The 144,179-nt window shown below is 42.3% G+C and overlaps 4 protein-coding genes across 4 annotated transcripts; 2 read left to right on the forward strand and 2 right to left on the reverse strand.

Moving 5' to 3' along the window:
• Positions 1–7,062: 7,062 nt before the first annotated feature.
• On the forward strand, positions 7,063–9,257 carry LOC306949972 (transcription factor HES-5-like; the record flags this gene model as incomplete). The annotated part of the gene is made up of 4 exons (XM_079540043.1): positions 7,063–7,125; positions 7,765–7,860; positions 8,005–8,083; positions 8,812–9,257. The coding sequence occupies 4 exons, from the start codon at positions 7,063–7,065 to the stop codon at positions 9,255–9,257; spliced, it is 684 nt and encodes a 227-aa protein (XP_079396169.1).
• Positions 9,258–30,822: 21,565 nt separating this feature from the next.
• On the forward strand, positions 30,823–31,727 carry LOC306949875 (transcription cofactor HES-6-like; the record flags this gene model as incomplete). Its single annotated transcript, XM_079539924.1, is given in 5 exon segments — positions 30,823–30,903; positions 30,973–31,059; positions 31,152–31,237; positions 31,239–31,320; positions 31,323–31,727. Coding segments are annotated over 5 exon segments (741 nt in total).
• A 14,745-nt stretch (positions 31,728–46,472) lies between these two features.
• Positions 46,473–70,070, reverse strand: PER2 (period circadian regulator 2; the record flags this gene model as incomplete). Its single annotated transcript, XM_079539792.1, has 22 exons — positions 46,473–46,622; positions 47,666–47,816; positions 48,423–48,615; positions 49,138–49,324; positions 51,218–52,068; positions 53,555–53,815; positions 54,066–54,239; positions 54,959–55,077; positions 55,160–55,316; positions 56,025–56,118; positions 57,094–57,225; positions 57,590–57,698; positions 58,087–58,240; positions 58,717–58,823; positions 60,281–60,359; positions 60,679–60,821; positions 62,024–62,075; positions 63,572–63,773; positions 65,277–65,398; positions 65,800–65,954; positions 69,071–69,139; positions 69,697–70,070. The coding sequence occupies 22 exons, from the start codon at positions 70,068–70,070 to the stop codon at positions 46,473–46,475; spliced, it is 4,035 nt and encodes a 1,344-aa protein (XP_079395918.1).
• A 17,389-nt stretch (positions 70,071–87,459) lies between these two features.
• On the reverse strand, positions 87,460–119,848 carry LOC306949876 (vesicle-associated membrane protein 3-like; the record flags this gene model as incomplete). Its single annotated transcript, XM_079539925.1, has 5 exons — positions 87,460–87,629; positions 111,980–112,031; positions 113,878–114,036; positions 117,572–117,686; positions 119,814–119,848. 5 exons carry the CDS (start codon positions 119,846–119,848, stop codon positions 87,460–87,462), a joined length of 531 nt encoding a protein of 176 aa, XP_079396051.1.
• Positions 119,849–144,179: the final 24,331 nt, after the last annotated feature.

The raw sequence follows: 144,179 nt of genomic DNA on the forward strand, positions 1-144,179 counted from the left end.
GTGGGACTGAACCCACGAGCACAAAAACCTGACCAAGTGTTTCCTCACTTCCTCGGGTGCTGCAATCCCAGCCCTGCGGGGCCAGAAGTGAGCAGCACAAAGGAAGTGCTGTTTATGAGCCCACTGCCTTACAGGCTGTCCTTTTGCACCCTGCAGAAGAAGCCGGTATGCAGAAGGCTGAGGAAAACATAATGGCACGAAGGCTGCAAGTTGTTCTTCCTGCAAAGGATGAATGCTGGCCATCCCCGTTGCCTCATTCACGCTGACAAGGTATTTTGTGTCAGGGGGTCAGGATGTGGTGTCAGCACACGTATACACATGTGCTATAAAAAGAAAGCTGCTATTGGCATGTGGCCAAACTGGGATGAGAGCTGAAGTTACTCATAGGCACATAGGACAGTTTTGTCTCACAAAAGCCTCTCATTCTCAGCTTCTGCAGCCTCAGGAGCCAAGTAGCAAAAAAGACACGGGCTGTGTGGGATGTGCAGAGGCTGCTACGGGTGCCCAGCTCTGGTTTTCTGACGCCTGGGAGCCGGGCACACATGCTGAAGTTGCTGTGAAAACGGAACTTGCTGGGCAAACCAAGCACTTGCTGCATTATATATGAGGTCTGTCATCAGATGGCATCTGGTAACATTACACATACAGAAAGTGTGAGAAAGCCCAGAGCTGCCCTCATGAAGAAAATGAAACCCTGGGATGCCCAATGAGGAAAGTTCAAGAACTCTATGAACACTCTCTCAAAGCCCCCTGCACTCTCCCCACCATGCGTGGCTCTTCATCCCCAAACACCACTCCAGCACAGCAGGTTAGACCTTATCAGTGTGTCACCACCCACACAGCTTATCAGATTTTCTTCTTCCTATAACTCACTCTTGGCCTAAGAGTCCATGTTGCAACCAGCAGCTCTACAGCTGAGGAAAGCAGATAAGACTTCCTGCAGGGCCAGGAGCTCTGCTAACCTGCCAGACAGGAGACGTGTTGAGCAATGGCAAGAACGTCAGCTCATCCTCAACACAAAGGCTGGAGGGGTGTGTGTGAAAGAAAAGCTGAAAACTATTCAGCTGGTACCAGCCTTGTAATTATTTCCTATACCAGGAGTCCACTCTTGAGGATGATTCAGTCATGTGATCATAGAATCGCAGAATCATTAAGGTTGGAAAGACACTACGATCATCAAGTCCAACCCCAGCCCACCCCACCATGCCCATGTCCCTCAGTGCCACATCTCCACAGCTCTGCACACCTCCAGGCATGGTGACTGCCCCACCGCCCTGTGCAGCTGTGCAGTGCCTCCCTGCTCTTTCTGAGAAGAAATGTTTCCTAATATCCAAACTGATCCAACTTGGTACAACTCGAGGCTGTTCCCTCTCATCTCATCGCTGTTAACCTGGGAGCAGAAGCCGACCCCCACCTCACCACCGCCTCCTGTCAGTGAGTTGCAGAGCAGGGAGGTTTCCCCTGAGCCTCTTCTCCTCCAGACCGACCCATCCCAGTTCCCTCAGCTGCTCCCCATCACACTTTGTGCCCCAGACTCTTCACAGCTTCATTCTTTGGATACTGAGTGCGCCGAGCTGGGGCTGGTGAGGATTGGAGCACTCGGTACAACAGCCAGGTTGAGAGATACCAACAGCACTTCCAGAGACATCCCCCACTGCTTCTGGAGCGGGAATTCTCTTATGATGAAGATATTCCATACGGCACTACCCTATGCCTTGTGAGTCCCTCTCTATCCATAAATGCCTTTGCAGCAGGTGAACCTCTGGCCCTGCTCCTGTCCCTGTCTACCCAATGAAGAATTCCATGGGATGTTGTCCTGACAGACCACCACTCAACCACAAAGACAACAGTGAGAACATCAACTGTCAGTCCTCACCAGCGATGTGAACAAGGCTGAGGAGAAGGGACTGTCTAGTGTTAGCATTAGATCTTGCTAATACTGGTGAGTCCCATCTGTTTCCTTTCTGTCCAGAAGGAAAACAATGACACCAAGAGGGACCAAACACTTGAGAACTCAACTTTTCAGTGTCTTTTCTTGCTTCCCTCCCCCTAGGACCATTGCTGCATAAGTCAGCAGCCCCATAACCTGCCATTACAAAGGGTCCCTGCAGCAGCCTTTCCCCAGCGAAGCCACAGCTCCTCTCACTGCAAGATCTCCTGGGGCATCATGAACGAAGGGCAGGCTGGAAGTGCAGCCCTGTTCCCCCTGGCACAGTCTGGCAGTGAGTAATCTCTGAACAGCACTGGTTAACATGCTGCTGTGCTGGGAGCAGTCCTACCTGCCCAGACTGTTCCCTCCTGACCTGGTGCATGCAGTCACCTCTCCGGCACTTACAGCTCTTTGCCACATTCCTCTCGTGCTGGAATCATTTGGGGAGCAAACCACCCTTGGGCGACAGAGAAAGTCAGAGCAGTGTGATTTATAGCTGTTCCAAAAGCAGCAGATATGAGCCTTTTAATGAAGAGGTTTAACCTTTTTTTTAAACCTCGACTTTGAACCAGAGCTGAACTTCTGAAACCCACCTGACTAAAACCATTTAGTCATAATGACTGAAATCACTGTGAAAACAGCCTCTCCTCTGTGAATGTTTGCTTATGGCAACGGAGATCCGGGGCCATCCCTGCCTTGGGGAGGGTGCAATGGGTTCTGAGTCCTCACGTCAGGGCTGAGTTTTTCTCAGTGCCCTATGTATTGGTTGTTCCCTGGCCTCACCCTTCCAGCAGCTCCAGATGCTTTGTTTCTCCCTTCACAAATGCTGCATTACTGCCTGCACCAAAAGCAAGACCCCTCCCTTAAAAGCAGAAAGGGCAAAATCAAACACAGCAGCTGGCATCAGAGGGTCAGGACACCCCTCCCACCCAGCTGTTTGCCCAGCAGCCTGGTCACTGGCACCCTTTGTGAGCAGGGACCCACACTCACAGTGTGCAGCATCCTTCTCCAACCCCGCTGACACCGCTCATTTTCCCAAGCCACAATGCATGGGGGGCTGTACTGAGTTTCTGCTGTGAGAAGCTGGGGCAGACTGAATGCCTGCCCCTACTGATAGCTGCTCTCCTAAACCTGCTCAGAGCAGCAAGCATGCTGTTACCTCTGCCTAAGCCCTGCAGCTGAGCAGCTGTGCTAACAGGCTGTATTCAGGCACCTGTAATGGTTCTGCTTAACTCCTCCCTGCTCTGTTCCCGGCTCCCAGACTATCTGGGCACTTGGCAGGAAGGTTGCAGCTCCTAAGGAAGCAGCCTGGATTTGATCTTTCCTACCCAAAAGCAAATCCAGCAGGGTGGATGCCTGGGAACTGTCTGGAGCCAACTGCTCAGAGCGACCACGCTGTCTGCAGGGAGAGGGCAGGGAAATGGTGCCTTGGACTGGGAAGGCAGTGGTGGCAGCGTTCAGGCTGGTCAAACTGGGGCCGCTGGAGAGAACTTCCTATCCATGGCAGTGGGGCAAGGACTGAGGGACACAATGTGTTTAAGTTATGCTGTTCTCTCTAATCTCTAGCAAATATACAGCAGAAATATAGACCCCAAAAGACAGAATGGGAAACTAAAAAGCATCCCTGTGGCTCCCTCTGGTCTCCTAGGGATTGAAATTGCTTGAGACATCCAGAAAAACATGTCCCTTCATCCTGGAGCCATCACAGCATTGCTGAAGAACTTGACGCATGTCGCAGTTGAGAGCACCCAGGCAGTAAACAAAGACCTGTGCTTTCACATGAGGATCCTGCAGGCCTGGCCTACAGATGGCTGAGACAGGGTTGACATCAGCTCCCCAGGGAAGAAGCCTTTGCCTACAGTACAGTGTCAGTGCTGGGGGAGGATGCTGGGGTGCAGAGAGGAGCAGCCTGCAGTCCTGGGAGCGCAGTGCTGCCTCCTCCTGGGGCTTTCCTGCCACAGGGCCTACAGCCAGCAGCTCAGCAGCCCCACTGGACATCCCTACATCTCACATCTGTCTGTCTTCAGCAGGAGCTGAACTGGGTCTACAAAATGCCCTTCTGTCCAGCAAGTGCCTCTTAGAGTGAGGCCTCAGCATGCAGATCACAAAGAGCATCAGCGGTCATGTATGGGACGTGGATGTCACCAAAGTGGAAGAGACCTCGGTGGCACCATTCCCTGCTTCTTAGGGACACATATTCCAGCTTGAGGTGAAGTTGGCTTTGCAATGAGAGGCACTAAAGGCCCCTTCCTGCGGCCGTTGGCTGCCCCTGCCCCGGGAGCGCTGCCCCTCTGGCAGGGCTGGGGCCACTGACCATTTCTCTGCTGGTTATTAGATTGTTCACGGCTCTCAGGTTTGTTTGAATAAGCTCTTTTGTCCTAATAGAGCTTTCCCACGTCTCTTCATTCGCTCAGCAGTCGCGTGTCCCGAGTCAAAGAGGAGCTGTGGCCACAGATTCCTAAAGGAACTTTTTTCAGAGCAAGACATCTGCGTTGGAGGGAATCTGCAAACATCTGCCACGCTTTCCCCATTTCCAAGGGCCTTTCTTTCCGTCTTAAAAACTGCAGGAACAGATGTTAAAAGTTGTTTTCTTTCTACAGGGTGTGAAATGCAGACAAATAGCAAAAAAGAAAACTCTGAGCGGCACTGACCCTTTTCCTTCTGCTTTTTGTGGAAAGCCCGGGAAAAAGGGAGGCTTTGTTTGCTATGGAGAATCCCCTTTCAGCGAAACCTGGCAGTGCGAAATGCAAAAGGGAAGCGGGAATTTGCAAAAAGCTCTCTCTTTAATGCTCCGTGCTCATTTGCATGTGCCTGTTTGGGCCATACAATCCCCAGCACAGATGTCAGGCTTCCCCTGAAAGGCAGCACGGCCCTCCCGCCCGCGCACCCCCTCGCTTGGAGCATAAAGGGTTCTGCCCTGAATGAGAGGTGTAAAATAACTGTTTACAGCAAAAGCTGCTCTTCTTTTTCACGGAAATGCTGTCTTACAAATGAACCTTGAAATGAACTCATTGCCAGCAGAAACCAGTGAGGCTCCGTGAGCAGGGGGCTTCCTAGAGCCCTGAACCTGCTGCCCAAGGGAGGAACGGGCATGGGCTGGGGCTGGGGTTGGGTACCTCTTCTGGTGTGTCTCAGAGCCTTTGGACAATACTGCATTCTCAGACACCTCTGCAATGCCCAGCTGAGCCAGGAACAGAGATGGCCTTGGGCAACCATGGGATGGTCGCCCAAGATGGACAGTGCCTCTTCTGTGTGAGGTGTTGCTGGTGGGGGTGTGCTTTAGGAGCAGGGAAGGTGACTTCTCTTCTTCTCCACCAGCAAACCAAACCTGGCTAGAAGTCATGCAGCCACTTCTCCCGATTGATTGGAAAAAACCTGCAAAAAACAAAAGTATCTTAAATGTTGGGGTTTGGCAGATGTGAAGAGCTTTCACACCAGACAGTGGAACATCCTTCCATTTTTTGTGCAGGGGACAGACCTGATACAAGGTGCCCATTCCCACTCCAGTGCTGCATCACAAAGAACAAGATACTAACTGTCCTCTCTGAGAGTAACAAACACCCATCTCAGGCTCTCCCTCATGCACCCCTGCCAAGTAGGATGCTTATAAAACCGGGCAACTGCACCCAACACTTGCATCTGGCTGACAAACAACCCCTGCCTGCACGATAACATGTCTGGGGACACATTTTCTTTATAAGCCCAGACAGTGCTGAGTGCAGACATGCTGGAAATGTTTGCATTTACACACAAACAAGCACACACACCCACACACACAGCGTTTAAGTGCAGGACGCAATGTCCTCGCTCCATTCCTGGGGTACATCACCACCTACGGCTGAAGGGGTGGAGTAAGGGCTCTGCAGCTGCAGAGTTGTGCTGGGTGATGGGAAATTCCAAGAGTGGATCCCGAGGGCTTTTGGAGCTTCTAAACCAACACAACTTCTTCCTGTCCATTTACATAAGGCGGCGCATTTGACACCAACTTGAAGGGCTTCACCTGGGTGACTCTGTAGGACGCTGCCGGATCCTGCGGTTAGCAAAGCAGTTGTCAGAAAGCAAAAGCACAGCCATGAAAAATGCCTTCATGCTCCCCCTCAAAACCAGACAGAAGTAAGGAAACATAAAATCACGTTCCCATTCTGTGCCAAGCCTTCTGCAAAGGCCCCTGTGCTTCTGCACTAGCATTTCAGAGGGCTGAAACAAGCAGAAACACACCCTTCACCCAAAAAACAGCAAATGCAGCATGAAAAGGGGGAAAACAAACAAGTAAAAATCCCACCGAATCAACAGGACTGCGTTCACCTCAAGGTTGGTTTGCTTCTGCAGCTGTCTGCAAGTTTAATACTAAATAGCACACAGCAACAACAAACTAGACGAGCTCTGTATTCCCTGCACATAGCTGTGTGCAACAGAGAATTCACATCCTCGGGAGGTCTGTGAAGTGCTCTCCCTGGAGGGTTTCTGTGATGGGAGCGAAGTTTCTATAGCTGCCTGCTGTCAACACTTTTTAATCGATCACTATTATCCTGCAATAACAATTCCTGCAGGAACTGGTCAATTCTCTATTGCCTGGGTTGCCAGTACTCTATTATCAAATTAAGAGGCTGCTTCAAGGACTGAAGATGCTCGAAGCTCAGGCTGGCAGGTAAAAAGCAGCGCTGGCTCAGGGGGACACAGGGGAGAAGAGATGCAGAGACACGTTTTCCCAGGTGTAACTCAACTGGGTCCCACCATTGTTTCCCTCCCTGGGAATCTGTGCAAATTGAGCAGGAGCCATGCAAGCTGCTCCGAGCACGCCCGTTTTGCTTCTCTTCTTCCTTAACAAAAGATCCCTACAAAGCAAGGCTTTGGAGGCCGGACATCTGTCGCCGTTTGGGGGGGCCGCCGCGGTCATTGAAAAGAAGCGGTGCCCTGTCAGCTTTGATTGATGGTCACAAACCTCTGGGCTCGACCCCTCGTGTGGGAAAAGAAGTCCCGCCAAGGCGAGTTCCCTTTCACATGCTAATTTTGGGTTATAAATACAGCGGAGGAGCGGAGGAGAGGCAAAGCGCCCGCCGGGACTGGCAGCACCCGCTGCCCGAGTGCCACCCGCCCCGTCCTGGCAGCGCAGGGCGGACAGCTGGATTACAATGACGGCCGCAGCCATGGCCGGCGGTGCACACAAGCTGCCCAGCACCAAGGAGGAGAGGAAGGTAGGAGCCCCGCGCAGGGATGGGTGCTGCAGATTGCTTGTGGGAAAGAGTGGTTTTTTTTCCTCTTACTATAAAGAATTTTTCTCTGAATTTAACCTGTGTAAATTTATTTTCTGCTTCCCTTCTCTGCCTTTTGGTTTCTGTTGGGTAAATTCAGGCTAATAGGAGTGGAAGTAAGAGAATTCAGAGCTAGCATGACCCAAAGGACAGGCCCTTACCAGAGCTGGAGGCTCTCCATCAGTACAGACCTTACTGAGCGTCATGCCATCCCGCACTGGTTGCACACTGGGATGTGGCTCTCCCAGCTCATGCCAGCCCCAAGCTGCCCCCGTGAAACCCATGCAGTCCAGTTTCTTCCGTTCTCCACAAAAAATAAATTATTGCAATTCATCCTCCTCCTGTTTAGGAGGAAGTTTTTCACACAGAGGGTGGTGAGGCACTGGAACAGGTTGCTCAAGGAGGCTGTGGATGCCCCATCCTTGGAGGCATTCAAGGCCAGGCTGGATATGTCTCTGAGCAGCCTGGTCTGCTGGTTGGCAGTCCTACACATAGCAGGAAGGTTGAAACTACATGATCATTGTGGTCCTTTTCAACCCAGGCCATTCTGCAATTCTCTGATTCTTTGATTCTCACCTGCAGTTAAGGAAACCCCTAATCGAACGGAAGCGCAGGGAAAGGATTAACAACTGCTTGGACCAGCTGAAGGAGACCGTGGTTGGTGCGTTCCACTTGGATGTAAGTGTTCATTTTGATGCAGATTATGTCCCTCTGCTGATGGAGACTGTTTGGTTTTTGGGGGGATGGGAGAGGGTCTCTGTATTTTGTGAAAATCCCCAATTACCTCATGGCTTCCCAGCTCATGAACTCTTTCTTTATTAGCAGTCTAAACTGGAAAAAGCAGACATCCTGGAAATGACTGTGAAACACCTCCAGAACATCCAGAACAGCAAGCTGATTGGTAAGTGCCCCTTCTCTGCAGCCCCTAGGGCACAGGGCTGCACATTCAACCCCCAAGCAGCTCGGCCAAAGCCTCTTGCAAACGCCGCGCTGCTGCTCTGGGCTGGCTTTCACCGCTAGATGGAGAGATGGAGCTGAACACATTTTAATCCACGGAAGATTTTCCTTCCAGCGCCTGTTTCTCCTTTTGTTCCGTTGTGGCTCTGCCTGCCCACGGGCAGCAGGATGCTGGGGGCTGCCCGCTCCCTGCACCCTTCCCCGAGCCCTGCAAACCACGCACATTCCTGTAAAGCATTAAACTAAGCTCAAATCCATGCAGGAATCAATCTGCCTTCTCCAGAAGTCAGTATCTGGCTCTTAAATAATAGGTGTTTCTGCATCTCCCGGTGTCTTTGAGGGGCCTCTGTGAGCACAGCGGCAGACTGGCAGGGGAATGCCTGCTAATACCCTGTGATATCGCTGCCCCAGTGGGAAACTCCACCAAGAAACCCGAGTGCTGTTACCTGCTCCAGCCCCGAGCCTAGCACTGCTCTCCCTCACACAGAGCTTCTGTCCCCCCAGAGCAGCAAGGCACTGGCCTGTCACAGCCCCACAGTGGTTTTGGTAGGAAGCAATAGGAAGCAATAGGCCCTGCATGGGCCAAAGCACACGGGGACCTGCTGAATGTGTTGAAGTGGGATGGCAGGCTTTGCACCCTTACCAACTCCAGTTGTCTCCTGTTCAACGCAGCTGACTCCAAAGTGGGCCTTGAAGCTCAGCAGAGGTACAGCACGGGATACATTCAGTGCATGCATGAGGTCCACAACCTTCTCCTCACCTGCGAGTGGATGGACAAGACGCTGGGGGCACGCCTGCTAAACCACCTGCTGAAATCCCTACCCAGGTCTGGAGAAGACACCTCCAAAGCAGCATTAAGTTCTTCGAGCCCGTCTCAGCAGCCTCTCCTGACTGCAAAAACCCCACTGAGTCCTAAAGGGAATACTCCCAGCACAAATCCATCTCAGGAGCACTTCTACCCAGCGGACCACAAACAGGCTTTGAAAAATTCATTCCAACCACCCTCGCTGTCGGGTTTTGGCCAGGTCGATGCTGTGCCTCCCAGACAGGTCCTGCAGCCCAATTTTTCCCATAATAACCCTAGTATGGGGTCATTAGATATGTGGAGACCATGGTAAAATGTGTTTTCAAATGTTTATCCTAACCTTAGACACTCTTATGTATGTATCTTATAGATATGTTTCTTTACAACACTTGTGGAGCAGGTCTGCTCCCGTAGGTGTACTAAAGACCAGGGTACTTCAAGCCGAAGTAAACCTATGTGTAGCCTGCATTATAGAAGGCTGCTATTATTTTGTATTTATTTAATACATCTAAATTATTGTATAGAATCCTCTCGTGCTCTTTAGTGTATATTAATTATATAATGTTCTTGTCTTACATTCCTAAAATAATTAATGTTCTATCAATGAATATCAGATGATGACAACAACCCTCTCTTGCACCAAGCTCACCTCTGGGATCTCATGCAGCAGCTGACACCACAGAACAAAGCAGCAAACAGCTAATCTCCTTATTTTTGTTATTGTTACAACTATTCCTGTGCAACCATGGGAGATTTCAGTTCTGATTCCTGTAGGAATGCTGCAGTGCTGAAAACACAAAGGGAGAGACTTAGTTTAGACGTTATAAACTGTTTAGAAATATTCTCTGTATTGCTCAGTGCCCACACATTGTTCCTGAACATACTGACACAACTGTTCAACGAGTGAGCTATGCGTATGTCACCTGTAGTTGCATTTAGAGATTGGTTTTGTTTATTTTCTAAATAAACTCTTGGAAGATAGCGACTGTGTTTCTCCCATCCTCCTTCTGCCTGCTCTGAACACAGTTGATGCTTTGAATAAAAGCAGTGTACACACACACACAGAATCACCTGGATCATGGTAACGTCTGTGAGTGACAAAAGAAGTCGGGAGCTGGGCTTGGTCAACCTGCAGCAGTACTTTGGGTTTGACTGCAAGAGCACTGCAGATAGACTCTGACAGGCAGAAGGCCAAACTCCCTGCAAACTGTACCCATCAGAGTGGGACAAACCCGCTCAGCTCGTGACATTTGGTCTCAGTTTTTCAACTCAAAGGCAGTTGAAAGCTCTTCACAGTTACAAGAAAACAAACACTGCTTATACAAATTAACGGCCACCCAGTTCAGAGGGGCTAATTATGCAGCGCCATCTATTTGATGATGCACTGAAAGAGTGAAAACCATCACCTCTGATTTAGCATTCTGTTCTGCTTAGCAGAAAAAGGCAGCAAAGCCGCAGAGGCTCACAGGTTGTGATAACAGGCAGTCAAAGGGATCTTGGAAGAGAAAAGACACGAAAGGCAGGTGGCAGAGATTACCACACACACCGCTGAGGTCAGAGAAAGCTGCATGTGACCTGAGCACCCATTGCTGCACTGCTACAGGAACCTCCTCTGCCCAGAGCTGGGCCACAGGACAGGTAAAGCAGCAGATCCCAACCCGGAATAGGGCCTGAAACTCACTGCTTTCTTCTCGATCATTTTGGTAATGCACCTTATCAACCTGTGGTAACCTCAGCGCTGTGCTGGGAGAGGGGCTAGGAAACACTGCTGTGCTGCCAATGTTCTCCTGTGTTTTGACAGCACAGACATAAGAACATACTTTCCCCTAATGCTGTAAATCCCCACTGACTATAATTATCAGCTTTGGTTACTGCACTGAAAAGAGATCAGTGAGAAATACGTATTTCTCCCCATTTCTGGCTGTTTACTCTGCATTTGGACATACTTTGTGCTCAGTGGGTTTTATTATTTCCTGTTTCTAATTGGTGCTTTTTTTTTTTTTTTTCTTCTTTCGTGGGTGCAGAGGGAATGGTCACACAGCAGCTGGAGAGAGCTTTAAAAATAGCAAAGTGAGACTGCAATGCTCGGCCAACAGCCTCTAGTACACGATGCTCATTTCTCAGTGCCTTCTTTTCCATCCAAGGGGCTCTTTTAAATGATCCCACGTTCCTAAGTTCCTGGTGTGCCTTTGCACACCAACAGCTTTCAGTAAAGAAGGTGTTTCTTTAAGAAGGCAGATTACCCCTAACCCTTCACACACATAAAGTCAGCTGCTACTTGTGTTTGACAGAGGAACCTGGTTATTGAGTTCAGATTCACTGGGCTTTATCAGAACCAGAACAGTACAAGAGCAGTACTGCTTCACTCTTTGGTACGGGCACCTCCTCCCCAACAACCAAAAAGTGCTGTCAGCTGTACCATCTCTCCGGGAAATATGTGTCCAAACATCTGCACTGGGCTCTGGCAGCAGTGCCTCCTGGCTGCTGCTGTGCCCCATTGCAAGCAGGGCTCAGCCTCAGCTCTGCACTGCAGCACAGCTCCCACCGGGGGCTGCATGCAGAAGGAATGACAGGTTTGAAGGCACAGAGGTGCCACACACTCAGATCTCAGCCCTCAACCCAATACACACAGTGGAAGCAGTCAAGACATGCACCCAGACCAGATTGCTCAGCATGGGTTCAGCCAGGCAGACCTGTTTACTGAAAGCAGCCTCCAGCTGTGTCCAACCTCACACAGAGCATGGAGCACATGGGCTGGGACAGCCTGCTGCCTGTCTGAGCTTTGTGCCCTGCCAAAGTGCTGCTCCAAATGCGTATTTGTGAGCTGAGAGTTAAGAGGCCAGTCCCGATGTACACGGGGAGTGGCTTCTGCTCCCAGGTAACAGCCATAGGGCGAGAGGTGATGGCCTCGAGCTGTGCCAGGGCAGGATCAGGTTGGACACTAGGAAAGAATTCTTCTCAGAAAGAGCAGTGAGGCACTGCACAGCTGCACAGGGCGGTGGGGCAGTCACTGGAGGCGTTCAGAGCTGTGGAGATGTGGCACTGAGGGACGTGGGCAGTGGGCACGTTGGGGTGGGCTGGGGTTGGACTTGAGAACCTTAGGGGTCTTTTCCAACCTTAATGATTCTGTGATCCTATGATTCCTATGTCCTATGAGGACAGCTGGACCTGAAGCTCAGGACTCCCATGCAGCTTCAACACAAAGCAATTAAAGATTTATGCAGTAATACCATGAGGTAGACAAAACACTCCTGTACACAGCAGCTCTGGTCATACAAACTGCATTCCCAGAGCAGCTCTCACTGAAACCAACAGGAGAACTCCCACTTCTTTCTCAGGAAATGGGACTAAAACCTTTCCCAAGTGGGAAGGCACAGAGGCTGACGGGTATATAACAGACTCATGACTGCTCAGCACACAACCCAGGCTCTGCACTTTCCCTTACTTCTCCCTTTGCTCCAAGGACACCAGAGCAGCCCCCGTCTGACCACGCAGTCCCACAGTCACTCCCAGCAATCGGGCCAAGCTGCTCCAGGGGCTGAGGAGTGGTACTGAGCCCCTGCACACTGTTACTCATGGTAGCTGAGCACTTTGCTTAAAAAAAGAAGCACAAGCCACATTCTCAGAGTGCTCACTTTGTGAGAATGAGGCTACAGACTGCTGCATGACCTCTGCAGGACCTGCAGAGGGGCTCCTAATCCTCTGCACTTAAAAGCAGGTGACCCTGCAAAACCCTTGCAAAAGGAGCAGAACACTGCCAAACTGCTTTTAAGTACACAGCAGTGATTGTTAGTGCCAGCAGTTAGATAGCACTGTACTCCTGAGGGGAAGCAGGACACCGAAGACTTCAGCTTCCCTTTATATGTGTCACTATCTCACAGCTTCCCATGTATACATTCCCATCCTAACAGAGCCTTACTCATATTTCATCTCACGAGATGTAACGTTGTGCTGAGAACCTAACCCAAAGTCAGTCACATTTGTCAGAGCTTTCACACACTTATGAATAAAGTAGCAGAACTGAAACCAGCTCTGGATCTGTGCTGCAGAGAGATGTTGTTTGTACATCTCAGCCCTCTAAGAATGCAGTTTGCTGCCCCAGGCACTAATTGCAGACGTACCAGAGCCTGGGAACTCTGTCTGCTTCTGGGACTGCTTTGGTCCTTGCATTGGGTGTCACCAATCTTTCTGTGCATTTGGAGTTAAAGAGCTTGTTAGAACATTTCCGTCACGTTTTCTTTGGCTAACACAAGAAATCAAATGGATTTTTACAGCTCTCTTCAGCCCACTGCCTCCTGTCAGCAGATGGGCTCTGCCAGCACCCTAATGGGATTACATGGGGTCCCGGCCAGGCTCTGAGGAGCCATCTGTCACTGCCCAGAACACTGACCCCACTGAGGCAGCACCCCCAGCTCCCCCTTAGCCCAGAGCTCGATGTTTTCTCCCCTGCACACCAGGAGTGATGCACTCCCTTTGGAAAGCTGTATTTTCTACCTTCTGGGAACTGAGAAGGAAGAGATAAGCATTCCACAGAATAGCAGTTTCGCAGGACAGAGAAGGGAGCCAGCAGAGCCATGGCTGAGCTCCTTGTGCCAGAGGAGCTCCCACTGCAAGGCAGAGCCAACCTGCACACTGGAACTCCCCTGGGTCCGTCTGGGCTGTGGGAACAGCCACTCGGGAGCAAGCACAGAACCCCAAGCTTCCCTACCCCTGCCCTACTAACACTTAGCCTATGTGAGTGCAAAGAACAAAGCAAAACGCTCCAAGATACGCACTCTTCCCACTACAAAGGCTGTGAGAACGAGCAATCCACATGGGATAGCAGTCGCATCACCTCGTGCACTCCTGAGAAGTGCTGAGATATCACTTTGATAGGTGTGAGAGGAGAACCACCCGGTCACTGACCACAACCAAAGCAATACCCAGACAGACAGGTTCTCCCAGCCAGACATCCTGCGGTCAATATTCCCTTGGGAAAAGCAGCACGGTGCCTCCCGGTGCTCCCTGCTGCTCAGCACTGCACGCAGGAACACTGACTGGGAGACCACTGCAGCAAGCCAAACCTCTGCTTTCCTCGGCCATAACATATGAGGGAATCTGATGAACCTGGGGAAGAAAGGCAAGAGCAAGCTTTCCAACACAGACCCAGATCTTGAGAGGAAAGCTCTGAGCCCCTCAGCTCAGCTTGTCTCCTCCATAAAGCTGGGCTGGCTGTCAATAGCTCTGAGCCGATGCAGTTATAGAGGAGCAACACAGAGTAGTAGTGAAGGGACTGGTATGGGCCATGGGACATCAGTCTTGTTCTAAGCCCAGCTCTCACTTCCATCTCTCCACACCTGAATATTTCTCATCTCCTACTTGGGAGAGATGACTGCACTCATCTTTGAGATCTCTAGATGAAAAGCATTAACAACATGCCAAGGGTTGCACAGATAAAAGAGGTGAGGCAAGACTTTAGAAGCACCTCTCCAACCCACTATCGTATGAATCATGTCTCCTCTGTCATTCTAACTCCAGCACTCACCTCTTCAAAGTCCATCTGCACAAACATACTCTTGTTACTGCTGGAGCCTTCCTCCAGTGCTGGCAGTGCAATTGTGTGTGATAGAGGAGATCAGGTGGCTGAATAAGCAGCTCTTGAGGCCGTTACATCTATTGTGCATGGTTCTTAAGGGCCTCCAACCAGACTGAGCGAAACCTGTGGCCATGTGCGTGGCTCACGGCTCCCCAGAGGACCTGTTGCTGCCACCCCATTCTCCACTGTGGTGAGAGTACACTTGGTGCAAGCTCAGATCAGAGCATCTGATTTAGTTTCAACCAAAATAAACCCCGTCTGCATGCATGGAAACCATGCAGCATGCAGAGAGAGCAGACAATTAGGAAATTTGCTTCAAAACCACACAAAGGCTCCAAAGAAAAACACCAGTATAGCTGGAGCCTACGTGCTCACAATTCCCATTGGTTTTCTAGGGAAACATGGCTACTCTAAACTAGGTCTAAAGCATTTCTGTAAACTTTTGGTTTTACAGCTTCAATCGCAGCCCCTCAGGGAGGAATTCACACACCTTCCACCTTTCATCCAGTTGTCTGTGTCTATATCCAGCTCCTGGCACACAGATCAGAGAGGCCTCACCCAGCATGCAGGCAGGCATTCCCTTCCCTAAACAAGGGGCAGGCGTTGCTCCAGCTGCCTGACACCCCCATCCAGAAAGTCAGCCCACGCTACTGCTGGGTATCAGAGCAAGCCTAAGAGGGAAGGATCTGCCTGCCAAGGGCTCACTGCTCCACCTAAACTGCCACTGGGACAGCAGTGAATGTTTATAAGAGCTGAAAAACCTTTTGTGGCAGCTATCCTGATGGGAGCAGGCTTATGCTCACGTGCCTCAGTGCCATCCCCAGCCAGAGATCCTATGTCCTACAGCTGTGATGTGAGCTGTCAGTGGTGATGCCCTTGTTCCATGTGCTTTCCCAGCTTTGACAGTCCTCATTTCAGCCTCATCTCCACTGCACAGAAAGGCAAAGGGCTGAGCAGGAGAGGGTTCTCGCTGCCTGCCCTGCTCAGAGCCAAAGAACATCTGTGGCTGTGTTGAGACCCCAGGAGCTCACGTTGCTGAGCAGCATAGGGCTGACCTGGTGATGGCCACCACACCAGGGCTCTGCACTCTGCTGATACGCCTGGCTGCCATCACTAAGATTCCTTCCAGTACATGTGAAATGCCCCTTTCCATAAATATATCACTGCAGTACGCATTTATTTTAAGGGACATTTCAGCAACTCAACATCTAACAGTTTCCATGGCCCATGTAGTCCACATGTGTGTGGCTGGGTGTGTGTATATACGTCTGAGTATTTTCAGATAAAAGAAGGCTAAAAATGCAGAGTATTTCTACATTCCCCTGCTTCTCTAGCACCCTCAGAACCATCAGTTCCTATTTAGCACCCTACTTAAACACCTAAAAAAAAAAAATCCTTCCAACAGCAGTTGTTTTGCACCAGCCATTCCCAGCGACAAAGTGCAGTGTGTACACATTATATAAAGGAGACACTGCATTCCTCCTGGGAGAGATAACAAGCCACGGGGGAGGAATGCTTTCCCCAGCATGTCTGTGCACGACCTGAACCCAAACACAACCAGCATGCCACTAGCAGCTCCCCAGCAGATGACTCCCAAAGAGTTTGAATGAGAGGCAAAGTGGTGTAAAGGATCAACCAAAATGTTCCTGTGCAGACAGAGTACAGAGGTGGAAAGAGGTCACTGCACAGCACAGGCTGGGGGTACACCACTGTTTTAGGATGTGGGTTCTACATAGAGCTCAACTTAGGCTTTGGATGCTGAAAGCTCTGGTTCTGGGGCGCTCTTTGAATTGGCTTAGGAAGCAAAAAAACCCTCAGACTATGGATCATGGAGACAGCAGTGACTGAACAGGAGATGCAGTGCAGCGGTTGCCAATCAATTGATATGCATCCAGAGACTCACCTGCACTTACCAGTTTTGCTGGTGCATCCCTAATGTTGAAACTCCCCACTACAGCAAAATTGAGGACTGGAATCTATAAATCAGACAAGTAAAATCAGCCTCATTTACCCAGCACTTTCATGCTGGTATAACTGGAAGGGATTGTGCAGTGAAGCGGTGTCATTACAATAAAACAAATAAACAAACCTTTACCACCATTCTGTGCCAACCAAACTTTAAAGTGTGAATCTGCAAACCAGAGACAGAAGATCATTGCCTGTGAAGAGCTCCCATCTCTGGGGTGAAACAGAGAACCAGCTCTATGCAGAAGGTGCTTTGGCTGAGGTTAGCAAGCAAAAGTACTGTAAGCAGATGGCAATGGGGGAAGATGACAGAGAAATAGAAGAGAGCTCTTAGCGTGATGTTTTGGCCACTGTTACTCCAGGACTTGTGTATTTGGTCTCTCTGAGTTATGGGAGGTATGTGTTAGGTATCTGGCAGCCAAGCCAGACACCGGAGTCTCCCTGTTTGCACCATTCCTTGAAATACCTGTTAAGATGTAAGAAAACAAGGTTCACTTGAGATGAGACCAGAAGCCCACCTAACACAGCATCTATTGCTGATGGGTGTAGGCACAGAGTGAGGCAGAGCGTGTGGAGCTGCTGTTCTACAGCACAGCCCTCTGCTCCCAGCAGGGAAAGGACTGCCCTGCAGCACCTCCTCTCCTCACAGCCTGCCCTGAGCTGCCCGGCCTCAGCGTGAGGGCAAATCTCTCCTTCTGGACAGGACTACATCCTCCCCAGGCACCCAGATCTTTCTGATGCAAAGCAAAAGCGAGTTCAACAGTCAGAGCACGTAATAGCTTGCTCCTTTGTTAATGGTATCCATTTGCACAATGCCTAATTACAACCCCTGTATATTGAAATTGGAGTTAAGCAGGGCCAAAATCTGAAGACTGTGGAGACTTGAATTTCAGAGCACTAATGCTGAGGTTCCTATTTTAAGTCTGGTCAGATTTAGGGCTGTCAATCAAAGGGTCACGTTTGCCTTCAAAGGCTGCGGTGCCATGAGGAATTTCCTGGTGCTGAGCATCCTGGCTTAGCTGCTGTTCTTTAGCAGGATGGAGCTGGAAGGAGGAAGCTGGGGGACCAATCACCTCCATCTATCAAATACTCAAAGCTCAGTGCTCTTGTGTGGGGGATATAAAAAAGCATTCACCCTAATCTCATTTTCAAAGTAATGGTGTTGTTTTAACTTCGTCCCCCTGGAGAGGGTATGCGACAAAGCAGAACCTCAGCTGTTGTAAAGCCATGAATGCTGGTGTCTGCAGCTTGAAAAGCAAACCCATCGCCTCCCCTGCAGATAACACGGGCCTTGTACCAGGCTCATGAGCTCTTTCCAAAAGCCATCTGTAAATGGAAGGCATGGCAAAGGCCCCCAGTTCTGAGGGAGGGAGCTACTCCCCTTCTGCCAAGGTGCAGTGAACCATCACCAAACTTCTGCCTGCTGAAAGGACTCAGGGGTTCTGGTGTTGGGGACTGCACAGCTTCAGCTCTTCCCACCCCAAATCCAGACACAGGGCTGGAGTTCTGGCAGGCAATTTCCACTGGGATTTGTGAACTGCAAGGCAAGGCCCAGAGATACTAGTGGGGCATTCTTTACACTCACCCCACTGACACAGTCCATGGGCACTGCTCCTGCTGCCTCCACCTCTGAGCAGCCCCAGCAGTTTCCCTGTGCTATAGGAACAGTGGCAACCTCAAAGCCAAGCAGCCTTGCAGGCTTTCTCCAGAAAGGAGCATCCAGGTGAGAAGCATCCCACCTAATGTGGACTTCCCCCAAGGGAGAAAACATTAAGGAATGGGCAGGAAAAAACGGAGGCATGTGGAGCTGGCTCATGCTCCTACCACCACTTCTGGGAGGCTCGATGCCTGCATGTGGGGCTCCCAGCTGCCCTGCCAGGAACCCTTTCCTCCAGCGTTTTCACCACACCTTGTGATCCTAACATTTATTCTCTTTTGCAGATCTGCACCCACATGGAGCACAGCTCACCTCATCTGCCTGAAAGCACTTCTCAGGTCAAATCAACAGTGCCTAATCTGGAGGGAAAAGAAACCAGTTCAGAGCTGAATTGGCAGTTTGTCTACCTCGCTCTTTCCCCAGTCTGGGGGAATTTGGGGTTCTGCACAACTTACTCTACCATACAATATACATGATGCTCCAGGTTCCCACAGCAGCTCAGCCCATCGGGAGCCCCGATTTGTCTTCTGTTTTCTTTCATTTGTGTTACACAAAGACAGATTTGTAAATAAGGAGGTGAAGTGTCTCCTGAGAGAGGTGCAGCACAGCAGAGGAGGGGAGGAGGAGCTCCATGCCAGTCTCTGAAACTTTCATCTTTTTGCCTGGAAATTTGGCAAGGCCAAAAGCAATGGTGGGCAGCAGTTGTGCTGGGCTGGAGTCGTCACACCTCCGCAGCAGTATCCGGAATCAGAGCGCAGCAAGGGGCTCATCTGCAATGGTAGCTGCTGGGGGATATCCTGATGGGGAAAGGGTTTCTGTGTGGTATGGCAGTCTGTGTTTGCAGGAATACAATAACCACATAAATACACCGGGGACTCACCCAGCTGGCGGAACCGTGGCCGTCTCCTGCAATTATACCTGACATACGAGAGATGGGATGCCAGCTAGCACCTGCCCTGTGTTTATACAACAGTGCAGTACGACAGCTGCTCTACGCTCCATGCATCCTAGACTGCTTGCAAGGTAAACAGACCAAGTACAGGATAACCTGAAATTGCAGGCAGCTGAGGGCAAGCCCTTGGTGCTGTTGCCATCTCTGAAAAGGAGGGGTGCAGGCACAGGACCTTTATCAGCGTTGGCAAGGTTCTCTGAGAGAGAGCTACCAAAACGCTGATGTCTGTGTATATTTTCTTCTCAAGAAGCCACATCTCTTCCTTCTTTTCTTCAAGTCGGTGCTGTTTGCAAAAGTTAAGTGAAACCCTGAAATCATGCTGAACCAATTGAAAAACAATTGACAGCTCTGCTGGAAGCACTGATTGCAAGAGATAGTGGTGCCTCTAAAAGCTGAGCAGAGCCAGATTTCAGTGCCAGTGATCAGTGCACACAGTGCAGGCATACACAGCTCCACCTGTAGCTCTTTACAGAGCAGGAGCTGGGTGTTAGGGCTCCTGTACTGATGGTGCAGGAGGTGAGGAGTGCTTTGCTCCATTCTCCTTAAAAGAGAAAGCAGGAGAGTAGCTAGTGCAACCTCAAGCAAAAGCTTGCAGACTTTCCCCCTGCTATTTTTAATTGCTGTTTGAATGATCAGTTATGATCAGTTTCTTTCCCATCCTCCTCTGCACTCTGAATCAAGTGAAAGGAAACTGCTCCAAACCTCAGTGATTCCTCAGGCTTCAAACCATCACTGGCTTTATGTAGGGCAGTTGTATCTGAGGAAATGAAGGGTGATAGAGAGAAATTACATAATCACAGAATCACTGAGGTTGGAAAAGACCTCTAAGATCCCCAGCTCTGACCCCAGCCCACCATGTCCACTGACTATGTCCCTCAGTGCTGCATCTCCACAGCAGACTGGCTCTGAGCAGGCTGGATTTCACCAGGCACACTGAGCTGCTGTGTACAGTGCTTAGGCTACATGAAGCCCTGTTAAATGCAGTGCTGCTGAACTCAGTGAAACTCTGGGTAACAGAGTACTCACAAATATAGCTGCCAGAATGTGTCTTGCTGGGAGATGAGACAAACACCCCATGGATTTCCACGGGACCACAGAAAACTTGAAGCCAGAGCTGAGGTGTGAGAATTTCAAGACAGACAGCTGATTTCAGTGCGTACCTTTAGTGCTGCATCAGAGACAGATTTCATCAAGAGACAATGGGAGGAACTGAAAGACAAAAACCAGCAGCAAAGCATTTCCACGAACAGCAAAGCCACAAGTACCTACAGCCCTGCACCACGTGTGTCCCCTGCTCCCTGAGAAAGGCTGTGCTAGCACTGCTGCTCACCACAAGTGGAACCTTTCTTTCACCCCGCCACCTCTTTTCACAAACCTGTAAGAGTTTAATGCATTACTCTGCCTTTGTGCCCCATGTAGCTGAAACTGCCCCAACAGGTTCCAGTCACTTGGGGTGAAGGGAGCAGAGAAACTTTGGAGGGAGCACACACACGTACACACATGTGCATGCATGGCATGGTGCAGCTGCGCTCGGCTCATTTCTTTAGATGCTTGGGCTAGGAAAGAGCAAGCAGGGGCTGCACAGCACCAAACCCATCTGCTCAGTGCAGCTCCTGGGCACATGGATGGCTGAGCCCCAACAGGAGCGTGGCAACAAGCCAATTGCTCCCACTTCAAAGCTCTGCGCAGCAATCAGATTGTCTGTTGGCTTTTATTACACTGCTATTGCTTGCGTGGTGAATTCCATACGGGGAATGTAACGATAGACAGGCCAGGATTGCCTTGCCAATGGTAAAGTTCAGGTACAGTGTGTAGCCAATAAAGAGTTCCATTCAGAAATGGCAGCTCTCGGTTCCAGGAGACCTGGGGATCTCAGAGGTCTTTTCCAACCTTAATGATTCTGTGATCTCTCCTCCACCTCTTCTCCACAGGTTGGAAGGAAGAAAGAACAAGGGAAGGGGAAACAAAGAAATGTCTTAAGAAGGGAAAGGAAAAATACAGCAGCAAGGAACCGTGCAGGAGAGCGGCAGAAGGGTGGGTTGTGGCTGCATGTGCCGGCTGCCTGCCACGTGGCTGTGGGGAAGTCATGGCCTTTCTCCACCTCACTTTTCCAGTCTGTGGAATTATTTAGATAACAGTATTTGCAAACTAAAGAACAAAAGTACTATATAAAACAAGTCTACTTAAGCCCAAGTGGCTTCTGTTTGCTGTATTTAGAAAAGGGCCCGGTTCTCTCTGTATCTTTCATAAACAAAACACAGCCAATCATCTTCAGCTAAAATTAAAGACTTGTTTTCTTTGACAACAGCTCTGACACATCTAAAGCCCCGCAGTGACCCTAAGGTGTAAAGTAACCTGTCAGTCCTTGTAGTGTTACACCACTGAAGGGCACGGCAAAGGAGATAACAGCCTTCAAATACTATGGAGAGCCCAGAATTGCCCCATAGCAACAAGCAGGTGGTGAGCGAGCCTGAGTATTTGGGACTTCTGCCATATCCGTTAGAAAATGACCCCATGGGCTAACATCACCTGAGTTTTCCAGGGCAGTTTTCCTTGGTCCCTTTGAGATCTGGGGACAGCTCTGCACGGCCCGCCAGCACCCTGGGATTGCTGACATGGCTGGGGACACAGCAAGAAGAAGTAAACCCACCTCTTCCAACCCCCACCTCTCCCCTGTGCTGCACCGAGTCTAGGAGTTGCCGCACTTTTGCCAACTCACTCATCTCCACTTATAGCCCTATAGAGGTGGCAATGCCCAGCTGTGCACATATGTGCCTTGGCACAGTGAGGACATGCCGTGATGTCTTCCTAAGACAGGCTGGGACTCCTTGGAACTCCTGGGGCACTGATCCAACCAAGACCAACACTGTTTGCATTGACATAGCCTCAAAAAAAGCTGCAAATATGCCTTGCTTTGCTGGAGTGACAAGTTGGGAAAGAGAGCAGGAAATAAGGGGAATGCCCAAAGGCAGACAGAAATGTCTAGATGCTTAATCAGCTTAGACTAAATAAATCAATAGGCACTAAAACAGAGGGGTCCCCATGCAGCAGACAGAAACCTGCCAGAAGGACTGAATGTGTAACCAGCACATGAGCAGCTCTCTGTAAGATCTAATCTGAACCAACCTGAAGCAGCCCCAAATGATGCACCATCTGCTCAGGGCTTTTCATAAGGATGCCATGGTTGGTGGTGTCAAAACCAGCGGACACACCAAGGAACATCAATGCAGAGCACAGCCCTGAGGCAGGCAGGGCTCAGCAGCCCTTCTAAAAGGCTGTGACAGAACTGTGCCTTCTGCTTGATCCAGCCTGGAATGTACCAGTGACACTGTATACACAGAGGTGTGAGTGCTGCAGTAGCGCAACAGCTCTCTTAGAGGATGGAAGGAATGGCAGGATGGATGCTAGACAGCAGCTGACAAATTGTTCAACAGATGAAATGGCTGCCTGGAGACAGAAGAGCAGACATCCAATTTTAGTGCCCTGACAGAACAGTGCAGCAGTACAAAAGCTCTGATGCAGTTTCACAAATATCTCCGGTACATTCCCAAGCAAAGGATCACTCAGGCAGATCACAGCAGTACGCTCACATCACACTTCTGAAGTTCACCTGCTTGGTGTGGTCTCCAGAGGCCTCCCATCAGATGCAGGATGCGGCCAACACGAGGCTTTCAACCCTCACCCATCCGAGCCCAACCTGAGTGCCTGAGGAAGGGGCAGCACCCTCTGCTTTACTTTTCCTCTTGTCAGATGCTGCTGCAATGGATGCTGTGCTCAGACCCTGTGGGCAGGCACCACAGTGCTGCCTGCTCCTGGAGTCACGTTGCAAACCTAGCTTTCTTTCTGAATGGTTTTGAAAGGGGTTAAACCTTTATGGGGAAGATGAGAGAGATCCTGCATTGCTTAGCAGGAAGGCTGTATCAGTAACGGCGCTGCTAATAACCAAAATTACACTCGCGGCTCTGGCTGGATGTGTTTCCTCTAGCTTACAAGATGACTCAGTGCAAGTAAAACAAACAAACAAACGCTGGAACCAACCAAAAGCTTAATTAGAGCTGTACAGCAGTTGCCAGAAAAGCCCCCTGCTGAGATACAGCCCATCCTGGCAAAGGCAGCAGTCTGTCTGCCCAGACAAACCACATCCCGGGGCAGCGGATGGGCAGGAGGGCACCCCTACAAGGCACCCTGCGGGGAGAGCAGCTGCTTCTTTCTACCCTCCAAAAACGAGTGGCTGCACTGTGAAAACTCAGTTATGCTCTAGCAGTGCAGGGCTGCAGGGAACACACCTCTTCTGGCAACATGGGTTTTAAGAGAGAAATGCAAACGTTTCACAGGTTCTGATGGAAAAGCCGGAGCAGCACTGCTGTCTGCAGCACGGCCAGGGGATGCTGCGAGCGCCTGCCTGCTCAGCTGGGAGAATGCACAGAGCCTTCATGCCTGGCTTGCTCCGCTGATCTGATTCAGTGCTGCAAACAAGGCAGGCCTTGTGAACTGCAGGCATTTGTTGTGTTTGAGGTGTGTTTTCTAAAAGCTTGTTTCCAGCTACATTAAAATTGAATAACTTGGCAGAGAGTCTATAAAGACAGCATTTCAAGGCATACCAAGAAAGGAAGGCAGTTAATGCAATTATGCTGATGGTAAAATGCTGAACTTAATTAAGTCTTCAGCAGTGATGATATACTTGTGATTATTAAGCTCAAGATCTGCAGATAAGAGAATGGAGGCAAACCTCTTGGTTCCCCAGGCTTCCTTCACCTCCTCTGCTGAAGAAGCTGCCCCTCTATTTCTCCTCATTCACCAACCCAACTTTCCTCACACTGAGATCGTAATACCCTAATAAGATGGAGCAGACAGCTTCCACCAAGACCTGGGATGCAGCTTCAAACTAATCATGGAAGACCACAGCACCACAGGAGAAGAGAGCCTTCAATGTATTGTAGTGAAGAGTAACACAGTCACTGAGAAGTGCCCATCAGCTACTGACAAGCTGCTCCAACACTAAAGGGGCAGCCAAAGGTGCCATCCCTGCTGTGCCAGGACAGCAAACTGCCGCAGTAGCCAACATGTGCTTCTCCTGCCCTCTTACTGCACACCACCATGCAGCCCCTTGAGGGAGACACAGGCAGTGGCTTGCCATGGAAAAGGAGCAGGAGGCTCTTCTTTAGAACAGAACGTTTTAAGATCACTTCCTCTTTCAAACAAAATCTGTGCAAATAACTTTACGGGCACAACAAAGAAACAGACGTCACTTGAGTAAATCGGCCACGTACCCTCCCCACTCAGGCCTGAATACAAACATCATAAAGCTTTTTCCTAGGAAACACAAAATACACAATAGGAGGTCTTGGTTTCAGGATCTGACCCCCCTGCTAACTGCTAACCCATAGCTCGTGTTCCCCTTCCTTCTCGAGTTCCTTCAAGAGCTCAACTCCCCCTTACAAAGCCCCAAGAAGCAAATCAGTATGTAGAATGGGAACAGCCATAACAATAGAGAAGCTATCCCAGAAAACAGGAATGGCTGTACAGAGGTGCAGGGGATACAGCAGACTCCAGCACTCACAGCACCTGCTGAGCACAACCCACGTGACAACCAAAGGGAGCTTGTCACAGCACCTTATCCCCACCTAGATTTGCATCTATCACCAGAGAAGTCTCACTTAACAACACTGAATGCATTTGTCAGTGTAGCAAATGCTAAGGAGTATGAAGGTGACAAGCTGATAGAGGAAAAGCACCTGAGAAGTATGACCAGAACTTGTACACCTCCATCTGACCTGCTCCAGGGGATGCAGAGCTGTGCAGAAGGGAGAGGCAGCAATGCCAGGCAGTGCAGGAAGCAGCCTCTCCCCACCTGCCCCATCTGCGCTGAATTGCAGCCGCTGACCATCAGTGACTTGGGCTTCTGCCTGTGCTTTCCATGACGAAAATCCTTCTAGGATCTGCTTACAGTAACACCCAGGGCTGAGCCTGAGGGCTGCCTGCACACAGCTTTACCTATCTCAGGGCTTGCACTAAAGCCATCTGCTCTGCCCTCCAGCTGAGCGCTGCAAGTAATCGATCTTGTTTCTCCTTCAGGGCTTGTCTCTAATTAGGGGTGGGCTCCTCATCAGCTCTAATTCAAGACCAGGCAGTTGCAGGTTTGTTGTTGGCCAACTGCTTGATCTTCTAATGAGCAGGTGAGTGGCCCATTCCTAGGCATGCAGCTCCTCCACCTCCTATAAGCCAGCAGCATTTTCAGCCTACCCTGAGCAAAGGCCAGCTTTTTGTCCAGCACATGCTCCCTGTGACACAAGTGAGCACAGAAAGCCACCAGCAGTGATCGTGGAATTCCTGCTTCCCGAAATCTTTCCCTCAAGCAGGCAGAAGCAGCTCTTGAGTGCCCAATCTCTCACCTTCGGTTGGATGATTTTTGCTCACAGCTTAGGTGGCACAATTTCCAAAGGATCTTGCTGGGATGCAGGCAGCCCAGTGGCACTGCACACCACTCTCTCCATTGAAAGAGCTCTGTCAGGCAGCAGATTACAGAATCCAATCACCAGCACAAATTGGCAGAGTGATATGGCAAGTAAATGAGCTGTGTAGGGCAGCGAGTCAAAAATGTGCTCTATACTTCCTGCAGATAAGTAGACACCTCTTCCATAACACGTGCAGACACATAGATGTGGCACTGAGTGATGTGGTCAGTGGGCATGGTAACGGTGGGTTAACTTGGTGATCTTACAGGTCTTTTCCAGCCTTAATGATTCTGTGATTCTATGATGCTATGACAGAGCACGTCCCCAGAAAGATTCTCTCCATGCCATTAAAGGCAGTCTGGGTTATACAATGTCACTTCCTTTGAGAAACAGCCAGCAGAGTGAACATGGCATGTTTCAGACAAGGTGCAGTGGATAAAAGAAGGTTTTTCTTCTATCTTGGACTATTAGCCAGAGTCCACAAATAACTACTACTGTGGGCACATCCCATGCTGTCCATGGATACTTTGAGGGAACATATCTGTATAAACCAGTATTTATAAAAAGCACAAGCCGTGGAAATGGGTACCAGGACACTCAAGTAGAGGGCATTGGTCTCTATTAATAAAATATTTCCAATTTTGATTCAGAGAAGCCCAATGTTTATCAAAACTGGCCATAAAATACATGCTGGCATTGCTAAACAGATGCATAATTTGCAATGGGGATGCAAATCTGTAGCAGAGCGTGAAAGCAGACATTTCCCAGAGCATTTCACAAAACACACAGGAGCAAAGTTCCAAGCCTGGTTATGTATGTATTAATCTGATCAAAATAAAACCCATGTCCTGTCAGCAAATGTGGAGTGTCTGTGCCAGAGGTGCAGACTGGGAGTCATCCTGAGTCACCCCTCAGAGGGGCACACATCTAAAGATGCCTGCAGCCTCAGTGAGGGCTGAGCTCTACGGCCTCAGCAGCTGGGAAGTAAACTAACAGGAATGCCTGAAAGTCATTTAGGAACTAATGGAAATATCAGAAAGGGGAACCAGTGATGTAAATATCACTGTTACAAAGAGGTGGTAAATGCAATGGTGAAGCCTGTAATTAGGATCCAAAGAGGAATCAAATACAGGAGGTGTCCCAAGAAATGCCACAGAACTGCTCCCTGCAACACCACGGGTGGGTTTTTCTTTGTCTGACTAAAAGGCCTCAGTGCTCAGTTTGTTCTCACTTCCCTGAAACAGCTTCCACAGTTACAGTGTGACCGAGCGACGGTCCCTAACCGCACAACAGGGGGCTCTGCCATTGTCACTGGTGGCAGAGCAGGCGTAGTGCTAAGGGCTGAAGCGCTCTGCACTGACATCTGAGCAAGCTCTCTACTGAAGTCCAACAGGTTGGGGGGCAAGGATGTCAAGGCAATGAAAGCATCTGCTAAAATAAAGGGGACAAAGACCGCACTGCCGCTTCGTGTGCATGAGAAGGCTGTACCTGAGTGAAGCAGACTCTGACAACGGGTGCTCCTTTTTGTGCCTCAGCAGAGCCCAGCACCCAGCGCTGTGCCCAGCACTCACCCTGGGACACACTGCCCTCCCCATCACTCGCTGTGTTTGAATGTCACCACTGAGGCGGCAGAAACAGGACATCCCTGCAGTCCAAGGGGAACCTAAATCTTTGTAGAGAGCAAATGTAGACTGGGGGCTCTTCTGTGAGCGGACATGAGACCCTTGTGACTCTCTTACTGATTAATGCTGCTGCTGGCACGAGCTGCTCTGTGTGCCCCAGCTGATGAGCACGAGCACTGCTGCCGAGTTGGCTGGTAAACAGAAATGGACAGGAAAAGCCTTTTGGTTTCAAAAGTGGCAACAGAAACTCAGTGTTGAAAGGCACAGACATGGGCTGCAGTAACAGGCAGGCTGGGGTCTGAGAGCAGATTTTCCTCTTAGGGTTAAACACCTGCTTTTAGCAGCAGAGAAATCAATGGCACAAGAGGGATCCATCTGATGGGCAATGCTGCAAACCTCTCTGTTCAGCTTTCCTCATTCCCTGCATTTACTGCCTGCAGCCTGCTGCTCCTTCAGCTCCAGCACATTCCTTGGTTCTGGGAGATGGACTAATTTTCATCCAAGACTGGGCAGGAGACTCACTAAGAGGACACATTCAATTTGTGAAGGGGCTCTGGGGAGAGGAAGAGGGAGAAAGCAGCTCTTTGCTCACCATGCCAAATAATCAGTTGGTAATTTTAAAATAAACTGGATGACAGCAAACTGATGCCTAAGGAGCGATCCACCCGCTAACCAAACATCCACCACAGCTTACACCCACTGCCATTCATGTGCACCATTAATATTTATAAGGATGGCGTGTCTCTTTGACAAGAACTTTTGCCTCCAACGACAACAGATGTTACACTGCTTACGAAAGAAGCTACATTCCCAAAGGATGCTGCCCATGCTCATCACGTCTGTATCCCAGGCTGTTCACGGAGGCTGGATGACCTACTGAAAGCTCAGATCATGTCAGTCTCAAGCCCAAGAACACGGATGGCCACACATTTGGCTGTAGACTCCTCACAGTTTCTCAGAGTCATGTTGTATCTCTGTGGATGTTCTTCAGGGAGCTGGAGAGCTTTCAGATGCAACTGATGGCTCAAATCCACATGGCATCCCGTGGCGGTCAGCCCCACCTCATGGGGACGGGCCTCACCTGGGCCACAGAGCACACAGTGCGGGGCAGAGGCTGCAGGATTGTCTTCCACTGCTGTCCCAGCCGCTGCTGTCACAGGTACGTTAGTGACTGCATATGATCTACAAAGAATTACAAACCATCATTATATGCTGTGTTACTGCACTCTGCGCACAAACCAGGAGGATAATATGTGCTGCAAAGCTCTGATCTCATCCATCTCTGCTCAAACATGCTGTTCTTTGGCATGAGGGAGCTGCAGTCCCTGGCAGGACTCAGCTTTAGCTGAAGTGAAACTCCCACCCTCCATGCAGGAGGAATGCTTATCCTTGCAGAGGATGCAAGGTGGTGCAGAGCTGTATGGATAAGTTTTGCCAAAACATCCTTCAGGAACCACAGTGCCTGGGCAAGCAGTGAAGCATTAGACAAAGTATGTAAGGGACATTTGCCTTTACAAGATTGCAGTTGACATTTACATTAAAATGCATGAGGTTATCATGAATCGTTCCACCTGCTGTGATGGAGCTCATTTAAAGTGGCACAAAACCATCACATTAGCCCTGTGGGCTGGAGCAGGGAACCTGCACTGACCTTTTCCTCCAGAACCACAGCTCTTGTAGTGCCCTGATATTTATTTATGATACATCTTTAATGTACAGCACAAGTGACTCCAGCATTTGTCAACCCATTTGACCTGCAGCTTTCCAAAGAGTACACAGAAAGACACAAAGCTGGCGCCTTGCGCAGCTCATTGCCGTTGGTTCAGGCAGTCAGAACACAAACGGGATGTTACAGCCATGGACAGCTCTCTGTGCCCAAGCTCTGCTAGCAGATCACCACCAGTACACCACAGATTGGATCCTAAAACCATCAGTAGGGATGAGATGCATCCCCTTGGATTTGTTCTTGCTCTCTGCAATCAGTGTACATTCAACGTTACTACTCATTTTATAATAATGTGCATGTGCCTGTTTCAGCGTCATGCCCCATGGTGCATCGAGCTCATCGGAACCTCAGGGACAAGTTTAACCACACATTCACAGCTACGACCCAATTTTGTTCCTGTCTATAGTGCAATGAAATGTGTCACCTATAGAGCAACCTGCCAAAATCCAAGCACCATTTCCTTAAAACACAAGGGAAAGACAAGGACCGCCAGCAGCAGTACTGCTCTGGCAGTAAGGGGCCGATGGCTGGGACACAGCATGGGGCTGCTTGGACACAGGGTGGCCCCATCCTGATGGCTGTGCTGCTGTGGCCATGAGGAGACAGCATGGAACGAATCCATCCCATGGCAATACACACGAACCATCTCACAGTCAGATACTGATAGGATGAGGGGGAAAGGCTTTAAACTAACAGAGGGGAGATTTAGCTTAGATGTGAGGAAGAAATTCTTCACTCCGAGGGCGGTGAAGCCCTCACTCTGCTGCCCAGAGAAGTGTGGGTGCCCCATACACGGTGTTCAGGGCTGGGTTGGACAGGGCCCCGTGTAGCCCAAGCTGGTGCTGCGCACCCAGCCCACGGCAGAAGCCAGAAGGACCGGCTGCAACGTGCCTTCCAACCCACCTCATTCTGTGCTTCGGATAAGGGGAGCAATAGGAGCCCCACCTCCAGCGGGGTCAGCCCGCGGGCCCGCACTGCCGCAGCGGGCAGTTATGCTGCACACGCCGGGGAGGCGGCCGGGTGTGCGGGGCCGCTTCCAGCGGGGGATGCATCTCGCGTTCCCTCGGGCGGTAAAAATATGACACACATTAGCGAGGAGAATGAAAAGAGGGAAACAAAGGAGCGAGAGCGAACACCTGTCGCTCTCCTCGGGGAAGAGACCCGATGCTTTTATTCGGTTCGGTCTGCTGGGGGAACTGCAGCTGCCAACTGTCATCAGCATCAAGTTACGGCACAAAGCCGGGGCCTCGGCCGGCGCTGGGGAGCGGCGGGGGGACGACACGTCCCGGGTACGGACGGGGCCGCGGCCGCCATCCCGGCACGCGCGGCCGGCGGGGCACGGCGGGGGCTCGGAGCGTCGCGCCGCGGGCTGCGGAGCAGCGGCTGCGCCACGGGCGGCTTCGGTCGGGCGAAGACAAAGGGCTCGGAGAGCCGAGCAGCCGGCAGCCTCCAGCCGCGAGAACCGCCGCCCGAAGCGGGCATTTCGCAATTCCGCTCCCGCACGGGCACGGCCGAGGCCGGGGGCACCCAGCTCAGACGGCGGCCGGGGGGCTCCCGAAGGACCCGAGGCCGCCGTAAGCACGCATCGGCGCCGCCGCTCACACCCGGCCGGAGCGGCCCTCGGCGGGGCCATGCAGGGAGGGGCCGAGAGCACGGCCCGCCGCAGGAGCCCCGCGCACCGCAGCACCGCGGCGCGGCACAACGCGGCACAACGCGGCACAACGCGGCACAACGCGGCACAACGCCCGCCCGCCCGCGCGGCCCCGCGGCAGACAAAGCGCGCGGCCGCCATTGGGCCGTTCGGCCCACGCTCCGGCGCTGCCCGCACGGCGCGGCCAATGGGCTGCCGGCGATGCAAAGCGGCCGCTATAAGACGGGCGGCGCGGGGCGGGGAGCGGCGCGGGGCCGCGGAGGAGCGCGGCGGGGATGGCGCCGTCCTTCCGGCACGGCAAGGGCCGCGCGCCGCGGGGCGGTTCGGGCGGCGCGGAGCCGCGCGCGGACAGGAGGGTGAGCGGCGGGCGCGGAGCGGAGCGGGGCGGATGGGGCGCGCGTGCTGACGGCGCCGCGTGCCTGCAGGCGCGGAAGCCGCTGGTGGAGAAGAAGCGGAGGGCGCGGATCAACGAGAGCCTGCGGGAACTGCGGCGGCTGCTGGCCGGCGGAGAGGTGAGGAGTGGGGCCGGCGGGAGGGCGGCGGGGGCCGAGGCCGATGCCGATGCCGGCGCTGACGGCCGCGGCGCCTCCCGGGGCGGTTCTAGGCGAAGCTGGAGAACGCGGAGGTGCTGGAGCTGACGGTGCGGCGGGTGCAGGCCGTGCTGGAGCGCCGCGCGCTCGGTGAGTGCCGCGGGACCGGGGGGGAGGAGGGGGAAGCCGGGCCGCACCGCGCCTCACCCCGCTCCGTCTGTCTGTGTGTCTGTCTCTCCCGGCTCGCAGAGGGCGGGCGGCTGCACCGCGAGGCCAGCGAGCGCTTCGCCGCCGGCTACATCCAGTGCATGCACGAGGTGCACACCTTCGTCTCCGGCTGCCCCGCCATCGACGCCAACACGGCGGCCGAGCTGCTGAACCACCTGCTGGAGTCCATGCCGCTCAACGAGGGCGGCCTGGGGGACTTGATGGCGGACGTTCTGGCCGAGTCTTGGCCGGGAGGCGAGACCGCGCTCCCGGTGGCCGAGGCGGCCCTGGGCCTGGTGCTGCCCTCGCCGTTGTCCGGCGAAGAGACGTGCTCCGACTCGGACGAGGCGGAGGCTGAGCCGGGACGGACCCCCGCCCGCGGACTGGAGGCGGCGCAGACCCGCGGCGTGCCCTCGCCCAAGTCCATGTGGAGGCCGTGGTAACGCTGCGAGCGGCGGGGCGGTGCGGCGCCTCGGGGTTGGAACGCGGCCCTCCTGTCACCCCGCCGGGCTCGTGGCTGAACGAGAGCCGTCGCAGCGCGTGGACTGTGCGTGTGCGGCAGTTTGTAGCTGGGTGTCGTTTGTATGAGAGTGGGGGGACGGGATGGGGAGGAGGGAGTTTTTTTAGTAGCGAAGCTCTTTGGATGCACAGCTGTGGTCTCTTAACCCTGCCTCATCCTCTTGGCCCCTATAAGTGGCCCAGATAACGCTCACTACCTTGTTCTCTTAAGAAAAAGCCCTCGTGCGGTTTAGATCCTGACGGGTAACTCCATGAGAGGCTCCATCTGCGCATGGCGTTTGTGTTCTGGTGACAGCAGGGACCCCTGAAAGGGGCTCCCAGAGCAGCTGTGTGTGGCAGCAGCCCAGCTCTTGCCTTCAGGGAAGGAAGAGGAGCAGGACCTGCTGGAGCTCTGCAGACATCCAGGACTGATGGTGGGGCGCCTTTAGAAATGAGCATCTTGATTCACATTTTGCTTTTAGCACATTCGAGTTCATTGTGACTTTATGTATATTAGGGTATCAAATCAAGTGTGTTTTTTTTATTTTTAATCTTTAATAAAAAAAAAACCTGAATTCGCAGTGATTTCATGGATTTTTGTATCGTGCTGCTGCTTAACCAGGAACAAAAGTATTTTTATGTCTGGGGAACAGTGCTGCTAATTAATCATTTAGTTCACATACTAAGTATTGTTAGCTCAGGTATTGGAGTTAAAGTGTCTCTTAACATTACTGCACTGAGTAGCACACACTGACCCTTGCCACAGCTTGCCTGGCTGCCCATTATTTGCTCCCTTCTCACAGTGGTGTTGGTGCAGCTGCAGTCCTGAGGCATTGGACACATCCTCTGCAGGGGCAGCACAGCACTGATGATTGGTTTTGCTTTCAAATGCAAGGTTGGATGGAGAATGTAGAGGATGGGGAAGGTATTTCTGAAGAGAGAAAAAAATAGTATTAAGGGAGTAGATCTCAGCACTTCTCTACATGAGGTCGGATCTCTCTCATGTCCCTGCTGGGAGGTGCCACGTTGTTTGTACTGCAATACCACCTTCCGGAGAGCTGGCACTCTAAGGCGAGAAACAAAACCAATTGTTAAGTTTCTTAATACATGGAAGTTCCCAAACATAGAACAAGCAAGAAAGGAAACAACCTAACCACCAGGGGATGAGACCTGTAACTTCCCTTTGTTAACAACCCTATGGAACAATGAAAATGGAGAACAAGTACCAGTAGACTGCTCCTTATTTAATTTTACCTGGGGGGGCAGGTTCTTATTCGAGATTACCATCAGATTTAGCACAAAAGCAGAACAACTCATTTCCCTTTGAACTGGAGAGAAGGGCAAGAACCAGCTCCCCAGGAGGCAGTGAGAGCTCCTGTATTGACCTGTGCTTTAGGGAGGGAGGCCAGCATTTGAAGTGTAAATGAGAGGGAGGGAACCTGGGACACTTGCACTAATAGTCACAGCCTATGCATGAGATGACCTCTTGGGCTGAGGCTGCCCCACTCCAGACCCAAAGCAAGGTCACTTTGTTTAAACAGTTAGTACGGTGCCTGATGCCTTAGTTTTTGCTCACCTAGTTGCACCGTGTGATCCTGCTATACTATGACAGAGCTTCACCTGCCACCCAGAAACTGCCTTTCTATCCCGTGCTCCCAAAAAGAACAGAGCTATGGCTCCCAAGGGCTGGATAGGGCCAGCAGCTCTAATGGAGCTGGGCAGCCCATGAAGGAGCAATGGCACCAGGGCCATGCATCCTACAGCTGACAGCAGCAAGCCCAGCTGCACAGCAGAACTGGACTGCAGCCCTGCCTTGGGCTCTCTGGGTTAAGGTTTGACAGCCAAAGCTGCTTCAGGGCCTGCTGCAGCTGTTGCAGGAATACCAGAGGCACTTGGCTCAGCTTCATTTCCATGAGATGAAAAGGGCTGGGTTAGGGCTCTTCTGCAACGCTGCTGTAAGTGCAAATCCTGACACTTTGGTGACAGAAACACAGCAGAGAGTCAACATAAACTGCCAGCTTTGATTCAGCAGCAAATCAGCAAGGGCAAGCAGCAGCCATCACCGCTAAGCAGCGCTGCAGCCATCGGAGAGAACTTTGCACTCGCCCTGGAGAAGTGGAGCTGCAGCCGGCCTTATCCCCTCACCTGCTCTCTTTCTGATTCTTCTACAAACTGCTGCAAATGTGGTTGCCCTTCCCACATCTGGGGACAACATGTGGAGTGGTGCACCCAGTGCTTCCTGCATGTGAGCCATGGCAGAAGCAAAGGCTGCACCCAGCCTGCAAACCCCACTGCTGCAGAAGGAGTTCCATGCGTGCTGGCCCTGGCCTTCAGACCACGTATGGGGTCAGCTGCTTTCCAAAGGCCAGCAGGGGTAGGAACGACTGTGCACCTTTCCCATGCACACTTCTCATTCCTGTGTTGGCTGAAAAGAAAGAGGCAGGTCAAAGCGCTGCTCTTAGAGTTGTTTCCTTTTTTTTTTTTTTTTAAAGCGTCAAAAACATTTTAGAAATATGTTGGCAATAAAGCTTTCTTTTTTTTTTTTACATCCACAAATTAGATTGACAGAAAGTTTACACTCTCTGATGAGGTGTTGCTGGTTTTATCCATTTGCATGTCTGTACCTTACTGCAAAGGTGTTGAATCTGACACTTGCCTGACAAAGGCAGGAAGGGGTGAGGTTCTGGGATGGGACTGAGGAATGAGGAGGGGAAGGAAGGGCTCCAGCAGCTTGGATGAAAAACCAGAAGCCTTTTCAAATCCTTCTTTACAGAAAGGACTGTCTTTATTTTCCACTCCAACAGACTATTAAACAGACTATCTGATCTGACAGTGCACTGCATTGTAAAGGGAGAAAGGAGCAGCACACAAACAGAGGGACTCTCGTTTGATATGCGGTTGCAGAATAATTGAAAGAAGGGCTCTTTGCATGTCAGTCACTCGCACCTGTCATGGGGAAAAGCGCTCCTTGTTAACCAAGTCAGCAGGCAGGACTCTGTTCAAACCCTCTCCAAAGCTACTGGCAACACACACCAGGTCTTTGTTGGAGCCCTCAGCCAGGGTGCAAGCTCCAGCTTTCAAACTCTCCAAATCTAGACATCTTCCTTTGTCACCCACCAGCAAGTATCACATAGCACACCACAAAGTTTTCACCTGCAAAATAAAGTCTGTTTCTATTCCACTTAAGATTGAAGACAAATAAGAATGTAGCCCAGCACTCAGCAGCACAGCTAGCAAAAGAGGCCAGCTTGCATACAGACATCATGAGAGGGAAATTTCTGCTAAGCAGGCACTTTATTCCTGTCCATTACACTGACAGCTTATAGTTCTTACCGTCCCAAGATGCTGTCCTTAGTAAAATGTTACTGAAACAAATGATGGAAAAACAGGATGTATTTCTGAGACTTGTGCTGGGATGGTCATTAGTAACCACAGGCACCCACAGCCTCACCATGGCACAGCGAGCTGCCCAAGGTAGCACCCCCAGGAGGCGATCCAGTCCCAGCATCCCCAGCTGTCAGAGCTCAGTTTTAGGACTCTCCCATTTATGGCCCCACCTCCAAGCATCAGCAGCAGGCACATGAGCGCACACAAAGAGGTACCCAGCCCCAGCTGCTTCTCCTCCCACGGGGGACATGGGAGCAGACACACAGGTTTGACAAATCTGGTGCTTCGCTTTTGGAACACACAACGTCTGCCCCAGCAGTTCTCCCTTCTCCCCACTGAGGAGAGCAGCTGGGTCACGCAGCGCATCCCCTGCTGAGCTCTACAAACCAGCAACAGCTCAGGCTGTGCTCCCTCAGACCACTGAAACACAAACCAGTATGGGTGGGACTCAGGAGAACATCCTCCTGGGCACAAAGTTTTGAAGGTCATGCAGGAAGCACACAGAAAACTCCAGGAACAAAGCAATCTGCCAAAACAGTTGGCTTAGCCTTAAGACTGTATCCTTCCTCCACATCTTAGGACATATTTCCATTTTCTTGCATGAGAAAGAAAATGGTTCACAGTTGTGTCTATGCATTCACGTACAGATGTCTTGAACTAGTGGTTACCTAAATTGATAGCATTGCTAAGTTGTGCAAATTGAGCTTATGGGGCTCCTATGTGAGCTGAGAGAAGGTGGAAAAAAAATGCCATTCTGTCTCCTTCCATGGGATTTTTAGCTTCCTGTGGAAGCTTAGCATTCAATTACCATTTTCAGCAAGTGTTAACCTCATTTCTGCATTTTAATAAAGTTTCAAAAATATATCAAAACTGATGCAAAAACATTCAAGCATGAAAATATACCTTATAGCAGAACATTTTCAACTTAACCTAGCTAAACAAGATGATTGAGGGCAATTTGATTGGTCATACTGCATGCAGTACGTCATATCACACTCCTTCCAGCTGAGCTTCAAATGGCCTTTTAATCCAATAAAGTAGAGCCTTAAATGCTGAGAGCCAGGCAGCGAGTTCATATAGTCATTAAGGTTGGAACAGACATCTAACATCATCTGGTCAATCCACTCACACACCACCAGTGTTGCCCACTAAGCCATGTCCCTCAGTACCACACCTACTGCTTCCTTAGATACCTCCAGGAATGGTGACTCCACCACCCTGCAGGACAGCCTGTGCCAGTGCCCCACTGCTCTTTCTCACAGTTCTTCCTAATATCCAACCTGACCCTCCTCTGGCACAACTTGAAGCTATTCCTCCTGTCCTTCCCAAAGTAAATACAAATTGCTTTGTTAAGAACCGGAAATACCTTACAAAATACAGCATACCAACAATTAGATTAGATGATCCTTTCTGCTCTTACATTTCTTAAGTATAAAACTACTTCAGTTTGTAGTCTTTTAGTTTTTACTCTGAACTCAGACTCAAATTATAGACTGAATTATAGACTCCAGCACACTTCTGCAGACAGCTCGGGAATCACCCTGAGAGCTGAACTCTGCAAAAACTCAGACCATTTAGGTACAAAGTAAAGCAGCCTAATTTAAAATCACCACCACCAAAAAGGTACACTTCAGAGTATCCTTAATGACGTGCACATTGAGAGCAAAGGGAGATGACCAGGAGCCTGTGTGCCCTCTTTGTTACTTACCACAGGGAGGATTTTGGGGCCCTCTAAGCAAGCTTCACTGTGTTGCGGCATTTGCACCATCCATGAATGAGGCACACTAACAGAACTTGAGTTTCATTCTCCTTAAACTGACTTTGCCAGAACCAATATGGGCTACACAGGGTCACTACAAAATATTTTCTACTGTCACCATGCAAGGGTTTGCAGTTGACATCCCAGAGATAGAGAATGGGGGGAAAAATAACCACAAAAAAACCAGCATCCTCATTGTCAGCCCTGCCAAGCTTTTCCACCAGCTCAGAAAGGTTGTTCGAAGCACCTAGGGCCTGCAAAATCCCACAGGTTTCCAGGCAATTGGCCAAGATGCTTTTTGGTACTTGTGAGCAGCTTTTATCAAGCAAGTGTGTCTTCATTACACACAGCTGACCCCCAGTGAAGGTGGATTCAAATGATACATTGGCCCTTGAGCCATTCCAAAACGATGTACAAGAATCTGTTTGTCCCCGAAGATACTTGCTGAGTTGGAAACTACATCTACCTGCCTCTGAGCCTGGTCCAGATCTGTTCTGCCCTTCACAGAAGCCAATTAACTGGTCAAAAAACAAAAGTGTAACTGAATCTCCCAGGCTGGGCAGAAGGTGTACGTACCATCTTACAGAAACCCAGGTTCAGGAGCATATGTTCACTGAGAAGCAGCCACTCATAGCAGCTGCAAGTTTCCTCCTCATAAACCCTCCCACTGAATTAGGATTTTCTCAACACATGGACACACTTTCTCTGGGAAGTACATGATGATGACCTAAGAGCAAGCTCTGCACTTCTGGAGAGCTTTACAGTGCACACAGGATGCTCTGTAGCTCCCAGAAAGCTTAATGTGAAGTGACATGATTTGGAAAGCTCCAAAATATTCGTTTTCCAAAATAAGCTTATAAGGCCCAAAAGGCACAATCGATCACTCATCATACCTGATCTGCCCTGTGTAAATGCGCAGCAGCAGCTGCCCAGAGCAGCACAGTTGCATGGATGCCAGGACAGCTGAGCCACCAGCAGGTCCACACCACAGCTTTTCTGCTGCAGGAGGGCACTGGCAGCACTTGGCTGTTCAGCAGTGACCAACGCAGACTGCCACACAGCACAGCAGCCATGGTGATTCAGTGACGACAGAACAGGCTTTACTTTCAGTTGCTGCAGGAGGCAGGAAAAATGATTTGCATCATTCCAGCCAACACAGTCAGAGCTCCATTCCAGGGCCAAAACAACTCCAGTGATGTAGAGTTTCCATAATTCAGTGCAAAACCACACCATCCTGATGCTCTGTGCTCACTTAGGAGGACGTTCCTTCCCCAAAACATCAGTCCTTCATTTGTGAAATTATAATCTGTTCCTCTAACCATTTTATTTATTAAACAAACAGACATTTTTACCCCCCCAACCCCCACCTTTTGCTAGAAAGTCCATCCGACAGCTACAAGGGAAAACAAGCAGTAATATCCTTTTGCTTGCTTTACCATAGAAGGGTTGGGTTTTTTTTATGTATCCATTTTTTACTTCAGAAGATGCAATGAAAATGTTACACTGATATGCCAGTTGTCATAACAACAATCAATAACATCTCACTTCAGTATAATTCTAACAAAGCTTCAAAGACAGAAAAATACTATTGCAGGGGTCATTATCCTGAGGGGTAAAGCAGAGATTAAACAGCAATGTGCCAACGAGACCCATGAACACACATCTCCAAGGCACAGTCTAGCTCATCATTCAGATGCAGGCTAACTCTACTGACAATAGATTGTTTTATAGAAAAGAAAAAAAGATTGCCTTGTCTTTTGTGGCTTTATACACCAATTTACAGCTGCTCGAATCATAATGCTCGAATCGAATCATGCTCGAATTCTAGCGCAGATACAAGAGAATTGCTGCGAAGAAGCTGATGGAAAAGCTTTCTTATTTGCCAGAAGGAAAAAGTGAAGGGGACTCATTCAGACTGCACATGGGTCTTGCTGCTGCTCGCAGGAGCGACTGCTGCTTCACATAGCAAAGGATGCACATCGCTTTTCATCATACACAAGATTCAAACAAATAACACTCAATGCAAGCAAAGGCTTCTGCACTGCATGGGATGGATTCTGCCACCAGACACTCCTTTCTTTCTCTTCAGAATTACATTAACAAAGAATTAGCCACATGTCTTTCAAGGCAGGCTTTATATTACTGAGTCAGCCAATGCAACTAACAAGAAACAAGCACACATCAAAATTTAGGCTCCAAAGTCTCATATGACTAAACTAAGAGATATAGGTATTAGTGATGTACTAAGTATTTGCACAAATAGCAAGTATTAGTATATCGAGGGCAAGTGATCTGTTACTTCCCCTATCTTTTTGGTCTATTTGCTCATCCAAATAGTCTTTTTCAAGTCCTGTCCAGCCCCAAACTCTTCAGAATTGCCAATCTGGCAATGACAACTGACTGAGCAGCACATGTGTATACAGAATTAATAGGTGGATGTAAGTGACGTAGACCATTTGGGAAATGAAATATGTACAAAGAATTGGCGTGGCATAAAATAAATAGATCAAGAAAAAAACCAAAACCACATGCATTCAAGCATGAAGGGGTTTGTTGGCTTGCTTTTGTTGTTTTCCTCTCCTTTGCTCCAAAACAGCATTGCTTCCAAGCAAGTTGTTTGCCCACATTGGGAAAACAGGTCCCCACAGTAATAGCAACACTAAGAGGATTCTCAAATATTACCTTTGCCCTTGAATAAATTGGGTGCCACACCAAGTACTTGCATATTTTCTATACACAAACGGGTGGGCTCCTTGGCCTGACAACCCTCCTCTAAGTTGCCTTCACAGTACAGTATATACAGAGAGTCATCACATTGAATCATCAGCAAGGAACAGATCGTTGCTGCAGGAGAACAGCAGTATTGGCCAAGAAAAAAACAAAGGATCTCAATTCATGTCATCATTTCTGGGAAAGCTTTAGTTCACAAGGGAACTTCCAGCTTCTTGTCTTCACTTTTCTTTTCTTTCTTTTGTATAAAAAACAAAAGGAGTGTCACTCACAGTACTTTTCCTCTGGAAATGGAGCAGAACCCTACGACATGTAAACGGGGGAGACTGCTATCTGGCCCAAACCAGAAGATTTCACCATTCCTTCCACTGCTGAAACGCATCATCGATGTTCAGCCTTCCACAGATTCCCTCTGGCATGGCACAAATGGCAGAGGAATCAATACTGCTGGAACACAGCAGGGGAGCCTACCTGGTACCGCCGGTTTGTCTTCTGTAGTTCTTGTAACCATGGCATCTGGGCAGCAAGAAATAAACACGCAGTGTCGAGAACGGAAGTGCTTCAATTTCCTGTCCCTCCCCTGAAACAAAAGAGTATCTTTTTTTTTTACATGCAATTTGTGCTTACTGCTCTTGTTTTTAACAAACATTGCTATTAAGTAACTGTCTATCAAATGTCTCAGTTACTTGTTTAAGTTTGGTATTCAAAACCACCAAAATCTGAAGTGTCTGGAGGCACGACTTTGGCTGACTCCGTTTCTAAGCGTTACTTCTGTACCAGCACTCTAGCAGAGTAATTTAGTCTAGCAGAGAAACCAAGAGAACACAATCCTTCATGAGGTTTGGTGTCACTTTTGCCATGAGCTCTAAACCTCAACTTCTGTCTCCAGCCTTCTTTTTCCCCATCCCCACAGCCCTCTTTATGCCTAGATATGGGGCCATTTCAACCTTCCTTGCTTTGAGTTTTCTCCTTTTTTTTTTAATGGCCATGGCCCACAGAGACACAGATTGAACCCTATGCCTGCCTTTTTTGTCTGAATTTTAGTACTCCGTCTCCACTCAACCGTTCTTTAAGGTCCAAGTATCCACATGACTTCATAGACATTCATCTTCACCCCTCTCAAATCCTCTCTGACAAGTGCTCCATCTTTCCCGAAGGAAGATAAGCAGCGTTCAGCTGCTGATAAAACTATTTTTAAAAAGGTAGTGTTTAGTGATTTCAAAGAAGAGGCAGTGCCCTTTGGACCTCTGTCATTATCTTCTTCCTTCAATTCTTCCTATAAAGTCACAAACCACACTGCAACAACCCAAATGTTTCCAGAGCAACAAACTGTCAGGTTCTATATATAGCCCACATGTCACAATTCAATCCTCATCTTATCAAGGAGTGTTAGAGGTATGGCAACACACAATGCTTGGAAAGTTCCAGATACATTTAATATAGCAGTTTACTCATAGCAAGTCTTGGCAATCCGCTCCAATGAAGTACTATTGTGCACTGATAAAGTCTATTAGGTTTGGAGAAGGGTGCTGGCATCCATCTCATGGAGAACAAATAATGTCTCTCTTCTCTCCAACATGCTACTCTCAATCCAAAACCAAATTTCATATCTGAAAGCTGTAAGTTCTCTTTGGCAATACTCAAATAAGCAAGTTAGACTATGTAAGGCAGCTAGGTGATGAATTCCATCTCCATTTGTAAGAGTCTTAATCACATTAGGATGTAGTGCTGTGCTTCTTGGACCTAACTTACTGCAGCCCACTCAGATACATTGATGATTTACATTATGCTGGCCAAGATATCCTGACCTTTCCCTCTATTACTCTCATTTGTCCTCTTGAAAGGCACTATGGGTACAGTTATTGTTCAATGACTTCCTGAGCATTTGGACCCTCTGCCAAACACATTCAGAAAGACTCCACCTGTACAGCCGTTGTTATCAGCCCAACGAGTAGAAGCTAACACCATAAAATTCATAAGCCTGTGGACACTGAATTAGGAGACAGAGTCCTGTATCACTTCAAACTAATTCTACCCATAAGTGAAGTATGTAAAAATATTTACAGTTATGTAGTCTGGTTCAGTTGATATCATTCAGCCATGAAACTGAAGACTGTAAACATTTTACACAGACTTGGATACAGACATCTTCATTTTGTTATTCTGTTAACCAAGAAATCGTCAAACAGCTTCCTTTACATTCTAACAGATTTTCCCTGAAAACCTAAGCCACAAATTCCTGGAAATTCCATTCTTTAAATGTAAGATTTAGGCATCAGCTCCCAACAGCAAAGTACTTACATCAGGGAAAAGACCCTAAGTGGAGCGCTAGGACTCAAAGTTGTGCACAAGCATTTTCATAATCAGGTCTCTGTACTGATTTCAGTTAATTTCACTGCTGACCAGGTGATTCCAGCAGTTTTAATATGTGGCCTGTCTACACCCAAAGCTTTAAGAACTTCCATTCAAAGCAGTTTGGTAATCATCTTCTCATTTATGCACAACTAAAGACAAGGGTAGAAAAATTCCCTCATTCTTGATGTTATGAGGGAATCCTTCAAGATTAGGGCATAAGCCTTTTTCTTAAGTCATACCAGTACAGCAAACTGACAAGATTGTTATAAACCTTCCATACCACCCCTGAAAACACTGTCCTCCTTTCATTATCACTAAGAAAAAGGAGCTGGTGAGCTGTCCACCATCTTGTTCACCAGATCAAACCTTTTCAAGCTACTTGCTCATAAGGGGTTAGGAAATACTGGAATATCTGGAATCTACACTTACAAAAGTTACTTTCCTCCTAGTTTGCCAGTTTGTCACTTTGCCAGAAGCACCAAGTTCTTTGAGTCAGAGGCTTATCAATACACCAGTTTCTTTTCATCTTCTCTAGGAAGAAAAGAAAACAATAATCAAGGATATTGTTACTCAACAGGGAGAACAAATGTTCTCCAAATTCATGACAGTGGACTGCAATAGGATGCTTTTCAGTACCTTATTTCTCTTTCATAAGAAGATATTTTATATTCACAATCACTATCATTGGGCCAACAGCACTTCATTAAGAATCTTTCCGGCATTTTATCTGAAATTAAAGTTACAAATCTTCCCTTTTACATCAAAGAATGTAATCAACACAATAGCTCAGGAGACAGGACGCTGAACAGAGAAAGAGCAGGGGCAGCAGAAGTGCCAGACTTGGTCACAGGACACCAGTGACGCCTAGGGGCTACAGAGGTGGGAGAAGCTGTCAGACAAAGCCTGCTCGCAGCAGCTCTGCAGTGCTAAGAGAGCAGTTATCTGAGTGCATTTGGCTTGTAATCTTTTTACATTCACAACTGGAGGAAAAAAATGTAAAAAAATCACCAAAAGCAGCAATACTCGCAACATACCTAGTAATTTATCAGCAGCACTTTGGTTCTCACACTGTAATATATCAGTTATCAATACTTACCCCCAAACACTCACATAACACCTCCTCACCTGAGCTGCAGGTACCCTGCATAAGGGCACGACTCAGACTTGAAGTTCTGTGAACTGCTTTACCAATACACACGTTCTGCACGTTTTGTTAAGCAAGGATGCAAGGTGCTACCATGACAGAAGTGTTTTCAGATCTCACTACATAGAGCCACTTGTGTATTAAGGGTCAATTCAGAAGACTTCAGTGGAACTTGATGAATACATCATCCAAGTGTACCTTAAGATGCAGTAAATCCAGGTAACACCGTACACAACACAAGTTTTACCTTTGGAGTGATGGCAATTCACCTGTGTGGTGCACTGGGTTTTGTTGTTTTGGGTTTTTTTTGTGCAGGAACACCACGATTTCATAGCTTGCAAGTTCCTGGCTCCCTCATGATCACACTATGAGCAGCACCAGCTTTTCTGGTAAAAAGTAAAGTATCATAAAGCAGTCAGGGAAAAAAAGTACATCTAATTCAGCTCTGAAAACCTGTGTATTTCCTAATCTAGAAGGGAGGAGCGGGGTGGGCTGAAGCAATATCTGACTCTCACTTAGTTTCACAGCAACACTGAGAAAATAGAAATATTCGGATTCCCCACTTCCTCCAGCCATCAGAGTGCAGAACAAGAACTTCAGCATGAAAATTTCAGCAATGACTAATCTCCATACAATTCACATTCATGGGGCTTAACCAAAACTCTCTATCCATAAGCTATTGGTATAAAGCTACAGACAACAGCAGTATTTAAAGATGACATTAAACAAAGTGAAAAGGACAGCACACCTGCAGCTGCTGCTTTCAGACACCACACAGAACTCAGCCACATACCCTCTTCTAGGTATTAGTTTGCACACATTTTCAGAACAGCTGGTCAGTCTAAAGATTCTGCCTTACATTTCATCACTAAGCTTTCAAGTCAGACAAACTGCCAGCAATTCAGCATAATAAGCCACAACTAACTTGTGGCAACTAACACAGCTTGCAAGTTCTTGGGGTACCAGCTCAGAACCGAGCTGCAATATGTGTATTTTTTGCTTCTTACATGGAGTAGAAAGCTCAAGAAACAGAAAGACAACTAAAAATAAATCTGTTTTATTTACCAGTTTTCTAAAAAGCAAAGTCATAAAAATTAGTCACAAGTGGCAAAACCAAAATATATTGCACAGTGTACAGAAAACATTGTTGACATGTTGACAAAGTGTCATCACAAGTAAATCATCTTACAACAGCTTGGAAAAATTACAGCTTCAGAATCTTATCTATAAATGGAGGCATGTAGATTTAAAGTTACAGGAAAATATTTAATACCACCCTGTAAATGCAAACACTTTAAGGATGCAAGAATAAGACCGTAATTAAGCACATCCACAAAATGCTCTAAATATACTTTTCTCTTCCTTTCACTAAGTTATGCTTACAAGATGGTCATTGAAAAAAAAGAAATGAGAACAAAAAGAAAAAGAAAAAGACAACAGAAAAAAAAGCATGCTAAAGCAAAGAAGTTCACAAAGTGGTTGAGAAGTCCCTGAAAATAATGTTTAATAATGATGCACTCCTTTATATATAAAGCTTTGATTTTTTCCCAAATCCTGGTCCAATTGAAACTACTTGTGTTTACATGTAATAAAACACAAAAAAGGAATATGTAATATGCTGGTATAGCTGCACTGTTCCATTTATGATTGAAACATTTAATATATTGGACTTGAACACCAACATTTTAATGTTTCTCATTCAGTTTATATACATCTACTGAAGTTTGATCTCGCAGAACTGTTGAAGACAGGAACCAGATCATACTGATGAGTGTCTCATGCTATGTTTAAGATACTCGCTTTTGAAGTGGTGATTCTACTTGTTTTGTAACTGCACACACTCTAACTGAAGAACCTGTCTCCATTGCAAGTTTCCTTATGACACTGTCCAATTAATAATTAATTCACACATTTCTTCCACTAAGCAAATACCAGTCGCTTCAGCATGTTTTTATGGTGCCAGATCTACCTTCACGCCCTCTTTGTATGCAAAGAGAAACGTTTCTATATAATGAAAATAACTTTAAATTTCAGTGAATAGAAATGTTATCTTAATATTAAAAAAAAAAAATCTTTCATGAAAAATATTTTAAGACAAACATAGCAAAGTTAATCGAGTTTCTCCACGTTTTTAACCCCCAAGACCTACAAGCTGACATCTAGCAATGCTGCAACTAGATTTCTTCTAACTAATCAATACTGATAGTTACTCTCTTTTGTTCTCTTCCCACATCCAACACGTACAAACAACACAAGGACAAAGTACACATTATTCAAGTTGATACAATCACTGAGGCATTAAAATTTAATCCTCGACAAGAAAGGACTCCAGCCACACCAAGTGCTAGATGATGTAATCCGTGAAAGTCAATGGTATTCTCAACATCTTTTTGTAAGAAAAACCTTCCAATTATGAGAAATGTCTAACCCTCTCTTGCCACATGCAAGTTTGATGTTTGTTTAGCCAAACAGAAAAACGGACGGCCAACACCCTAACAGAACAGACCAAAAATAAAGGTTAAGGTCACACCACGTTTCGTCTCAGTCACTGGATCATACATGGTCATCCTGTGTGTTTTTAAATTTTTTAGCACAGATTTTCTGTGTATAAATTCTCAGAAATCATGCTTCAAGATAACAAGCAGTTCACAGAATTGCAGTGTCCATTGAAACAAAAGGCTACAGAGTTGTCAGCACTCACCTACGCTTTCTTAAGTATCCATGTAAGTATTTTAACCCAAGGTCATCTTAGAAAATTAGCTTAACGTTTCTCTTAGGCAAAAAGTTCCCATAGTAAAACTATAGGAAACAAAGAGGATGGGTCAACTGGTATGAAAAGGGCAAGTTTGAACTGATTTTCTTGAAGGTTATTTCTTCTACTATGCTGGACCACTTCAAACATTAAGAGCAATGCTAAAGAGCTTCTAAGCAAGCCTAGAACAATTTATAATGCTGAACCATTACTCAAAGATTTGAGGAACTATATGTTTACAAGGGGATTTTCAGTACTCACAGTACTCATTGACCCACTCAGTAGGCATCAATGAAAGCTTTTATAGTTTACAAAGAAAAACTTGAGGCATAAGTGCAAAATATGAGTCTTTTTCATTAAATAAAAGATACACCATCTTCAACAATGTCCTTACTGGGAAGAGATTGCCACCATTTAAAAAGAGATTCTTTCACAAATGACTCTTTTAGAGCAAGAAAAACATTGTTTTATGAACTGGATTCATCTTGCTGCAAACAAGATTAAAACCTTAACGGATCATCACTGTAATTTTGAAGCAGCTTTAAAAGCAACAGGCTCAAAGGCTATGTTTGTTCTTCACTGGCTTGACTCAGAGAAACCAGATTGTTCTCCCCACTGTCTTCAATCATTTCATTAAGGTCCATTTCATGGATTTCTTCATCGTATGACGTATAAAAATTGCTCTGTATATTGTCCTCACAAAAAATACATTCCTAAAACAAAACACAAAAAACATTAAGTCAAAGAAAAAAGAGCATTTTCTAAACATCAGTCCATTTGCATGTGATCCCTGATTCCAAAGGAACCTGTACATCTGTGCTGCACTCAGGTGTATTCCATTCCCCAGCTGCTCCCACACAATCAATTTATAACACGTAGTAAATCAACACAAGGTACCCAAAACTCTACTATGAACAGTTACATCACAGAATGTTTACAATTCTGACATCTTACAAGCATTATAAAATTTTTCCTACATTTGATTGCTAACACTTATATGTTTACATGCTCACGTCAGCTGCACTACTTAAGAGACTGAAGCAACTGTAGTTTCACACCTGTCAGATGCTCTCACATTAATGCTGCTGTAACATTAATAACAGGAGAAGGATCTATTTAAATTCTATTGCATTCACTTTTGAAACATTCATGAATAAAGAGAGCCTCTGCATTTGATAGTTTATCTGAAAAAACCTGCAAACGATGGAGAGCTTAGGGAAATGGAATGCAATCAGTTACTTGTAAGTAAAATTCACATATAACCAATAAAACTGCAAAGATTCTTTTCTTTTCCCCCAATTTGTTTCCTGAGCTATTAATCTACAATCTAAACAAGAGATGATCCTGTAGGAAAAATTCAGTACAGAGAAGGAAAGCTGTATTCCCATTCATCGCTCACTTTCAAGGAAGAAGTAGGTGTAGGTTTCTATGCACAAAACAAACGTGTTTTTCATGTCATATGAAACTTTTAAGCAATGAAATTGCTGGCTGCATTGATACATAATTTCTAAGAGATGCAACAAAACTAGAAATAGCAAGGACATTTCTTATACCAAATTCACTACTACATTGACTTTTCTACTGGGAAGATTTCTGGTAAGTTAAATCAAGCCAGAAACCACTGCAAGCAAGTTCAATTTTAACTTTTTCTCAGTATAACTGGCCAAACTTTCCAAACAGGAATGGAAAACTAACACAGGCAGCTAATAACAAGCATTGTTATACGTGCAAAAATAACAAACTAATCTAAACTTACAGAATTAGCAACAGTCTTTGGCAGTCCACCTTGCTGGATCCATGGATGAACTTCAATAAGCTCTCTTTTTTGGTCTTCAGTAAATTTTGGTTGTAGTTTCTGCATTTGCTTTAATTTCAGCTTGTCTTCTTTTAAAACTGTTTCCAAATCTCTAAAATGAAACGCATTCAGAAATTGAGCTCCAATTATTTTAGGACTTGACACCTACATAAGTTACACAATCAAATACAAGCATTTTTTTAAAAAACTATTTTTGTTCTGAATTGTTAAGCTTACAAATCTGACATTGGAAAAAAATTAAGAGTGATTTCATCATCATTCTACATTTGCAGAAAACTAAACTTCAATGCATCTCTGCTGGCTTGTTGTCCTTCCAAATCCCACTGAGAATGGCTTGCTTAGAGCTATTAAGGCAGTACTTCCAGTGAAACAAAGAAGTTCAGTGCCCCTCTGCAGCTGCTGCAGTGAGTTCCGAGTTCTCTTTCAGCAGGACAACCTGAATCAGACACTAGATGCACATATGAGATATGCATTAGCTTCCAAAAAATATACACAGTTAACTTAAACTCAGGTAACAGACCTAAAAAAACCAAGTCATTCTTCTCCAGAACTTCTCAGGTAGTATGCAAGAGATAGAAAGGAAGCAACGATTCTTGACACTGACTTAAACATTTAAACAGGTTGTCTGCTATTGAGACAGAGATTCAGCTCCCCCCGCTCCCCCGCAGTTTATGAAGTACTGAGGTACTGGAATTACCTAGAGGGTATCTGGTAAGTCATCATAACGGTGTCATCTGTGTTTGCCATCAAAAGCCATATTGGATCCTGAAGAACGTACTTAATGAAGTGCTCACTTTCTTCTATTTCTGCCTTCATTTTTGTTTTATGATGGTTTTCTGAAGAATCGATACTACCAAAGTATTTGCTGGTATGACTGGTTTCACTACTCCCTTTAAAACAGAAATTAAAGATTCATTAGCAATTGTCAAATGCATGGATCAGTTCAGTACTTTTGAAGCTAGAAACGGTTAAAAAGAATTGAAAGCATAAAACACCACCACCATTTTATTTCATTTTTAAACACAAAGGTACTCCTCTTCCCACTTAGGTAATATTTTCAACATTTTTTAAAACCCAATCATTAAAGCTCAACCTCTATGAAGTTGCAATAGAATAATCAACTAAACAAAAATAAATTTGAAACACCAAGGATTATGGTACTCCCTCCTCATTACTCCATCATGCCTATGAAATGTTTTACAGACTACGTGCACACAAAAAAAATCAGAAGTTCTATACTGTAAATCATAGTAGAGAGGACTGTGTGTCATGTGATGCAATGAAAAAAAAGAAGAATGAAGATTAAATACAGGAGTGATTTTTCCATGAAGCACTCAGCGTTCACCTGATGTCTGTAGTACATCACACTGCAATGCTCCTAACATGCTAGGAGTATTCACTGCCTGTGTTACCTGTTCTGCTCCCTGACATGTCACAGCCATTAGATCCGGACCCGAGAGATTCAGCAGCTGCAGACACTCCGCTCCCTGATGAAGCTGAGCCAGTGCCTGAGCATGCATCTTCTTGAAGTAAAATGTCAAGCAGGACACTGGACATGGAGAGTGCATCGCTATTTTGAGCATCCATTGGAGACTCAGCCTGGAGACAGGAGAGGAGGGAAACAACAACAGAAAATTACGGTCATTTCATCTCCAGTTCCTCACATTTAGTACTAATCCACCTCACTCGGTATTCTGCTAAGCTTACACTGCTTTTTGCTTGTCAATGTAAACAGTTACAGCACTGCTAACCCTCATTAAAAGTTGGCTTGAAGAACTTCAGAAATTAACGTTGATGAAGAACTTAATAGAATACTTTGTAATACAAGAACTAGCTTCAGATATATCCTCAGTGCTTTCCTGAACTAATGCTTTGCCTTCATGTTCAAATAATGATGATGAAATTACAGAAAGTAATATTTTGCACGTTTCTGAACAATGGGAAATAGCCTTTTGAGGGAATTCAAAAGGATTTCCCATCCAAATTGTTAGTATTAATTTTCGTTATCAAGATTATTTTAATCCAGTAGCGACATCTCAGAGCATGCAGTTAGTTTCAGGCTGTCACAGATGCACTTCTTTACCACTGCACAAATCCAAAGTGTTTTATGTATGTCACATTATATATTTTACACACACACACACACACACACCTTTGTTCTCAAGATCATGAGGCAGCAAGCACGCAATAACAGAACACAAAGTTTTTGCATGATGTCAATAAATTTTGGAAGTTTCACAAGAAAAGCAGATATAAACATATTCCTTTCTGTTCCCCCTTTGTTAATCCTCATTAAGAATCAGTATCAAGACTATTAGGTAGGTAAAATTAATCATCTAGAAACTAAGTTCCTCAGAGTTTGTACATTTGTCCTTCCTCCTCCACAATTTCCAACGTTGGTACATACTTATGACAAACTATACAGCAGTCACCTAACCAGCTGTTAGCATCAGCATTAATTATGCTCTATGACTGATTACTTGGAGCAGGTCAGATCTCAGGCATGCCAGTAAGAGCCACACCTTCCAACGCCTGCTTTCCTTTACACAGCACTGCACTCAAATTGTACTCTGTATGCACTGCCAGATGCAGTGAACAGTTACAACCCTCATTAGAAGAAAAGCCAGAGGCAGGAAGACATTCTAGAAGGCTTAGGATGCATCCCATCAGTGACATAGCATTCAGAAAGATACTATGCAGAATCTGTAGACAACATTAATATATTAGTCTATATCATCATCATAGAAATCTTTACAGACACAGCACTCCATCCAAGGTTTGTCAGATTATTAATTTAATTGATCCATCAAATTTAAACGAGCCAGGAAAAGAAGCTGAAGTTATCAAACAGCTTTGTACCAGCTTTAGGGGACAGTGCACTAAGAAAACAAAATAGTTAATGTCTGCAAGCAATATCTCATAGTTTATTTTGACTACTTGATTCTAAACAAAGATTTTCTTTATATCAGCTTCTTTCAAGATCTCAGTTACAGACTGCTTCTCCCTCACTCTCTTCTCAGAAATGCACTACCCAAAAACTTTTTGCTAAACATTAAAAAAAAAGTGAACCAATAATTTGAAATCTATTTTAGTGCTTCTCAACGAATGCATTAGCACTCGCATTAGAAGAAGCAGAGCAAAACTGATTTTGGATTCATATTCAAGTTTCCTGGGGTAACTTCAGGAGAACAAGATGACTGTCTTAAGCTTTAGAAGTTAACATTATTCAAACAACTGGATTTCACATTTATTCAGTCTACCAAAATCTGAGTTCACTAATTGCAATAGTGACTCCATCTCTAGAGACTACAGACCACTTATTAGAATGTAAGGTCCACAAGTGAGTTTTGAAAACAATAAAGCAGAGAGAAGAAAACAGAAGAGGGAAGAAGATCCACTGTGGGTATCTCTACATTTTAACAACCTTAAATATTCTTAGAGTGCCAAGATTTTAAAAGGAAAACACGCAAAAAAGAACATCAACATACTTACTGGTAGGGATCCCTTTCCACTACCATCATCAGTTGTCATGATTTTGCCTATGGCTCCTTCCTCATTTAGAGCTCCATGCAAACCCGCAGGAGCTCCGCTTTCCACAGTTTTTGTGTTTTCTTCTAACTGTAGAAGATTCAGAGGAGAGCTACACCTTGATTGGAACAAAGGCGGTGAAGCCTGGTCTTGAGGACCCACTGACTGTGGAGTGCAGGAACGGGATGGCTCGTTTCGTGTCTCTGCGACAGGAACCTTTTCAATTTCTGCTGGTGGATTATAATGGAATGGTTGCGTTGGAAAAAATGCCTGTTGTGGGAAAGGGGTAGGGGTAGTGAATGGAGGCTGCGCTGGAAATACTGTCTGAGATGAGAAAGCAGGATGGGTAGGAAAATTGGCTTGGCTGTGGTAAAGCGTTTGAGGTAAGCTATTGTTCATTTCTGGGTAAACGTAGTTGGGGAGCACAAGAGCTACAACAGGTGTCATAAGGGGGGCAGAAAACTGGGACGGTTGCATAGGGCAAGTATTTCCCGAGTCTGGCAGCTGATTAAAACCAGAGACTGAAGTCTCAGGAGCTGGTGGCACAGTCCCTGCTGCTGCTGGAAAAACAGGAAGTGGATATGCAGGCATAACAGTTGGAAAAGACATCGCTGAATAGCTTGCTTGTGAAGTGTCCGATGGTGACCAAGCAGTAGTATTTAAACCCTGAAGAGGAAAGCGATGGGGGAATTTAGTTCCAGAAGTTGTACTGTCTGAAGACTCCTGTGGTTTAATGCGTTTTGATTTCCTATTTTTCCCACTTTTCTTCCAAGGCTGATCCATTCCAGAAGTTCCATTTCGTTGTCCACGGCCACCTGCAAAAACAAAAACAATGACAAAAAAAAAAACCAACAAAAACCAAGAACAACGAAGAAAACATGCATCAGGAAGGAGCCTACTGGCAATGTGATGGATCCCCTACACTCTGGCATCCCTAGAAGTTGCGCAAAACTGTAGTTCTGGATTTTAAGTCTGTCCACTCAAATGGAAGGATGGGGGAAGAGCTCAGATTCACTTTTACCTCTAGCAAAAGAGCTGAGCAAACCAGGCAAGGTAAACCGTGATGACATGACTTAGGGGAAAGAAAATAAACAATAAGAAAAGAATAGATGTGGATCAGTTAAGGCTCAGATGTGCCACCCAATCAGTACAACAGTGTAAAACAGTGGCTCCCACAGGAGCTGCTTGAATCAATACAGCAATTGCAATGAAAGCAGTAGAAGACATAAATGAAAGCGCTTCTGGAGAGTTAGAGTTGTACAGGTCTGTAACTGAAAAGGTGAAGAAATAAAAGCAGCAAAGAGAAAGTACACAAAAGAATTTTCTTTTGTGAGCAGAAAGAGCATTGAAGCTTCATAAATTCTGCAAGAAAAGTACAGAATCTTATTTCAGAAGTCAGCACCAAGCAGCTCTTCCTTAGGTGAAGGCTATCAGTTCATCTCTACAGACATGAATAAATCCATCAGTCATCTTGTATGTTTAAGTACTTAAATATTTAAAAGCTGTTCCAACTTTTAGTTTGCGTAAGGCTTATTCAGTCTGAAAGTTTATCAAGGATAGAGAACATAGAGCACTTCGGTGTTCCAGAACATGCTTCCTAAATCAAGGACCTGCATATCTCTATATATATCAAAAATGAAAGATACAAGAATTGGCAAGAAATTGCTTCTCAGTATCTGACTTCTCTTCCAAACAACCAAAATGGAAACATAGTCAGGTCAGTACCAAGCACTCTTGAAATGTCATCTTGAGTTCCTAGCCCTAACTGAACAAAACAAAAAAACTCACTGTTACACATAGCCTGTTCCACTTCCACCCCCCACTGACATTAACTTAATGGCAACCATACAGTTAGATTGTTTCACCAGTGACACAATAGTGAAATGGGAGTAACTGGCTGTAAATGAAAGCAGCTGGAAAAAAGCACTGAAAGATGGAAAGGCAGAAGGACCAGAAAAGCAAGAGAATACAAGCACAGACAGGAGAGAAAACATTCTGAAGTTGCATTTGTCTCTTGAAAGTAGATGCATAACAATAATAATATTATGAACTGATAACTAGGACATTAGTAGCTATTGAAACATTAACTATTATATTTAAAGCTATATTCCACCCAATCTTCAAGGCAAGGCCGTCACCAGAATTTTTCTATAGACTTAAACATAGCATGTGACTGCCACTGGTCACAGTGGCTCCCTAACACTTAAAAATGCAAATATCCTCTCAACAGGATTCACTTCATACACAAAGACAAAAAAAAAAAAACCAAACAACAAAAAAAAACCAACACTATTGCCATACCACGTTCACCAGGCCTTCCTTTAGGTTTATCTTGTAAGTAGTAATTGCAGTGGGACTGGAAAATATTGAATCTCTTGATTTCTTTGAACTTATTCAAAAAGCTTTGCTCTTCTTTTTGTGTATGCACAGCAAGGACTTCCTTTGTAAGTCCCAGTTTTTTAAATGACTCCTTTTCCTGATTTACGTGCGTAGAGCTCGATGGAGGGGCTGGAAGTTGGCTATCTAAGAGTTCTGCTCCACTTGGACCATCTTCTATCATTTCTACAAAAACAGAAGGAATAAAAATCATGATCAAGAGAATTGCATATGCAATTTAAGCTACTACAAACTGCAATAACTTCTCTTTGAAAGTTTAATATAATAAGTTCTGTCTCTATTTATTCAATTTCCATGAGAACACCTTAGCTATAAATAATGCAAGTTAACAAATAGGTACCAGGTGTTCTCATTTCTGAGGTTATACTTGCTGGAAATCAGTATTTTGGCAACGACATACTAGCAGAAATCATACCTAATTCAGGTTGTGGCTTTTTGTCTCCAACATGAACAATGGTGCTACTGTAGCTGCACTGACTTGTGAGCGATACAACACTTTCAGGTTTGCCAGGTAAGGCCAAAGAAGTTAAGTGAGCACCAACTACTGGGGGACCACTTGCTTTACCAGACGCCTTCAACACAGTAGAGTCTACTCAAAAAATAGAAAAACAAAGGAAATTACATATGTAAATAAGCAATATGTTGCTAAGGTTGCAGAACAGCAAAGGCTTACTTGTGCTTAGCAAGATAAAAAGTGAATATTTCAATTGATCTCACACATTTTACCAAGAACGTCTGAGAAATAGAATAACTTCTAGGCAAATAAATCTAATCCTCTACTCTCAGATACAGTTAAGCCAAGTCTTTCCAGTGAAGGACCTCTTGATCTTTCCTAGACATTACTCTTCTTTGATGGTTTGACTTTGGAAGCTTCTAGCCTTCACCAGCCTAAGATGAAGTCCCTCCAGTTCCCACCTTGCTTTATGTTAGTCTCTCACATAGCTGGTTATTAGCTCCAAGCATCTGCCTATTTAAGTTCTCTCACTTGAAAGCTGTACACAATGCTCCAGCAGAGGTCACATCAATGCCTCGTGAAGCATTCTCAAAACATTCTTTCTCCAGTATAAACACTCAGCAAAAAACTCTCAGTGCAAGACTAGAAGTTAGCCTTCTCCTGACTAGTATATGCTGTTTACCTGGTCATTCACAGTTACCTGTGCAACAAGAAGCTAGCAAATCCCCATCCTTGCCTATCAGCTAGAACCGCCAGAGACTACAGATGACAGCAGAAGCTGTGTGCCTAAGCTACACGTCATTATTCTGACAAGAAGAAACAGCAAACAAATAGAGAAACTAATATAGAAATACCTCCTAAGGGTTGTATAGCATTAACAGATGCTTTTTGCTCATGAACACCAGAATTCACACTTGATGAAGGTTCACATTTTCTTTTTGCTGTACCAGGCACATTACAACTCTCCAAGTATCTAAAATAAAGGAATTTAACAATATTAGATATGTAAACCTGAAGTCTAGGGCTCAATGGTAATTTACACTCCAGTTGCTTACCTGATGACGCTATCCAAGCAGCTGATCTGTTGGTAAGAATATACAGGTTGTTCTTTCCATGCCAACTCCTCAGTAGCCACATTTTTAGGAGTAGCTGTAGCTGTGGTATCCTTTCCTATCACTTCTTTCGCCTGACCACCAGGACCATTTTGTTTTTCTGTTAAGAGATTGTTATTATGCAATCACAGCATTAATTCTTTGAATTGCCCCTAAAAGTTTCAGTAAAATAGCAGAAGTTTTCCTTTATGTATATTTCTTAACAGACCAGAAGTTTCTTAACAGTGTAGAGCAACTAAGAAATTTGTGTCCTAATATATGAACATTGTGTAAATAGCCCCCCTGTTCTTAGGAATTCTTGAGGAATAAGATTCAGTTAAGCTGATGGAGCCGAAGGGGACAGATATAATGGATACAAAAGAAAAGATATCATTAGAGCTGAAACCCACTCACAATGAGAACAAGTGTAGTGTACAAAAGTTGTAAAATCAGCTGTTATTCATGTCTACAAAATTTAAATTGCACTAGGAAGATTTTCATTTATTGACTTAAAAGTTCCCGAAATTTTGTGAAAATGGGAATAACAACATCCTTCATCTAACAGGAAAAAAGGTATTTGACTTATGAGCTACAATTAAGGAACTTAAAAGCAACAGCTCTAGGACATCTTCACTGCATGTTACATCATTACCAACAGCTAGGTCACATGTTTTCCTGAACACAGAGGAGAGATTAAGGACAATATAAAGAATAACAGCATTTATTTATTAAAATTGATTAGAATGAAACTGGAAAGCTGCCTACTCATGTCACATCATGCACCATTGCAATAAACTAGCACTTAATTAACTTACTAGTAATACCTTACCTGCAGAAGGTTCTCTCTTATGTTCTAGTTTTCCTTTACTCTCACTGAAAATATGCTGTCCTTTAGTTTTGACCTTACGGGCATCTTGACTTATCTGGAAGGAGGCCATTAAAAACGCTCATATGAAATTCTCACACAAGACATTGTGAATAGTGCTTCCTAATTTTCTACATAGCTTGAAAGTAATTTATCTGTGAAACAAAAGTTCCAGAAGCTTAGTTTGCTTAAGACGCTAATGTGTGAAGACTGAAAGGCAGCAAGTGACCACGTTGGCAAGCACAGCAGTCTGCAACGCCTGATCACAAAAGCGTAAATCAAGTTCAGAAGGTTCAGCCTGAGTGATGTAACTAAGGAAAAATTGAACTTTCAGAAATCAACTGCAATTCAGCAGGGCTTAATGGGAACGGCAAAAACTATTTCAGATCTTAGAAAATGGTACAGTTCCTTTGATTGCAACCACTATTCAATACACTGCTGCCCAATTCACTGCCACTGCCACTCTCTGTGGCACAGTTCTGATAAGCAGAAGCACAAATTTAACTCTGCTGGTTTGGGTTTTTTTGGTTTTTAATGTCATTAGTTTGAACAAAAATTCTCAGTATCAGTTGGATACAACAGTGTCCTGCAAAGTTAAATTTCAAGCAAAAAACTTTCACTCCATATTATACAGTGCATTTTCTGCAGCATAAAAAGGTCACAGGCTATCATTTTTGTATGCACTTACCATATGCATTTTATAATTGAAAATAAGAGATATAAACTTTCCCCTCAGAAGAAACTGCTTTCAAATTTTTTTTTTTTTTTTTTGCCTAGAAGCAAGCATATAATGGCCATCACAATGTGCTAACAGCGTCCACTTTCAAACCTATAATTGTGCTTCAGTACCCTGAGACTTCATCTACAGCGCAAATATTTATTCCTCCTGACAGAAAGCTTTTTTCCATATTAAACAAATGACAACACTTTCCTTATACTTCTTCCCATCCCAAATCAAAAAGTGTTACACTAAAAGTTGAAAACCACTCTGTTTTGTATCCCATACTTGAATTTATGAAAATAGAAAACTTACTGTTTTATCCTTTTGTGTGTCATCATTATTATTTCCTGTGCTGTCACTGGAGGATGCCACACTCATTAAGTGTTCGTGTGAGCCATTGCTACCTAGACTTCCATAGCCACTGGATCCACTGTTGTGTACAGGCTGTTAAAAACAAGAGAATATACAGCCTCTGCACCAGCTTTCAACAAAAATGAAATTGTTATTAATAGTTCCATGTGAGGTGAAAGGGATTTTAAGTTTTTTGTGCAGTTTTGTGTTTATTTATTTTTTTTAATTGTTTGTATGAAGATGCCATAGCTGCACTAAATCCTTAAATACCAACTGGAGCTTTAACACACTTAAGTGAGTCATGCTTGGCAATCAAATGCAAATAGTTTCCAGGACTATAGCCAGAAATCCCAAAGCAGTGGAACAGTGGAAGATAGTTAAACAAAACATCACATGAAGATAAACACCCTTTCTTCAGGGGGAATTTAAAGTAGTGATACGAAAGCACATGCTTTACCTGTAGTAATAGCCGATATATTTGCTCCGTGATCTCCTGAACGCTGGGGTGAAGGATTCTGTCCTCTGTGTAGTTGGGAGCAGCAAAAACATCCTCATTTAAGGGACCCCTGCATAAACCAAACAGATCCCATTCCATTACAACTGCAAGTACTTGAACTGCAGAGAGACTACATCCTCAATTTGCCATCTATATATAGCGAACAGGATCTGACCATTATTCTATTGCATCTGAGGCCACTGAATTTGACAAAATGCGCATCCTTACTCACTTTGAGTATAGCTTTTCTCCTAAAGCAACTCTTGACAGTACTGACACAATACAAAACAGTTCAAATTTCCTTTATTTAAAGCAGCTACTACATTATTAACCCAAATATAAGAAGGAAACAATTTATGTTGAGGGGGAATTTTTCCCCTCTCTAAAACCGTTAAGGCTTTTTTAAGTATCACTAAGTAAGCTGGAGGGAAAAAAAAATATCATGGCTATTGACTTACGTCCTAACTTTGTGTCTTCCAATGATAAATGAAACCTTTCGACTCCAAGGATTGATGAAACTGGACCAGCTAGTGTCCATGGTTATATAATCTCCATTTCTAGTGCAAAACCTGATTGGCGAATAGTCAAAAGGCTGTCCTCCATATTGAAGTACTGTTAAGAATGATCCAAAAAAGTCAGTTTAACATTTGCAGCTCTCATTAATGATTCAGAGTTAATATGACTGAAGAGACAGCTTTATATTTTCATAATTTAACAAATAAACATTGCAAGAATGGCTCACTTTCTCTTCATGGACTGCTTATGAAATGAGGAAGGCTACACTTTAAGGTATGACAACTTCTATCATGCACACTCAGGACAATTTTCTTTATGTATGAAAATTCACATACAAATTCGCTTACAGCAGATATGCTTCACCTGAAAAACGAAAGTGAGGAAATACTGAATTTCATCAATTTGCATAAAGAATCAAGTTGTAAAGGAATACTTCAACATCTAATTACTTGAAGGTAAAAGTGTATCTTCCTTTTCCACTTAGTCCTTTTCAGATGTCACTTTTAACTTTCAGGTGAAAAAAAAAAAAAAAAAAAAAAAAATATTTCTTCCACAGCAAAGAGATTACATACTTTTTTTGTGAATTGCTAGCATTAAGGGTCTGTCATTTGGGTGAAGATGCACCAAAACTGGTGTTCCTATTAAGTCCTGAGGTAGGTATCCCAACAGAGGTACAGCTCTGGAGAAAGAAAAACAAAGAAAAAAAAAAAACTTATTTATATAAATCAAGTGAAATAAATGTTTGCTGAATCTTTAAAATGTTTCCATTTAAGTTTTATTTACTCTTTTTCCCCTAATTTTAAGTTCAAATTTTGGGAAAAGCAGTGCCAGCTTAGTAGTAACACTCTTTGAACAGGGCTGTTTTGGGGGTTTTTTGTTTGTTTGTTTTTATTTGTTTCTAACATTACAAAACAGTGCTCAGACCAAAGTAAAGGAATCTGCTACAGCCATTCTCCTGTCTTTTCTATGCTGCCTAGATCTACAGGCTGAGTACTTACCCTAATTTTAAAAGAGCATTAATAAAATTTAATCTCATACAACTCTCGTGAAAGTAAATAGTACCCCCAATCTATGGGCTGCATGCCAAGGCTAAGGATCACACGGGATTACTGCAGCTGAATCAAGCAGGGCAGTTGACTAGGGTACAAGAAAACTTCTTCACAGGCAGGTTATGAGTTTAACTCTGCAAGGAAACAAGCTTATTAATTAGAATAAATAACTGAAAGTAATGTTCTTGCATTCCTTGCGTTAGAAGAAGTAACTTCTAATGATGAGATGAAATCACTTATTGAATTTATTGAGCTTTCAGGAACAAGGGATAAATCCCAGCATTGAAATGCTTTTATGGCAGCCAACTCTGTTTTCAGTAAGAAAAGAAAATAGAATAAAACCCTACACTGTCACAAAGAAAGTCCCATGTGAAACAAAGGAAAGAGAAAAAAAAAAAAAAAAAAAGGAAGGAAAAAGAAAGCCTGTGTTTTCAACTGAAACAAGCAAACTTGCTCTCATGTTCTTATAAAATATTATGATATTTCAAAGCACATCCTTCAAAGCTTTAGAATATTGACGACACCTCAGCCCCCTATGCCTTCAACTCTGTTTTTCAAAGTACTATCTTCCATTCTTCATAGACTTCCAATTTCTGTCACCCACACCTTCCAAAAGGTACTGGACAAAAGCAGTCCAGAAAACTAAAGGAAAGTTTGCTTTGCATCTTAGCTCCAGAGCCTCTGTGAATGACTTAAATTCACATCTATTGTATCTGGCTATACTGAACTCTCATCAGTTTCCAAGACCATCAGTGCAACACAAAAGCTTCAGCCAGTAGAACCTGAGTAGTTTAATAATAAACATAGAATACAATGTTTGATGATTTTCTTTGTTGTTTTTTGTTTAAATTGATGTAGTGTTACATTCTATAGACATAAAAAAAAATAAATAGTAGCCTCATTCAGATAGTGCTTGTTGACACAGGACATTTTCCTGTCTGTGGATTCCATTCTTTGAATTTATTTTCTGGATTTGCCCAAGATGGAAAAATAAAAGAACAAGTTGTTAGCAGGCAAACACAGATTTCCACTTCAAGACCACAGTGGAAGTGCTTTCATACTTTATTTATTTACTTAAGTAACTTACCTTTCATCTACATCTTGGAACAAACAGGTTGGTGTGTGTGTTGTTGTAAAAATTCTTTTGTCTGGAGGAATTCTGGGTGCTGAGAGAAAAATAAGAGGTTGACAAGTTTATTGTGCATGCATATATCACCTAAACTGTATGTTTTAATTAAATGCTGAGTAAAACCTGCCTAAGAGCATATAGAAAAGCATGTTGTTATCTCACAGCCTCTCAGCAAGGGCAGAGAACAGAACCAATTATCACGTACATTAATGAAATCAATGATAGGTACTCAAATACACTAATTTTCTTAGGCTGAAATTCAGTTTGCCAAACTGCACAGAAGTTCCTGCAGCAAAATACTAAACAGTTGTAGATTTCATAAAACAAAATAACTGTTTGTCTGTTGAAATTATTACCTTCATAACCAGAATGCACTTTTTCTGCAAGCAGCACACAGCAAAGTTGGTCCTCTGCTACTTCTGGATCTTGTACTTTGATAAGGTAAGGAGTCATCCGAAATGGGTGATAGCAAATCTCATTTTCACGCTCCTTCCCTGCACTAATAATTAAACAGAGATCATTATTTGCACAGATTCATTTCACACTGAACAAAGCTTTATCTACTGTAATTTCCTTAGTTACAAAAGGGCTGTATAGTAGCTCCTAAAACAGCACCCAAGAATTTTGCTTCCTGAATCTTCAGTAGAACAGAACCTAATTCAGACAGCACCCTTTGCATACTGACCGCAATAATGCATTCACTGTCATCTTTACTGCTTCAAATAAGACCCACAGGTGCTTTAAATGGAAATTGCACAGAAAAACGAATAGTCCACCTCTTATGATAGATTGTTTTATTGATCCAGTAATCTTAATCTGATATTATTCATCACTTTAACCTTCACAGAGATTGATAAAGTTTTATTTTATGAAGCCTGTTATAACGCTTCAGTTAATAATTAAATACTTTCTTTTACTCAGTATTTGGGCTTATTTAAAAAAGAACAAAGTCTCAGAAGTTTTACCTATAGTAACAGTTTCTGATCAAAGAATAAGAACGAAAACAATACCCAGTGATTAAAATATATATATATATTAGCAATGGGTATTACTGCATTATGGATTTACAGAGTAAAAACTTCTGGATCAATGTTATTTAGAAGAAAATACATCTATAAAAATACCAGCGGTACTTTTACTTGGAGTTTGTTTACAACATACTAATACCTTACTTATCAGGTATTTATTTACTCCAAAAAATAATTCAGTAATTGATAGCAGTTCTGGAAAGAGAAACTGGGACCTGTGAGGCAACAGATAGCAAAAAGAAAACCAAAAGAACTGTACCACCTATAGACGACAAAGATGACAAAGTTACCCTCATCTATCTTTACTGGGCATTTGAGATAAATTTAATGCACCATTACTCTCACGGAATGAAAGAATCAGTAGCAGGTGCTGAGCACAACAGTTCAACTAACACCCAATGAAGGCTTTCTCCACAGCTGTGAAAGATACTGTATCAGCTCTATTTAGGGTGCAAAGGTCAATATTCAGACTGATTAACTTCTAAGGTGTAACTTCCTGCAGCCACTTAACAGTTCTCTGCGTAGCTTCTGGAACAGCAGGATGACAAGCATGTGCTTGGCCTTACGTTCACATTATGGGATAATAAGAAACTTGCACACTGTGATTCTCATAAAGGTCGAATACTTTGTAATGCATAGTTTCATAACAGCAAGCCTGTTATGACTGTCTTACCTGATGCGACAGAAAAAGGATTTCTCTTCCATGCAATCTTGGGTGGAGGACTCTAGAATTATTAAACATTTTATGAAAAGTTACAAATTACTATGATATTATGATGTTTAATACAGTAACTTTTCCCCAGTAACAATAAAAGAGATGTAGCTTGTATCCCTCCAAAAGTTTTAGGTTCCTGAAAGCCTTTGATGTTATGCTTTTCTGAGACTGGCACGTGAATCACAGCTGCTTGCTTAGTAAGTTTTTTGGCAAAAACATATCTGAACAGTTCTATGGTCTGAACTGTTTACCCATCTGCTTTTTTTCCACTAACTTACAGCACTGACCAAAAAAGTGAGCTTCCACAACTCCCCAGGCTGGACTTCTTTCCTAGAAAGGTCCTAGAAAGGACAGTCAGAGCATCAAAAACATTTGCAAACCTCCAGCAGTCCAGCAAAACCCAGGCAACTCTCACAGCTTCCCTCCCAACTCCTTTGAAGTCTATTTCCCTCCCTTTGAAAAAGTGGCCACAGACTGACTTGCAAGGCACACTCTGGTCTTTCAAAGACCTCACTGTGCAATACTTCTAGATATAACATAGGATATGGATGTTGGTACATGAGATATGGTACATCTATTTAAACTGCATTTCTGATATATGAAGATATATGCAAGCAAAAAAAACTATAGAAAAAAATTAGTAAGTTATGTAGGCAACTTGAACAAGCAGGATCAAATGGTCAAAACTGAACCTCTTCTGAGCCAGAGGCTGGACCAGAGATTTCAAAAGGTCCTTTCTGACCTAGTTAGTGTACAAACTACTCTGTTGTTAATTGTTTCCTCAATGTTAATACGGTTCACATTCTGACTTAACTTCATAGACTTAGTCTACAGGGATTGGAATTTCAAACATTTAGAGCAGAACTTGAAATACAAGTGTTTGCTTAAAATAGTTGGCAGCTATCTTTCCGTTCCTAACAGCTGTCTGTGCACAAGTAAAACAACCCTCTCACAAACAAATACTAAGTGACTTAAGAGATATAACCCCCTTCAGCATTAACATACCTGACATCCTTTTCCCAAGGCTAAAAGAATTAATACACAAATTACATTTGATAAGTGCTCAATGATATTAGCTGTAGTACATCTTTCTATACAATTACCAAGGTGTCCAGTATACAAATCATAACCATTATAGAAGTAAGAAGGCAGAATATTATCTTTCTTTTATCTAAAGATTTTTTAAAAAAGAATTCTGGTCATTTGATTGCAAGAAAACTGTGGAAGACAAATCCACTTTCAGCATGAATACCTACTTTAATTTCAATCATCAGTTGGATGAGAGGAGCCCAGGAACCAATGAATAATAGCAATCAGAAGACTTTCAGCCAACAGACAAGCTCTTCTGATATATAAAGGCACGTTATACGTGCCATATGTTCAGACATGTTCTAGAAATGCATGTGTGCTATACCCTCACTAAGTAATAGGAAAGGATGAAAGGATATTTAAAAAAAGTTATCATGACTGAAGATTAGAGAAATATCTGCTGTTGGGACCACTCACCAGCTCTGCTGCAAATATTCCAAGATGGTAATCTGTATGGGGTAGTAGAAGTATAGAAAACACTGACATCCTGAGGTGCCAATAACTCCACAAATTTGGCATTTTTGAAATAACCCCTCTTACAGCGAAGAATCGAAGCAGCTTGATCAGAGATGTACACAATTTTCCCAGTAATCAAAGATACGGCTACAGCAAACATATCCTAAGAAGAAAAACCTCAAAATTAGGCAGTTTAAAAAACATTCTTCAATATATTTATTGTTTAAACAATAAGATAAAAGCAAGACATCAAGAAGAAAGTATGAAGTTCAAAATAAAAAGGAAATAAAGACAGTTAAACCACATCTATTCATGGAGCAAGAAAATACTTCTCTTGTGAATTACATACATACTGTATACACTTTCAACTACGCAGTAATACACTCTGATTTTCCCAGGTTACATGCCCTAAACATCATACAAAGGTGTAAAGAGCTTCCAACTTAAACTACATGAATTGCTTTCACAACAGTACTTGTGTTACAGCCGTATTTGACATTGATGAGATTCAGCTGCTTTGTGAAGAGTTGTTTATGTTAGTTTGTTCATTCACTACATAATGAAAAAAAGTGCTCTAAACCATTTGGTAAAAATGACGAGCAGACAGGTGGGAAAAAAGCCCCAAACATATACAAGCTTTACTTGTATTATTTCTTGTTGCTTTTCTGCTCAACGCAGAGGAGTTTCCTGCGTCACAGACTTTAGTGCCTACCCACTGTTACTGTACACAAGCCTAAGAACTGTCGTCACGCTGCATTTACAAGCTCGTGCTTTGGATCAATTGATGTTTTGTTCAAGTTACACTCTAGACTACTCTATTTGTTTTACCTTCTGGGCAACTTTGTTAGTCATAGGTTCAACAGAAAAAGGACTTCACACTAGGAAACACCCTCCCCCTACCTGTTATTTTATTAATTTTGGAATTACATAGATTCAGAAAGAGACTTCAGGAAAAAAAAAAAAAGTGGAAGGCACTCTAAGCTTAGATGTAATTATTGTTGACTTCCATAACAATCCTAAAACACTGAAAATGGGGAAAATAATCATTCTGACTACTTCTAAAAACCTACATTGATCACCACAGCTGCTCTTATCTAAAAGAAGAGACAGCAACACTGGTTCACAGAGTAAGCTTGTGCCAGTTGCAAAGACCACAGAAACCACAACAGAGGACTCAGCAACTCACGGATTCAAACACTTTGATCACTTTCCAGTCACACAAGCACAAATAACAGTTAAAGCATCACACAGCTCCTACACAACTGACAGCTCAAATGATTCATTATGTCTCTAGACTAAGCTTTGTAATGAGATATGCTGTAAGTGCATCTCCTAAGCATCCTAAGAAGAAAACTAATCATTTTCACATTGCATTACATCACATGGATATTCAGATATACCACACCATTGTCCCTAAACAAGAGATACAATTCATATGACCAAATGTTTAAGCTACTTATTTCCCATCCATCTAACTGACAGAAGAAAAAAAAAACATTAAGTGCTCAAAATTTCTCCTTCACATTCACTGGAAGGCAACAGCCATCTTCTTCAGATTATTGGCCTAGTCATCAGCTTCTACCTTGTAAAAAGGAGGCAGGCTTGAGAATTCCTATTCCAGAAAACGTTTTACACACACACTGTATAATTGTGCCAGCATACTCACTGCATTTTTCATGATGTATTCTGACGTTATAGTCTCAACTTCTTCCACTGTATAGGATGACACATTGAGTCCAGAAGGCTGGGATTCATTAATCATCAGCAATTGGTAATATTCCTCATTGGCTACATCAAGAGCATAAGAACATTAAACAATTTATCTTCAGTAGTAGAAAATCACATTGGTATGTAGACAGCCCAAAAAAATTTGACTTCTTTTGGCACAAGCACAGAATGGGCAGTTGGAAAGTCTAGGGTACTGTTCCAAATGAGTTACTCCACAGTGGAATTTCCTCATCAGTAACCCATGCACTTTTGTCCATCTTAAGATAGTTACATACACATTGTACTATATTTCTGCCTGTTTGATAGTTTCAAAATTTGAAGATAAATAACAACTTTGCAAACAATTTTACAACAAATACCAGTAAAACACCAAGCATTTGGCAAAACTGTCTTAACTCCCAAGTAAATATTTAATTTTACCCAGATCAGTTTTATTTAAGCAGTATCATATACTTGTTTACCTTTAACTTGTTTAATGCTTTTAAGGGCATACTTCAATGCTGTTAGGACACTAGATTTGCCTTTAATTCTCTTTTCAGCAGGAAGGTGAGCTTTCAGCTCTTGTAATGTCTTCAATAATTCCTTCTGTGTTTTGGCTTTAGTAGACTGCTCGCTGCTGTAAGATTAAAGACAAACAATAAAAAGTTACTTGGATGCTTGGAGTAATACATCATCCTCATAGAAACTCAAATACACTGACAATTGTCACACAGTTACATATGTGCAGCTAGCCACATTAAACTTTCCTATTAATTAATATCAACATTCAAAACTTGTAGTAATTCTTAAATTAGCTACAATTGCTTCAAATGGAAGATTTATCACAACCAGAAATCTTATCATAAAACACATATACTGCCTGTATGTGAAATGGTACATTTATACACACATATACACCCAAGCACCAGTGAACTTTTTTTTTTTTTGCACCAGTCTCCCTTCCCCTTTTTTTTTTTTTGTGATATATCCCTTAGTTCCTTTAAAATTCAAACTCTCAGAAATGTTCATGGACTTCAAAGTAGAGAAGCAGGAGGTCCACTCAAGTCTTCACCTCCTGTTCGAGCAGGTTCTCATAGGAAAGGTCCCTGAAAAGGGAATGGCAGTGGGAGAGCATCAAGTTAACAAAACAAATGGAGAAATGCTTGGAACAATGTATTCCAGTTAAGCATGGCAATACATTAAGTAACATAAGGAAGGCTGAGTAAATATGAAGGGTGAAGAATCAGAGGAGGCAGCTGGAGACAGATATGTTATTAACATTTCTCAGGTGCATGCTCAAAAGTGTTGTCTCAATGCAGAAGGTCAAGCTACAGCAATAATCAGTGCTAACACTAGAAAATTGCCTTCCTTTGAAATCCTTGGTATCTCTTATTATTTAAGAATGATGATAAAATCAAAAAGGAAAAGGAGGGAAGAGAAGGGATGGAGAGGATGACAAAGATGGGTGACAAGTGGGAATGAAGCAGTTAAAAAAAAATAAAATCACCTCATCTTTGTCATTGAAAGAAATTTTAAAAGTTAATCAGTCACAACAATTTAGAGGATTTTAGACCTTTTCTTAACTCTCCCTAAAAATCAATTCATTCCCATGGAAAGGAAGGTCTTCTATTACCACACAGTTGCCATGGCTGGCACTGTCCGTGGAGTTGCCCTAAGGATCACTGTAGAAACAGAGTTCTTGGCAACTGTACTACCCTTTCTGAAGCATTCAATAAGCGGCCTCAACTTCCAGGTAACTTTCAGGAGGATTTCAGATTTTTTTTTTTTCCCCCCCAAGAAATTTTAGTTGTTCAGGTAGATGAACTCATCTGACAGGTTTGGGGTATACTTCACACTAAATGCTTAGAAGGTGAAAAGGCTGCTTGTACTGGAATATACAGTCATAGTTCTTGTCTGCACCATAACACTATGATAAGCATATAATTCAGTTACTCACTGGCTATTTTATACTGAGAAATAAATGCAAGGGATAAGAGAATAATGTCATTGCCTTGGGAAACTTAATATTCGCCCATACACTAAAATCACATCTACAGTATGGCTTGATGGTATTAGATTGATGCAATTTAACAGGGCCTTTTCAAAGAAGAACAATCTATGCTAACAGCAAGGAGGAAGAGAAAAAGAAAGACTGAAATAACAGAGCATACTGCTGTTTTTGTATCCTCTGGGCTTGCTTCTTAAGTGGTCAAGAACACTTCTGCCAGAAAAGCTTTTCCAAATTAGCCTCTAGCAGTAACAAATGCAGAAGGCTGCCTCCTTGGAAAATCAGTTATGAAATTCAAAAATGTTTTTCCGAAGATCTGTAGCATCAGGCACAGTAGCCAGCCACAGAGAAGCCTTGACTTGCAGAATACAGAATCAGCAAATTCTACAAAAATAAGAGCTTTCTGTTTTGCTTTATGTGCGCAGTCCAAAAGGTAGTTACATGGTACAAACATTGAATCCAAAGCCCAGAAGTCTTTGAATCAAAAGCTAAACCTACAGTTTATCAGCCTATTGTAGACATCTCTTTCAAGACCATCTACAGGTGTGCTCAGTCAACTGAGGTCATCCCTCTCCCATTCCAGAAAGACTGAAGATGATCAGATTGTGCTCTGAATTAACTGTGACTGGCAGTGGGGGAAATATTGTACCATCTGGATTTCTGAGCAAAGACTCTTTATGAAGATTGCTGTTTTTTGTTTAAAGAACAAGGAAATTGAGTCAACAGGAAACAAAGATTAAGAAATGTTCTTGGTTCACTCTGTTCTTGATAATGAGCAAAAAGTGAACTCCAGACACAATTTCCACACAAAGATAAAGTATGGAAGATTTCCTTATGTCCACAAGGCAGGCATTATGTTCAGCTCACACCAAGTGGTGCAAAGGAGTATTTTTCATTTATCACATCTTCAGGATCTGTATCAGGCAGAAAACTTTCAGGTAGGTATATACAGATGGGGATCTTAACATCAGTATGCTAAAGCTGCCCAGCTTCCTCTGTGAAGGATCAGGTTTTGGTCTCCTAATCAGAGGCTGACTTAAAAAACAAACAAACAAAATAAACCTCAAGAAGAGCAGGACACTCTGAAGTGTCCAAATTAGAGCCTTCGACGACACCAGGTTTCTCAAGTCTATCAAGATCAGAAGCAAAGTTCATACTGCACTCCTGCAGCAGGTCTGCCCTTACAGACTAAAGGCTTGAATCCTGGTGAGTGGAACACGGAGAGGCAGACGGTATGGCTGCTGGACACCAAAACATATCCAACTCAATGAGTGAATTCCAATTTTAAAATGCTACTAGGTTGTTTCCAGGCAAGGGCTTCAGACTAAAATCTGAAGAGCAGAAAAATCCAAGAAAAGTCTCAAAATAAAATAAAATAAAATAAAATAAAATAAAATAAAATAATAAAAATAAAAATCCATGCTTGAAGTGAACCACAAAAATAAAACTGAGGCTAAGCTACCAAGTCAAAAAAGGCTAAGAAACCTTACAAGTCATCACACAACTTGTGTGAAACGGCTACAAAAAGCTCTGATTCGATCAAGTGGTTAGGAAGACATGCTGCTGATTGCAGAAAGGAAGAGAATCAAAGACAGGACATCATCTCCTATGTTCACTCCAATTTTAGCCAAAGCAACATCAACTCACAAAACATCAACAACCACCCAGCATATAGCATCTGTTTTTACATTTTTAGCATCTGTTATTACATACAAGCAAATTACTGAAAATATATGTACATTTACCTGCATCCACTGCTAGACTGATTGTGTTCAGAGTTTGCAATCATCAGACTAAATGCATTTGAGCTTGAACTAAAACAAGGAAAGGCAAAGAGATTACGATCAGTAAACTTTACATAAAAGTTACTTCATTTTAGTTTTACAGTTGCCTAGACACGAATGTCTAGAACAAAAGTCAAACTTTAAGAGTCTACTTAGTAAGTATGGAAACTATACTTGCTACACATTTAAGAAGGTACCTCTTGCTCTGTATTTCCTCTATGCACTATGCTATTACTTCAAAGACGAAAATAGCACACATCCATCCTGACTCTTAACAACAGACTTACAATTTTTGCTATGTAATTACAGGAGTTGGTTTGCCAAAAGAATGCATAAATAAAGCCAAAGCAATGATGAGAAAAAAAACATACAGATTAAGTTGGATGTGTGAATCACTGCACTCTATGAAGTGTAATACATTACATAATCTGCATTATAAAAGATGACTGGTTAACGAGTGGAAATCAATACTAAGTTTTAATCTGGAGATACAATTTATACCACAGTTGTAACTCAAATTAGATTCAGATGGTAAAAGCCTTCGGTGAGAAAAACAAAAGTGAACTTTATTTAATACTAACAACTACCTTTTATGACAGTCTGAAGACTCCATGAGCATTGCTGAATCTTTCCCATTTTCATCAGATTCATGGCCATGAGAATCATGTCCACTGGAGTAGTTTTCATTCGTCTCATTTCCACTGAAGTCATTTCCACTGGATCCACTGCTCATCTCAATATCTTCTTGAAGAACTTCAGGAGAGTGTTCAGGTTTTGGCTGAATTTCAGAATCTTCAGCAATCATCTGGCTATGGTTACTTGCAAGTCCAGAATACTCACTCATTTTCTGTTGCTCTTTTAAAGAGAACAATGAAGAAATGTTTTCACTGATATCAGCTTGCTGCTCAGGGTTCTGCTCTTCAGTGCTAGAGTAGAACCCCCTGACCTTGATACCGTCCATGGGACATTCATTAGAAACACTGCCAAGATCAAGTCAAGCCATATTCAGAGTTTTCTGTCTGTAAAGATTCTGTCTGGAAGTACAGACCCACAAATCTGAGGAAGAAGGGAAGGAAGAACAAAAGCAAAACTATTTTCTTGTCTACCTTTGCTGACAAACTGAAATTAAGTTATATTTATCTTTAACGTTCCCAGCATTTCAATAGTGAAAGTTTCAGTTAAATATAATTGCAATTCTAACAACATTTTAAATCTTTTTAAAAAGAAGTATTTATCTTTTAGTGAAAACTCACAGAAAAAGAGGAAGTGGGATAAACATGAACTCCTCAGAAGTTTAAATATTCAGCTGTTTGCAGTTGTCACACTTAATTTTTGATAGATTTTCTGTCTGGATTTGGACAATAGCTAGTAAAGAATATTTTACGTTCAGTGAAACTATTTTGCTGGCTTTCAGTTCACCTTGGAAAACAAAAAGATTCCGTTGATGCATCAGGTGATACCTAACTATGTATGGACTTTATTTACTTAGTTTTAACTACACAGTCCTGCTTTTAAGATCAGTTCTCTAACAGCAGAACCTCTCTCTCTACTTCCTCTGTACAGACGTCACACAGGTAAGCAGAATGAACATACAGCAGGAGGAGGGAAACAAAGTATGAAACAACTCACTTATCAACAAAAAAAAATTACTATGATACAAATATGCCTGAAGATAATTTCAGCCATTCTACTACTAATTCAGTGAAAAAAAGGCCCAGCACTGTTTAGAAAGGTAAACGTAAAGCAAAACAAAAATCCCTTCTTTTAAAGCAAATTATAATATGGAGCGTATAAGGAATTTAGTGAATAACAGACTAACGCTGAACAGACAAAGGAGAAATGCTACGTAGCAGTTCAACTTTTCATACGAGGTAAAGATGCTTCATCTGAACCATCTCCCCATCCAGTTAACAGCCTACAGATAACAATACTGCAGACGAGAAGCTACGATTCCCTGACCATGCAATGCAACATCAAGAAAACAAGTTGTTTTAAGAATCATGTTTGTTCCCTCCTCTTCTTCCTTTAGAATATTCAAAATAACAATCCTTGACTAATAAGCCCCTCTGGAATAACAAAGGCAATACAGGAAGTCTGCAGGTAAGTTTTCCTAGTGCTTTCTGCTGGTATTAACTGCAACAATTGGCTTTTAAACTTTTTTTCTTTTAAATATTTGTGTAGTCTTTAACAGAAAGCTTTAATTTAATAAATATTTAAAACACACCATGATTCCACTCCCCTCCCACACAAAAAGCATTGAAACTATTTTCTTACCCTTTTAATTGCTGTTTTTCCAGACATTCTACATTTATTTCAAATTTTTCAGAAGAAAAAACTGCACTTCTCCTCCTTTGGCCAAAGAAATATGCAAGATATCTGTTTTCATTTGAAAGATGAAGTACAATTTAGGGACACATACTTAAGCTTTCAGCAGTGGTGATATATTCTATCTTTCTATATGTTTCTATAGAAAGTGTGTAAAAAACATTTTTTTCCTCAACAAGATTACTTAGCAGCTTTTTCATATCTAACTGTCTGCCAACTCAGACTGTGTAGACATCCCGTTACAGTGCTGCACTGAATAGCAGTATACAGGCAAGAAGTTACACTTTAGCAGCTCTAACAGTTATTTTCTGGACTAAGAAAACAACTTTTGCTTTATAAATTACTGAACTGAAACATACAAGAAGAGAGTACTGACTGTTAGATGAATTGTTTCACAGTGGCCCATGATAAGCTAGAGCAGACCTGTCACCTCTCATCTACTCCCTCCTGTAGATAAGGCTCACACTGTCCCCTGCCTTACCTAGCTTCACGTTTTAGAGATGCTCTAACCCTGTATATAGCTCACTCTTAACCACGCCTGCTCCTATTGAGTGGAGATGATGCTGAGCAGTGCTACCCATGCTCCTAACTGCAGTATCAGGAAGAACACCATGCTTTCACTGTTAGTGAATGAAAACATCAAGGGGCTGAGACAAGCAAATATAGAATGTGACATTGGGGAACACCTATATGGATGGCATGTGAGGAAAAACCAAACAAAAGTCATGTTACTGTACAGGAAAGAGAACACACGTAAAAGTGTTAATGCTTTTGCTACTACTTCATGTATTGCATAATTAAGAGCAGCTACTGAGTTAAGAAAACTGAACTTGCATTCAAGAAGCCAATTCTCATGCATCATCGATACTATTATTTCTCAAACAGCACTTATGTTGTCAAGCCCTATGGACAATTCAGTGAGTCAAGGTACTCCAGCAAACTATCCAGCTAGCAGTGGGATGCCCTTCAACTTTCCCCACAAGAATAAAGGTAGGCCTGGTGATCCAGTTGAGCCTATTTCAAGTAAATGCCTTACGCACAAAATTCTATGGATTAACTCCATCGTGATTACAACAAAACTTTTGAAAAAAGACAGCCAAAGCATCACCTGAAGAGATCAGACAATTACACAAGTAAGTATTTTGTGTCTAAGGCAGGATTTTGATCATATTTTTTCTGAGTACCACTAGGAAAAGAAACTTAAAAGAAGAGGAAAAGGATATTGCTGTTACAGCTGTATCTGCTGCTAACCTGTGTTACCGTATTTCTTCAGAGGTAGAAACAAGGCTCTCAAAGTACAGAGGCTTCTATACTAAAATCCCTTAAAGAAAGCTATTCACAGGCTCATATTCATGAGCTGTCAAAAGACAGACTGGGTGTAGCCCTCACTTTTCCATTGGTAAATAGTCCAATATTACTTTAATGCATCTATCTGAAAAACTGTGTTATTTATGAGAAGGGCACTGATCATACCACAGACTTCCTACTTCAAACACAAATATTCTGTGTAGAAGTTTAAGTGTGAGAAACCTCTCTGAAATTCTAACAGCACAGTGTATTATAAATGATGCAGTGCTCTCAGTCCCCACAGTTGCCTGCAAATCTTTATTTTTTAAAGCTTGCTCTGGAAAATTATTTCCCTAAAGTCTTTTCTATCATCTCTAGAAGCTTAAGGATCAACGAAAGTGTGCCACAGTAGCATGAAGAGGTTTGTGGTTTGAAATTTTGAGTTGTTAAATTACTGATGAGCAATTTCTCCCACTTCTGAATATCCTCTATTGTCTCTTTCTTCCCTGCCATCTAGGCCAGCTTTGCCAGATATTTGTAGCAAATTTCAATAGTTTCTTTAGGTGCACGAGAACTGCTCCCAAAACCTAAACTGTGCAGTAACTTCGAAGGGATTTTCCATACCTCCTTAAACAAGTGCTGATTTATCCGTTTGTTTATGTGGAGCAATGTGTTTAGATTAAGGAAGTCGTTAACAGAAAATATATAGGTATTGGCCTACAAGAGATATCATACAAATTTTTTTCCTGTTGACACCTGGCAGAAGTGTGTGTTAGAAGTGGTTCTGGTGTGCTACACCCATCCCTAGTTAGCTACCTGACAGGGCTTTTGCATGGTTTGCCCACAGCAAGCACCTGTGCAGTGCCTTCCTAACTGCAATACACTGACTACAATTTGGAGCCTAAGGACAATGGGAACAGATAAAAATAAAGGTATCCCTTCTTGACAAAGAAAAAAAAGGCTTGAGCTTATTTTTATTGGCATATTTAAAGAAGCCCTGGTGTTTTTATCCAGAACTGGAACACAATGTCACTATAAACCAACACTGCACAAAATCTGTTTCAAAAAAAAACCATCTCATAAGTCTTCATGCTAGATACACATAAGAGAATAAAGGACACAAAAAATTAAATAGGGAAGAACAATATAAACATGACAGGCTTCTAAGAACTTAGAGGAAAAATTCTGATGCTTTCACCAGCAATGCTGAAGAGATTGAGACAGCCATTAGTTATGTCTACAGGTAGGAACAGAACTGTGCAAGAGAAGCAGTATTTAAATCTTGCTGGTTTTGCCTGCAGCGTCATGAAGGATCCCTTAAGAAAATTCCCAATGAAGAAAATTCACAATGGCATAGAGAAAGGTGTGGAAGCTGGGGCATATGAAAGAAAAGAAACATTTCTAATAGAAGAGCTTGTATAACAAATAATGAAACAGCCAAAATCTCAAGAAGCAGTAACAATAACATATACAATGAATTTGGTGGGATTCTCTAGGAGACTGGAATTACTGAAAAAAGACAGACAAAGTGAGCTGGAATGCCAGGCACAGAGCATGGAGTGCAGTATGAACAGGCTGCTGCACCTAGCTAGAATACTCTCAGACAGTAGAAAAACCTAAGAGGAACATCTGCATGCACACACAAGCAGCAAGCAAACACTTCAGGAATACAGAGGGTCACCCAGCCCAGAGAGATTAATTAATAGTGAAACTAATCTCAGTCCAAATGCCATAATAAATTGCATATATCCATTTCACTTAAAGGCTTGAATAAATATCCAGTAAATAACCAAACAAGAATGAAAAGGTAAGAGCAAGCATGCTTTCCTAGTCTGAGATCCTCTCTGGATAGGCCAGCTTGAGGGAGTTAACTGCATATCACATCCAGTACAGTAACCTTCTACAGAATGTCACTGGGAAATAAAGAAAGAGCCCTCCCAGGTTCGATCTCGAGATAAATTACCATTGCTCAATTTCTTAACTTTCTGCTACATCTCTCTAAATTTCTGAAGTGAAGTTACTTTTGGATTCTGAGAACAAAAACTCAGCCTTAAATTGGGACCTACGGTCAATCTGTCAAAGAATAGAAGTCTGAATGAAAAAGGCAACGTTTCCATTGAGCAGTAAGGTTAAACACAACTCGTGGTGGATGTACAGAAAATGTCTTCTGGCTACTCATTAGCCAGAGAAGCTCTTATCACAGTAATACAATGGAAAGAGCCTGAATTTCAGAGGTCCCAGAAGAACATGCAAAATACGTAGGGTAAAAGCTTGAAGAAGCAACAATTCATGCTTTTTAGAAACTCTCTTAAGAGCTAGGATCAGGACCACAGAACAGAAAGAAAGCAAGCTTCTTTTGAAACCATGACACACACTAAACAAATCTTATTTCAGCAAAGACCCACTTACATTCAAAGAACTTTTTTTTTTTTTCCAGATTGCTTTCCACAAAAAAGCTAAGGCTACTACAAACATCTAAAGATTGAAAATGTGAAAATCCAAGGATAAGACGAACTAATTCAAGAACTAAGTAAGAGGAGAGCATCCAAAGACCAACAGTTTGCTCAAGTCTGAATTTGCAATTAATATGAACTTATCAATTTTAAAAAATGAAGCAAGAAGCACACTGCAGTTTATGAATATATTTAGACATGTTAGTGCTCAGGGACTGTAACTGTATTAGCATCAATAGGCAGCATTCCTCACGGTGAGGATTTTAGCTTTCTGGAGGCATAATCAATGTTTTCTGCATATCTTCTGTAGGATTACCTTACAAAATGATAATCTTTTCTATCTGTATGATAAATAACTATCAGAGATTTAATCTTATCACGCAATTTAAGGAAAAAAAAAAGAAAATTAATGCCTACAACAGATGCACGGTCCCTGTGCTATTAGACCGTAATTGAGTGCTTAGTAGTAGCAAAGAGTCAGGGGGAAAAAAAAAAAAAAAAAAAAGCTTGTATCTCAATTTATTAATGTTTGTTTACATCTTGTCTAGCTGTAGAACCAGCAATAAAACCACGAACTTCTCATTTTGCAGCAAAAGAACACATTCTAGGAACAGGGAAAAAAAATTCAGTATTCTAACTTCACTATGAGGAAAAGAACAGAATAACCATTCCCTGCTTGAAAATACAAATACTTCCTTTTTGAAGATTTCTCATTTCAATGAAAACCAGCATATAAAAAATTTGGTTTTTTTTCATAGAAAGAAATGAGGTGTAAGCCAGAATTTTCTATTTAAATCAAAGTTACCATTAACATCTAAAACATCACAAGTAATTCATAGAATGGATTTCATAGCACTCAGAGCATTCGGTTTACAATTTGTTGATAAAGATCCATCTTCAAGCTCAAAAATACCCTAAATACAGAACTGTTAGTTAAACAACAATAATAAATAAATATAATTATATGATCACCCTAATCAACTACTGCTTACAGCTGGCATTCACTGTTCAACAGAGGAATCTGCCAATACATTATAGCCTTTATCCAGAGCCACCCAAGTTCCAGACCTCGAAGTTACTACAGCATCTATTCAGGAAGAAATCAACCTAAGTATCAGGCCAGGCCATTGGGTCCAAAGCAAATATACCTGCATTTGCATCGTTTCTTTAGTGAAAAAAATTCAAGCCTTTTAATTTGTACCTAAGTATTCTTCTAGGCTAAAAATCTCTTGCTCTCAAATAATGCAATTCCCAGTTCATATCGAAAACACAGTTACAAGTGAGCATGCATACAACTGAAACCAGTTTTAAGATAAAAGGGCTGCACTGAAAGTAATGCCTCCTATTTTATTATGTTGGTCCATGGCATCAGAGGCAGACAATGGTGATATGGCAGTAGAGGCTGAGCCTTCCCACCAATACTCCATTATGTTTGGTTGCCATGTGACAGATGGCAGCAGATAGGCAGTCTGACATGGAAGTGCGTATGAAGCAAAGGGATGTCACTGAATTCCTTGATTCACAAAAGGTAACACCCACTGACATTCATCAACTTTTGCTGAACATTTCTAGGGACCAAACAGTGGATGTGAGCACAGTAAGGTATTGGATGGTGTATTTCAGCAGTAATGATAGCAACAGTGGCTCATCTCCACTGGTACAAGTTGCTACAAGCATAGCATTCAGGCTTTTGTTCACTGCTGGCAGAAATGCATAGCTAATGGTGATGACTCTGTTGAAAAATAGTGTTTTGTAGCTGAGAGTTTGCTCTATCAAACAGCGTTACTGTGTTCTTCATATCTGTTGTAGTCTCCATAAAAATAAATAGGAGGCATTACTTTCGAAGCAGCCAAATATAAAACAAACAGAACATGTTTTCTGCATAAGCCCTACATGGAAGAAAAAAAAAATCTATTAACAATAGCCATAACAGTTATGTACGTTCCTTACCTGTTTTTTCCTATGAAAAGTTTGTGAAAATGTTTATCAAGTTCCCTCCCAGCTAGCATCAAAAGCATGAAGCGCCTAGGTCCAGAGTCTCCCACATGCATTCAGTTCTTGTCTCATCCTCTTCTACTGGAAATCTTTGACCATTACAGAGTCCGGACACCTCTACAACTATAAAATATAAAAGAAATACCTGGGCCCCCCAACAGTGTCCTCTTCAAACAGATAGCAGAGAGATGCTCACAGTTATGCCATTCCTATGCAGATAAATATTGGTTAAACATGAAACTGTCATCCAGCAGAGGAATTAAGATATAAACTTGCATTTATAACACTTTTATCCTGGTGTAAGGCCTCATAAAGCTAAAAAATAACAGAACCTTCCACACTAAATAACCTCTCATCTCTGCATTCTGATTCACTACCAGTATGGTGTCATAGTATGCATGTTAAGGGCTACACAGGCTGGTGCAATCACAAAGGACTAAATTCTCCTGTAGAAGACAGAGGAAAATGCCCAATGTTTCCAACAGAGCCTTTATGTGCTAAGAAGTTCATTTGGAATATCCAGATTTAAGATCTGAACTAATAAATCTAATTTCATCTCAACCTCTATAGGCTTGCTATAAGCATTTGTTTTAGGCAGCACGCAAACTGCAAGTTACAGAGTGGTTGGAGATGGAATGGGTCCCTAATGGTAATCTGGCCCAATCCCCTGCTCAAGCAGGGTCACCTAAAGCCAGTTACACAGGACCATATCCAGATGGCTTTAGAGCATTTCCCCAATGGACTTCACAACCACCCTGGGCAATCTGTTCCAGGGTTCAATGGCCCCCATAACAGAGAAGTGTTTCCTTACGTTCATGAAGAAGTCTGTACTAGCAAAGTTCATCAACACTATTATTCTTCCTAAGAAAATTCCTCAGAAAGATCCTAGGAATTTTGTCAGGGAAAAAAAATAATCTGAAGGCTGCCCTGTTAGATGCAGTTAACTAAGTACGTTGATACTGGCCACCACCATGTAACACAAAGTAGAATAAAAATTAAAAACTCTAAAAAGCAACATTTGTGCTTCAAACAATGACATCACCAAGTATTTCAGTTGAATATGCAGAAGGAATGTTTGGAATGGTGTTCAAATCCCAAACTAACTGTTCTGGCATGCAGCCACATTAATAATGCTTTAATTTAAAACATTACACATCTACCAACAGCTGGAAGTGCATTTGTGTTGGCCAGACTTAAGGAAGAATTTATTCACAATATTCCACTCCTGCATAATGCCACAAAGCTGATAAGCGTTCTGCAAGTCTCAGATTACAGTACAAATCTGTGTACGTTAGTTCTTTAAAGGCTGTGCCTCTACAGTTATTATATATTGATAAAACAGGACTTAATAAGCTCGGTATCCCTGGCAGAGTGTGTGAATAGCTTTAACTAGAGCGACTTTCAGATTTTGTCATTTTTAGCATCCCTACTGAAAACGTGGAATGTCTTTCGACACTAGCTAAATCCTGGTTTAAAAGACAGCTCTTCCTGTTTGCTCACAACAAACTCGCCTCCCTGAAACGCATATTTCCTTGAAGTTTCTACCCTCACTAATCAAGACCTACAAGAAATTCACAAGAATTTGCCTATTTATGAAAGGACAGCTATTATTTGACAAGCTTCATAATATTTTCAGTGGGGGAAAAATGGGTTTAAAGTATAGGTTTGAAGGGGATATTCACAATAGGAGCACAAACCATTTTGATTGCTTATGTCAGTTAAACCTACTTATACATTTCAGAAGATACTAAGAAAAAAAAAACACAGAAGAGTCTTTTAACTACTTAAAATTCTCATCATGAACCTTTCTACAATTTAACTGAGAGCTGACATAGACATCTATCAGAAGGAGTTTCATGTGAAACTACATAAAACTCATTCAAAGTAAGATTTTCAGAGAGACAGTTAAATCTAACTATGGTGTTCTATTATTAATTAGAGGAAATATGCAATTGACTGAGAAAGCCCAAATCCCAAAGAACTAAAACAGTTCATCCACCTAATGTCTTTTCCACAGAAAGTCTGAACTGACAGTATACAAAGAATATAGAGCTTATGGCAACATTTCCTTCCACACTGACTATTGCAAGCACAGACAACTGCAGAATTAGAAAAAAAACAAACCACCTGTTTTAGGGAACACACCTGTATTACACGATCCAAACCAAGCAGAATTTCTGAAGAGAAATGAAGTCACACCTGCAGCATGGAAAAGAGAACAAACATTATCAGCTTTAAAAACTTGACATTTCATGTCAAGTTTTGCAACTGTTGTGGGGGTTTTGTTTTTAATTATTAGAAAAACCAAGCACTGTAGTATTAACAGCAAAATAGATGGTTTTATTTTCATCTCTCTCTTGGAATATGACAGTATCATTCAGAACTGTTGTGCCTCCCTCTTTATCCTTAGGCCAGTACTATTCCATTATCAGACCACATATAAAAGAGTCACTGTTACATTTTCTTTGCAACGTAGACAACCTGCTTCCCTTTTTCTCTTTGTACTCCCAGTTTTTTTCCCCTCCAGTTCACTTGCTCAATTACTTGAATAGGAATTAGAATAGTATTAGTTTGTTACAAACTACAGCACAACTCATCAAAACTACTGCTGGAAGCTATAACTTCCTAAATCAAATCTTAAAAGAACAGTATTTTCCTGTTCTTCTCCTGAGCTATCATCCCAACTATCTCAGCAATATGAACAACTTTGCTTCATGGGTCCAAAATTTTCATTATTGTTTTATTTTCTTGTAACATCTGGAAGTTACTGACTGTTGCACAGCAAGCAGTGCAGAAATAGCACTAGATACTGGATACTGGACTAAATAGCAGTTTCCTAACAATTCAGAGAAGACACACATTTCTGTGCACTCAATGATACTTTACAATCTTTGAAAATTTAATGCCCTGAATAACTATAATTTTCAGCATTCTGACAGACTGCAGCTCAAGGGAAGCATGCAAAACAGCAATAAAAAAAAAAATATCAGTTTCTTAAGGAGGCCATAAGATACCTTGATGAACACGCTTAGTCTTTCCAAAGATGAAGGTGTCATCAATATATTCCTAGAAAACAAACAAAACAACAAGCTTTATTTGCAAGATAAAAAATTATTCACAAAACATAAATCAAGTCCATTTAACAATGCAGTGGAAGCCCAACCATGAAGACACAAACTCCACTGATGAGGAGAAGTTGTGAAGACTATAGAACTGCTCTCAGAAAAAAAAAAAAAAAAAAAAAGATGACCTAAGCTCATATAAACAATCAATTCTATTCCTGCAGCATCCATACCAACTCTACTATTTCACTTCTGCCCTGTTTTAAGATCAGTTTTGTTATTTTTAGAGTCCCTATTTTCTCCATGGAGTAGCTAATAACAAAGTTAGCCTCAGGTAACTGGACAAAGTCAACTCAGTCTTACTACGAATAGCCCAGTAATAGGGCACTGTTGACCTTAGCCACTTTACCTCATGGGAGGTCAAATGATCTCAGCTGTGCTGTGATCACTGAACAGGGCCAGCTCCTGATTCATCATTTGCTTTCTTATGACTATAAGCCAGTTAACAAATGTAGCCCCCAAAAGCAGTCAGGGCAACTACACAGTCACCTGGCAGGAGCTGTTCTCTTTTCTTACAGGTAAGCATTCCTTACTCTGTGAATACCATCATCAGTGCTCAAATATCCACAGTGGATTTGGGGTTGTCATCCCCACAGAGCAAACTGTCTTTCTCAAGTCTACTTCTTAAAACCCGAATAAAAAGCCAAGGCACAGAGCTAAGTTTAATTGCCAACAGGGTGGGCATTTTCCATGAGGGTAAAAAAAAAATGTATGAACATAAAAATGCATCCAAGGTGGACAAGATTGTTGCAGCCTGTTCCAAGACTTCTTGAGAAGAGGCTAAGCATGGTCAGCTGTACCTGATCCATAGTAGTTTCTAGACTTCATTCCAGTGCTACAACAGGCTTCATCTACTTTTTAAAGTTGAACAAAGATGCTTTGCATTAAACGTAAATTTAAAGACATTCCATTTTCTAAACTGAAAGCCATTTCTTCAGAGAGCTGGAGAACTTATTAAACCAGACAACAGTCAGAACTCCTCTAAGTTTGCACAGGTCAACTCTTGACCTTTTGGGGCAAAATATGGGATACAGTACATTTAAGAAAGTACTGTCACAGAATGGATGGAAAAATTATCATGCTTCACCATGCAGTAATATATAGTTCATCTTTGTCATGCATGGAAGTAGATACAAAAGCATCTCCAACACCATATTTCAACTTTCATACCTGTTGAAATCTCTACTTCTCCCCTACTTTGAGGGAAGGGCTGAAGAAAGGTATAATTTTACCACATTGTATTAAATTTACATAAGTTTCAGATGAATGCTGCTCTTTATATGCCATTACAGTTCATGTCTAATTGCAGACTTCAATCAGAATGGAAGTCTCATTCTGGAAAACTGCAGCAAACCATTAATACACCCCACAAAGCATGGCCACCTAACAAACATTCTGTACTTGTCCTAAAGCTGGATGTGTTTGTACTGAGAAATAAGAGATCACGTTGCCTGGGAACCCATAGCAGAGATGTAATAGCAAGCAAAGAAGTGCTTTGTGTACCTAAGATCTTTGTGTAATTAAAGAAACAAAATAGTAGAAATGTGAAAGTACATGAAATAAGGTCAAGCACAAAAATCATACCAAGATACAAAAGAGGGAAGGAATAAAGAGTGTAGGAAGTGAGACCAACAGAAAACAGAAGTACTGGACATCCTGGACACCTCATCCCATCTCTCAGAACTTCATTTAGAGCAAATATGGATGTTACTCACACAATTTAAGGACAGGATCTTGGAAACACAGCATAGCATGTGTTCAACATTTTAAAAGACAGTCTGAAACACCTATACAACAAAATCCACAGTGATTCTGTCTACAAGAAAAGCATTAAAACTTACCACCTGGAAACAAGACATCAGTTCTGCCCATTAATCTCAGCATGTAAACACGCTTTTCCCCGCTATCCTATCTTTTGGGGATGAACATCAGTCCTGTTAGCTCATATAACCTCCAAAGCAACCTTGTACTCCTGCCAAATAAGTGTGCTGCTCCCTGTTTCTCCATTTATCCACCTGCATACAACATGGTGAGCCTTTATCCCTTCAGCACTACAAGTAAAGAGAGAGAAGACCAAGTGGGAGAAGATGAAGGAAAAGGGAGATTGTGACTACATAACTCAAGGGAGGCAAGTTTAGTCTTATTTCTTACTGTGTTCTAAAAGTGAATTGTTTAAATCAGGCTTCCAAAGCAGATCCCTAAGACTTGTTCTATTTCAGCAGCAGCTGAAAACATCCACACTAAGCTTTTCTTCACCTCACAATAGCTCTCACACACACAAATTAGTCTCATAGCTTCACTTGTGCATGCGGACAAGCACGAAGAGCATGCACTTCGGAACTATTGCCTGTGCAGCTTACAAGAAACTTGGTGCACTATTGCTGTCCCTCAGGAATGCATTAAGAGAGAGAAGACCAAGTGAGAGAACCTTGGACTGGATGGGTACAGCCTAACACAGGCAATTAGAGATCCTATCTACACCTGAAGGATAACTTCTGAAACACCAAACAGAGGCACAGATGCCTGCACTGCTGACAGGTAGAGCACAAGCATGCCTGGTGATCTACTAAGCCACTTACTAGAGTAGCAGTCACTGTGCATATGCTCAGGCATGTGGATTCCCATGTGTTTGGGTGCTTCCCTACCACAGCAAGTTGTCAGTTCACTGTCAGTGTGAACAAACTCTGCCCCACAGAGTAGCTCCAGAGATTCCACAGCCTTTGCAGACATACACAAACCATCCAATACTCCTTTGGTCTCCTGCCATTCTACACTACAAAAGTAGCCTCGGGTCACAAGAGCTCGCAACAGACCCCAAAATCACTAGCCCATGAAGTGAGTTTCTGACATGCCTTTTAAACAAGCTTCACATAAGGAAGTATTTCACCTGCAGCTAAAAGAAAAATGTCTGCATGTCAGAAGGAAGAGTCATTCCTCAGTAGGCAACAAGTAGCAAATAGAAGGCTTGCTCCCAATAGCACAGGTGGGAAGAACAGCCTGACTCCCATCACTGTCATGATGGGGGGGATCGTACAACTGAGGCAACAGTTGTTAAGCAGGAAAGGAGTCAGGCACCTTTACACACTACACAAACCATAGAATGGCCTGGGTTGAAAAGGACCACAATAATCATCTGGTTTCAAACCCCTTGCTGTATGGCAGGGTTGCCAAAGCTACCAGATCAGGCTGCCCAGAGCCACATTCAGCCTGCCATCTGTGGCATTATTTTAAGATCTACTGTTTCCTGCATCCAAACTTACCTGCACCAAAAATACAAGTCAAAGCGGTTTAGAGTAATATAATTAATGTAACTTTTTGTGATACAGTGCTTGACAAGATAGGTCAACATAATAAATATTTCAGCAGTTTAAAACTTGCACCAAAGGAATAGGATATAACAATGTGGACAGTATGAATGCAGCAAGATAACACAGCTAAAAATGTCTGTAATACACATCCTCAGAGGAATTCTAGGCCACGCAACCAAAACTGGACACAGAAATTCCTTTTCAGAAACACCAGATAACCCAGTAATTACGATGTGGTAACATCATGAATATAACACAGTGGCTACAGCACATCCATGCCAAGCATTACGCAATTCCTTGGTAAGAACATGACGTTCCCTTTTAACGCAGGCCAATGACAGCAGGCCAATATAAAATACTACAGTCAATCTAAACCAGTCAGAATTTACTGTTCTTCTGATTAGCAATAATCTGCTCACCTTTATACACCAAATATACCTCATCCCACACTAACTTGCCCATGTGCCTATACTGTAAGGTGTTAAACAAACCCAAACTTCTCTACAGTAAAGCACATTTTAATGTTATATAAGTGTTAGAGAAATAAGGGTGTGGCAAGAACCCAGGAAGAAAGAAGAAAATTGGTTTATCAGTCTGTATCTAAAGCAAACACTTCCTGGTCAGAATAAAGTCTGAGGTAAAAGAAAAGTCTAGAATCCACTTCAAAGTACTTTGCTTTCTTCTCATACTGCAGCTCAGCTCCACCAAAAATCTCAGTTTACCAAAACCAGTGATTTTTCACAGGGGAAATTTATTAGCATGAAACTATATTGTTCAGAGATAAGCTCAAATAAGCCAATTTGAAAAGCTGAGGCTGTTATGAGCTTCAATCTTTGTGATTGAAGATGTGTGGAAAAGGTATTAGACTGAGAGCTAGCACAGTATGCTGACTCTATGATGCCCTGTGGAGGCATAAAAGGAATATGAGTAAGCTGTAAGAATGAAGATTACTGAAATTTTCAGACTGCATTAGTGTGTTAAAATAAATATGGGAAGCCTACAACAAACCTTAGCAACCGACAAATAAAGAAACCACATAGTCTTTGGATCAGAAACAGATCTAGAAAACTTGCTGAATTTGAAGAAAGTACACAAAAGGCAAAATCTTACTGCTTGAACCTTGACATTAGATCAAGGCCAACTACAGGACAGACTGCGTTCTCTCACTGCATGAGGTTGGACACTCTGCCCAAATGACCAACTGCTCTAACAAACTGTTCTCTCTTCTACTTTAATCACCTGAAACTGTCAAAACTACACCAGAACTGAAGGATATGATTTCTTTCTTCCACTCCAGGCCAAAGGCCCTCTCCGAGAGCACCCCCTCAGGCCAGGGACAAGGCCTCTACACCTCAGGGCCACGTCCAACTCACAGCACTGATGGCAAGGCTCGCATCAAGGGAAGACACTGTCCCATTCTCCAGTGAAACTTCATCGCTTTGCAGAAATAGAGTAAATAATAAAAATAAGAAATCACAACAGCATGCCAACACACACAAGTGTGAGAAGGGGCCTGGTATTGTAGCACAGTGACAGGGGCTCTCTCTGACATGAGCTAAGCTATAGGCCCTGCTCGTGAGTTTCGTATTTGAGATCTTCTGTACAGTGTACATGAGCAGCGCTGTGCTCCAGCTAAGGTCAAGGACTAACAGACACCTGGACACCCAGAAGGCAGGAAAAGTTTGAGTTTCACCAAGTTCAATGGCCCCAAACAGTCCAAAGAACACGGAGACATCCAGAAAATAAGCCCACACATTTAACTGACAGCTCGACATATTTTGGTTTTATCAAATATACATCATCAAAACCTACCATTCACAGATAAGTAATTACTTGCTGCCCATCACAGGGAGGCACGTGGATTAAATAGTTGACAACAAGCAATAGCCAGCTCCAGAAGTTCGCTGCAGTTCTGTGAAGTGACAGCTTGCATTAGCTGCCACCTGTAAGCACTCTGTGGTTACAGCAATGCTGGCAACTTGAAGCAGTTCTTCATTGCACTAACAGACTTGGCCACAACCCTCTGGCTGGAACAGTTACATAATTTCCACCTCGATTTGTACTGATGTAAGGGGCGGCCACTCAATGTCAGAAGTACAAGTACACGGCAGTCTTACGTGCGGAGAACAAGTTGAAAGAAACTTCATGGCTGAAAGCCAAGAGACAACTTATCGCAGCACCCTCCCAGGGTACTCTGGAGCCACGTTGCCATGTCTGCCCAGAACACGATGTCAGCAGTTCACTTTGCAAGATCCACAGAACTGCTACGGATGCCCCGTGGGGTTTTATAAGCTCTCACAGCACACAGAGAAGGCTGCATCCTACCCAACCCACCGGGAGACATGAACCGCCAGCCCAGCTGTTACCGTGTGGCTCGCTATTTGCGTGAAACTCTTCTTACATAAACGGTTTTGTAATCACACATGTAATAGCGTGCACCCCATGTCAACAAGCACTCCGCCGCGGTCTCGGGGCACAGCACGTCCCCGCTCCCGGACCTGTTGCCCGCCCCACCTGTGGCACCGCGCAGCACCGGGGAGCGCCGGGAGAGCAGCGGGGGGGGCGCTAAGCCCCACTCCCGTGCCCGCCCACCCGGTACCCGCGGCACCGACCTCTCATCGCGGCATCACACCACGCGACCACCGGAATGGAGCCCGGGATAACGCGGAGGGACCGGCCACGTCGAACGGGCCGTCACCCCCCTCGGCCGCCGTGCCGGGAGCCGCCCCCCCACGCCAGCTCCGCGCCCCGGGCCGCCGCTGCCGCCCCCTCTTTCGCTCCCTCTTTCCAAATCCAAGGATCGGGGGCAGAGCCGCCGCCCAGCGCCGGCCGCGGGGCGGCACCCACCCGGCCCCATTCCACAGCCCTACGGATGGATCCGTCCCGTCCCGCGGCGGCGGGAGAGACTCGGCCGCGGGGTTACGTAACCTCGGCCCGGCGGACCAGGGGGAGCGGGGCAGCCCACCGGGCCCCGCACGGTCGCCGATCGCCCCCCACCAGCCTCCCGGCCCCGCCAAGACGCGGGGAAAGCGCCGCGGGCCCCCAACTCACCGCACACCTCACGTCCGCCCAGCGCGGCGCAGCCCGGCACCGACTTCATACAGGCAGAAACGTGACCGGGCGTCCGGAGCCCGCCCCTCCCGCGCTGCCATTGGCTGCGGCTACGTGACGCAGACGAAGGACCGGGGCGGGGGCGGGGCGCGCTGCTCTTCAATTGGCTGCGCCGCACGCCGCTCACTTTACATAAGCCTCACGTGTGACACCATGTTTCCACCGCCGGCCGCCACCGCCTCCGAGTCTGCCCCGACGGCCTCCCCTCCCCCTTCCTACCGCCACCACCCCCTTCCTACCGCCACCGCCACCCCCCCTACCTCCTTCTCCCTCTCTTCGCACGGCTCGCGGAGTGCTCACTGCCGCTAGGCAACCCCCCGCCGCGCTGCGCCGCGCCTCCTTCAGACCGCGGTTGCCGAGGAGGGCAGAGGTTACATCACGCCCCGGGGGAGGGGGGGGAGCGGCTCCGCCCCGCCCGTCAGAGCCGACCGTGACGTCAGCGCACGTCCTCTGGGCTAGCGCGCGGGGGACCGTTGGCGATCGCGGCGCGCGCTCGCGGGCTCTGGGGGGGCGCGCGACAAGGCTGCCAACAGCCGTTAACGGTCGCGGCGCGCGCTCGGCCCCGCCGAGGAGAGGAGCGCGGGGCGGGCGGCGACAGGCGGCGCGAAGGGGCGGGGCGCGTTGCCTGGGAGCGCCGTACACAGACCCCAAACAGCGCCCGGCCGCGGGGTGCGGGGATCCGTCACGAGGCGCTCCGCCCGGCCCCACCCCGGGCCTCGAGAAGCGGACGGGCGAGCGAGCTCCGCGCCTCAGAGGGAGCGGGCTGCGGTGCGGAGGCAGCGGCGGGAGGCGCCGGGACGAAGCTCCTTACATAAGCGAGGAGCGCCCGTGTCCCGCTCCCCGATTTTGTACGCGCCCCGGGCTTTCGAAACGTGCCGGCTGACAGCGCGGAGCTGCCTTCCTCCTGCTCTTAGCGAGCCTGGAATCACCACAGAAAGGTTTAACGCTAAGAGTCTCTGAGGCGTTCAAGGTACGTCCTGTTCTTGTGGAAAACCAGCCCCAATTACTGTGCAATTATTTCCATTCCAAGTGTAAGAATGAACTTTTCGTGTTTATTCCCCATTAAATTTCCCGACGCTCAGTATTGACGGTGCCCGTCTCACGGTGAAAAGTTCACATATTCCTCGAGCTGGTGGCGCTGAGTTGTGCCCAGGCCCCGCACTGTGGTGCAGGAGGACCTGAGATGTACTGCTGCAGCAGCATTGCCCGCTGCTGGCGGTCCTGCACGTCTGCTCATTAACATTAACGAGTTTATTCCACGTTATGAGCCTTCTTTCTCTTTATTGTCACGCGTGGCGATGAAAAGAAGGTACAGAGGAGATGCCAAAGCTCTGCCAGCTTTGGTGTGTGTACAGCAATCGGGTGTAACTGCATGCATAAGGTTGCTCCATGGGAAGTAAGGCAGCAGAGAGCCATCAGGGCTTCCACTATTTATCTACAAAATGAGGTTAATGCTGCTTCCCTCCCTCACTGTAGTGGTTTTAAGGATAAGTCCATTAGGTCCATAGATATTTAAGCAACGGCTATTGCAGAAACAGCTTGTGAGTAAAGTACCCAGCAGTATTTAACTCCTGGAGAGGAGAGGGGGCAGGGAACGGAAGCATTAGGACAGGATCCCACAACTGGATTTGTTGCAAAGCACAAGTCAGCTTATCAGGATCCCTATTTTAGTTTGCACTCCCCTGAAGTTTCTAATTTAAAGACTAATCCTAATTAGATACGCTGTATTGTTTGGTCAACTTAATGGTGTTAGTGCTTCACATCCAGAACTTCATCATTCTGTTTAAATTATCTTTGTTAGGGATGAATGGATGTACAATGACATTCTTGGGATGCTGGGTTTTTGTCATATGCCCAAACTACCCATCTTGTCTGTGAGCTGAGGGCTACACTTCTAAACATATGTTCTAAGTCAGGCCCAGAGGACCCTGCCTATCCCAGCAGCTGGATGAGTTCCAGGACAAACAGAACAGAGGCACATCCATCACTGTAGTGCAACACACCAGTTCTAGCAGGAGAACAGTGATTACCATCACCAGAAAAAGCCAGTACCTTTTCTGCCCTAGTATCGACCAGTTGCATTATTTGAGTTCTGCTTATTTTAAAAGGATACAAAACAATTGTTTTGGTCAAGGTAGATGCTCACTGAGAATCAGTTTAAAGTTCTATTCTTGCTGCTTTTTGGTATTAGTACAATAAAATATATTTAAAAAAAAAGAAAAAATGCCACACACAAGATGGGAAAGCAGTTACTCAAAGAATGATTGTGCAACTGGAACAAAGTCAGTCCAAAAGTTTTCTACTGTACCTATTTTCTGAAAGTTGGCATCATGTATAAAAATTCAAGTTATTCCAGGCATCACCAGTATAAAATAAGTCAGATACATGTCTTCTGGAGCAATGAATATTACTAGTGATACAATGGCTCATCTGCTAAGAAAACAAAAGAAGATGGTTGTAAGTGGCAACAGGACAAAACTCAAAGCGAAATAGTTTAATTTTCAGCTTCCTCTGCTTACTAAGTAGCTGTAGCACAAGGGCTTTAGTAGCAGAATAAGTAAAGTACATTTCCTTGTGTGTACACACAAAAAAATTAGGATTAATCCACATAGAAGTCAAATCCTTTATGTAAGTCCATTTCACCATACAACACCTCATGTCTCACTAGCATCACGTGGGGCTCTGTGCTGCTTTAAATTCTACCTGGCTCCTCCATCTAGTTTGGCAAGGCAATTACCTACCTGTGTGAAATGGGAGGGAAGGCAGCAGGCCTTCCTAGTAGGGTCCAGCCATAAGCAGCCAGGTTCGGGCTCTGCAGTTATATTTCAATTGCAGAACAAGCAATACTCAAACTGCACTATTGATACTTCGTTTGCTACTGAATCTCTTCCTTGATTAACATTTTTTGTTGTTGTTTCAGCGTAGTGTCTGAATTACCGAAAGATGAATTGCTAGAGCTCAACTTTTTTTTTTCTTCTTTTATTAATAGGTTTTACATTAATAAAATGTAATTTAGGAAAGCTTCTTGTATGTGAAACTGCCCCCTACCTCCATCACTGCTTAATATTATCAGTACTCCAACCCCCCGCACCTCCACCCCCCAAATACTGGACCTTTCCCCAGCATATTTACAAAATAAAAGTTAGAATTTGTTTAGCAATAGTATTTCAGTCAGTTCTGGTGAACAGAGGAACATATTGACAATATCAGCTTTTTGGGGGGGGGAATTGGAAAAAAAAACCAAAAACAAATCCTTCAACGAGGAGAAAAAAATGCTACCTGTTTGGGGTTACAGCACAGCACTGATGGAACTGTATATTGTTCAGGGGAAAAAAATCACTATTTTGCATCTGGAGCCCGCAACTAGTTCTTCATTCCTAAGTCTAATTACTCATCATTTGCAGTGGCACTGAGTTCCATCAATTCTTGCAGAGATCTGGAAAGGCATTTTGCTAATGAGCAAGAGGTGTCACTGTTACTGTCTGTACAGATGAAAGTTGAGGGAAGACTACTTACCTTCATTACAGTGACTACATGGGTAGGCTTTTCTTGAAGCATTCTCAAGTGTAGGAACAAAGTACAACAGAAAGCTAGCAATATCTACACAATCTTGGAAACTGGTTAAAAGTTCTTTGCAAAGATGAACGGCTGTCCCTGGCCAGAAAACCTGAAGAATTCTGGGGAATATTATTTTTCATTCAGCCCACATTCTGAATGTTTTCTTGTTATTTTTATTCAGTTTCTGTTGACAACGGCAGTGTAATTTTAAGGTTCAACTACCTTGAAAAGTGACACATAAAGGAACATTGCATTGTTCTGATTTAGAAGGGCTGAAAAAACACAATTGGAAGTTGTGCGTCTCATCACCATAACCGTGTGCTGATCCCAAGTCCCTTGTGCAAATTCAGGCGTAAATACAGCTTTGTGGACTCTCAGGTCAGGGTTAAGCTGTAGTGTCTATCAGCAACTCATTTTCAAGTCATTCTCACAGAAGTCTGAAGAAAGCCTGAACTTCAATCCATTGGGCCAAAAAAGTTTTCAAGCTTCCTGTGTAATTCGGAGCGTTAGTGTATGGTTTCACAATCTACCTAAGGTGATCAAAGGCCTTGCAGAAGCACCAAAAGGAATGGTAACACCACCTCTACTAAGTTAAAAAGTAGAGATTAAGAAACTGTGCTGTCAGCTGGATTGGGAAATTGATTGGACTGAAAAATTCCAGGACAGCAGATGTTGGTTGGGCCATATCACAGCTGCAGGACCACTAAAGCCAATAGGATGGAAGTCCAGATTTTGTGTCAGAGCAGAGATTCCAGAACCTATTGATATTAGCTGACAGTATGTGGAATTATGGAGTCAGGCATTTAAAATGAAATGTGCATGTCATTAAACTAACGTAAGAACACTGGTAAGGGATGACAAACAGAAAGTGAATCTTCATAATGTTGGATTTTTATGTCCTCTTCTGCACTGAAAAGAAGCTCCTCCATCAGGCTGGTGTTCGCCATTCAGAACCACCCATTCAGATGTAAAGACAGCTTTCACACGTCTCTGTGCTGGTGTAACACTTTGCTTTCATCAAGGGGGGCAGCACTTCTCTTCATGCCCTCCCTGCTAGTACCATGCTACCATATTTATGGTTACATGGTCTTCACCCTCTCTTTTGCCTACACCACTACTCGGCCCCTCAGTGAGACAGAAACCTTTCTGAGTTAGTTTCCACACATCAAGCAACTAAATATCTGGTTTCTTGGTGAGTAAATGCAATTCAGAGTCAATTCATGGCATGGACAGGACAAACATGAAACAAACGGGAAAGATCTTTTTAAAGGCAACGAGACAGAAAACATTTCCAGAGTTTTTGCTACCTGAAGCATGCAGATTTCTGGATTAAACACAGGCCAGTGTAGTGCATCTCCTTGAGATAGCTGGATTGCTCCACAAACACCTGAACAGCAGGGCTGTGATCTGGTGCTGTGCCTGCAGAACAGTGTGTAACCCAATCCTGGGCTCCCCACAATGTCTGATTCCTCAAGTGCTGCTTCTATTGATTTAAAAGTACATAGAGTTACTGACTTCCATCACACTTATCATCTCTTTTTTAACTCCAGTAGAGTGAGATGTTATCATTCTTAGCAAAATGGAGCAAGAAATACACCTTCTCTTAATAATAGAATAAGGCTAAAGAGACAAGATCTAGGTACTGGCTTCCCCTCCGGTGAGCATTTATGCAATTTTTATTAAATAGTCATTACGTAAAACATTGGATTATGGCTTGGCACAGGATTGGAACTGGGCTCTTTTTGTTCCCGGATAAGCTTTCAGTAGTTGTGCCATGGGGTTATTCTGCTGCCCTTAGCTGCCAGAAACCTGTGGGTACAATGCTTCTGTGATTTGTTCCAGTTCTAAGAAACAGATTATAACATTAACTGATTATAACAGAAACCTTCGTAAGAAATTGGATGCTGAGTAGCAGACTGTTAGAATCTCTTCCATAACTCAACCCAGACTATCAGGTATTCATCCGTTCTAATTCGGTTACTAATCACAGCTCGGTGATTTATAGTTGGTAAAGAAGGAAAAGCCAGATTTTAAATTATAAGGAGCCTATTTCCTCATATTTCTGAAGTGTCTCTTAATTAAAAACACTTCATTTTTAGATTGAGTTTCTCATTACCATTCAACCTCAATTAGTTTTATGGTGTTAGTTCACACAAGACACTTTGAACTCAATGCTGCTGCTACTGAAGTCAATGGAAGCTTGGTTTTGTTTTCAAGAGAGTGTGTATACTAACTTAACTGGCTGTGTTTGCTTCAGAAAGAGAAACTAAATTAGAAAATTCCGATAAGCCACAAATTAAAAGAGAAAGAGAAATGACAACTCACTTTGCACTCTTTCACTGATCCATACCACTAGGGACTGAGGGACTGTCACAAATTCTATTATTCTATTAACTTCTTTTGATTTAAATAGTTTCGAGAATGTACTCAAAAGAAGTCAGTAACTGAAACATAAAAAGTGCAGAATTTTCCCCATCGTCGTGGATCATTTGATGCCTAACTGGTATGAGCTTTACTACTTGCCTTTCCTCAGTGCAGCCCCAGGGAGATTTTCCTCATCCACCTCATTTCCCAGCCACGTATTTTCTCAGAATGCCATATAGTTGTAATATCTTTGTCACATTTGTAGACAGTGGCCAATACATTCAAAGTTATCAGGTGAATGGGGAGAGGCAATCAAGCAAGGAGAAGCAAAGAAAGTAATTGTGTGAGCTGTATTTATATATTAAAAAAAACAAACCCTAAAATATAAAACTTATTGCCATAATGAAACATTTAATCTGCTTCTAACATGTGATGCTCTATTAGCTGTAGCAGAACTTTGGAATCAATGCTTCTGTTGTGTAACCACATTAAAAGAAATTGAAGAAGCAGTCTAATTCAATCAAAAGGAAAAAGAAAAAAAGGCAAACCGCCAAACCCAAACTCTTTCATTCCTTAAAGGAGAAAGGTCAGAGTGTATAAAAGAAAAGCAGGAATTAGTAATTCTAAGTAATATTAGCTAATGTTGCTCAGTAGAGGAAAAACTGTTTTCATACTAAAACACTGCGCTGCAGGAAAAGTGAGGAAATGTATTTGAGAAAAAGGAGGTAGGTAGAACAACAACAACAAGAATGAACATAATTCTACCTTTCTAAAAAAGCAGAACGATGACACATTCCTCCTGTAGGCAATTATAAAAATGGTGTAGGACTCATCCTTTCTTTCATGTCTGGGTAGAGAACTGGGTAAGCATTGGGATTTTTTTTCTAACACGTCTGAAAATACATATCCAGTTGCCTTGCTGCCTTTTTATCCATCTGAGTAATTTAGAATAATTATTTTGTGTTCCCAGTCCTGCTCTTTCATGGTGCATTACTAACTGGCTATTGTTGCTAATAACATTGGTAGCATTTGCTGGCTTCATTAGACCCTGCAGAAAGCAGTGCTAGTTAGGAGGCTGATGCCTCTTGTATGGTAATAGCATTCTTGGTGTTTTTTTAAATGAATAACGTGCAGTGAAAACTGACTTGGGGAGACTTATTCAGAGTAAGTCTGCATTATAGTGTCAGCCTATGAAGGCATATTCAATCCAAACAGTAGAAACTATCTGGGTTGCTACAAAGCTCAGCATGCATACGAAGCCCACCCAAGAAGCACAGTCAGTGCTCAGACATTTAGCCCACTGTGCTACAGCTGCTGTGAGAGCATTCCTGCAGCTGGTTAGCTCAAAGCGGGTGTGGGAAGGCCAGCCTGTACTGCAGTCCTTGCTGGTGGTGGTGTCCAGAGCAGTGGTGCCTAGTGAGCTGGCTGAAGTGTCTCCTTCATGTTCCCATAGGCCTAGTTGTAAAATGGTAATTTCCCTCTGCAGAATTTTTTAAAATCTTCATTTATTTTCACGTTTGATTCACTAGCATGAGTTACCTAGATGAGGGAAAGAAGAGCAATAAAAGCAACATGTTTAAACTGAATTTAGGAGCTTGTATTTAAACACTAGGCTATCATCTACTTGAGCTGTTAATCAAATTTAGTTGCTAAGTGCTGTCATTTCTGCTCATCAAACCTGAATTATTCCAAGGCACATGCACCCCTCTTCTTGTAGTGTGGATGGCAAATTTTAATTTTGTCAGATCTTTTTTTTCCTTTCCCCGTGAATCACATATAGTAAGTTACCTATTATTGGATTAATTTAAAAACTAACTCATCAGTTCCTTCTTACCTGCAAGTCAAAATTTACAAATAGCCAGGCCAATTTAAGCCTACTAACAGTGGAATTAAGAAGACGGGTCACAGTACCAGCAGAACTTGAGGTGTTCTGGTTAGACATGCGTTCTACTCTTCAAAGCACTCAGAAAGCAAACCAAAAAATGGTAAGGCCTTGAAATGGCAGATTTGATAGTACTTCACTGCAGCCTAACAGCCTATAAATCAACTTCTTTTTTGTTCATTCATTGGCATAATATCTCTTTTCAGGTTCTAAAATGAAATTAAAGCACATTGTGCCACCATCTAAAAGACTTTTCCTCTCTTCAAACTTGATCATTGGAGCACAGATCAGTGCTCAAGGCCAGAGATACGACACTCCGCAGAAGGTCATGAAGTTGTTACAAGTAACTGTGACTCAAACCTTGAGATTCACATTGACTTAATGTCAATTACAGAATGCAAATGTATACATGTATATACAATGTTTTGGTGGATTACAGTAAAATAAATTGTATAGGGAGACCAGTAATGCAATATATTTGAAAACTGCACTATGCCCATCTAGTCACAACCTTGTTTCCACCACAAGTAAATCAGTTCACTACAATAAACTGAAACAACAGCAGGAGACTTTGTGAGAAGACTGCCATATTGCATAGTGAGAAAATTTTCCTGCTGTTTGCATGCTGTAGTGGCTAAATCTGAAACAGAACCTCAGTTACATCTATCTATCTATCTATCTATCTATTATATATATATATATATAATTTGTTGTTTTTATTGGCATTTGTGGAATTTTTATAACACCAAAAATACGTCGCAAATAATATTCAATTTTTCAAGGTTTACCCAGACACGTCCTACTTCCTATTATCTACTTTCTCTAAAAGACCTTAGCGAAGCAATTGTTGATCAACCAGAAGGTGGGAAAGCAAAGATGTAGCACAGGTTCATTTCTTACTCCCTAGATAAGAAAACTCAGTTTGGAAGTCGATCACTCTTCAGTGTGAAGACACAACCAAGCCTTGATGCCTTGGTCAAGCTAGACCAAAGTCCCCTTATTTACAGAACTCCGTTCTCTTAACACCATTATCTTTATCCCACAACAAAAAATGATGATCTCAACACACCAGTGTTCTGTAGTTTAAAGGCTTTTGTTTGTCTTAAAACCACGCTGTAGATCTGCTCATTTGTTAGTATTGCTGTTAGTATCGTTAGCGTGGACACGTTGGTATCTGCTGCCAGAGGTGTGGTGGGGGCTGGGATGCCGGAGGGCAGGTAATTACAGAAGGGCAGTTGGCTCTATTAATATGTCAGACATACTCCTGCAGCAGGGCAGGTGGCGTGCGAGAACACTGCGGAGCTGCCTGAAGAACTCTTTGTTCTCCCTTCAGTTCTAGTTTACTGACTGTGGTGAAACCACTCATTAGAAGGGAAGGTAGGGAACGTTCTTAAATGAGTCATGTTTGTTCTATGATTGTCAGACTACATCCGTAACTGGTTCAGCAGCTCTATTCAACTGGTGAGCCTGTTCCCACTACAGCACACGACACAGGGAGCCTTTATATAGACAGCTGTGGGCAACGTGCTTCATGTTGACTCTATTGCAAGAGAGTACAGGAAAGACCTACTATACATGAGAAATTCACAGCCCTTCCTTCTAAGGTGCATTTAAATTATATACTTTAAATTAAAAAAAAAAAGAAAAAAGAAAAAAGAAAAACAAGAATTGAGAGTCCATTGAGGACAAATGAGGCAACATAATCAGAGTCACCCTGAGCAATGCTGAACTTGAAAATGCTGGATGCAAACCTGGAAGCATCAAGAGAATACAAAGACTCTGATGGTCAACATTGGCCACCATTATGGCCAGACCTCAGTCTTCTTAATGAATTTTTTTAAATAGAGAAAGTCGAGAACTGAAGTGAAATTCCTTGTGGCATAATAGCCCAGGCAAGAGGGGGAGCAGCATTTCACACAGCATCACAAAACAGAGAACAGGACACTGGGGGGTGGTGCAGAGCAAATGAGACAGTGCCAAAAAAATCACACTCCCCAAAACGCTGTAAGTTTGAGAACACTTGAGAAACACGAAGGCCGTCTGAATTAACTGATGTGAGGAGAGCAATGTGAGAAGTGTTACAAGCAGTACAATTACAGCACAGCACAACGGTTAACCTGAGGGGCAGACAGCGCAGATTAATTCCGTGCATACAAATTGCGACTGAATTCGTTTCGAATGTGCAATTAAGTCTGACACTATTAGTCTACCTCGGCATAAAGTGGAATAAATTCCCCAGAATAACAAGCGGTGGGCAGCAGTGCCCGCACCGCAGCACAGCGCAGCACAGCAGGGCCGCTCTGTGGGGCCGCTCCCGCCGCCGGAATCCCCCGAGGCTCGCAGCAGGGGGAGCCCCGCGCAGCCTCACTGCGGGCCGCTGTCCGGCTGCGGCGTGGAAAGGGCTGATTGGTGGTGGGGTTTTCCTTCATTGCAGGATTTTAAAAACATGATTTAGTTTGATTTTTTTTTTTTTTAAAGAAAATTTTAAAAGAGAATCTTCTTTCTGACATTGCACTGCGATGTGCCTGATCGTGCCAGCACATTAAAAAAGGGGAAAGTTCTGAAAGCTCCCACAGATTCTCTATGGTCTCACAGAGAAAACGATCAGGAATAGAAACTGCCAATTAAAGACATTCTGAGGCTCGACTTCTCCCTGTTGCCTGGGTCAAACGAGAGGAGGCAGGTTTTGTATTTGAAAGGCTCACTTTATAACCTCCCTTTTTGCTCTCTATCTCTAGGTGTGATTGTGATGTGTTGTTATACAGCCCTACTATGCTGAAGAAGAGCTCACACTGCTCTTGTTTGGGTATTAATGTTCTAATTGTTAAAATATTATTTTGTGGTAGAATCCAGACACTGGGATATCTGTAAAACAATGGTGTCTTAGTGTCATCAGAAAGCTTTTCAGTATTCTACACGAAAGCTGATAAATTTGTATACAGCCAAGGGCAGCTCCTAATGGGCACAGTGCCACAGAAATGCAGCAGCACTAAAACAGAGCCAGCTTGGCCGCCTTACTCCATAGGGCTATAAATTCTAGGCTTAGCTACAGATCAACATGTAGGTTAGCTCTTCATCTAGATTATAGTCAGGCCTTGAGCGTACTACTTTTGCCTGTATCTCCCCAGAAATACTATTTCTAGTCCTCAGCAAAGGCTGCTACTGTATTTCTTCCATCTAACTGACAAACCAAGGCATCTCATTTACAACTGGCATCAGTGTCCAAAGTGATTAGCTGTTTGAGTGGGCAAGAAATGCCTGTGCAGGAAGAAAGTTTTGCTTTTTGTATATGGATGCTGGGGGATGGGGAAGTTGTAGCAGTGGGGAAATTACTCAGTTTCTCAGGCCTTATACTCTTGAGTGAAACAGAAAACCCTAAAACTCTTGCTGACAGAAGCAGGAGGATTTAGATGAAATTCATCCTTAAAGAGATTGTTTACAGTAGTTTCACTAATGATAATTTTTTTAATTGCCCAAAACTATGGAAGAGATTAAATGAAACAATGGGTATAATATCAGGATGACTGCCATGGAGGCAGAGGTGGTATTGACAGTGTTAAATAGTGTAAGCAATTGTAATAATTACTGTTGTAGGTAATACTAATATGCCTGTAGGATGTTTCAGTTTCCTTTAAAAGAGGCAACAAAATGTCTGTGCTACCACATAAAGCATTTAGTGAGCCCACACTTGGATGAGACACTTACTGCTGCCCTGGTCATACACGATGGAACTGGCAGATGTGCAGAAATGGACTTCTAGGGTGACAAAGGAGGACATGATCTAAAGAATTAGAATAATTAAGACTGGAAAAGATCGTCAAGTCAACCCATCCTCACCATACCTACTAAGCCATTTCCCTAAGTGCCACACCTACACATTTATTGAAAATCTCTAGCCAACAGACAGTAGAAAAGCCAGGCTTACCCACATTTATTAAGCAGTTCAGCTAATGGCTGATAAATTATAGACTGTTCAATGGTGAGGGAGGAAGAAAGGGTGTTATTTCTGCAGAGTCATTGTAGTTGTCTTAAAACAGTTTTAACTGAGCGTCATTGATACCAGGAGATTCCCACAGTAAAATGTGTTAATATTTGTAGGTGTAAGAACTTCTCATAATAGCTGCCCAAATCACAGGTGCCATTACAAGATTACATTCTCCTAGATTTGAAAGATCTCAGAAAGCAAAAAAAAATTTTTCTAATCACAGTCATCATCACTACCTAGCTTATGTTTCATATAGAGCTCTATTAGTCTCAAGATTTGAGGTTTTTTATCCTCAGTCTGCACTTTTTTATATTTTCCCTAAATGGTGAGATTTTTTTTAAATTTTAAATATGTCAGGAGCACTTAAAAGCATTGTGTTCATTCACTTACCTCCATGTAATTCAGCTCAGAAAGCAGAGTATGTATGGTCACTTCAAGGTCTGCCTTGTCTTCGAACTATATTCCAAAGCATAAGCATATCCCAGAGCTGTTCATCCTGTTAATAAATCCCCAAAACAGCCCTTTCTTCTCCCTGAACTTCCATCAGTTATGCAAAACTGCTATCCATACAACATGCAAAAATACATTTGATTTTTCATATGATCTTACTAGTCCTGCTATCTTCCCCATAATCACTACATATAATTTCATTTTTACTTGATTTCATCACTTACTAGAATTCTATATAAGCTGGATCATTGGAAATTGAACCATTGTCTTTCAGCAAAACTGAGCTAATTAGCTAACCTGACTGTAAGGGAGCTAACAGAGGATTTCTTCATTATTAGCATAAGTCTTATTTTGGCTTTGATCAGTTTCCTGTGTTCTTCAATATCACATCTACATGCACCATGTAGCCTAATTCACTCTCTCAGTCCTTATATGCTACTGCACGTAGGTGAGAATATGCGTTGTATGAAAAAAAATTTAAAAAAATCAGTGATTTCTTTGTCCTAGCTTCTTACAGATTCATAGTGTCCCCAATTTACTGCCAAGCGTGCTAAGAGTTACCAAGGAAAAGGCTGTTGTTTTACTAAAAGAGCACAGTGCATTTTGGTATCACCTGTTCTGGTGTGTCAGGTGGGGAGATAATACCATACCTTCATATGCACTGACATGATTTGCAGACAATTTAAACTTACTGAATGATGTCCCATAGGCATGAAGGCATAGAACCATCTAGAAATATCTAGCTATCTGTGATGCTTATATATTTAAAAATGTAGGGGTAGTCCCTAGGAGGGGACAAAAGCAGCCAACTCTTGTCCCTTCAAGGAGCTTAATTACTCATTAGTGATAAGGATGGTAATGGTTTCTGTGCCCCATTAAGCCATCACATTAGTCGTAAGCAGCAGCAGCTGTTTCAAGTTAAAGCAGAAGATGATCCTGAAAGTCTGTATTCCTCTCACAAAAAAATCCTTCTTTCTCCACTTAAAAATGCATCTGAAGTACACAAAACCCCTGAACTAGCAAGACTCAGTGGCAATGAGTTCCCTTAGTTAAGTGTGCCTTATTAACAGGAAAATATATTTATCCATAGGGAGAAGTAAGAAGGTCGAAGGTAATAAATACATTTTCTCACGTGCTTCTCTTTAATGACAATTCTTTAATGATTATACTAGTGCTTCCACTGCTTCCCTTCTCCTTTTTTTGTATATGGATTTCAGTGTTGTCTTACACCAGAAGTTTTTTACTTTTCTGTTAGACTGAGTATATAAAAATTCAGGGTGACAGGAAATATGAGTTTCCAGAAGATAACACAGAGAGGGAATGAAAGCTGAAACTACTTACCTCTGGTTAACTGTGTGCATTCAGAATAGAAACAAAACAGAAAGCATCTACTTAAAACAAGATTTATTGGCACAAACATACATGTTGCAAATGTATACAGTATTCTTGGAAAATATGTTCACCACTTCAAGAAAAAAAAAATCACCACCCACGAGAAAATACAGTAATATCAAACATCTTAAGTTGTCACAATTTTAGCATCAAAATGTATGTGGAATTTTATAATTTATAAACTAACATCCACTGACCTCCAGGTCGAGCACTTTCAGAAATTTCCTGGTCTCCACAACATTTTTTTCCTTCTCAGGTAGCTCTATTAAGACGTAAATGGAATATTTTCTATAGAGGCACAAATCTCAATTTCTTGCCCAGTACAGTTGAGTCCACAAGGTCAGAGATGCTGTTCTCGGCAGAGGCTTTCAGATCCTTTTTGAACTCATTACTACATAGCTTAGCACTACGGTGTGGCCTTAAAAGGATGCAATTAATGGTTTGGTCTGGAGTTTAGTTTTAAAATGGCAACTGAAAATAAGCTACTGGTTATTCCTACTAGAGGAAAGAAAGCTTGAAGAATTAAAAGGAAGGAAATAGAAGAAAAGGTTTTGTTTTGCACTGCCATTCCAGTGGCATTGAACAGAGACTGGCATTGTTAAAGTGGCTTGTGAGGAAAACTAGAATATCAGTAAATTCCCTTCTTTCTCTTGTGCCACTGTAGTAACTTAGTAACCAGTCAGTGTTTTGTCACTGACCTCAAACAGTGCAGAATCAGACTACCAGATGCCTTGAATCTGATTGAATGCTATCGATAGCCTCAGGTTCGGCCTCAGAGGTGTGGGCTTCATGTATATGCAGGAGGGAAAGAATACACTGATATCCTCAGCTTCATCAGACCTGACATAATTCAGTGTAAAAGAGGAAGAAAGAACCGTTCTCGTGGTAGTGAAAATTCTGAAAAATGGAAGTTGTGCTTATTCCCACAGGATCTGAGTTTGACTCCTGCCAGAAGGGTGCATTAAAAAAAGCAGAAACGTAAAATCACAGAATCATTAGAGTGGAAAAGACTTCTGAAGGCCATCTAGTCCAACTCCCCCGCAGTGAACAGGGACACCACAGCTAGATCAGGTTTCCCAGGGCCTGATCCAGCCTCGCCCTGGAAGTCTCCAGGGACAGGGAATCGGCCACATCACTATGCAACCTGTTCCAGTGTGATAAATCACAAAGAATCATAAAATTTCCTGACTAGGAAGAGGACCTACAATGATCATCGTGTCCATGTCCTGCTTCTACCCAGGACCACCTAAACCCTATGTCTGAGAGCAGTGTTCAAATACTCCTTGAGCTCTGGCAGCTCAGGCTGTGCCCTGGCAGCCTGTCCTACACCCACCGCCCTGTGCTGCAGAACCTCTCCCTGCCCCCAGCTGCCCCTCCAACACAGCCCCAAGTCGTTCCCTCGGGCACAGTCGCTGTCACACAGAGCACAGCTCAGCACTGCCCATCTGCTCCCAGTGAGGAGCTGCAGCTGCCATGAGGGCTCTGCTCAGCCCCTGTGCTCTGGGCCAAACAAAGCAGGGGATCTCAACCACTCCTCATAGATCTTGCACTCCAGACCATTCAGCATCTTTGTAGCCCTCCTTTGGATGCTCTCGAATAGTTTCTTGTCCTTCTTGTATCATGGTGCCCATTGGCAGAGTTCACTCTTGAATCCCCCACCATCCTTGAAAACTTTCAAAACTTAGCAAACTTAGCATGACAAACCCTGAGCAACCTGATCCAACTTCACTTGGTCCTACTTTGATTGGAATAAATAAACCCCAGAAGACCATTCCAACCTAATCTTCTATCATTCAAAGGAAAGGCTTTTCCTCTCCTGAATTAGAACATAGCATGGTTTCCTCATCAGGCCTGGATTTAGTAAGGACAGGTGAGTCAATGTGAAGTTGTCTCTTCCCATTAGCACTGTGTGATACAGTATGCCCTCAATCTCAGATGGTGATAAAAGATACATAGCTATCTTCTTCTTCTCTTTCCTTTGCTTCTATCTCAAAGCCCCCAGAGAGGAGAAATTCGCTATGTGCTTAAGCATGTGCTGAAGTAGCTTCCAAAACAGGGCATGCTTTGTTCTTTGCTCAAGGCCAGAATGTGAAATACTCAATCATATGTTCAGGTCTACATTGCTGAATTGTATGCATAGCGCCTTCAGAGGCTGCTTTTCAGCAATAAAACTCAAACATAAGTGATTAAGAAAAACAATTATTAGTTGTAGCCAATTAATGGCTACAAACTCTTATTTCCTGCAATGGCTAAAACAAATTTATAAGAATTAATATATGGACACTGTGAGAACTTTTTATAATGCAAAACTAAGTAAAGATTGCCCATGGTAAATACTGGTTGTACTTTACCTCTTCCATACTTCAGAAAAGAACGTATCACCCAAATGGCAAACGTTTGTCCACATTTTGGAGCAAGGGAGGAAAAAACAGTTGTGAAATAAAAATTTAACCTCTACAACAGTTGATATTTCCCCCTCAAAATGTATTTTTGCAACAGACAAAAGAAGCTTTTAGGCCCCATTCTTGAGTAGGAGGTACTAATCTTTCTAATGTCTAATCTTTCAGTGGTGCTGATAAACACAATATGACTAATATTTTACCATGTGGTTGAGGAGGGAGGACTTTTCATTTACAAGACAAAGTAATAATGGATTTCATTACAAATAGTTGACTACCAGTAATCTTTCATTGTGCAGACCTGTGCATGTGGCTTAGTTGCATTAGCGTTTAATCTTATATCCAGGTTGGGAAAAAAGCAAATGGAAAATATATTGAACTTTGCATTTCTACTGAAAAAAAATATCTGTCATTAATAAACGGGCTTTGGAAGCTTACTATTTGTCTAATTTGTATAGCTGCTAGTAACTTAAATACAAAGAATATTTAGAGATAAACTGTATACCTATAGCCTTTATGATGCAGTTCTACTTTTATTCTGAGTCAGTTTTCCTTTTAAGTTTCATGAAGGGCTGAACTTGCAGTATTTAGGATGCTGTAGTTTGTTAGTGGCAAGGGGCCCACACTGACCACTACAATGTCAGGTCTAACCAACATGAGCCTGACTAATGGAGAAACTGTTGCAACCTTTCAAGTAAATTCTATAAATATTAAGAGTTGAACTTCCAAAAACAATTGTGTGCTGTACTTCTATGAATTCACAGCTCTATTGTATGTATCATCTCATATCTTACAAAGAAAACAACAGCAGCTACAGATGATGGTTGCACTTGATGATCTTTTCAGGTCTTTTCCAACCTTAACAATTCTATGATTCCACATTATTTGGTCTTACTTTCAATAAATCTGCAGCTTATCGGGGGAGAAACTAATTTCTAAGGATACATTAACATAATGAAGACTGTTAGTTCTTTTAAACTCTTCTCTTTCCAGAAGCTCAAACCACCACCACCACACGTCCAGGATGTCAAAAATGTATTGGATTCAGCATAGAGTTTTTCCATCCTTTCCATGAACCTTTTAATAGTGGAAAAGAATAGATATTAGCATGGAATGAGGGCAAACAAAAAGATGACCCTGTGTCAATAAGATGTTATTACTGGCAGACTGAAGCTGTGTACAGCAAGAGGTATATCTATTTAATGCACCGATCACTCTGGAGCCCTTATTTGACTAAAGTCCTGCAGCACTTCTGCAGCACATGGGCAGCATGCCTTGGGGTGGTACATCCCGAACTGCTCTCCTTGCAAAAAACTCTAAATCGTTACTGTGTATGTCTCCTGTATTTTCAAGAAAAAAGGTTGAAGGAAGTACATTCAGCTGCCTCATTTGAAGTAGTAGTGTATATACACTTCAACAGACTAGCACGGCTTAGTTTAGCATGTGAATGGCGCTCTTAAGTACAGGCTCTCCAAGGAGGCTACAGAATGTTGGCAACATTTCACTTAAACCATTTCCCCATTTACTACTTTGTCATTATCACTCAGTCCTTATTTGCCATTTCCTCTGTCTTCCAACAAAACTGATAGAATTACTGTTCCAAGAAATACTGAAAAATTAATTAAAACTGCATTGTGCACTATCGCATCATTTCGAACTGCATTATAACCAAGAGCCGTACCCTGCCTTCAGTGTTCTCATCCCCTCAGTAGGGGCTGGTTTGAGGACAGCGGGGCATTATGGGCAGGAGGCTGTGCTCCACTCAGGCCTAACTCAGCTACGATTGAGGTCAACAATAACAACAGGACAGAAGGCAGGGAGTCAATTCATAGGGCAACAGAACAGTCCCAATATGCTATGCTCCAAATATATTACGCTCCAAAAACACAAAGGCTTTAAAAGAGAACAAAGACTTGAAGAATAATGGTGAAGCCAGCTACTGTGAGAATAGCTAAAGAATGGGCAGCCTTTCGTAATTATCTTTGTTGTTCTCTATGGTATTTTCTCTTTGAAAACAAATAATTTGCCCTTTTAAACTTACAGCACATGGCTTCTTTGCTTGAATAGAGTGTTACATATGAACCATGAGGCTGTATTCATGTTTTTAACCAGTACAGGTTATGATTTTTGCTTTGGAGAGTTAGCAGATGTGATACAGTCATGACAGAATGAGGTTACTGCAGAAATGACTCAATGTTAAATAATCAAGTGTTTACCAAAACTGCTTGTAATCAGACTGCCACAGTTTTACTTTACTGTAAGATGTAGCTTTTAAATGTCAGTGCATTGGGAAAAAAGGTAAGCTTCTTGGGTGGCTCAGATCTCTTTTTATGCATGTGTCAGTCTTCTGGTTCTCAATGGAGAAAAAAGGCAATTGAGAACATCAATGGAAACATAATTAATGAAATAAAGTAAGGGAAGTTAATTGAAGAAGAAAAAAAATCATTTCTTGAAGTGGAATAATTTCTGAAGGAGAAAAGAAGGAAAAAGGAAACGCGAGGTTCTTGTTGGACTGTTTCATACATCTCAATCTTGTATTCCTACTGAAAGTAACAGCCATCATCTAAGACATATTCAGCCAATTATTTCTCATGATACAATTGCTATTTTCAAACAATGTTATTCAGCCTTTTAGCTTTTAAAGACAGGTGTTTGAGGGTGCTTGTACTTTATCTAGCATGGAGAAACACAAGCTCAAATAAATTCCATTTAACAAAAGGGCCCCAGATCAGCTGGGGAGAATAACTGCCAAGAAGAGCATCTCAACTCCTCTGACTACACAGGGAACCCAAAGGTTAAGTCTGTTACTGTCCTAAGGTTCAGGTCAGGTCAGATTCAGGTCTGAATCCAGACCAAAGAGACTTTGGCCTCTTTGAGACCTTTCTCCAATACTCACTGTGTACATTGGGAGTGAGCCCATTGCCTTATATGGCTACTGCTTAAAAGGCAGGAGAGATGGGGTCAAGATGTAAGCCCTTGGTTACACTCAAGTGCCCTCTGATTTGTTATGTGAAGATCTAGCAGATCTAGCACCAACATGAGCAACAGAGGCACTGCCATGAAAAATAATAGATTATACATACGCCCACTGGGTCTATAACCTCGCATAGGACAGAGAAAAAAAACTCCATAAAAGTACAAAGATTTCAGTAATACCTGAGCTTCCAAAAGTTCCTGAAGTCTGTCTGCCATGAGAGATGCACTTTGGAGAAACAGACATCACTGTTTTACATGCATGCTCTTAAAAGACATGTCAGAGTCATGAACTTGCTTATAAGAGCTAAAACCCATTTAGACAAAAAGTAGCTTGACTATTCAGAAAGTTATAGGAAGGTCTGTTGGAGAATCAGGGACAGGAATGAATGAATGAATGAGACGCAGTAAATGATGAATTTCAAAAGGCCTTGCTAACCAAGAAAAAAGCCAGGCCTTACTTCATGCAGGTTCCAATGGAACAGAAGTACCAGCTTTAAAAGTCAAATTGACTAAACTTTGAAATCACTTCTTGTCCTACAGACCCTACAGTTACATTCAGAATCTTCATCAGATTCTCCCTCCTCCATTTAATAATACCGGATTATGTTGAACTACGTTGGACTGACTGTGCTGTTACATAACAAGGTCATCAGGTGTCTCTGTTTGGACTTCACACTACTTGCTCCCGCAAGTTCTGCATTCCAGATATTTAGGTTTAGAGCCATATTTATGTTATTTCAAGGTGAGCTAAATTAGAAGGAAGAAGGCATAATGACCAGGCAGGACTTTACTGCTCTGTGAAGAGTGGCTGCAAATAACTCTACTTAAACCTAACATATTGATGTGTAGTCAAGCTAAAAAGCAGCTATGACACAAATACAGACTGGCTCCTAATCACCCAATTTCAGCAATGATGTTTCTGAATGTCATTATCATGCCAGCAGTGCAGCTGTAGCCCAGAAATCAGGGGAAGAGTAAGTGCTGATTATAAGTACTGAGAATACAAGTCTCTTATGTTACTAGTGTAACTAGTCTAACTCCAGTTAAAGCTACCAAAATATAAATTAAAGCTATGAAAACTCTAGCTAAAGCTTCCAGCCAGAGAAGTCTTCCATTTGGTCCCCGGGATGGCAATCATAAGTTAATCAGCCTTGCAGTCTCCTGAGGGTTTGCCATGAAGTAGGTAAAAGGGAGCCACTTTGTGCCTTTTTACCAGCATGAGCCTGGGCAGTAATTAGTGATGAAGAGTCATAGTTTAAATTCTACTCAGTAACTGAAATTCTAGCCAGTACTGACTAAAGAAGAATGAGTTAACCTTTATATGGGAAATTTGTTATTACATATAGGGAGCTGTAATTATGAATGGACATTTTAAACATAAAGGCAGTGACTGAAAAACAAATCAATCCTGGCTTAAACACAAATAAGATCTCCAACTGTGTTTATATAGATTGTCCTCTGTCACACTCCATGTGTAAGTGATGGTGTTTCACAATCCATGACCTTAAACTGTTCTCTATTACCATATTCTCACTGCAAGATAATTAACATCTGCAGGAGCAGTAAGACTCCAGGTCTATACAGTGCAGAAGGACATACTTGTTCGTGTTTCTTGGGCTGAATTAGAAATGTTACATGGCTTACCAGCTGCAACCAAACAGTACAGCTAGTGAACATTGGACATGCACAAGCACACTATAGGGCAACCAATTTAAAAACATTAATTTAGCAAATTTATTAGAACACAGGAGGAAATTGCCTCTTCACGAACATTTTACAGCCCACTAGAGGCTAGGTTTCATGACTAAACTCTTGCAAATTCTTACCAGCGTCTAGTAGTAGTCAACCTTGTCAGTTGCTATTTTGAGGGAGAATGAATACACATTCAGCAGTTTATCTTCTCCACTGCCCCCTAAAGCTCCCATTTTGATCACTAACTTGAGATTAATGAGCTCAGAGGACTGAGCTCTTACAGATTCATTATAGTTTCATTTGTAAACTTTGCATCTTCACAGCTTCTTCATGTGTATCTCTTGCTTACATCAGATAAACAGTCACTTTAGACTGATGGGTATGATGGTATCATATAACCTTACTGATTGTACTATCTCCAGTGAAAGCTATTTGTATCTCATGAGATGTTTCAGCATTCCTGTAGAGAAGCCCCATGAGGATCAAGTCATGCTCAACGTGAGTATGGGCGGCAGGGTCTCACCATCAGGAGGTAGTTCTTTCTAACTGTTATCCAAATATCTTAATAGTCTAAAAAGGGTCCTGAAGTTGGATAGCTTATTCTTTTTCCAGAAAAGTTTCAATTACACACAATAATAGCATTTCACAAAGTCAGGCCCTTTAATGACAGCATAATTTTCTGTCCGATCCATGAGGATTTTAGAATAGTTCATGCACTTAGCTGATGAACTGAAGCAAGCAGGGCATACCAGTAGCACATCAGAAACTTTGAAAGTTACTAATGTTTGAAGGTTACTTTTATTACGACCATGGCCACCTGCTAGTTAACAATATGAAACAATACACATGAAAATGAAGTAATAAATATATAGAAAAACAATGCAGCTGGAACCATTCAACTAATCATTGCTTATTTCCTCCACAAAATTCTACTTGAGATCTACTGCAATGAACTTGTCTGGTTCTCTCTTTTTTTTAAGTCTAAGATCATGTTAAGAGAGATGCTCTTCAATGAGCATATCTGCTAATATAGCTATTTATGTGCCTTAACAGAGTTGCAGGCAAAAATAAATAAATAAATAAATAAAATTAAAAAAAGAAAATCTAGCAATTCTTAGAAATTCTGAAGATCTCAACTTAAAAAGGAGCTGTCAGGATTGCTTGGCTCAAAATCTGAAAATTCTAGTTTCTAGTTTAAATAGATAAGCTTAAAATTGGTATAATTCTCTCCGGATATTATCCACATTCTTCTCAAAACAAACTGTGCAGTATCTTAAAAATCAAGTAGAAATCAAACACTTGGGTGTAACCTTACAACAATAGCATACAAATTTCCCCCCAAATGCAATATATTCTTTACTTTAATTGTATCAAATGTTGGTTTAAGTATGAAAAATATCTGAACTGAGTACTTTATTAAGATGATGTTATAGCTTATAAACTATAGAAACACAAATTAAATTTAAGTAGGCCTACTAACACCTCCAGTTTAGAACAGTGTTTCTCTGCCTTCCTCTGCTCAAGGAAAGCTTTGTTAGGCACTATCCAATTTCCATTCCCTGGCCTCTGTCCCTACAGTTCCTTCTGTTACTGCATCCTCCTCTTCCCGATTTTTAACTGATCCTCACAAAGGGAACCATTTCTGCAAAATGGTGTAGAACCAGCTTCTTACAGTTGTGATGGGAAGCCACAGACATCACCCAAGTCATTTATATACTCAAGTTAGAGCTATAAGCATTGGAATTTGTCATTCAAGAGAGTTCTGTGAATTGTGACAGACACTACCTTGAGTTCTTAGCAAGAGTCTGCATCTTGGTTATTTATGGTGCTTGTATTACCATTTTTGCATTTCACTGAGCTTTTTCAAGACTGTGCTAGCTAACATTTTTTGGTGTCGTACAGTCTTCTTTCTGTCTTTCACACTGAGGCTATCTCAGTTGCTCAGAACATACTGCAAGGGAAAAATTAAATCCATAAAATGCAGATACATTTATTTTCTGCAGGTAATGTTTTTAGATGGATATCACATTTAATTTCAAAAACATATGTGATTGGTTGGCTAAGTAGAGATGTCTTACACATTCTATGAATAGTTGCAAGTACCATTCTCCAGTGCAGCAGACACTTGCTGCCTCAAAAAGCTGCATCTGATAGTGGATTTTGCCACAAACAACTTTAGGTACTCAGACTAAGAATTTTGGCCCTCATGTTTGCTGAAACCTGACAGTGTCCCTTTACGCAGGAACTCTCCTACAGCTGCATTCTCCAATTCTGAGATATTTAGGATGCTTTTCATATACTACGGTTTCTGAAGGTCAGTGCGTGCACATTTTAAGACACAGTGATAAGACAGTGTATGGAACTACTTGGCAGTTTTTAGCTGGTACAGTTTCTTGTGGAAACAACAGAATTCCAAAACACACCACACTGAATGCTTATACGTTATTAGAAGCAAAAATCCCAAGACACCAGGAATTAAAAAGCGGAGTTCAACAAAGGAACACTGATATTGTTGGTTGATACGAACAAAGTTGTGCCAAGTCTTCCTTCTTCATTTTTTCAAGTGGAGAAATAAACTGAGAAAGGAAGCAGAAGGGGAAAAATAAGACATACAACATTGGTTAGTACAGAGTTACCACTGTGCTTTATCTCACAGAAGCTTGTTCTATCTGAGGATGACAAGCACATCTTTTGCTGAAAGAACACAGGGTTTAACATTGTGCCTTCCTGCTTGGAATAGAACTGTGACTCCCATCCCAAAATGCATTTAAAGTGAGAACTGGAGTGGAAAGCAGGGAAACTGTGGCTCCAGAAATAGAAAAGACAAGGAGCGACGTTGATGTGAGCAACCACCCCCAGCAATACCTGCATGCCCACATGGAGTAGATCTTCCTTGGGCAGCCAGCCTACTCGTCCAGGGTCTCACTACCAAGATGAAAGGTAGCTCAGCTTGGATCACGTTACCAATTGTAGTTTGTTGCTTACTGTGAGGAACTACCCAGTTTATCTGTGTCTATAACCAGCCTGGCACTGCAGATATCTTGTTGACATTCACATCGATTACATGCCTTGTCTATGGCAGCCTACTGAACACTTGATGATAACTGAATTTACAAATGTACTTGAGAACTGCTGTAAATGAAGACACCTTTCAGTTCAATACACAGACCCTGGTTTGATGATGTGACGCTCACATTTGTGATCAAATACTGAATCCAACCTAAGCATGTCAAACTTGCTACTTCTGTTTCCAGACTTACCAAGACAGGCACTCAGCATTTAAAACCAGGAGGAAAACAATGTTATCACTCATATATAATTTCAGAGTTAACTTTTAAGGAGAAATTACTAGCTATCTTGTCCGGTTTTTTACTTTCTTGTTAAGGTACAGAGTGCGCAATGATACATATATATACACAGCAAGCAGTTCAATGGCTGCATATCTGTCTTCTCAGGTTGCTGCACTAAACTTCAGCACAAAGGCCTGTCTTTCTCTTGAAGCCACTCACCTCGAGTACCCGGTTAATATAGTTAATTAATATCTAGCCAGTTCTCATTCTCGCTGTATTAGAGTTACGAAACCCTACAATCATTCTGGGTCACTCTGGTGCCAGCATTCATAAGACTAATAAACTTCCACCTGTATCTCAATCCATTCAGTTATGTTTACAGGTGATTCTGTAAGCCTCCTTTACAGAAATAACGGGAAAATGGAAACATGCCAAAGGTGAGGCATGTAATTTGAGAGCCGGGAATTAATTCGCATCCACAGTGTAGCCTCCTGGTGAATCACCTGTGGGTTACCAGCTGTATCTAACTCAAGAAATCTCCCTTTTTGGAGTTAATACCATGTTACTGTTATGTCATGTAACAGCTGTTGCTAGCCCGGAGGTTACATAAATAAAATGTTTAATTCCTGTCATTACCAGATCCCTGGCTCCCAACCAGCATGACTGCCATTATTCATTTATATGCTCTCTTCCTACAATAACTGTGTAAAAGGAGATGATCTTTGAAGACATTAAAGCAGCGTGTCTTTGCAAGATCTTTTACCAATATTGAAGTATTTATGATGCAAAGGGATTTTTAGAAGCAGCAACGTCTCAAATTCCAACTAATTTGGTGGGAACTGGGGAATTCATTAAACACCCATTTGTCATGTGGGCCTTCACCCTCCTAGTGATAGGTATGAGCTAATTCAACAATTACTGTTCTCACTAGAGAACAGTAGTACTACTAGTATGGCTGTAGCCCTGATTCTAATTAAGATATCTGAGACTGCATAAAAAAGGTATATAAACATGAAAAGGGTGAGCCTTTAATCCTGGGGGAAGTTGCATAATAAGCTAAGGTAAAATACATTAAACATCAATAAATTCTACCTATATGTGTCTAATGAGCTTGCAGTAATTCTCACTATAACAGCATGACTCTTGAAGGGGAATTTCACAAATTAATCTATTTAAATATTTTATATCCTTTTAAATTTTGTTTTGTTTTCTAATACATCAGCACTTCACAAGTGACAGAGCTATTCAGATCATAAATGAAAGAGAAAATGAATTACTCACTTATAATTATAATGAGAATGGCTGTGCATACTACACCAAGGATGATCATCATCTATTCAAAGAAAGTTACAAGAAAAAAGAGAAAATCAGGTTTTCAGATGAAATACAGTGGCAGAGTTTTTTGCTTTTATTTAACAGCCCTTTCTGTGTTACTTCTTGCAAAGACCCAGTGTAGAAGACTTGTTAAAAGCCCAGACTTGGTATCAAATTTAGGAAGAGCTGACCTCCAGCAACGGACTTACCCTCTTGTCAAAGCTATCAAGTTCTTGCTCATCAGCTAAGATGCAATGACCAAACTTAACCATTTCCAGCAGTAAAGTAAAAATAGACTTCTAAAGTGATACAACTCCAGATATGACTTAAGCAAATGTGTTCCCTCTGGCTGGATTCACACATGGTTCAGTTAGGAGAAGGTTCTCCAAAACCACGGAGATGGTTGGGCACTGGAACAGGCTCCCAGGGCGGTAGGCAAAGCCCCACGCTGAAGATGTTCAAGAAGTGTTTGGACAACTCTCTCAGACATATATTGGAATTCTGGGAGGTCCTGTGTGGAGCTAGGAGTTGAAGTTAATGATTCTTGGGGATCCCTTCTAACTTGGGAGATTTTCTGATCTAGGTACCACTTTATACCAGAGTACCTTGACCACTTTCCACCATGTTTCCCTAGTCAGGAAAGAGGTGGCTGGAGAAGTCTGATGTCTAGCAGTTATTTTTGCTGGTTTTGTGTACTTGTGCTGTTGAGAGGTAGCCCACACCAGCCACACGGTTTCCAGCACATTAGCCTAGAAATGTCTCACTGGATAGGAAGGAGCAGATTCATCAGGGCCAGCTGCGCACAGACATGTACCAGCACTGAGTTAGAGGCCCCTATGTTAGATTTGCTGGATGCTAGTGAGGACACCAGAGATGCTGCAGCCCAATTCACATTATTAGCCCAGTGAGAATAGGAAGAATAATAACAACTTTAAAAAGCATATGGACATTTCGAGTCAAGATCTTCATTCCTCACAACATATGTCTAGAGGACAGAAAAATCTGCTGATTTGCAGGAAGTCTATTTATTGCTCCCCCTACTTAACCGAGACTGGAAGTCATAGGAAAGAAAGAAGGGTTCTGTTTGTCAGCATAAGGAGAAAGGGAGAATGAAGAAAGGAGAATGAGAGCTGGTTTGAAGGTCTAGTGTAGTATAGATCACTATGGTGACTGAGTTCAGTGTGGGTGAACCTAGCACAAAATCTGGGTCTGTAGGTCCAGAATGCCCTGCTTCCTGCACACCTGGGCAAAACAACTGGGTAACAGTTTAGAATAGGCTCAGAGAAACTGCTTAGCTGAGTTTCTAACCTAGATCTACTTCATTCTGGAGTGCTTGTGTATGTAGTTTAAACAGAATATTCTGCCTTGCTCTACACATCATAGCACTGTCGACTGAAGAGATAAAGCAGGCATCAACAGATTAATAAAAATGCATTTTGGATTCTCCTTTGGGAACAGGTTTTATTATATGAGTGGCCATCAGTAGTCAGCAGCAAAGATAGTGTTGAAGAGAAATGGGACATAAGGTGAACTTTTGCCACAATATTCATATCCTGCTAGTGGAAAAGGTCTGAAAAGGCAGAGGAGAGAGTGGTTCTCTCAGCTTAAGGGAAAGAATGAGACTTTGAGGACAGTAGAGAAGACAGATGGTTGTTTCAAGATCTACCCTGTCCTAATCTAACCCACTTTAAAAGACACTGTCATTTCCTCACTTCTCACAGTGGTTTGTGGTCATGCAACATAGAGGGCAAGGCACCTACTTCTCCCCTTGACAAGAGACTATTTAAAGATCCCATCTTACAAGCAAAGACCCAGTACATGCAAGAAAAGGTAATGTCTTAACAAGAGATCCTTATACTCCTTACCTTGCAATTTTTCCACCAATATTTTCTCTTCAGTTTGGCTGCACTGGTTTCAAACTGTGAGGCACCTGCTTGCAATGCATCTGCCCGGTTGTCAAGCTCTGAGAGCTTCTGGTCTCTTTCTAGCACCTTGTCCACGTTCATTCTCATGATGTCTACCACCTGCAAAGGCATATACCCCCACTTTAGATTCAACATATAGTAAAGCCAAGGGTCACCCATATGTTCACACTCTAACACATCATACTGTGATGAAACCAGGTTTTTGCCATTACAATATGTGATGACAAATACTTGGACAGAGCCTCAAAAGCCATGTCTATGAAAACAGACACAGTGAAAACAGGATGAACATAGCTATTCCATGCTCAGATGCACTTAAAAGTAAAGGGACATTTTGAAGTACAGTAATTAAATTCATTAAAGCTTTTGATTCCCTTTAGCCTACTAGGTGCTTCACTACAGATGCAAAAAAACTGACAGAGATCTGTACCTCTACTACAGTTTGGTTGGCAATTGTCCAGTTATCAGTAAACCCAAGTTATTATTTTCCTTATACGTTTAATATAATTAATTCAGTTAATATAATTTCCTTATTTGAACTAGAGAAATTGACTAGATAAAGCCATGGTAAGAGAAAAGATATGCCTTTTCTGACCAAGGAATTTGTTTGTTCTACAGGTTTTTCCCAGACAAGATGCCTTCTCAGACAAAATTTGAAGTCCTGCTGGAAAGCGGAGGAGATGAAATGCCTTACCTGCCAGAATTCTTCCGAAGGGTAGCAGGAAGCTCACCTGCTCTCAGCACACATCTTCAGCAAAAAGTGTGCACGGCCAGTACATAATGGGTAAGGTCTATTCATGCATACATCTTATAATTTGAGTTAGAGGAAAATCCCTTCCAGAAAATTTATAATCCTAAATAGAAATCCTGGATAAATTCATCACTAGTATAAAAGTTAGATGGCACACAAATCTCAGTAAAGTTGTGTCTACTTATTCTAGCAGTGAAAATGGTTGCTGGTATGCTAATTTCTCCTAGTCTGTAATAAGGAAATCATATTATTTGCATATAATGCAATTTAACTATGGAAAAAAAAATCAAAACCAAAACAGACAAACAAACAAACAAACAACCTACAAAAGCAGAATCATACATATACTTGATTTATATACTTTGAGTAGACACCAATAGTGAAAGAATATTTAAAAAGATTGACACTGGTCTAAGCGCTACTCCAAAACTCAAGAGATTTGTTTCCTTTGTCCAAACTTAAAACAAAATTTTTCTTACTTTGTTTTTCTTACTTGTGTTCCCTTCCAAACATTTGATTCCATGTCAAACAATAAAAAAATAAAATAAAATCATTTATCAGCTAGTGTTTCTTTAAAATTTGTCTTGGTACTCTGTTTCATAGTTACATTTTTAAACTCTCTGGGAAATGCTGAAACACAATACTGTAAAATTTCTACTTCTTCTCTACTTTTTTTTTTTTTTTTTCCAGAACTATTTATTGAATTTAACCTGAGTATCCAGCCAAGACAGTATTTTTATCAAATAAATAAATGTTTGTCTAGCCTAAAAGCACAATCTAAGCCTTGAAAAATAAGATCTAGGATGCCTAGAGAAATTACAGGAGAAAACCCAACATAGATATAGCTGAAATGCTGATTTCAGAGGACTGCCAATCATTTTAATAATATCAAAAATGCTCTCTCAATCAAAGCTGTGACCACTGAGTTTAGGGCTCGCATCTGGAGTGCTGTGTGCAACAGCGCTGGGAGCAGAAAAATAGCCAGTGCACTCTGCCGTGGTGTTTGCTGCCACCTACAGATTACTTTCTCACAAGACATAAAAGGAAAATGGCCAAAATAAATCTAGCAAGGAAGATCAAATCAACGCTTCATAGATCAGAACCGTAGGTGCTATAATACCCAGTGACTTCATAGGACAGAAAGTCTCGTAGTGCTTTTCTCCCTTGGCTATTCCTATATTGACATTCAATGATTATCAGTATCTGCTCACCACATGCTAGCTGCTCAAAACCAGCTCATACTAATCTCTGCCTTCTTCTCCAACTGCAGTTGAAAAAAATTCAGGTCCTCATTATTATCTGTAAAATCCTCCAGTCCAAGAGCTACACACTCCTCTCTCTTACTCGATAAGAGTTTCTGTCAAAATAAATTTTTACTTAGCACAAGAAGACAAACTTGCATTGACTTGAGTGAAAAGTATCAGAATACAGATTATCTCAAACACAGAGTGGGTTTTCACTAGCCTCACTGGAGCCTTATCCATTGATTTGTTTGAAGAGCCCAATGTGTCTGGCCTGCATCACTCTTTAAATAATAACTAGCAATTATTTGTCATCTTCCAGGGACAGTTACCTTGGTTGTCACTCAACATAAACATTTACAGCACCATCATGATGTAGTACGTTCAGGACAAGAAGTTTATTTCAATTATTCTGACCTTAGACTGATGTTGAAATGTAATACTCTTTTCCCTACTTCAAGAGTCACTCAACATCAGTGAAGTTACACTGAAGTGAAAGTTGGTAATAATGAGAGAACTGAACCTAGGCATTTCTATATACAGAGGATGTTCTTGGGATCAACTCCAAGCATCAGCAAAAGGGAGGAGAAAGAGTCCGATTCTGACCTTCAGCAAAAAAACTTCTCAGAGACAAAGCTCAATTTGACAGGTGTATTTAATTCATCTTCAGAAAGGCATTTGAGTTCAAGTTGTGAGATCTTTTTTGGTTTATCCTGAGCTTTTGAAAATAGAAGCCTTTATGCACGTAAATAGTCATTTTTTAGCTTGTATTTTATTGACCTGGCATAAAAGAGTCATACAGGCCCTGGTAATTTCCTCATGGGCAGTAAGCAATTAGTTACTTAAGTCTCTGCACGGGTTCAGCAAAACTCTATGCTAAATATCCAGCACAGCAAATGTGCACAGCAAGTGTGCAGGGATGCTGCAGCTGGCACTGGATGGCTGGTACACTCAGGGACGATACTCACAAGCAGTGGTATCCCCACTTATTCCTATTACCACAGCAATTAGATGGACACTGGCATTATAGGTGAGGGGACAGGGATTTTCTATACATTAAATAATTTAAGAAGCCATGCTGGAATAGGCACATATTCCTCTGAGGTCAGCCAGAAGGAGTGAGGACTTGTTGAAGATGTTGTGATGTCATGTGTGGGTGCCCTTCTGTGGGGGTGAATTGTAATGATTAATCATTACAGCTCTGACTAATAAACACAGCCCTCACCAGTACAATTTTCAAAGCCTACATGTATGAATAAGAGGCCAATGGTTTGTTTGTATGAAACAGCCTGTAAGATTAGCATTCAAACTTTAGGAATACAGGAATACATTAAGAGATCTGATTCACTATGACTTCTCCTCCTAACACAACCTTCTGGGACAAATTCCTGAAGCAGTACTGATGTCCATATCTATTCTGCATAAGTGTTACTGGTACATTAGTACAAGAGACATTCTGAGCACAGTCTGCCTCTTCATAAATGCTATTCTTTGGTAAATATCATTTCCTAGACCCAGTGTCTTCAGACAAGGAGTTGATGGATCACTAGTGAGGCAAGCATCTTAAAGGAAGGAAAAAAAACCAAAAAACAATCACATGAGCAGCCTTGGGGTGACCAACTGATCATGTGAAGCCACTTACTTCATCCACTTGGGCTTGTGTCTGCTGCAGCCGTTTGTTACTTGACACATTAGTAGCAGGAAGTGGTCCTGCAGCCCCAGCACCAGTGGGTCCTTGGGTAGGAGCTGGAGCAGACCTAGATTAAAACCAGAGAACATAAAAAGTGTCTGAAACTATTTTCATTTATTCACTACTCTTTTTTTTAGGATAAGTCGAAAGGAGGTGTCCACTGTCTGACAACACCCCTTCTACACTCCTGAATCACAACACTGATGTCCCATGTTCCCATGTTCTGCAATTCATTTTCACACACATTTTGTCAGAACCGTATCAAACTGTTCGCCTTCCTAGGTGGTATAGGAGCCAGGGCTGCAACCCCATCTTCTTCCTCAGCACACTGAACGATGCATTCCCTTGATCCTCAGTGTCAGGCTGAAGGATAACCAAGTAAAGAAAAACAAAAGGAAAGGAGAAAGAAATGGAGGAGGAAGTGGGTCAAAATTGCACACAGTGTCGCGTTAGTCATCTAAAGCACTAAGCAATGCTTAATCAACACTCTGGTGGTCACCAAATGCCCCAGCAGAACACCTAGCCGGGCTTGAATGCTTGTCTTGAACGCTGGATTAACATTTGCAGCAATGCTAATGAATAAATAAAAAAGTAATAAAAAATAAAAATAAAATAAATAAAAAATAAATAAAAAGAGCCTCGATCTTACAAGCATCATCCCTTTTTTTAAGTATCAATATGGTTTCCCCCAAGGTTGCTTTAAAACAACTTCAGACAGAACAAAAGTCCTTTAGAATGCAAAAGATCAGGTCAGTCTCCATACGTGAGCTTATGCAGCCATGACACCCTGCCAGCCTGAGCAGGGTCTGTCAGCCTTACCCAGTTGTTATTCACACCCACACTTCTGGTGTGTGAAACTTCACCTTTCCTTTCAAGGGACTCTGCCACTGCTTCCTGCAGGGAAATAAAACCTTTCCTGAAGCTGCAGAGGAAATCCGTAAGCATGTGAACTGAAAAAATATCACAAATCCCACTCATGCATTATCAATGCCTTCCCACAGTGATGGACTGAGAGAACACTGTGTTTCTCTATGAATCATTCCCTATTACATCCTGGGGTCTGATTAATGCTGTTAGAATTATGGCCCCATTAAGACACTGTCAGAGAGCCTAGAGGCACCTAAAGTTAGTTCTCTAAAAGTACCTTGAGCTGCAAAATCCAGTTTGACAGCATTGCCTCTGGGCTGAGATCCCTACAGATAATTCTGACCCTCACACAGACTCCCAGTGATGGAGCTGCTGTTTGCAGGAGACCTGGAGCACTGCTGCATTTTACACTTTCTTTTTCCTACTGCATGTGAGAATGTCATCATCAAGCTTCAGCTGAAAGAAAATAATTTGAACCGTACACAAATTGTTCATGCTTTAAGGATCTCACAGTCATTATTAAAAACATAAAAGAATGGATGCTGCTGCCACCTGTAATGGGATTTATTCTGAGTCTACACTGTTGTCACAAAGGATCAAAATCCAACCATAACATACACAAGCCCAAATAATGCAAAGCATGATCACGTTGGAGCATTATGAACTTCAAAAGGAGTTCCTAGGACAACAACTGAATAAAAATTTAAATTGTTAATGTTTTTTTCAGTCAAGGAAATAATTGGCTTTTTCTCAGTCAACACAAACCAGTATTTTTTTTCTAGGGAAATGTGTCATGCTGTTCACTACCAATAATGCTAACAAAGATCCCCTCTTGTGCTATGGACTGCTAGCATTCTGAACACTATGGAAGTGAAATATATGAGAAGAAGTGTTATTAGCCACATGTTTCCACAAATAAGCAGAGCTTATAAATGCAACAGTGTTCTTGGTCATATCTGTATGCTGCTGTATACCTTTTCTGCCAAGTAATTTTCACTTTTTTTTTTTTAACATACTTCCCAAGCAGGCCTTAAAATGATATTGCATAAAGTAGATACTTCCCAGTTTGTTCTCTTCCAGCTCCTTGCTATCATCTAATTTTGTTTCAGTTGTATTTCTTGGAGTTTCTCTGCTTTCTCAGTAACAGGAATTTGTATTTTTACATTTGCCTTCACTATCCAGCAGGAGCTAAGGTAACTACCAAAGAGAACCTTTATGCTAAGGTACAGCAAGCTTGTAATTAACAGCCACATCTTAATTAATTACGTAAAATCTAATACAAGAGCAATCAGATCTGGGTGCTGCCTTCAGTGCAATCTGCTCTTACCAAACCTTTTCCTCAGAGCTCTGCCGGTAGGTCATTCTTTTATGTAACATCAGTTATGTTGCTCCCCAGCATGCCAGTTAGCACATAAGCAATCTCACCAATTGAAAGCAGGTGCTGGATCTGTGTATGTACACAGCCAGCTATGAAGAAATGTTTGGCACTGTCCTAGTGATTCACTAAAATGATCTCAGCTGACTCAGATTTCCTCAGTTCTTCTGGTTACTTGCAGGGCCTGAAGCTGGTAGGTCAAATTCATGACTAACAAATTTCTCATCTCACCTGGATGTTTTGGAAGCAATTTACTTCTTAGCTCTAACGGTAAAAGGGAGCTGCAGCTCTAAAGAAGAGAATATTTGAGGTATCTAGCATTAAAGTTCTCCATTTCATTACCAGTTTAGAGAACATTAAGGATGACCATGTATCTAATGTTTGGGAACATTTGACGGACATACACTTTTTTTTTTCATCTGTGTGAACTGTATAAGAGAAATTTTTGTGTTAGTCAGATTAGGGAAGGGAGACACATGATGCAGAGCCATCACCACGCATGAGAGAAGCTTTGGTATGGTTTACATCAGGACCTCGAGAGCTGTTTTCAGCAACATGTTTTACGCACCCAAAACGTTTATAAAGTATCACCTGTGGGGCCTTCAAAGTCGTTATCCTAAAATCATTGCAAGAAGCAAAGGAAAAGCTATTATCCCTACATACACTGGGAAATTGAGATACAAGGAGATTAGATGACTTGCTTAGTGGCACAGGAAAGCAGAGTAAAGCAGTCTAGGCCCCTTCCTTGCCATCCTCCTGCTCCCCTCTTCTTCAGTTACTGAACACAAAGCAAAGTTCACAAACTACTAAGAGCAGGAATCATTTCTGACCTCTCAGACATAAAGAGTGACAAACACACATGGTTAAGGGTTACAGCAAGAAAAAAGTGTGAATATCAGACACCTTAAGCTGGTATCAGCTGGCAAAGCTCAGCAGAGGGGGCAATGAAAGTGAATCAGTGCAGCAGCAGATTTGACTAATGATTGCTATAACAAGTCGAATGAAGGAAGCAATTTTCTATAAATCACAGTCTGATTCCTCTTTCCTCAAGCCCTTCTCCCTGTCATTCTAATAAGATAGGAAATTGCACTGCTTTTCTTCCTCTTTACTTTTTTTTTTCCAACTGTCCAGGTACTGTATTTTTGTAGTACATATTTGCTGTTGTAGCCAAACTTAGGTATATTTAAGATGCTGTTCTTGCATTTTTATTCCTCTGAAAGGCATCTATCCATTAGGGCTAGTCTGCGTAAGTGGGGTTTGTCAGAAGGCATTAAAACAAAACAAACTGTACCTAATTATTAAAAATAATAATCAGACCACTTCAGACCACAGCAATGTACTGTTGTGACTTAACTCTAAAACAGTGATGAAAATTAACCACACGTGCAAATTCATACACTATTCTAGTGACACAACATGTCAGTGAAGTAACTGTAGAAACAAATGGCTCACAGTTGTTCCTGGTGCAGTGTTCATTTGTGAATTCAGATCACAAATTCAGCATCTGAAAGCTTTAAGACAGGGATGATCTCTAAGGAAACAATAGAGCTCTACAGCACTGGGGGTTTGCTGTTAGTTTTGAATTTGCTTTATTTATTGTGCAGTAATAGCTACAATAATTTTTCTCCTTTGCTGATTTGCAAAGGAGAATTTCTAGTGACAACATTAACAGTCTTCTGCTTCATAGAGTCACTGAGGTTGAAAAAGACCTCTAAGATCATCAGTTCTAACCATCAACCATCTCACTATGCCCACTAACCGTGTCCCTCAGTGCCACATCTCCGTGGTTCTTGAACACCTCCAGGGAAGGTGCATCTACCACCTCTCTTGGCAACTTACTCCAGTGCATTACCACTCTTTCTGAGAATAATTTTTTCCTAATATCCAACCAAAACCTCCCCTGACACAACTTAAGGTCATTACCTCATGTTCCTTCCTGGAAGGATTTACTAGTTCCATGTTTTCCGACAATTAGATTCTTCCAAATAGGATCTTATTTCTACAGAATGTCAGTTTAGTCAACACCGGAGCAAGTTTTTCAATCAGTTTAACTATGCACTGTTTGACACAGTCCCAACAAAACCCAATCTAACCAAACTAAAATTCTGTGCCAACCTACTTTCATGCCATCTTTAACTCCTTGAAGTTATGGGCCTTTCATAGCTTACGTTTACCTGTACAAACTTAACAGTAATACACGGCTGGTGCAGACATGGGTGGGCTGCTGTGTTTGTGTCTGGGAAAGTACGTGTTCTTGTGTGTATCTAGAAAGCTGGATATGTAAGCTATACTGCAACAACTCCTGCCAAGATTTTTACTTTTCTTTTAGCAAAATAAGAGTGCCAGGTTCTGTAACTCTTTCAGAAGCGTGCACTAATTATGCCAGGAGAAGTTCAGAGAAAAAAGGCCAGTTTACTTCCAACAGTAACAAAAATATCAAATAAGTGTCCTTCAGAATTAGGTTCTCAGCCTCTTACAAGTAAATTGTCATGCCTGTGAGGTGACAGGTCTATTCAAAAGAAAACCCTGGTTAGATAACACTGATTAGAGACCTACTTAGTTCAGAGATGCACACACTCGATAAGGGACTTCAGTTTCAGACCTGTTGCCCAATAACTGTATTTCCTTCAGATTTCTAGCTGATCTTCTCTTCGGTCACTGTTCCCCACCTCCAGGTTAATTTTATCCTTGCTCTCATTCTGCTAATCTCACTTTCACAGGGAAACAAAGCTGCTCTATGGAAGCAAAGAAGGTCACGATACCATAGAACTGATAGAGTGAAAAGCTAATTAGGCTGTTGACAGAGAGGTGTCTCTACTGAGTTAATATACATTTGCATACCTGGGGATGGAAATGTTACAGAAAGGTGTTTCCAGCTCTCTGAAATTTCAGGGGGAATAGAATCAACTCTTAACAAGACCAAAAGGCTTCCCTTACTGCCAGGGAACAGTCACTGTTTTAACGAAGATGTTGCTCTTACCTGAAACCTTCCTTATTCAGTAAAAACATGATCATTGCCAATTAAATGGCTGCGGGCTAACTTAGGCTCACTGCATTCTAGAACTATCAATTTTAAAATGATTTCTCATGCTATTTGTAATAATTGTGTAGTAATGAATAATAGTGAATTGGTGGTAAGAAAAAAAATCACATATAAAAGGAATTAGCATTTTGAGATGTGTTAATTTTGTGAAGAAAGTTCTGCTTTGAACACATTTCTGTTCCCAAATGTGATTTTCATGTATTACTGGCAATATCCTACAAGGGCTCTCCCTTATTACTAAATATTTACGCTGCTCATCAGCCAAAGATAATACCCTGCATTTAAAGTCCTGGGAACACATTTAATTAAATACTCTCATCAGTTTATTATGACTGTGTTGACCATATGGTGTGCTAAATACGTACATGGAGGAAAAACAGAGGAACCTTAAGACATCATCTTTAATTTGATATCGCTTGTTACGCTAGTAATAACTGATTTATTTTCTCCAGTATCTTATATTCACGCCAAATACAAGGCCCAAAGCACCCAAATTCTTAAGCCAATTAGTACAGCCAAATGATTTCTGTGACAATAAATTTGCCAGAAAGAGCTGCATTATTGCCATAATTTTCATAAATTGCAGTCTTCACAACGCCCAGTTGTGGTGATTCGTGTGAGGTCTCTGTTACTCAGAAAAGTAGCACAATGCAGATTCCTTTTCTGAGATATCAGCATTCCAGATTTTTTAGATCCTTTCCCCTTGCTGTCATCATTTGCAAAGGCTGTGGCTTAGATGAGCTCAACACAATGCAGGGATATTGATTCATGTGTTAAGCACTGACCAAGCTTTGCAGACAGTCAGACAGATTTGCCTGAAGGACGAGGCAGGGTGTTGGCATACACATTTTAGGTTCACAAATTAAAATTGAGGATAACACCCTAAAGCCAACTGTCTAATATATGCTTGTGTTAGGTGATGAGTTATTCCAACATTTCACAGCTACAAGGACTACAAATATACATGCTTAAATACAGAGCACTGAAGTAATTAAACAACTCTAAAGAAATCAATCTCCTTTTGGGGTAACGTTACCAACTGTAGTTCCATACTGTTTAGGTTTTTTCTCAGAAAGGGATTAATTTGACTATTTGAAACTACCTACAGTCTTTATCCTAAAAAAGTTTTGATTATGGAATTGAAGCAAATACAGGTATAAAAATTATCTTACATATTTTTTAACCTAATCTTTACAGTGACATTAACATTATAGTGTAAAAATACATACATCATTTATTGCCTCCTAAATTTTGTTTAAATTCTTAATTTGCATCAAACTACTCTAGATTGAAATTAACAGATCAGTAAAAACTGCAGAAAACTCATCATATGAAATACTAATTATAGTTAGTAACTAAAAATACATTCAGTACAATGTATCAAAAGACTGTGTTGCCCTAAAAGACAAGTTTTAAATAAGAAGTATTCTCTTTATTTTCTGGATAGGACTGACCATACCATTATTCACAAGATTTCAGAATTACCAGGCCTCGGGTGCTTACAAAATTCCTCTTCATCTGCTGAAAAACTTTCTTTTTGCACAAATAAAACTGGTGCAAAAATCAGCTCTTCGATCTGCTTTTGTCACAAAATGGTTGAAGAATTGGTTGAAAAATTGGTTGAAGAATTGTCCAAATTGGTTGAAGAAAAATACTTCAACAATTCAGCACTCAGCTGAATTTCAAATCATTTAAAGGTATACATAAACAAACTGCTCTTACAAAAAGTACCAGATTCCAGTTAACAATCCTTATCCTCCATCAGCCCCTTGTGTTTGCTTCTTAATCCAATCCCTTTGAGAGCCTTCAGTTTTGCCCTGGGTATTAAAAAACAAACAACAACAACATAAAAACAAACAAAATCCCAAAACAAAGAAAAGTTTCACCAGAGAAATCAAATCCTGGTTAACTGAAACAAGGCTGGATTAATGAAAATCCCCAAAGCATACTAGGCTATGGGAAGGAGGAAACATGACACAACAAAGCTTTGCTCAGTGCCTGGGCAATTAAACTTCTTCACTTCAAGAATGAAGTGATAAATGCTCTGAAAATGCAGTCAGGATCATTGCTGTTGTTTTACCCTCCATATTAGATGGAAACATAGTTTGCCTTGGAAGCTATAGAGGCAACATGTAAATATCTAACAAACATTTCAAAAATTCAGGAGTCCAAGCCAGTGTACATTTGCACAAGGCAATAACGCTAAACATCGTGATCTGCCAGATAATCCAGATTCAAAAAACTCTATTTTCAGCCTCTAGATCCTTAAGCAAATATCCACGTCCCATCTCTGAACAGAACTGATGAAGTTCACGCTGACACGGTGCGCTACGTTTAGACTACCCCTCTGTTCTCAGGCAGAGGAGTAAGAACATCCACTATTTCTAACTTTCTGTGTAGGCTGCCAGGATCATGGGCTAAACCCAAAGGAGTAAACAGGCAGCAGCTGGGTAGGGAGTGGGAGGAGAGGATCTAGGCTGTTTGACTCAGTCACCCCCCTACTCACTGACTCACATACCAGCGCAGTAGAAACTGCTGTAATTTGTGCTGGTTGCAGTCAGGTATAAATTAGCTCTGATACAGAGGAGCAAGGAATAGTAAGACTGACGTGCTTTCCCTGCTTTTAAGGAATAATTTTTTGGGATGGAGAATGCTTCCTATGCCTGTCTTTTGAAAAGTCCAAGCTAAAGCCTAGGATTCTTTAGGACTTTCTAGTGACCTGTAAATTACTGCATAGCATTCTCAGGGCTTCACACAGAAATTAACTATTATCATTTCCTGCTCACAAAGCCACTCTTTAAGCTCTCTCCGTCTTTCCATTCACTGGAAGGCAAAGTATTACCCTTCTACAATTCTGATTGGGATACAGATACAAAAGTTTGGCAAGTATTATTTCTGGAGTTCCTTTTTGTTGAAAAAGCTATACAACAACTATCCCAAGTAAATACTGGGAATTAAATCCACCTGGCTACCTCAAATTCAGCCTATCTGCAGCAAAATTAAATGCACTGGTAGAGCTTTTATTATTATTTTATTATTCTTTGGTCCTGCATGTTTTCTGTGTGAGTCATTGTGCTGTGCCAGTACTGTAACGCAGGCCTGGCACAACAGGTTTCAGACATACAGTACCTTAGGCACTGCACTACCTGGAACCTTGCGCATGGCATCATGGAGTTCCAAAGAGGAAAGAAAGTACATGGCAGTTCCCTAGGTAACAAAGAGATACTACTAACAGAGAAAGAGGAACACAAAAGTAAATAAATAAGTGCTTGCAGTAAATGGCCGCAAGCATAACTAACGCTACTGGATGCTGCAGAGAACAGAGTGGAGCAGAGCATGTAAATTCATGTACCTTGTGTCAGGGAGGAAACAGGGAAAATTCTTCCCCTAATTAGATGAAATTATGTGCTTTTAGGCAGCCAGGATCACCCTGCCTCCCAGCCTTCTTCCTCTTTTTACCTCCTAACTACTTTTGCAACATTTTCACATTACAGCTACTAAGTAACAGGAGGTTTGCAGAAAGTGAGTCACTCTCATGTGGCTGACAGGCCGGAGTGCAAGAGGGAGATTAGTGACCTCACATTGCACAGCCCCAAATATGTTGTACTGCCAGATAACCAACGCGGCCACTGAATGTAGCAAAACTTAATAAATTATAAGTACTTTAAAAGGATGTAATTATAGTCATGGTTTATAATTATCACAGATAGAAGAGGTAGGCTAAAAAGAGTGGTATACGTTAGATGCACAGCAGACATGTGGCATTAGGCATTCCATATAGATAAGGTATTCCTGTTGTCGGCAACTTATTCCCTTAGTTAACTAGCCAATAATTAAATTAGATCTTATGTCACAATATGAAAGTGTTGGGCTTTGGACTGACAGCAAAAATTTTTCTACTAAGAAAAAGGGAAGTGGAGCAAAGGCACAGAAGGTTAGTTAATTACCAGTGTGAGCAACAGATTTTGACAGAATTGGGAATATTGTGGCAAGAGACATCCTTTTCACTGATGTTTTACTATTTTTTTTTATTTTAACAGAATAATGGAAGATAGATCCATCTGAAAAAGGCCTCAGGAGGTCATCTTTGCCATTATCTTATCTCCAGGCAGGACTGACCTCTACTTCAGATTTGAAACAGGTTTGTCTGTCTCAATCTTGTCTGTTGTTTTTGTTGTTGTTTATTTGTTTGCTTTTCCTAAAAGAGATCTGCATCAGATGTTTTGATGGTTTGTTTTTTCAACTCAAGCAAAGCTTATAGCAACAGACTGCCATCCATCTTTACAAGTATGTTTTGTAATACTTAGATTTAGGCCCATAAGTGAGGGCCAACCAAAGCACATCCATAGAATAGACTGAATCAACTATAGAATAAACACAGACTATACAGAATAAAAACACTTGTGAGTATGAAAAATTTTAGTGCCTGCACATATTGGACAACTGCAATTCAGAGCTGTTCTCTCCATTTTTAAATTGTTATACTCTGGGATGCTTAGTTATTGGTAGATACTCTGAGAATGCCTTCATTTCACAGGTTTGTTGTATCATTTTGTACTTTCATTTTGGGTTTTTTTTTTGTTTGTTTTTAAGAACTTCAGCTCAGCCTTCAATCTTCCAACATGCCATTTTATGTCTAGAACAAACTAGAAATATTATTTACCTACCCACCTGAATGTATGTGCAGACAGGTCAGAGACTTTTCTTGAACACAGTAAGATTATTCTCCCCCTACCTTTGAAAATAAAAAGCGGCTAATTTGGCACAGGCATTTTACTTGGGAAAAATGCCCTGATGAGCTGCATAATATGAAAAGCTGTCTAATCATGCAAATTCAGAGCATTCTGTCAAATGAATATGCCTGAATCACACACACTGAGTTTAACTCACACTGAAAAAATGATAGCAATTGCAGTGCTCTGTCATTTTAAGAAAGTAATTACAGTAAAATATTACTGTCACAACTCCACATTGTATCAGGCCATGTCCAAAGGGCTTCTAATAGTAGGGTATAACTCCTCCTTACCGTTTTAGATGTCTTCTGGTGCAATTGTCGACGTTCAAGAATAAAGAATGCTTTTGCTTAATTCGTTAAGGGAAAAAAAAAGGAACATATGAAGAAGACATTAAACTATTCTGATTACCTTGTATGAACGAATGCACTGAGTTGAACAAAAGAAAGCAGATGCAGACCCGTGTCTTCTAATCGTTACTTTTATTAACTTGTCAGTTATTACCTTGAAGATATGAATTGGATTCATTTAGACATTTCTGTTTTACCACAGAATGAAGCACAAGATTCAGTAACAGGTGCCAATAAAAAAAAAAAAAAAAAAGGTCTGTTAGTAATGGCTTGCTTTATTTTTATCCTTTTTAGGTTAGCTTGCTTGGGAAAAAAAAAAAGCATCAAAGCAGGACAAATACTCAATCCACTGGCCTATTTGTAGAACAAACTTTCATGACACATTGTCATAACTCTCTATTTTGTGTTTTCCTGCCATTTTGTGGCGAGTGTCCCCAGGGAGGTTTTTTTATTGGTACCGAACTGAATCTTATCCCTTCCACTTGTCTAAAACACCAGCAATATTCAAATTATTCCATTTATGTCCTAGCTTACAATTTCATTAATTAAAAAAACAAAACAAAAAACAAACAAAAAAAAAAACACCACAACAACAACAACAAAAACATTTGCAGACTATATTATGAACTGTTCCATGAGGACTCAAACCAATAAAGCTTGGATTCACACCCAAATTGCTACATTGCTCCCCAGTCAAACAAGTACCATCAGCTTACCTCCCTTACCATTTTGTAAGACCAGCAGTGTTCCCAGTTCCAGCCACATCCACTGCCCTTCCCCACCCTTCCACATCTAGTGAACATCAGACAGCATACAGAACATTTGCTAGTGGTGAAGCCTGGACCATCCCCAAATATAGCTGGAGACAGTAAGAAAGATTTCCTGAGCTTCCCTGGGAGACTTTCCCTCAGCTGGAAATGGTAATCTGGGTCTCACATCTACCTAGCTACTGATATTGCAGCAACATTTAGGAATTCGTATCTATGAGGTCTTCAACACTCCTCCACATTTAGCAGAACAGTGAAGATGCAGTCACATAAGTTGAACTTCCTTGAGAGCACAGACTCCATTTAAAAGACATGCATCCATACACTTTTTTCAGCCTCTTGTTTTGCTATTGTTATTCTAACACATCATAGTTCTCTGGTAGAGGAAGAGGCTTCGTTTTCAGTAAAAGTGATACAACAAAGGAGCAGGCAATCATTCAGCTCTCAAAGGACATAGCTGCTTCTGTTCTTTTCTTCTGCACTGTCTCAACTGTCCTGAATGAAATAAGAACATGGAAAACATGGAGCATTTTGAAAGTATAACTAAAAGCATCGAACTCAAATGTCTGTGTTGATTTAACTTTAGAATAAAATTCCTCATATTTTTGCCTGAAAATCTATATGTACATCCAGTGAATAACAATAATTAGTCCAAACACATTAAGAAAAAACCCTCCTGCAGGATTGTGGTGAAACTGTTCAAAGCTCAATAATCAGAGCACTTTGAATTTTCTTACAAACAGCAGTTCCAGTGGGCTTCTGTCTGCAGAACAAACTCTTTCTGTATAATAGCAGCTGAAGAATGTTTAACTTCAAGCTGAAATAAAATGGATGATTGAATATGAATGAACTTTCTACATGCCTACACTACTGACTAACCATTCTCATATGATCAATTAGATGATGCATTTTAAGGGGCATTCAGGATTTATTTTATAACATCCCTGAAAGGATGAAAGAGAATGGCAGCAAACGAAGACTTACACGTACAGCAGTTAACATGATCTGCAACTTAGCATTTAACAAACACCAGTAATTTACCATTTGCCCACTTTATGCATACTGTTTTATATTCCAGTTATGTTCTTAATTTTTTCCAAGTATTTTAATAATCCTAGGAAAAAAAAAGGATAGTTTATATATGAAATTACAATCTGCAGCTGAAAAAAATGCTTGTGGCTTCATTGTTCGTTCAGTTTAGAGCAACTCAATATCTGCTTCAGAATTTATACAGCAAACATACCAATCCTCAAGCACCATTACAAAGAGGTTTGTTTTTTCTTAGGTCAGGATAATTGATGTGAGAAAAAAGATGCTGACAGAGCATAAAACTGTGGAGAGAAAAAGAATTCTAAACAAAAAATGGCTTGTAACATCATTTCTCTAATTTTATTCCCCACAAACTCTCCAGTGGAAAACAAAGAGGGAGAACTAGTGGTACTTCACTTCATTATTGTTTACAGATAGCACCTCAAAATAAAGATTTCATTTCTTTAGGACAGTAGTTTTAAGTTAATCCAGCAAGAGGTTTACACTGACCAACTGCACAACAGACCTCCCAGCAAGGACAACTCTGAAGCTATGGATGGATAGTCTGACTACCTGGTATGTGCTATGGAGTGAAATACAGGCTTCTAATCTGCACACAACTGAAACAAACAACCTTCAAAGATAGATTTGTACCAAAAAAAAAAAAAAAAAAGAAAGAAAGAAAACCTGTATGTCATGGTTTTATGATTTCTGGTCATCAGTATTCCACACCATAACATCATGTAATGCACTGGGGGTGGGGTTTGATATCTGCCGAATGTTCGTCCGACGGAGAAGAACTGCATTTCCCCAGGAGGCTTTGCGGTCAGCAAGGGGATATAACTCCATGCAAGGTCACCTGATCCTTCTTCTTCGCCTGCGCTTCGCTGTCTGCGCTTCGCTATCTGCGCTTCGCTGCCTGCGCTTCGCCATCTGCACTTTGCCGTCTGTACTTCAGTCACTCAACTGGACTGCACTTCTCACCCCAGCATTGTGGTGAGGTCTATACAATTCAAACAGATTCTCTCTCTCTCTCTCATTGTATTTTACTAATACTATATTTAGTAAAATCATTTGTTCCACCTCAGATTAGTGCTGTTGTTTTCAAGTATTTTGGGGTCCCCTGCTTCCCCTTTCCCAGAGGCGCGGATCCGCAGATCCCTCCGCCCTGCTGGTCACGGAACTGGGCCGGACCAGCCCATAAACCGTTGACACTGTAGCAGAAAAAAAAGACATGGATGTTTAAGAGTTTCTAATTGGGTGAATGAATCCTCATAGGTAACACATGCCTTCTGCAGTAAATTAAGAGGTTTATAGGACAATAGTTCAGAAACACATTCATTTCCAGATTTTCTTTAAAATTAATCTGTTACTATCTCTTGGAGACTGAGCAGACCTTACAAAGAGCATTGGCTATGAGATCTACACCTTATTCAGTGCCTAAGTATTCCACACGCTGAATTTATTTTGCTACATTGGTGGTACAGACAACCCAAATGTATTTCAACTTACTCTTTCTACTCACTATCAGGGCAAGCCCTGATACTTATGCTTGAGTGATTATTTTTTTTTGTAATTTGTGAACATCTAACCAAATCTCTTGAGATCAAGAAGAGAGTAAATGCACTCCTGCAACAGCTATTGCAGGAGAAGAGTTGTTTATAGTGGGATTCCCATTATTGCTTCTATTTGTAATTATCCTTGTAACTATCCTTGTAACTATTTAACTCCCATCCAATTAAGCACAAATTCTGGATAATGAGACACCTCAACTTACAGTGTCTGTAATGCAGATGAATCTCTATCACTGTTTTTTTTTCCAGCTGTTAGCTTACAGGGACAAGGAGCATCTCTTGCAATATTTGTATATGATCAAGAAAAGCAGTGCCTCTGAACTCTGTTTTATTGTGGGTCTGTTGTTCCTTTCAAGCAAATATGAAAAATGAAGGAACGCCTAAAACTCTGTCTCAGCCACACTAATCCTGTGAAAGCAATGACTCACCTTGTAATGGCTTTCCATAAATTAGACAGCTAAAAATGGGTAGAAAGCGTGAAACCATTAACACTTCCTGTAGTGTAAATTCTCTCACCCCTTGTGAAGAAATGCACAGCAGTAAAAATAAAAGATGAAGGTGTCAGCACCCATCACGTTTAGATAAGTTGTTAATAATTCAAGTCTTCCTCCTTTGGAGCGTACAGTTTTAGAATGAATCATTCTTTATTTCCTTTTTCAAATGAAAATTGAGGTTATTTTGTTCAGAGATTCTATATGTTTGCTTCCCAGCTATTAAAAGAAGAGATTAAAATGGCTAATTACATGTGATGCCAGCATCATCCCATAGTAGCACTGTGCTGTAGCAGTGTTTGGTATGTGGTCATCTTCCATGCATCAGCACAGAAATGAAAATGATTGGTGATAAAACTGTCAACATTGGAAATAAAAGCAATACAAACTTTGTGAATCAGAAGGATGTGGAAGAAAGGGGGACAGTGCACTTTTGTACCTGTGAATACTCTTTGGGAGTAGCACTCCCTCTCACTCCACAGAGCAGGTCAGTCACCTGGGCCTGGCAAGAATAGCATGTGCTGGCAGGGCTCCACTGTGGTTACTGCTTTGTAGAAGTAAATGATAAAATACAAGCTGAAAACTGTTGTTTCAGATGCCAAGTTTAGATACTTGGCTGCTATACTAAGATTGGTGGTTAAATAAATAAAGCCTTTATTCAACATCCTATTTTCTTACTTTTGAAGGAATTAAGGAAATTTGCTAACTACAAGGTGCCAGTCTACTAACATTTATATACACAAATCTCTATAAGGCCCAGAATCTAACTGACAATCTCCTTGAAAAGGTGAGAGAAGCGTGGGCCTCATACTCAGAATTGGCAAAAGCCTCAATACCCTGATAATTCTTTACAGACTGCTTAAATTAGCTATTTTCAATTACTGCCTCTGTATTTCTTTGTATCCTGTTATCAGGAACTCTGAATATCAATCAGGTCAAGGTCTCTTGCCTGCTCATTACATCACAAGAAGTTTTTCCAGTGCTCATCACACATGAACATTCCCTGATTCATGAGGAGGGTTTCTCTCTTTTTCCCCTTTCATAAACTCTAGGTATTTTGTACTCTAGCAGGACCTTATCAGGCTGCTGAAGTGACTTTAAGAGTTACTACACACAGTCAGCCTAAGAGGGTCTGGTTGCATTACGGGATGCATTAGTCTGTAGTCCAGCAGCACAGAATGCTGCTGCAGAGGAGGATTACAACCCACAGGCTATGTTGACACCACGTAAGTGGAGTCTGGGCGAAGCATGAGGAAAGAAATGTCTACTCCCACTCAGAGAGCTTTAGCTACAAAAAGCTACAACATATAATCTCAGGTATTTAGCTAACCATCTAACTGCATCTCCAGCAAAAAACACTGGTCTATTTTCCTCTTTTATGTTGAAACCTATTATTTCCTTCAGGTATTTTTTTTTAAACGTTAATCCATTAACTTTATGTGCTTTGATCTTTCCGTAGGGAATTTATTTTCTCTCTTCAAAGACAGAAAGAGAAGATATTCTCCCCAGCCCATAGCTTATATTCTCTTCACGTCACAGCATGACTGCTTTTTTCTTCTTCCCTTTTTCTTCTTCTCTTTTTTTCTTTTTAATTTATTAACATTTAAGAAATCAAATTTCAATTTAGAAGTGAGACTGACGGGTTTATTCCTGATGACAAAAGGTGAATGTGGTCTCTGATGAAAAATCTGGAAGACATTATGCACACACTGCTGGAGCGAACACTCAACAAAAGGTTCGTTGAAGCAGAGCAGCTGAGGGAGAACAAAGATAGTCAAAGGTAGTCACAGACCAAAGGTGAGGAAAGAGGCAAAAAAGAGCAAGGCAGAGTTAACTGTTTTACCCCAGTAACCCACTTTCCCCATATACGAGCCTTACTGGGTATCTCCTCCTACCAGCACCACGCTATTACAACCTACTGCTCCTCTATTATTAAACTAGTGTTTATTAACAGATGCATCACCAAGCACCAGGCATGCTTGTAGGAGTTACAGAAAATCATGAGTAACAAAAGTCATCACCCTGAAGCCATCATCCTAGACAAACAGTGAGCAAAAGTAGCTGCAGACTGCTTTATTTCCTGGTACCTTGAGAGAAAAAACAAAAACAAAAACAAAACCTCAGAAAGAAGGTAGAAGTTTCAACTTCTTAGGAAATGTGTCCATTTCTGGAACGTTGTGACAGAGACACAGTCTCACACCAACTCAGTTCTGCGAGACAAATTTGGAGCACATCAGCAGCAAAGGAAAGATATTATTAAAGCTCTGGGACAAATATAAACTCTACTCTCTATTTCTCTGATGCTATAGACAAATGACAAAATATTTGTTAGTGTTTTCTTATCAAACAAGCAAAAGGGATGCTTACAAGCTTGCCATAAAGGATACCTATAATTGCAATAAGGAGTGGATAAAAAGATAAGCACCAATAACACAGCCAACGTAGAGAAAAGCACTACTGGGAAGAAACCTGGATTACCTGAACTGGGACAAACACCACCTCAGTGAACTGAGATGAGGCTCCCAAAAGAGGAAGCTCTTTCCAGTACCATCCAACAGCTAACTTTTCAGTTTTAGATAGTCTGAAAAACAAACAATTAAAACAAATTGCCTATCACAAAGCAACCCATTAATTCACACACATGCAAAAACATCAGCCTCTCAGGATTTTATTTCCAAACAGAACAAAACACTGAGCTGTTAAGAAAAGCATGCTTTGCATCACAGTATCCATATGCAGAGGATAGCCCTTGCATAGCATCATGGAAACATCTAAACTGGGTGTCCACCACATTCATTTGCACAAAACAGCTGCCACTAAAAAACATGAGCAATTTGAAAAAAAAAAAAACTTCATGCTCCTAGCCAGAAATGTTTGTTCCAGTTCTGAATATCTTCTCACCCAGAAATCTCACGCTTCTCTCAGAGTATTAAGATCTTCTCTCAATTCTTGAAAGGCCAACTTATTTGCTTATGATCTTTGAGTGTTCATTCTGTGTGTTCATCTGAAGAGCAGTTCTATATAAAATCTATGTGGTACATGGAAATACAAAGCACGTTATTTTCTCTGGAAGGTTTTACTTTTCCAGAAGAACATGATTTTGGCAGTAACAATAAGGAATTCTTAGTAATTTGGGGGCACTTAGAACTATGTTAACTAAATATAATCCTTGAGTCTTTTTCTTAAGGGAATGCAGAACCAACTACAATATCTTCCTTTCTTTTTTTCCATTTTGAAGACAAAAGGACTGAGACAGCACTGATTTCCTTCTGTGTGTAATACAGTGAGACAGTGTGATGCCTAATGTAGCAATGAGTTGTGCTTGTTCACATTCTACATTCCAGTCTATCCTTAGATTTTCTTCACTCTGTCTATCTGTATGCATAGTAAAAATAAAGCAGAAACAATCTACTCCATCTCAAAGGCACATGACCCCAATTCAGCCCTGCTCATTGACAGACATGGGTTAGCAACAGAAGTGATGGTATTGCCTCAGTAATTCTTCCTGCCTGAATACAACATAGGATCTTTGTCCTGCTGAAAATGAAGGAATGTGATACATTTCCCTATTTCTCTTCACTATATTCTCAGTGTACACATATAGTACAAAGCTCGTCAACTTTTGTCCAAAAAGCCCTTTAACTAGGAACTGGGAAAGAATGGCTCAGCATGACCATCTCTCTACATCTGCATGTACATAACAATAACATCTAGAGTTAGTTCTATTGCTTATGAAAAGAGTTTGGGAAAGAGAAAACCTGAAATTTTAAGTCTTCCTTAAGTGACAGGACTGGGCTGTTGATCTTTTCAACGATCACATGCCTTGCATTTCTGCAAACACCAAGGCATCCACAATGCTGCTGCCTGATGTAGGAAATTAAAGTAAAAGAAGTAGCCTCCACTTTAATGATTCTGATTTTTTCTGAACTGAACCCAAGATAAGAACTTATAAATTAGAGATTGGCAGAGGAAAAAAAATATGAAGGTCTTTCTGGAATTCAGAAGTTCTGCTTGGCTTAAAAAAAAAAAAAAGTCAAGGCCCTCATCTTAATTCTTCAAATACTCTAAATGAATTTTCTTCTGACTTCAGTCTGCAATCAGTCTTGTCCCACATGAAAGAAAGAAGCCAACTTTGCCGAGTTTATTCTCTCAATAAGAAAGCCCAGATCAATAAACGCAGACTACTCTACTTGGACCGAATTAGAGGAAATTGTAGCTCAGAGCAGAGGGATTCCCTTTGTTTATCTGAAGGCACCTAGGAATTACAGTCCTGTTTCCTACCACCACTGGCTGCCTGTTAGGTATATTTCTGCTGTTAGAGCCCAGAAACACACTGCTGCTATCACAGCACAAACTCAGAGGAAGGCCATATCCAGGGGAAGTTGGGCTAGGAGCCCTCCATCCCTTGGAGGTGTAGCTGATGCTCAGAGGTTGATAAATCAAAATGAAGCAGCCTCAGGAAGGGAGAGGTCTCAAACATTGACAGACAAGTTGCATTCACCACGGAGAAGATTCAGGGCAGGCACTTTTCAAGTTAGACCATCTGCAGTGAAACAACAGAGAACTGTATTCAGTGTATGAGTCACTGCCTAAGACACCTGGCTGCCAGGGACTGTTACGTGACTGGTGCTGTCAAGAGACAGAATATTTGTTTGGCATAGCAAGCTGCAAGTGTAAACACCTATATTCGTCTCCTCTTCCCCATACATTTACTGCATTGCTATCCTTGCCCAGTACTCACAATACTTCTCTACTACCTCCAAATGAGAGGCATTCCTCATTTATTGCACTTATTTCACCGTAGGTCCCAGATGTCAATTTTTTTAAAGATATGAAGAAATGTTTATCAAACGTTCTCTGTTGTTATTTACAGCAATGACCATCAGTTTCAAAGTAGAAGTTACAGAAATAAACATAAGCCTTTCAGAAGATCTTTTCAACCCAACGTTTTGCAAGTGGTCACATATATCCAGACACCAAAGCACAACTACTCCAATCAGGTTGGATGGAGAACAGCTTCCTTTACTGTCAACCAGATTCACTCCTATAAACAAGCAGTGACAGAACAAAACCAGACACAAGCAGTATCACCACACTTAATGTAACAAATGAAATGCAGTTTTAACATTTGGCTAGTCACTAGTTAACTTGTTAAATGCTTTTACAATATTTGGAGATTTTTCAGATTCCCTCAGCAGAGTATATAATGCTTAATTCATAGGGAGCAACCTTCTGAGCTACATTTTTTTCTACATTTTTTAATGCTTTCCATCAAGTTATGCTGTGCTGCTGCAGCATCTCAGAGTGAAGCTAATTTGTATAGAACTGTACAGCGATATGACATAGAGCCAGTGAGAATCCTCCAAGGATTTCAGATTTAACTTCCTATGCTGATCTGATCTCTGGGACTCCTTTTTCCTCTGCTGGTTAGCAGCTCATCTTCTAAAGGGCTTTAGTACTTGCAACCATTCAGTGCCTTATAGTGCCTGGAGTACTTGTTACAAGAAGCACCATTTTCTCCAAAACTACTGCAAGTCACTCCAGAATCTTGATACCTCTTGTACAGTCACAGTTCTAATGGGTGCAAAGCTCTGCTCTTCTCCCTAAGAACAGTATTTCCTTTCCCAAGGTGCAGACCACCTCTTGATTCATCCACACTCCTTATCTGACACATTAAACTAATGCATTTCCGTCCCTTAATGCCTGATTCTGGAACTGTTGCTTTATTCTAAATCAAAGTCCCTTCGTTCTTCACAGTATATGTCACTACCCTGACTCCTCATGAGATAACAGTGGGGAGAATGGGCTCAGGACTGAGAAGAGGCTTTACTTCTAAAACTATATCGAAGAAGGTCCTCAGCAACCAGCTTTCTGGAAGTCAGCAGTGAAAACAGTATCAGCTTGTACAGTTCATAACTGGCTTTGCCAGATGGGAGTTGAACAAGAAAGCACCTGTCACTTATGGTTACAGTTAGGAGCTCATTCTACTGCTAAAACTTTTCAGTCTCTGCACAGAACTTAAAATCAAATCCACTTACCCTCCTTAGAGTTAACTGGATAAAACTGATTGTCAGAACAAGGTCAGAGCAAGGGCAGTGAATCGGTACTGCAGGGGTCTCAGCTTCAGTTTCACTGCTCTAGACACACAGACGTTATTTAAAGATATAATAAAATAGATCATATTGCTTCATGTACACTAAGCAGTTGGGAAATGACATGCAAAACGTGCAGCTTAGTGTCAAGATGCCATGATGTGATATATTCTGCCTTTTCCTTCCCTTCTAGTCTTCTTAGGAGAATTCGTTCAGTGCAAAGAAAACGTTCAGTGACTTGAAATATTTCTGTATATATATCATCTAGTCAACAAAATTGCTGAAAAAACATCACCGTGTGATCTTCGTGGATGTGTGGGAGAAGGTATCGCAGCTGTCAGGGAATGACTGTACCACTCCTTGCTGGAAAGAAGTCAAATGTTTCAGAAGCAGTCATTTATAGTCTGGTGGGATTTCTGCTAAACACACGGGATGTACAGACTGTCGATAACTTCCAGGAAGATAACTGCTGATTCATCCTGGCAGTACCCGCTCTGAGGCTGAGCTCTCCCTAGATCCCAATCAGCAGAAAGGCTCCCAGCTACAACATTGACACCAGCTCAGAGGATTCTACTTCGAAATTCTCACATAAGCTGATGGTCTACAAGCAATCACTGCATCTCAGGCTGCTTTAGAAGTGTGAGAAACAACTAGAAAGCCAAAGTCTTCCGGAAAGATTCTTCTGCCATTTGGCGCATCTGTGGTGGAAAACAAAACCAGCCATATTTATAAACAATTCTGTCGCCTGCAAATATGAGTATCTGGCCAAAAACAATCCTCGGAAACCAAGCCTACAGTATTCACCACTCCCACCCTTTACAAGGGATGCAAAGTCATCTTGCCAGAGTTTTGCTTACTGATGCTCAATCTGAAGCCTATTTAGGAATCCTTGCATTTTTGCAAATAGACAAGTCTAGATATCTTATGTGAACAGTTTTGAAAGGTTTGATCCCACTGAGGATGTTTCAGGTACACAAAGTTGCCAAACATTTTCGCTGCTCAGTGATAGCACAAAGCGCTCTACACTTTCCAGGATTAGGTCACAACCCTCCTTTTGCTGTTATTGATTAAAGCTCTTTGTTTCTTTGCTTCCCTCCCCCTTTCCCTATCTGAATTGTCACCAAGGGTGACAGCTATCAGGTGCATCTATCCTCTGTGCACACACTGGAAATTGATACTATTGGAGACACATGAAGAAAAGAGAAAGGGGAACATTCAGCAGCTATCAGCAAATCTAACCAGAATTCAAAAAGCTTTTCCACAGATTGACCTAAATGAGAGAGAGGTTTTGCTTTTTTCCCTTTATAAGCATTGTCGAAGATCAGAGCAGTAAGAAATGTTTAGTATTAGAACTCCTTTCTAAACTCCAAAAATTATGCACAAAACACCTAAACACTAAAACACGTTATAGGAACCCTTCCATGCAATAATCTGTGCCAACAGCTGGAGGATGACAGTAGATAAGTTTGTGTTTTCAAGCAGCAGTGCCCTTTGCCTTACTGCAGCTCACCATAATTAAGGCCCTGAGTAAGGCCAGATTCACTAGCACATTAAAGAGGAGCTATTTTTGTATGTGAACGCAAATGAACAAATGTAATTTCTAACCATTAACCTCCTGGAGAAGACAGCAAGTGAGCTCAAGGATGATTAGTGATTTTCATTGTTTCTAGGGAAACTTTGCCAGTACCTAAATGTATACAGAAAGTCAGTGCATCGCCTGACTCAGGTCTAAAACGGCAATGAGCCCATTACAGAAATTCTGCCTCCTCAAAACTGGTATCCTTGGTGTGGAGAAGATGCTGAGAAGCTCATGGAGCCAATTCGTAAGTCCTTTCCTTTGCAGATTCCCACTTATGCAGAGCTCGATACTTTGGGCTTACTGCTCTGATGATTCAGAGATGAATTCCAGCAAGAACTTCAGTACACAAGGCTCGCTGGGAAGACCCACTCCTTATCTCCACTTCTGAAATACATGAACTCTAGACTGATGGAGAAGGTCTGAGTAGACAGGGAAGATATTAGGCTAAAGATCTCTCCTGCTTTTGACAGTCAAAAAGAACTACCAGCATGGATGTAAGGAGCACTGTCTGCTGAGCGTGCCCATGAAGCTCCTGTGTGACCTTCCAGTGACAGGACCCGAGGGAATGGCATGGAGCTGCATCAGGAGACAGTTGAGTTGGTGTTAGGAAGAGGTTCTTTGCTGATAGGGTTGTTGGGCACAGCACAGGCTCCCCAGGGTCACAACTCTGAACTGCTGGAGTTCAATGAGCACTTGGCCACTGCTTTCAGACATACGGTTTGGATTTCGAGTGGTTCTGAGTGGAGGCAGGGATTGACCTTGATGATCCTTGTGGGTCCCTTCCACAGCCATTCCTTGAAGCAAGACTACCACCATGCACAGTCTTTGTACTAGCTTAACAGCCAACACAGTGCTAAATAAATCAGCGGGTAAAAAAGTAAAGGACCTATACTGCAAAAGCCATACCTTGTGGGTCATAACCAATAAGGTCTTGGCAACCTTACCTAAAATCAGCCTGCTGCATGTGACAGTGAGATTTGCTTTTCTTCTGTTATGGATTTTACACCCTAACTGGATATGAGCATGTATGGTTTTACTAAACATGCAGTCTACTGAGACACTACTTACAAAGGAACAGAATGAGAGTTTTCCCCATCTACCAAATTCTACCAAGCTTTTGCAAGAGCTGGTTTAGAGAGATAGAGGCAGACACCAAGTTAGAGAAGACTGCATTGAATATGAAAAATGAGGAAGCCTGCTTGCAGGGAATCTGGATTTTGTACTCTGGGAGGAATATGAGCACTTGAATTCAAGCCAAATTTAATAATGCATTCCAGTGATCTGCTTTCTTTTTTTTATTTATTAAAAAAAGCATGAAAGATCTACTAAGTTGTAATGCATAACCTTTGGTCTGATTCCTTTGACTCTGCTGTCCCATTTAGGTACAGCCTTGTTTCTGTTATTCTGATATATATAATATTATCCTATTATATTATTGCTGGGACAACTTATCCATTCTACAGAAATTTAAAATTTAGTGAAACACAACAAAATCCATCTTCTAACCCTCAACTTGAAATTTCCATCCATAGCAGATGAAAAAGTTGAAAACTCGAATGCTTGGAAACAATCAAATGTTTACCTTCAACATATTCATTTGTGAGAGATGTTTTCAAACAGCATCACGGAAGGGCTGAGGTTGGAAGGGGAGGTCATTCTGTCCAGCTAAAAACAGGGCCCACAAGACCAGGTTGCTCGGGACATCTTCTGGTCAGATTTTTTAATGTCTCTAAAAACAGTTCTCCAAACAACATTCCCAAACGTACATGTAACAGGGCTTTAAAAGGTTATTTAAAAAGCAAAACTTGCAACTTCATTTCAAAGAATGCAAAGAAGTCTGTTTCATAACTTTGTAAAATATTTCCCCACATGCAGAAATGTGAAATAAAAAAACCCTTTTCCCTGCAATGACTGCATTTTTAATGCCGTTCAAGTTCTCAATTTCATTCTCCAATTAAAATTTTGAAGTTCAGTCATATAAATATCCACCTTGATCTGACAGGAACATCTTAAAAGAAAATCAGCATATCCGGTATTACGTACTGAGAGCAGTTCAGTACAACACTCATCACTGTGGATTGCCAGGAAATACTCTCTTCAGTTCTTTCGTTGATCATGTAAGGAGTTTGTAAACTGTGGATACTTCCTCTCCTACTTAACTCCAGACCAAGGACACATCACAGCCTCTGGTGTATTCCCACTGCCCATCAATTCTATTTCTCTGACTTCTTGCAAAGGCTGTCTCAATCCCACAGGCTGTTTGCCATATTTTATAATAACAAAACCTAGAGAAGTTCATGGCACTGAATCCTCGCAAATACAAATGGTCAGCTACTTGGTGCTTCCAAAACACAGGCAAACTCCCAGCTCTGATGTATAAATATGTGGTGCCAACACTTGGTTTCAACATGATTACTGATTTACATTTAAATACCACTGAAAAACAAACCAACTATTCAAAAATACAAGTATTCAAAAATACTGAAATTGAAATAATAGTTCTGATGTTCTGAAAAGTCATCCTTTCAGGTGACCTTGTGATACTGAGTCCAGCAGATGTGAGTTGCCACTTCAGAAATTTCTCTCTGATTTACTCTGAAATAGATTTGCTTTTTTTTTTTTTCCCCCTGTATACTTGTCATTAAATTTTGTACCTGAAGAGATCAAGGTACTTGCTTAGGTATTTCAGATCATTTGGTCAGAAATTTCCACTCAAATTATTTCATCTACAATGTAATTCAAACTGACAAAACACTTGCAAAAGTATAGACAGATCTATTTCAATGAGTTACCACCTTTTAAGAAAACATAAGGTTTTCCATAACTGAGCAGCAAAAAACCCACCTTGCAATCATTTGATTACGGCTGAGTGGATAAAGGAAATGAGTTTAGAGGGGTCGAGTCCAGACAGAGAAAAAGCAATTGCATCATTAAAAAACGCCATCATAGTTAATTCCTGGTAATGGCCACGAGCAATGACAGTACACAGCACTGAATGACGCAGGTGAGAGGATATTCTCTGTAAGTCATAATTGCCTAAGATGAGCTGTTCAGTCATTTGTACTTATTTGGGACAGTCTGTACTGCCCCTTCCAGGGCACCATAAACATTTTGCTAAAGCTGTCAGTGAGAATCTACCATGCATCCTGGCTAAAGGGCAGTGAAATGAAGGGAAAAAGGACACTTAATACCAAGCCCTTTTCCTGAACTACGCCAGTTCCTGCTGGGAGCAGTACATACCTGCATACACAAACATGGATTTGCCTGGTGCTCTAAATATCCATTTTTCAGCAATATCTTAATTGAGTAAAAAGCATTTAAAAAGGAGAAATGCTCCTTTGGCAGACTAGTTCAGCTTCTAATAAAACCACTTCAAGTATCCTATAAATTATTCTGCTGCTGCAGCTATCTACACAAACCACCTGCAGGTCAACTCAAACACGTTCCAAGGAAAGGGATCACTGAATTGAATGTATTTGGGTTTCACCTACTCATATTAGCCTACTTAGCCTATTTTCAAGAATGTTTGTTGTGAAAAATATTCGCTATGCCTGTACTTATCACAGATAATTTTCAATTGTCTCCATGCTAGTATTTAATCCTTCACAGAGGTCCTCAAGACAACATTCAGTTTGATTTCCATACTTTCAATCACTCATCATCTAAATATCCAAAAGACTTGCAACCTGTTTGGGACACCCTTATATCAAAATGCAAGTGCATGCAACAGGAACAATGTCTAACATGAGTTGGAAGCATTTATTTCTACTGCTGCACATGAAGAACTCTGCATGAATCAATACTACAGGACCCTCAAAACCATTATACCCTTTGACTCACTGTACAGAGAAATATATGTATGTGAAAATACCCAAAACAATCTAGCTTCTCTGATTCTGAGGCACCTGACCATAAGATGCAAAAGCTCGAGAGTACAGGGGACCAAAATCTTCCTGCCACCATGGATTTCCAGAGCTCTTTTGGAAAGTATTTCTAGGGGAATGCAGACACTTACCAGCATGGAAGTGCTGCCACACTTACAAAATTCATCCCATCTTTAATTTCCTAGGACAAACACTGGGCATACTCACTTTGCAGCCCACTGAACACCCCATGCAGTGGATTGGGATCACAAAGAGAGCTGCACTAAATTGGTTTGGCTCTGCTGCTCAGTATGAAGGAGTGGAGTGGTAGAGAGGTTTTGCTGAGTTCCATAAAATTATGTCCACAGAAGGAGGGCTAAGTACAACTCTCCTTACAGCAGGAGATAGTCATGCCACTCCTTTCAGAAAAACTGAACAGAAATTCTACCTGAACGTACTCATTACAATTGGTAGAAGCATTTTAATCCCAGCCGCCTCATCTAGGATCTTCTCCTTGCTCTGCTTCGAAGCAGGCATGATTTTATTCATTTATTTATTTTAGAAACTGCTGCCCTAGGAATGAGATCTACTGATGCAATTCTGCCCTGGGGAGAGCCAGGTGCTTTGTTTTGCTGCTTGTCTCAAAAAGTAGTACCCTGAAATAGAGCTTATGTTGGATTAATGCAATCAAAGGCACCCTGCTGTCTGGTCACTGACCTATCTGTAAACAGCAGATGACATGATGCCATAAGCTTCTATTAGATATGATTACCTATTGAGATGTGACCACTGTGAAA

Source organism: Tetrao urogallus (genome assembly GCF_951394365.1).
Source record: "Tetrao urogallus genome assembly, chromosome: 9".
NCBI classification, from domain to species: Eukaryota; Metazoa; Chordata; class Aves; order Galliformes; family Phasianidae; genus Tetrao; species Tetrao urogallus.